Source organism: Schistocerca americana, chromosome 8, assembly GCF_021461395.2.
Source record: "Schistocerca americana isolate TAMUIC-IGC-003095 chromosome 8, iqSchAmer2.1, whole genome shotgun sequence".
In the NCBI taxonomy this organism is placed as follows: domain Eukaryota; kingdom Metazoa; phylum Arthropoda; class Insecta; order Orthoptera; family Acrididae; genus Schistocerca; species Schistocerca americana.
The window spans coordinates 101,549,843-101,694,021 of record NC_060126.1 but is presented as its reverse complement, the minus strand read 5'-3'; the positions used below and the strand labels follow the sequence as shown (position 1 = coordinate 101,694,021).

The 144,179-nt window shown below is 43.6% G+C and overlaps 1 protein-coding gene across 1 annotated transcript; it reads right to left on the bottom strand.

Moving 5' to 3' along the window:
* Positions 1-30,532: 30,532 nt before the first annotated feature.
* Positions 30,533-137,211, bottom strand: LOC124545595 (outer dynein arm protein 1-like). Its single transcript, XM_047124543.1, has 9 exons — positions 137,108-137,211; positions 113,577-113,745; positions 106,710-106,853; positions 106,351-106,532; positions 90,792-90,979; positions 78,622-78,791; positions 61,266-61,524; positions 41,517-41,729; positions 30,533-30,651 (listed from the first exon to the last, which is right to left on the bottom strand). The coding sequence occupies exons 1-9, from the start codon at positions 137,209-137,211 to the stop codon at positions 30,533-30,535; spliced, it is 1,548 nt and encodes a 515-aa protein (XP_046980499.1).
* Between the last annotated feature and the right edge of the window lie 6,968 nt (positions 137,212-144,179).

Below are 144,179 nucleotides of genomic sequence, written 5' to 3'. Positions count from 1 at the left end.
TGGTGTGCTGCCTGACGTCACGGTGAACAGTTATCAGCATTTCAAAAACACGCCAAAATAAAACCGATCAAAATTACACATTTCACTCTAAATAAATTATCCAACTCACTTTAATAAAAGTCCACTGCTGGTTTACGTAGCTAACCTGTGAAACAAAACGAAAAATGTTACACATACGGATATATCACTCTCTTCACTTAAATTTACTTTATGTAACAAGAAACTAGCTTCGAAACTAATCTATCTGACTTAATCATTGATTAATTGTGTAATGAAACTGTTTTGTAAGTATAGTGTAATTGTATGACCATGCCCCTGAACTATTCTTGCACTTACCTCGATACAGTAAAAATTTTCTCTCGAAAGTGGATCACAGCAAGCAGCGCCACATCTAAGCTAAATTAAAATGGTAAGCTAAAAATGATATTCAAAAGCATGTGTACCGCCACGTGCAATGTGGATACAAGCAGCCTAGAATTTCTTGTATGGGGTTATTTTGGACACTAATGCGCTACAAATTAATTTTGTTGCAAAGAATTACTTTATAACTTCGCTTTCGAGAAGTTACATCTACTTTATATATATATATATATATATATATATATATATATATATATATATAGGGAAGGAGTACTAACTTCTCTAGCTATGATCAATCCATGAGATAAATGCTTCAACCAAATCTTGGTACGGCAATTAATCTTGCAACGGACTGCTAACTACACACAAGTGTGGAAAGCTACAGATTTATCTTGAATCACAATTCGTCACAAAACTCTTTTCAAATTCCATAAATATTCTCATCATCAGCTTATTCAACGATTTCCAGCAAATGTGTATTCAATATGTAGTAGCTCAATTGCAGCTAAAAGTTTCCTGACAATTCAGTTCCACGCCTACTTCCCAACACATCTCGACTAATAATCTCTCTCTCTCTCTCTCTCTCTCTCTCTCTCTCTCTCTGAGCACTTTCAGGTAGAAGAGACGGTGTAACAACGTAACAACACAACCAAACACTGCGGATCAACGTGGCTCTCTCTCAGATGTGTGCATATCGATGTGTGAAAGTCAGAAACTAGCAATTCTATAACAACCAAGGTGACATGCGCACCTCGCATATTTTTCTATTTTATTGTTTGTTGCATCTATTTTGGTGTTATTTTCTTCTAATTTGTTACGCTTTTCCTCTACTTTACTATTAGTAGCCCTAGAAAATTCTTCCATTTCATTCATAGAATCTTGCAGCATTTTCTCCAGATTACTTTCTGCACATTTACTTTTGTTACTTTCATATTCCTGTGGTTATACGTTCACTGATAACCACCTGAGTATTTGTTTCAGTTACACTGTCTGTCAAACATACAGATCTTTGGGGAATTTCTTGCAGTTCAAGCATTCTACATTCCTGGCCTGCCTTTTAGTTTCCACTGGTGAGTTTAAGTTACCAATATTTTCTACTAAATCTACAGTTTCTAGAACCATATTCTGCACTGCATTTTCCATTAAATTATTCTTTCTGACTTTCAGACTTGTCTTGCCTCTCCTAAGCAGTATACCCTTACGTGAACACGGAATTACTTTAGGTGTCACTGCTGTCTGGACGACGTAGCTATTTGTAGACCGAACGGACGCTGGGCCCTTACGTCGAATCGTGGACCTCTGTGTCTGCGGCCCCGCTGCAACACTTGCCTGCCACTGTGAAGGTCTGCTTCTCGCGCACTCCCAGCTGGTGACGATCCTCCTTTGGATACGTGACTGACCTCGCCATGTCTGCTGCTGGCGTTGCCTTCTTTCTTCATGTTCTTGATGTCTTCTTCATGTCGATCATTATGTTCTACTCGAGAAATTTTCGTAATCCTTGGACGCGATTTAAACTTTCCGCGACGCGGACTTATTACGCTTCACAACACACGTTTCGCGCTCTGCGACGTACGAAAATTTTATTTCGAGGTTGCTAACCGCAAGCCACAAATTTCAGTCTCTTTTAACACACAGTTCACTTCCTGCTTCTCTTTCCGAAAAAGTGACTTCAAATTGCATCTCTTGTCATCAACACTGTTTTTATTTCAACAAAATAATTCTTTCCAACGCAAGGAATGCCATATGTAAGATTTACCATATGCGTCCCGTATCCTCAACACAGGTTATCAAAACATTTCGTCACAAAGGAATGAATTGCGCAAGATCCACTCGCTGTACCAAAACTCCATAAAAGTTTCTCAGTTTAGCCGCAAGCCCGAAGAAAGTGGTATAGCTAACTTACGGTGTAACTGAGCATGTCTTCTCGCCCTAGTCTGCGCTAGTTAACTCTTTCCTGAATTATTTTAATGAATCACCATGCTGGATTTGCTCCCACTTGTTTTCTGTGAATCTCTCGCTGATGTAGTCCCGCGAAGCATTTCTCGTAGCGTGTTGGATTCTTTAGAAGATGCAAGTAGGCGACCTGTGTCTATAAGTGGCTGTGCGATTAGCGAATTTACATGAAATAAGTCCCAGTATACCACCACAATGCTTTTATTGGTGAACTCCACAAAACAGCAATAATTAAATAGTTTGAAATGTTTCGTCTCAAAAAGTTAATGAAATTCAAGAGCATGGTGTAACAGACTATCACAGAAGACCGTGCTCTGAGTATGTCCTGTCGCTGACTGTGAAGAACAGGTGCCGCATAGCATACATTCTGTCACCAGCTAGCGGGACTGGCATGCAGCCGAAAACTCTTGCCCACGTCAGAAAGCTTCAGCTATTTGTACATCGTCGGTACCATAACAAAACTCGTTTGTCTATTGGGTTAACTGGTTTACTGCAAGCTGTGATGATCTATCGGCTCCCCCTAGTATTTACCATGCCAAAAGTGGACATTGATAATAAATACTTAATAAAGTAAATCCTGATTTTCGCGCCAGAACACCTGTGGTTCCCCTACGTATCGGCTGTCAAGCGAGAATCTCCCTTCACTACTGTGACATACGGCTCATTCCTTAGCGATACAAACAGCGTCTCTCTCGGCGCTGGTGCTTCCTGCAGTGCAGCTGAAGGGAGCGAATTACTTCTGCTGGCTGCAGCGCCCCAATAAAATGCTCTCCAAAACAGAAGAAACCTCACAAACTGCAGTAAGCTTAGGATGGGAAAAAAGACTGAAATACAGCATAACAACTGCTGCAGAAAATGACCATGCGAACAGATACATTATTTTTTTAATAGTTCACATTTAAAATCAATGTTGCACAACCGTAAGCTTCATACACAATTAAAAGCTTAATTTGCAAACTCTAATTAGCTGAGCAAAAGCAGTTCTCTTCTGTTTTATTCTTTCTCGTCTTCATGCAGCCACTTTCTCCGGCTACCCGAAATAAGAAAAGGACAACAACTTGCCAGTTTGCTTCGGTAATATAACGGTAACATCTATATACGTCACACTTGCCTTTATAGTATATTCCCTCGCGTGAGTTAAAAAGTGGTATCTGATACCCCCTTAACGAACTAAAAATATGATAGCTAGTATAAATACCACAATATTATTAATCCTGAAGCAGTAGAGTAATAGTCTTTGAGAGTAACTCGAATTTATTCTTGATTCTTTTATTGTATCACTAGCCTAGCACCCGCTATTTCGCTCCCGTACACTATATGACCTGTAGAGATTTTTTGTTTGTTTTTGTTTTTGTCTAATCGAATTTTCATCCACCCGCACCCCCCCCCTCCCCCCATGAACCGTGGACCTTGCCGTTGGTGTGGAGGCTTGCGTGCCTCAGCGATACAGATAGCCGTACCGTAGGTGCAACCACAACGGAGGGGTATCTGCTGAGAGGCCAGACAAACGCGTGGTTCCTGAAGAGGGGCAGCAGCCTTTTCAGTAATTGCAGGGGCAACAGTCTGGATGATTGACTGATCTGGCCTTGTAACACTAACCAAAACGGCCTTGCTGTGCTGGTACTGCGAACGGCTGAAAGCAAGGGGAAACTACAGCCGTAATTTTTCCCGAGGGCATGCAGCTTTACTGTATGGTTAAATGATGATGGCGTCCTCTTGGGTAAAATATTCCGGAGGTAAAATAGTCCCCCATTCGGATCTCCGGATCTCAAGAGGACGTCGTTATCAGGAGAAAGAAAACTGGCGATCTACGGATCGGAGCGTGGAATGTCAGATCCCTTAATCGGTCAGGCAGGTTAGAAAATTTAAAAGGGGAAATGGATAGGTTATAGTTAGTTATAGTGGGAATTAGTGAAGTTCGGTGGCAGGAGGAACAAGACTTTTGGTCAGGTGATTACAGAGTTATAAATACAAAATCAAATAGGGGTAATGCAGGAGTAGGTTTAATAATGAATTAAAAAATAGGAGTGCGGGTATGCTACAACAAACAGCATGGTGAACGCATTATTGTGGCCGAGACAGACACGAAGCCCATGCCTACTACAGTAGTACAAGTTTATATGCTCACAAGCTCTGCAGATGATGAAGAAATTGATGAAATGTATGATGAGATAAAAGAAATTATTCAGGTAGTGAAGGCAGACGAAAATTTAATAGTCATGGGTGACTGGAATTCAAGAGTAGGAAAAGGGAGAGAAGGAAACATAGTAGGTGAATATGGATTGGGGCTAAGAAATGAAAGAGGAAGCCGTCTGGTAGAATTTTGCACACATCATAACTTAATCATAGCTAACACTTGGTTCAAGAATCATAAAAGAAGGTTGTGTACATGGAAGAATCCTGGAGATACTAGAAGGTATCAGATAGATTATATAATGGTTAGACAGAGATTTAGGAGCCAGGTTTTAAATTGTAAGACATTTCCAGGGGCAGTTGTGAACTCTGACCACAATCTATTGGTTATGAACTGCAGATTAAATCTGAAAAAACTGCAAAAAGGAGGAAATATAACGAGATGGGACCTGGATAAACTGACAAAACCAGAGGTTGTACAGAGTTTCAAGGAGAGCATAAGGGAACAATTGACAGGAATGGGGGGAAAGAAATACAGTAGAAGAAGAATGGGTAGTTCTGAGGGATGTAGTGAAGGCAGCAAAGGATCAAGTAGGTAAAAAGACGAGGGCTCGTAAAAATCTTTGGGTAACAGAAGAAATATTGAATTTAATTGATGAAAGGAGAATGAAGCAGGCAAAAAGGAATACAAACGTCTCAAAAATGAGATCGACAGGAAGTGCAAAATGGCTAAGCAGGCATGGCTAGAGGACAAATGTAAGGATGTAGAGGCTTATCTTACTAGGGGTAAGACAGATACTGCCTACAGGAAAATTAAAGAGACCTTTGGAGAAAAGACAGCCACTTGTATGAATATCAAGAGCTCAGATGGAAACCCAGTTCTAAGCAATGAAGAGAAAGCAGAAAGGTGGAAGGAGTATATAGAGGGTCTATACAAGGGCGACGTACTTGAGGACAATATTCTGGAAATGGAAGAGAATATAGATGAAGACGAAATGGGAGATACAATACTGCGTGAAGAGTTTGACAGAGCACTGAAAGACCTGAGTCTAAACAAGGCCCCCGGAGTAGACAACATTCCATTAGAACTACTGACAGCCTTGGGAGAGCCAGTCCTGACAAAACTCTACCATCTGGTGAGCAAGATATATGAGACAGGCGAAATACCCACAGACTTCAAGAAGAATATAATAATTCCAATCTCAAATAAAGCAGGTGTTGACAGATGCGAAAATTACCGAACCATCAGTTTAATAAGCCCCGGCTGCAAAACACTAACGCGAATTCTTTACAGACGAATGGAAAATCTGATAGAAGCTGACCTCGGGGAAAATCAGTTTGGATTCCTTAGAAATATTGGAACATGTGGGGCAATACTGACCCTACGACTTATCTTAGAAGCTAGATTAAGAAAAGGCAAACCCACGTTTCTAGTATTTGTAGACTTAGAGAAAGCTTTTGACAATGTTGACTGGAATACTCTCTTTAAAATTCTGAAGGTGGCAGGGGTAAAATACAGGGACCGAAGGGATATTTATAATTTGTACAGAAACCAGGTGACAGATGTAAGAATCGAGGGACACGTAAGGGAAGCAGTGGTTGGGAAGGGAGTGACACAGGATTGTAGCCTCTCCCCGATGTTATTCAATCTTTATATTGAGCAACCAGTGAAGGAAACACAAGAAAAATTCGGAGTAGGTATTAAAATCCATGGAGAAGACATAAAAACTTTGAGGTTCGCCGATGATATTGTAATTCCGTCAGAGACAGCAATGGACTTGGAAGAGCAGTTGAACGGAATGCACAGTGTCTTGAAAGGAGGATATAAGATGAACATCAACAAAAGCAAAACGAGGATAATGGAATGTAGTCGAATTAAGTCGGGTGATGCTGAGGGAATTAATTATGAAATGAGACACTTAAAGTAGTAAAAGAGTTTTCCTATTTGGGGAGCAAAATAACTGATGATGGTCGAAGTAGAGAGGATATAAAATGTAGACTGGCAATGGCAAGGAAAGCGTTTCTGAAGAAGAGAAATTTTTTCACATCGAGTATAGATTTAAGTGTCAGGAAGTCGTTTCTGAAAGTATTTGTATGGAGTGTAGCCTTGTATGGAAGTGAAACATGGACGATAAATAGTTTGGACAAGAAGAGAATAGAAGCTTTCGAAATGTGGTGCTACAGAAGAATTCTGAAGATTAGATTGGTAGATCACATAACTAATGAGGATGTATTGAATAGGATTGGGGAGAAGAGAAGTTTGTGGCACAACTTGACTAGAAGAAGGGATCGGTTGGTAGGTCATGTTCTGAGGCATCACGGGATCATCAGTATAGTATTGGAGGGCAACGTGAAGGGTAAAATCGTAGAGGGAGACCAAGACATGAGTACTCTAAGCAGATTCAGAAGGATGTAGGTTGCAGTAGGTACTGGGAGATGAAGAAGCTTGCACAGGATATAATAGCATGAAGAGCTGCATCAAACCAGTCTCAGGACTGAATACCACAATAACACAATATGTTGTTCACAAGTTCCAACACCTTCTAAGCGTTTCACGCTAATTGTGGACATATAAGCGTGGTTTGACCCATCTTCCATCCCCTAACAAGTGAAGTGAAATACCAATTTTCATAAATTTAGCTTTAAATGTTTTCTTAATATAACGAAATGTTTTCTGAATAATTTTCATCCCCTATTACACTTCCTTAGAGGTTGAGTACCCTGAAACACTGAAACATGTTTTTTTTTTTTTATTTCTAACTAAGAAGTCCTATACTAATTGTCATCGATATAATAATTCTTTAGTAAATTTGTATTTTCAAAAAAACTTTCATCCCCTATTTTACCCTCTTAGGAGTGGAATTTCGGACAGTCACTTCTGAAACGACGCCTACACTATAAGATCCACACTCTCTCCAAACTTCAAGTTTCTATCCTTAGCGGTTTGGGCTGGGCGATGATGAGTCAGTGAATCAGACCCTATTTCACCCCGGTAGGGGTTGAATTTTCGTAAACAGTGAAACACGTACTTTTTCATGTCTAACCGAGAAGCCAAATACCAATTTTCAAAGATTTAGTTCTAAAAATGCTTTCGCAACGAAATATTTTCATAAAACGTTCACTCACCATTTCACGCCTTTAGCGGTTAATTTTCCAAATAAAAAGTGACATGCATGTGTTTCATCTCTACCAGAGAAGCCAAACACAGATTTTGATAGATTTAGTTTCAAAATGCTTGCACAGTGAAATATTTCCATAAAAACTTTAATCACCCATTTCACTCCTATAGGAGTTAATTTCAAATAACAATAAAACACGTTTTTTTTTATTCCTAGCTGAGAAGAAAAATTTAAATATTCTAAATTTAGCTTTAAAAATGTTTTCATAATAAAATATTTTCATAAAACATGTCGTCTTCCAATTAACCCCCGTAGGGGACCAATTTCTAGAAACATTGTAACACCTATTTCTTTATTTCTGACCGACAAACCAAATACCAATTTTCGTAGCTGTAGCTTCAAAATTCTCTTAATAGTGACACTTTTCAAAAAAACCTTCTTCCCTGTTTCACCTCTTAGGACAATAATTTCTAAAAATCAGTTCTTAAACAACGCATACATTATAACATTCACGCCTTCTCCAAATTTCAGATTTCTATCCTTAGGAGCTTGGGCTGAGTGAAGATAAAACACATTGCCTTTTATACAATATATAGAGAGTGACGAGATGCGCCGGGTACAATGTGTTCTCGTATTACCGAATGTAAATGAAACTGTGGTGTCACCGCCAGACACCACACTTGCTAGGTGGTAGCTTAAATCGGCCGCGGTCCATTTAGTACATGTCGGACCCGCGTGTCGCCACTGTGTGATCGCAGACCGAGCGCCACCACAAGGCAGGTCTCGAGATACGATATAGCACTCGCCCCAGTTGTACGACGACATTGCTAGCGACAATACGGACGAAGCCTTCCTATCATTTGCCGAGAGACAGTTAGAATAGCCTTCTGCTAAGTCCATGGCTACGACCTAGCAAGGCGCCATTAGCCTTACCTACTTTGAGAGTTATCGTATAAATGTCTCAAGAAGAACTTTGTAAACCAACAAAGATTAAAAGTTAAGTATAAAGCAGCTACGTACTTTTCTTGCTACCATTCAATAGTTGTCCTGTTCCAGACTTGACGCCAGTCGGCGTGTGTGTACGCGTGCCTTTCGGCTCCCTTCTCAATGTGGCGTAGCTAGCTTGTTACGCCACAACAGAAACTGTGTCACCTCACCGGAGTTATCTTGTTTTCGTAGAACAGGTTCGTAGTTTGTAATCTGAATGAGTCTGATTTTGCATTACGTGTACATTGTAGCAATTCTTAATGTACAGCTAGATTCCAGAGCGTTTTGCTTCTGTGATATTGCAGTGCAGTTATTTGTACGAACGGTGATTTGTATCCTTCCTTTAGAGAAAATTTTTTTGCCATATTTATAATGTAACCACCCTGACTTGTGCACATATAATTAAGTCCCCTGCTGTATTATTCTGTCCGTATGATCTCGCTGACCTCAGGAACTACTGTAAGGATTTTCATACAGTTTTAACTAAGAGATATAATGATTCCCTCGTGATATCTAGCTTTTGATCACCACTCGAAAGAAATAAAAAATCTGAGGAAATTTGTGCATGTCTCTACCACTTTTTCTCCTGCCAGACAAAGATCTTTTATCACGCTCAGGAACTGCTCTCTATCCTGTTGCCGAATCTACCACATTAGGCCTTCGCGATATTCTACAGCTAAAATTCAGCTACACAAGTCAATATCGGAGATTCAAAGCCTACTAGTTTGCATGTTTATTCAACGTAAATTACCATACCTGCTCCTATATCAGAGTCGGCAAAATAAGATCTCTGAGAGTTGCAATTGGCTTGGCGCTTCTGTTCGTGAGTCTGCTTCAACGAACTGCGTAACGCGATTTTGCATATGTTTCTATGGCAATGCCTGAGTGTTGCGGCAGCCCTGTAGATTGTAGACAATCGCTATCTCCACCTGCAGCCCATTGGCGCTTCGCAGTTGAAAGCTGGCAACAGTGCTGCCAGTGGCCAGGGATCTTCTTTCGCTGACTCAGTATGGCACACCTCCACGATAGTTGTGTTGGCTCAGGTAAACTATCATGAACTCTATCATATAACTACTAAAACGGACAAAAGAGTAGTGCTTTGAGTCTCCGCAATTTTAGTAACAACGTAAATTCGTGTTTTCTTTTGTACTTCCTTTAACTGCAACTATCACTTGATGGTGTTAACGTAGGGCCAGTCACGAGGGCTCAGTCACTTCCAACTTGGATTAGTTGTTAAATGTCACTTAAGTAACAGGTTGATAAGAGACTTTTCAACTCTTCTAAATCGTCCCAAGTTAACTGTTGAACAACCATAGCTAAACCACCGGACAGACCTTATGCACCGATGGTCAGCATTGCAGAAGGTGAGTGTAAAAAACCGCGTGAACTCATTGGAAGGAATCACTCGTGAGTTCCAAAGTTTTACCAGCAGAGCAGGGAAAAATGGTTCAAATGGCTCTGAGCACTATGGGACTCAACTGCTGAGGTCATTAGTCCCCTAGAACTTAGAACTAGTTAAACCTAACTAACCTAAGGACATCACAAACATCCATGCCCGAAGCAGGATTCGAACCTGCGACCGTAGCGGTCTTGCGGTTCCAGACTGCAGCGCCTTTAACCGCACGGTCACTTCGGCCGGTGCAGAGCAGGGAAAACAAGGACTGTGTGTAGAAAATAATGGGTGACAGCGGTCGAGTGGCATCTCATAAGTCACACATATCTGTATTCAATGCAAAGTAACGCTTGACGTGTTGTAAAGAGCGACGCTATTGGACAATGGGAGGGTTTGGGCTGGGCAGATGTCTAGAGACATTGCCTTTATCTTTAGTGCCAACAGTGAAGTGCAGAGGAGGTGCAGTAGAGGGGTGTGGTCCCATCATTATGTCTAAGAAACCAATAAATGTGGATGGATTTGAACATATTTTACAGCATTGTGTACTGCCCACAGTAGGGGAATAGTTCGGAGAGGATGCCTGCTTGTATCAGCTTGACAATGTGCCCTGCCACAAATCAGCATCCGTGAGGCAATTGTTTGTGGACAATAACATTCTTGAAATAGACTGGGCTGGCCAGAGTCAGAGTCTCGACTGGAACCGCTTTGGGTTGAGTTAGAAAGTCGACTTTGTTCCAGATTCCAGTGTCCAACATCATTTCCTTCTCTGGTTTCGGATCTTGAGGAAGACTGGGCTGCTGTTCCTCCACAGACATTCTAACACCTCACTGAGAGTGTTCCTAGTAGAGTTCAAGCCATTGTAAACACTAAAGTTCGACACACCCCATATTAATGTCCACTAATAGCTGTCTTGATACTTTTGATCAAATAATGTAACACATAACAATGGATATACGTTTAAATAGACAATCATGTAATTGTATTTTATTGTATTGTATGTTAACTGGGGGCCTAGACACGACGGAGAGGCTTTGTTCCCGCCGCAACCGCAGTGGTCCACAACCCCATGACTAGTACCCCATGACTTCACCCTTCCGCCGCCCCACACCGAACCACTCTTTCAGGGTTATTGTGCTGTTCGGTCCCCAGGTAAAGTCTCACACCAGACAAGTGTAACCCCTATGTTTGCGTGGTAGAGTAATGGTGGTGTACGCGTACATGGAGAACTTGTTTGCACAGCAATCGCCGACATAGTGCGGCTGAGGCAAAATAAGGAGAACCGGCCCGCATTCGCCGAGGCAGATGGAAAACCGCCTAAAAGCCATCTACAGACTGGCCGGCTCACCGGACCTCGACACAAGTCCGCCGGGCGGGTTTGTGCCTGGGAACAGCCGTGAGTAAGACCACACGGCTAACTGGGCGGGCCATCATGTAATTACGTAATTTCTCAAGGGAAAATGTCTTTAATGAGCGGCTGGACATTTATATGGGTTGAAATGTGCAATAAAAATGCCCTCTAAGTTCAGTAGATCAAAATGATGTTTCACATGTGATGTCATTATTAATTTGAACTATTTTCTTTCCGTTGCACTGGTTCCGCATTATTTTGTATTTATAGTAGCTGTTTTTGTAAGCGTACCGCTCACCTTGTCCAGAGCGGTGTACTCTTTCCCTCGCATTGGCTGTCTTTGAACTGCAGAACCGCTAGAGCCGACAACACGTACTGTTTTCTTCGACTCAACATTATGGGAGCTGTCGTGTTGGGGGCGTGAGTATGATCACGTAAAGGTATTAAAGTGGGTATAATTCAGATAGTTGACAGCAGAGAGAAGAGATGATATCGCAATTAATTTTTGTAGAATGTATCTTACTTTATTACAAATAACTGAAAGAATTCTCGCTTGTAATGGGTCGCCGTGTATAAAAGGTAAGACTGTGAACTCAACAACGCGCATCTAAAACTTACAAATCATAGTCACTGTTATATCTTAATAAATTCCAGAAGAGTTGTTAAAATTGTTCTGTTATCATTCAGTAGTTTCCCAAACATGAATAGCACATAAGCATATTAACGACTTTAAAGGTCGTATTGGTTAGACATATGGTCACAGTTAAATGCGTATACGACTAACAGATGTGAGCTCTTCTTCTAATTGAACAGTCCCTTTGCCGCAAATTCATTAAATTGTGGTAAGTTTACTAGAAGAGAGCTTATAATTTTCACGCCTGATATCAGTCTTGCTTTATTAAGTTCTTCCATACTGGTGAAGTTCATCTGCAGTAGAGGTAAACTGTGTACAGTGTCATCAGCAAAATGAAGGGGCCTCAGGTATATATCCCTCTATCATTGCCACAGTTTAAGAATCTAAAAACTTCGTCTTTGACTGGTGAGAATAATTTTGGTAATACAAAATATCAGAGCCCTACCTCACTTCAGACGTTAAATTTCTTACTATCCTCTCGAAATCTAATGGTAGTTATAGTACTGACGTATATATTCTTCAGTATGCTAACATTAGTAGAATGAATACCTTATTTCTCAATGGCTATCAGTATAGACTCATAGGTCCTCAACCATTTCCAGCCCACCGCCTGCTTTTCGAATACAAAATTACTCAGAGGCCTCAACCCCCTTCTTTCAAAGAAAGGAAATCTGATACAATCCCGCTCCATAAATAAACAACACAAAGCTTTTCAATTAGCTCTGCTCATAACTCATTTTTCGAACAAAAATTCGGCAATCGCAGTCTCAATTCAATAATGCGGTATTACTGTAATGTGGAAAGATGTGGAGACAGGTAATGGAAGATTAAATTGTGGACTGTTGTGAGTTGTGCTCCAGTTGCTGAATTTGTAATACCACCGCTCTAAATAAGCAATCATCTTGCTTCAAATTCCAGCTCGTTTCGTCTATCAATTAATATTTAACTGTTAATTAGAACTCAAGGAAGGATACATTTTAAAATTATCTTATTAAAAGGTGCTGACAATATTGGTGTCATTCTCAGTGGTTAATTAACAAATAATATACTTTAAAATTTTACAGTATTTTTAGTGGGACAGCTGAACTTGGTGTACTGACTTTCACGTATTAGTAGTATCGTAATATGAAGTGTAGCTTTGAAAACACGGATACCTTCGCTGTTCTGCATGTCTATTGATGCTCCCGCGAGCCGCTGCAGACTGGTGTAACGCAAGCTTCGCTGATACCTCCTCAAGAGTCGCAGATTGTCGCGGCCTTTGCAGACGGTGGAAGGGTCAGCGCCTGGCCGTCAACAGCCCCTGAATTTGCTTTGGACCAAAACCGCCCCTCTTCCCAGACCTCATCACCGCTACCATCACCGTTGAGGAACTCTTATTGAGTTTTGTTAAAACTGAGGCAAATGCTTTCTCAAAGTCTATGAATCCCAGACAAAGCTGTAATTCATGCTCATTGAACCGCTCTGTTGATAAAAACAAGTACTTTACATAAAGATTGCCTTATATTAGGCTATTACGCATACTTACCTAAATAAAAGAGCTACATAAAATGTATAGCTACCATAATGACATTTCCTTTGGATGCTGTTTTTTTCTCGATCAGAAGTATTAAAACACAGAAAAGTTTGTTGATGGAGATAATAGCTTAAATACATAGTGTGGCTGAATAGCGTGCCTCAAGGCTCGTTTTAGACAGGACAGCAATCTCTGCTCCGTTTCTTTCTTGTGTTTATTTTATATCTTTGCATACGTGTTTCTGTTTCTGCTTGTGCAATCGTTAAGTGGTTGCGTGGGAGCCACAGCCAACACTTGGGCGTGGACTTGTAATTACGAAAGGACGTTTTATTGCCCGATCAGACACTTCCACCCACACATGTATGAGAACGTATCATTTTAGAATGTTTAGCTACAATTGCGCAACTGGACAATATTTTTTCTTTTATTGTGGTGTAGCCGTACAGTTACTTTTAATGCAATGAAATTTGAATCAAACATTAGAAGATGGAAAACATACACAAGATATCAGTAAAATAGATGATGATTTCAAGGAAGGTTATTCTGCCATTTATATTACTCCGCATTATAATGACGTTGATGATTGTGATGTTAATTTTTCTTTTTTATTTAAAGTTAACAGTCTTTTTTTTTTTCAATGTCATTCGTTCCAGCCGCTGTAACTACAATTTACGTGACGTCAAAGTAGTTTCCAAAATAAATTTATATATCTTGAAATAATAATTAGTACGCTAAGTGTTTTAATCTGTTTCAATAGTAGACTACCGTTGTGTTTGTAGACTAAATCATACCGAACCTTCGTCTTATTGAATTGATAACTTGTTTCGTTTTTGCAGATCCTTTCAGGAATAATCATTCAACAAAATACTTCATGATTGTTGTCGTTTGATCATATATTGTGACGTAATTATGACGTTTGACATGGAAATGTCTGAAGTTCATGGAGTTCTTGAAACGAGCCATGCACTGTCCCCATAGGACGCCGTCTGCGTGAAAGGATGTACAGCTGGAAACTCCTGTTGATTTCAATTTCTAGGTTTTCAGAAGGCTACTGACGCCGTTCTTCACAGGCGGCTGCTAATCAAATAGCGCGTCAATGGAATTTCGCCGCAGTTATACGACTGGATTCGTGATTTCCTCACTGGAACACCGGCAACGCTAGTAACTGATGAGAAGTCATGTGACGAAACAGAAGTGATATCTGCGGTTCTGCAAGGAAGAGTTACAGGACCTCTGCCGTTCTTAGCCTGTAGAAAGATTTAGCAGACAACCCTTATTGTTCCATTAAGTTTCGGGAGTGCAGCCGCAAGAAATCTCCTTCATCTTCTAATATTTCGGCTGTATAACGTTCAGCCATCTTCAGAATGAGCCGCAAGACTCTGAAGATGGCTAAACGTTATACAGCCGAAATATTAGAAGAAGAAGGAGATTTCTTGCGGCTACACACCCGAAACTTAATGGAACAGTCTTTGCGCTGCCAAAACCTGAAGATTCTCAACCCTTATTGTGTTTGGAGGTGATCTATTGTTTACCGCCCAGCACTCTCGTCAGAAGATCAAAACTAATTACAAAATGATTTAGGCAAGACATGTGTATGGTGCCAAAAGTGGCAACTGACCCTGAACAATAAATTGTGTGAAGTCTTCCACATGAGTATTAAAGAATACATTATATTTCGGATGCACGATACATAACACAAATTTAATGGTTGTCGATTCAATTAAATACCTAGGGATTACAATTACGGACAAGTTAAATCGGAACAACTTCAACTGTTGCGGGGAAGGCTAACTGAAGATTGCGTTTCGTTGACAAAACGCTTAGAAGGTACAACAGGTTTACTAAAGTGACTGCCTGCATTATATTTGTCCGTCCTCTTCAGAACTATTGCTGCGTGGCATGGGGTCCTTGCCAGATAGGACCGATGGAGGACATCGAGAAAGTTCAAAGAATGACAGCTTGTCTTGTATTACCGCAAAATAGGATAGAAATTATTACCGGTTTGATACGCAAGTTCAGGTGGCAATCATTAAAATAGTGGTATTCGTTGGGGCGAGATTTTTTGACGAAATTTCAAACACCAACTTTCTTCTAGGACTTCGAAAATATTTTTTGATTTTTACCTACTTGAGGGGAAATGACTATCGTAATAAAATAAGAGAAATGACATCTCACACGGAAAGATTTAAGTGTTCCTTTTTCCCACGTGGAGGGTGGAACGATCGATAAACAGCCTGAAATTGATTCTGTACATCCTCCGTCAAACACTTAAGTGTGTATTACAGAAAAGTCATGCAGATGTAGACGAAGAATTAGATGCAGGACACTCCAGTAGATGTGACCTCTTGTCATTTGTCGTAAGCATTGCAGGTAATATCTCACCTCATATCTAATACGTCTGTACGTAAATAAACGCATCCATTAACGCCTTTTGTCCTAAAACAGATGCGTGTTTCGCTTTGATCCTCGATCAGCTGCAGAAGAATTTGTGAGAAACGTCCTCAGATATTCGATTCTGTGAATACTCCCGTTGCTCAGCCGTAAAATGCTAAGCGGGGTCCCAGCCAACAGCTGCGGGTCGTCGCTTGAATGGGAGGAGAGTGGAAGAGGTATAAAGGTGGGGAGCTAGTAGTGGGGGTTGCACAAGGTAATCTGAGGGTTGGGATAATGAAACAGAATTTTGATGGGCCTGTATCGGGAATTTGGTACAGTTTAAGAATGGATACTGTAATGAAATTGGACATTTGTGTCAGATTCATGTTAGTGAAGAACACCATCCAGCAATAGAGATTTTCGTCACTTGTTACTAACAGGTCATTTGTGTAAAACTACATTAGTATAGTTACTAGACGCTCTGAAAACGTTGCTTGCGTTTATATGTTATTTATTCACAAAAATTTCAAAACTTTTAAGATATACTATTTTACAAAATTCGCTTCTTGCACGTTTGATTAAAGAAAGATTAGTATTTTTATCAGCTTTTTTTCATAACTGAGATTTTTTGATAAAATTTTGTTAGCTTCTTGCACTGAAAATCATGTTTTGTAATTTTTTCACCAATTATCTGGGAGTATGTTGGTATTAATACCAATCGAATCATAATGATAAGTAGAGTGTGTTTTCTGTCAGCTGTATTAAAATTTTATCAATACAGTAAAAAAATAATCTTATATGCCGACAAAGATAGTGTGGCATCTATGAATGAAATATGTTGTATATTGCAAAATTATTATGATAGGAGTAATTCAATGATCATGAGCATAACCTCGGGGCACTTGTCATGTGCAGGTTTTGTTTAGTTCAATGTAGTAGAGAGTTCATCGTTGTACATGGTTATGTATGACAGTTCTTATCAGGGTCTACAGTGTAGTATCTATGTACTAAGGAAGATAGAAATAACAATGAACATTCACGCAAGTATGAATGAAGCTGAATGAGACTATTTATATTGCCGGCCGGGGTGGCCGAGCGGTTCTAGGCGCTTCAGTCTGGAACCGCGCGACTGCTACGGCCTCAGGTTCGAATCCTGCCTCGGGCATGGATGAGTGTGATGTCCTTAGGTCAGTTAGGTTTAAGTAGTTCTAAGTTCTAGGGGACTGATGACCTCAGAAGTTAAGTCCCATAGTGCTCAGAGCCATTTGAACCATTTTTTGAGACTATTTATTGGATCCTGTACATGAAAGTGAAGAACCTGAAAAAAATTTCTGGAGCTGAAATCATTGAAGGGGTCAACTGAGCCGGTTAACAGTGAAAACTGCTGATTTTAATTCTACGACTATACTTGAGTGAAAAGAATAATCATTTAATAATCATTTACTTTACTGAGCATACGCCTGACCAGTCCACTTATTTCATGTTGACACATGAAGAAATATTCAGCTGTCTTATGAACTGTGAAAATGAGACTTCCTGAATAATCAATTACTTATTAGTTTATGTGTTGCAGTAAACAGATAGTTAGAAGATGCTTTGCATGGTAGGGTGAGAAATGAATCAAACAACGAGATTTAGACAAGAAACTAGCGGTTCTGGATCATGTAGCAGTCGCATTCAGGTGAAACGCGTAACAGGCAGCGTGTTTGATTTGATGCAGTATATAGGCCCATCAAACGGACCGATATTTTGAAGTAAGAAAGAAAATTAAATCTTTTGTGGTGGGCCTTGTCAGAGACAGGAGGCGAGTCGATGATTAGATGAGGACAACAGCTGCCTGACCTCGTAGCATGTAGGCCAAACAGGACAGGTTGCAAGTATTACAGCGGGTTGGCGACTGTAGGTTACGACATTGTTTTAGGAGGTGATAGGATCCGCAACTGCAACAAGTAGATAGGTTTCAACATTCTTGTGATGGATGGTCATTGCACTTGAAATTATTTTGGTAACGCTATGCCTGGGCTTGGACTCAGGAAGATCCTGTCGTGTTTACAGTGGTAAAATGAGGGCGCCATGTGTAATGGGGTTATTAGTAGTTAATGGAGATTTAGGAAATGCATGCCTAGGAAAAATGGGACAAGTACTGTAGATGCTGTGGGTTTTCAGGATATCATATTTGTTGGGTTGGTTGCTTTGGATGTGGAGCCGATGATGGAGTAATAAATGCATGGAAGTTAAAGGTTACAGAGAACCGTTTGTGTCCCAGGACAGTGCGGAAGTCATGAACTGAAAACTTGAGGATTACAGAATATTTGCTCTGGATACATTGCATGATGCTGAGGCTAAGGAGATACTTTTTGCTTCATACTTTATGGTCTTGTAAGTAAGAGATGTTTGGTCAAGTGCAGGTAGTACAGAGGAATGGCTTAAACAGGATATGGAATGATTCAGATGGTTCAAATGGTTCTGAGCACTATGGGACTTAACTGCTGTGGTCAACAGTCCCCTAGAACTTAGAACTACTTAAACCTAACTAACCTAAGGACATCACACACATCCATGCCCGAGGCAGGATTCGAACCTGCGACCGTAGCGGTCACGCGGTTCCAAACTGTAGCGCCTAGAACCGCACGGCCACTCCGGCCGGCGATATGGAATGAGATGGGAATGGATTCCATTTGTTATGTTGTCATCTTCGTTTGAAGATTTATTGGCTCTGGGGTTGGTCAGGTGCTAGGATGGGATTTTCTGTGGCAATATGTCTTTGCAGGGGTTGGTTTGTTTGATTAGATGAAGTCGAGCAGATGGCGCTGCCAAGGAGGAAGCTGGCGCACCTGCGACATGGTGATAGCTGGGCGTGATAGAACTTGTGCTGCTGTTGTGTGGTATTTCTGAAGTGCTGTTGACGTAGTAATGGGTATATGGCATATTTTGGTATAATGAAAACTACAAGGAAAAAGTCACATGAAGTTGGTGCTTGCGAATATGTTATTGGGTGTGTGCAGGGCGGAACGGGAACTAGGGAGTCAGCTTAGCGGCGGGTACGAGTGGATGTTGCGAAAAATAGGTGGGGTGAGGTAGTAGGTGAAACCCAAAAATGCCGACAGTCTGAATATTGTGACAAAAAATTCCAATGCGAAAACTTCCGCTGCTAGGGGCCTCTAGTTGTGTCTTTTAACCGCTAGTATGCCACGTGCCGTTAAGGTGAGTGTATTAGTGTGAAAGTTTGTTGCTATTTATTTACACAGTATTCAAGTGCGTCTGCAAATTTCGAAATGGCTGGCTTGCTGGCTTGACTGAATCTGCGTTAAATTTCGCTTTAGACTCCACGAAAATAAAGCTGAAACGAACCGCATACTAAGGGAGGCTTTTGGTGAGCAAGGTTTCAGCCAAGCAAGAACATTTGACAGTGTTAAAATACCGCGACGCGTCGGAGAGTGGCAAAGTAGTTAGTATGACAGTCGTAGAAATTTCGTCGTATTTTAACAATACCAACCGGCTGGGAACCCAAGAACTTTTCATCAGAATTATCTATCCCGAAAGTTTACATTCAAAAATTTGAGTCTGGGAGTCCGTGGCGGATGACAAACACTCTGCAAATGATCGTGGAAGAGTGCGTAGTGATCCTCAAGGACGGTAGACAGTACATGTTTGCGAAAACGTTGGAATCTCATACGGGATATATCAACTCATTCTTGCTGATGAATTGAAGATGAGGAGAATTGCACAGAAATTTATTGCTTTTCTTTTGACGGTGGACCAACGACACCATCGCATTCGGGTGTGAAACAAGCAGCAAACAACTGTTCGAGATGATACAGATTTCTCCTTCTGGGTTTGGGACGCAATTACCAAGAGCGTGCAGCTGTGGTAGTTATGAAACAAAATACTACCCACAAAAGCGCGCCAAGTTCGCAGCAATAACATCAAGTCATGATTTTTTTTACATTCGTAGAACTGTCTATAAGGAATTTCTTCTGTGTGGTCAGACTATCACAGGGAAGATTTACTGCGATGTTATGAGGAGACTGAGGAAAGATGTTATATGCAAACAGCCTTACAGATTGTGGAACAAAGACTGTTTTCACCGTCATGACGATGCACCTGCACACACCTCGCTTATTGTAAGGGAAGTGCTGGCAGAAAACAACATGCCGCCTATCCTCCAGCCTTGCTACGTACCAAATGTAGAACTTCTGATTTCTTTCTCTTCGCAAGAACGAAATTAAAGTTGAAAGAGTGGCATTTTGACTCCATAGAAGACATTCATGCGGAATTGCAACTAGTTTTGAACATGACTCACCCAGCGGACTCGTAACACTGCTTTAACAATTGAAAAGTCGCGGGAAGCTTTGCATACAAGTGCTAACGAACTACTTTGAAGCTGATGGACGAAATTAACATACAAGGTAAGTTTTATGAGTGTTGTGGGGATATTCTCGGAAATTTTTGGTAGGTCTTGCGTAGGGGGTGCAGCTACACGCGTTGGTGCGTATATATGCCAGCGGTTGTTGTGCTTGCGGTAAGATTCACAGATGATTATTTCTGATATCGGGGATAAGAATGTGGCAATACAAAGGAAGGTCCAGGTGCTGGGGATGATGGCCCAAATGATAGCGCTGACATGATGGATGGTTCTGGCAAGTAGCGTAACTGCGGTCAAGCTACCGCAGACGGAGACACGGCGAGTGCCCTGGTGAAGATGCTGAAGGAAGCAAGCGGTCACATGGACGACACTCCGAGAGGCGATGGGCGAAACAAGCGCCTGCAGCGAGCGGGGAAACTGTCTCCTGAGGAACAGCTGCCCGGAGTTGTCCTGGCTATCTAAGGGATGAGTCGATGTGGGATTAGAACTTCCGGATGCTTGGCACAATTATATACCAGAACAATTGCTACCACAATGGACAAAAAATCAGCCACTCTGAAAGGTGCATGTATTTTGTGAAAGCATCAATCACTCTCAGAGGTAGTGATGTGCAAGCCCTGGTATTATAATGATATACAAAATGAAATGCATAATGGCCACGGAAAGTTTCTAGCGCTGCTGACTCAAAACAGTACTTAAAAAGTAGTCACACAGCACAAAATTTCATATAAATTAGCGCAATAGATGACAAAGGACATGCTTGTCTCCGTATGAAATAGGAGACGAAAGCGAATAGTTGTGTGTAACCAACATGTAGTACTAATAGTCTGAGCTAGCTTCTTGCCTGTAGCGATGTGTTTTACAAAGTATGTATTCACTCATTCACGGCGAATGCAATAGTTAAGCTTCTAATTGAGAAACATCCAATACAATTCCAACAGTCCTCTCTTGAAGGTGATAGAAGTTCAGCCCTGTACTGATTTATACTAAAATGGGTTTAACTACAAATCTGAAATAATATCTTGTGTCTGCAGTAATGTATGTCATCGCATAGCTTATCTGGTGATTTGATACTGAGATTAGGCTCGAAACTAGTAACAAAGGAAATTAATATTTCGACTCTGACAGTTCTTTCAGTTTATTTGATAATTTGTTTAACCAGTACGTTGGCTGACGTTATGCCTTCCGGAATGCTAGAAATTAGTAAATAATTTATATTTAGCATTGTGAGAAAATCAGTGCAAAACGTTGCTACACTTCCGTGTGGCTGGGAAGAGAGGCAGGCTCTCCCACTGGCGTGCATTGTGTAGCTGAAACACAGTTAGTGACAAGATATTTCAGATTTGTGACGATCTTTGAGAAAGTCTTACCAAGTTTCCAAAATTTAACACTTCAAAATATTTAATAACAGAAGTTTCTTCTCAACCTTCAGACTACATTTGGGCACTTAGGGGGAAGTAACATTTCGGCTGTATTATTATTAGGAGAGAAGACAGTAATACTTACCTAGCATTTGCGGACTGAGAGACAATCTCTCATTTGTGTTTAGTCATAGTAGAGAATATATGGCAGAAATTAACTAATATAATGACATGCAGTTCGCAGAAGGAATGGGGCAGCGTTAGCAGTAGTGCTATATCATGTTAAAATTCGAGTGCATAAAATACTATGATGGTCAATGAACCAATATTATTTTAGAACGCCCTAAAACGAGTTTTACACTGATGATGGTGGTGTTTGTCAGTTTATGTTTTAGGTAATCGGAGAGGTGGCAGCTCCAAGGGGAACTGTTCACATTTCTGAGGTCAATGTACCTTCTTCACCTGCGAAAGGGTGTCGCAGACATGTACTCTGACAGCAGAGGCTATAAGAGCAAGTAATGACGTTGTTAATTGCATAGCTAAAAAAGGGCATAAAACCTTCCTACAGCACTCCAGTATGAATCTCATGTTCCATTGCAACAATGTCCACCCCGTAAACAGCATAAATTTTGGATACTCTTTTTAAACCAGAAATGGGTCACGTAATCTTATGGATTAAATAACTAAATTTCTAAAATTTCTAAATTTGTGGTAATTCCCATAGGACCAAACTGCTAAGGTCATCGGTCCCTAGGCCTACACACTACTTAATCTAACTTAAACTAACTTACGCTACGGACGACACACACACCAATGCCCGAGGGTGGTCTCGAACCGTGGCAAGGCGCCCCAGACCGCACAGCTACCCCGCGCGGCCGATTAGATAACATTAAGGCAAATTTTGTGGATAAGTTTTATGCAAGAGTATCTTAAATTTTATATGGGATGTTTAATCAGAAAACCACACCTGGGAGGATTTTTCTAATTTTCTACAGGGTGGTAGTTACACTTAAGTTATGTTTTTTAGAGGAAAGTACTTTATGTTTTGTTGGAATATTGATTGACATGGTTACGTGATTTTAAAGATAAATTAAAATGATGACAATATTGAGGATAATAATAACTGTTGATATAAAAAAGTTGCTATATATATATATATATATATATATATATATATATATATATATATATATATATATATATATGTGTATGGTTAATTGGTGAATTAGTGAGTTACGTTTACTCAATATGGATGGCACGTGACAGGGTACGGAAATTTCCAGATTTTAGTTTGGGATATTCTCATGAATATTTTTTCGATTTAAAAATTCTGTACTCTTGGCACTGATTATGAATGAGCAAGCGTACTTTATTGTTATACTGAATTGACTTCAGTTGCCATTAAGTAAGGTTTGGATTTTGTAAATCAATGATTTATTTATGTAACATGTTCTAGATTAAATTTCGCCTGTGTTTTGTAATTTCTATTTGAGGTATTCATTGACCTTCATGTGCTGTTTTGGACGCAGCGGCAGATGCTGTGACGTCAGCAGAGGTGTAGCAGAGACTTTTCATCGCCGTACGTCGCTCCACTAAATACTTAAAGCAGAAACCTCCATGCAAAACGCTAACAGTGTTGTGCCAAAAAAGAAATTACGATTGGCTGTTACATAGATTCAGTAGTTTGAGATGCTTTACGTTGAGAAGATCTGTTGTATCTACAGCAATATATCGGATGACTACAGTCATCCTATGACTACTCATTGAAGTAAGCTTCAGTAATAAAAGTACAGTTTCGTCCTGAAGAATAAAGTGGACGAGAGATCTGTAGGGCAAGAAGACACCTAAGCTTATCCTGGACAGCCCTCGCACTACCCTGCGTGGAGATTGTGCTAAATTCTGTAACCTGTTTTCAACCTTGTTTTATGGCACGTATTTTAATGATTACAATAACTTTCACTTCTGCCACTATTCAGCTACCTCATGTCAACTATTTGGCAGCTGTGCTGTGTCAAGTCGCAAACACACGATTTTTTTTGTCCCCTTTAATTATTGATTAAGCATCTGGAAATATGTTTCGTGTCCAAGGAAATATTAAAGGAAGGCTTATTAAAGTTTTCATATATATGTCTGTCATACTTGTGTTGTAGATGCCATAAATTCTAGATGCAGTATACCAGTATTCGACAATTGCCGTGGTGCACTACAACATGCCATCGTGCAATCCAGAGAAGTTAGAGCCTGCAGTCGGGGCTGGCCACTGAGAATGCAGCCGACAACATTAAAATTCTTAAAAGGAATACTGGGGCTCTACGTTTGTCCAAATTAACAGTTCCAGTCAGGTTTAAAATGATCCTCATAGGCAGTACCATTTCAGCCGAACTAGTAACGTTCGAGTCTTGAAGGGAGATAGTCTTGCTGAAGATAATTGTCAGTCTTACTGAAGATAATTGTCGGGAGTGAGTTATTTGGTGCGTTAAGTCACAACAAGAAGCCACTATCAACTATATTTATCACTTCGCATATCCTCCCAACACAGATTTTTGTAGGAATAAGCTTCTATTTTCGTGGTTAATAGAATCAGGATTCACCAAACGATTCACATGGTAATGGGAGATCTCCTGTAACGAATTATTTTTTTAACGTGCGTAATTATTTATTGTTAAAACGGTATGTTTGTGGGCTGTACAGAACAAGTGTTAATGATTGCGATTGTGGTTTACTGGTATGTGATAACGGACTGTTATCCGTATTCTTCTGTATAATATTGCTAGAGGTTGTGGTAGCACACTCTGAGGTAATTGAGTTGTTTCTATTTTGTGGTGTTGTATAGAAGGCAGTTTGGCCTTGAGCGAGATAATGTCTCAAGTACACTAAATTTAAGGTGACAGGCCCTACCACTGGATAGCGGGAACTTATCTTGCACTTTAAGTGAAAATTTGCCCATGAGTTTGAGAAGATCTGTCCTAAAGTAGTAAAAGACAACCCATTCTTTCTAACGACCCACTATTGAAAGTACTTGTACAGCGAAACTATTACTTCTGATTTACCAGTGTTGACTGACCTTTACCATAAGGCATTTTTAGTGGTCGCATGACGCTAACACCTAAAGAGGATTGAACTCTGTTTAAATTGTTGAAGTGTATGGTCTTCTTTGTTTGCTTTTTTCCATATAATACGTTAGTAGGAACTAAGAAAATCTGAAAGCACTCTTACACTTGTGATGTGTTGACTGTACCTGATATTAAAGATGAAAGAAAAAAATAAAGTTTCGTTACTTAAGCTAATATTGGCTCTCCGAGTTCTAATCAAAATAAGTTACTCTTCATTGACTTCTGTCAATCCCAAGACTCAAGGTAAATGAGAAATAAGAGTCTGAAAGCGTTTTCAAATGAAAGCGAAGGCTCTTAATATGCTCTAGGTAGTTGGAATTGCATAAAATATGATGAAAAGTGTTTTTCGTTATATTACGACTCTCTAATTTTAAAAAGTGAGAAAAATATACATGTAAAAGAAAATTACTTGAAATTCAAAGATATATTCTGTTAACGTTATAAATATTTCGAAACTAATTACAGTTTTCAAGAGATATGAGACGAAAAAGAAGTGAGATTTTTTACAAAGAGAATCAAAGAAACCTAGTGTAGGTAGTAAAATATATCGCTGACTCGATACCTAGCTTAATCTCCGTGAGATAGTGTTAAATTTAGCTGAACAAAGAAAGTAATTTTTCGCTTGAGGGAAATATTATCGTTTACGTAACTGGTATTCGCTACTGCTACTGATTTCATATCATTGAGAGAAAGCTGTCATTGTTAACCCTCACTTTCCTAAAAATTTTGAACGACTGTAGTCAGAACAGATTTTTAAGTAATAAAGTGTTACAAATCTGTGATGTATGTTCGCTCTGCGCTAGGTTTAATAGCATTTTCGTAACTTTTCACAGTAAAAGAAACCTAGACAGAACTGTTTAAGAATTCATAGACAGATAATTTCCTTCAACTGTATTTGCGTAAAAAGAGACTTGACAGGGGTTATTACCGAATACTATCATCACTTTCAAATGATTCGCTAGTATATATAAGCTATCAATTAAGAACTAACGAATCTCTATGTGAGGATAATACAGGTAAATCAGATGCTTTGAAACTATAATTGCCTGTATATACACTAATGACTTTGTACTGGAAAACCCTATATTCGAGTGCAATCGCAATAGGGATCAATTGACTACAGCACAACGGTAACAGCCACATAAAGTGTCGACCAGATAGTGATAATCAAACTAATCGTATCTTCTTATACGATGGCAGAGTGCCCAGCCCCCTATTTGCACAACATTTAAGCAAAACACGAATAAAGGAAATGATCTATTTAGAGATAACTGTCTAGCAAATATCGTTAAAAATGAATACATTCTTCCTCCAAACTATAGGCCCATTTTAACAGCTTGAAATCAGAATCTTATTTACAGTACCCTTTACACAGGCAAGCTACTATCATCAGAAAAGTAATCCGTCTTGAATCTTTAGTGTCAATATGTGATATTATGAACTGAATTTGAAATGATGTGATTTAAGTCAAGAATCGATACATTATGAGGTTGGTGTGTTTATCTTGGCTTTGTTCCCATCATTAGGGCAGTTGTGTGCTAGAAAATGGATTTATAGCTCGAAATCTAGATCCTGTAGTGATAATGAAATTGATTAAACAATATTAAAATGGTTTCATTCAGTTTAGGCAAATGGAAACCACGTTTTACATCTATAGCAAACAATAAATTGTCGATAATGATGAAATCTGTCACCTGCTAATTACTTTCAAATATCTGGACATCTCTTGTAAATGTCATGCGTGAGAATGTACATTAGCTGACGATACAACAGTTTGTCTTTCCAAAATCTATATCACAAACTCATTTGACAGTATATAAATGAAAACATCCGTAAAACAATTTTTGTCCATGTTACAAACACTGCAAACGTTTGGTACAAAACATTTTCTACTTTACACTGTCTATAATTTGACTCTGTTACATTTTCATAGACGAACAACGCTCCTCGAATACAGACCCATCTCACTATCCAGCTGCATCGCCGCCTTCTACTTTCCTGTAAAAATAAAGTAATTTTATTACATAATGTTTACTCCACCAGCTAAAAAAATACATGCTTTACTCATTACAGGCATTGCACAGAGTAAGTGAACAATTGAGCAGAAATAATCATGAATATCTGACTATGTCTTGCAAGAAAGAAACATGATTATAGACTAAATATTCCCGGAACAATTCTAAAGCACTCTATCAGCCCTACAAAAATATTACTTAAATCAGTACATCCACCCAAAAAATACAGGTAAACGATGTATAGTTGCTTCATTGGAATATTATTTGTGGCGTGTAATATTTATACCTAAGGAAGTTGCGTCAGATGGCTCCAGCGGCCGTGTCCAGAGGCTGAGATCCTGGACTCACCATCAGGCTGTTGTTGGGAGACCTGTAGTGGTTGGCAAGACTGGCAGTAGCTGAGGAGCGAGCTGGCTGGAGCGAATCGTCAAGGATGCCAAACATAGTATGGGATCCTGCATGCAGATGACTGATGATAGAGGTGTAAGAGCATCGCGTAAAGGATGCAGGAAAAGAGTACCTGGAGGGCGAATGAGAATGTGAGAGCACGTGACAAATATAATTATTGTCCCCTGAATGTATGGAGTATGTCTAATGCAATAATATTGTGCCTGGAGGGCATACGTGGATGTGGGAGCAGTATACAAGTAAAACAATTGTGCCCAGAGGGTATAGATTAGTGCAGGAGCTCTTGAGGTGTAGGAACACGAATGCATGTATAAGGGGCGTTCAAAAATAAACGAACCGAAGTCTGGAATGCGCAAACCGGTGACAGGAGGGTAATATCGTGGCGTGTGTAACGAGGTGTGGTTCCGACCATAGCGTGGAAGTTCACAGCCTGTCGCTAAAGGGCACGTGTGCACGTCACGTGACTATACAGAGCTAGCAGCAGCATAATCAATCGTCCAACGTTGCCAGTCGCATTGCAAACAATGACATGGAGGCGTCAAAAGAAGAGCAAAAAGGTGTTGTTCGTTTTCTAACAGCGGAAGGAGTACGAGGAACAGACATTCATCGACGAATGTCACAAGTGTACGGCGATCACTGCGTGTCCCTTGCAAGGGTCAAGGCGTGGAACAAGCGCTTCAGGGAAGGACGGGTGTCGTTAGCCGATGATGCACGGTCTGGAGGACCACACTGCATTACTGATGACATCGTCCAGCTGGTGGATGCACTCATTACCCACGATCGCAGAGTGACAGTGAAAGCCATAGCCGCCGTGGTCGGATTGAACGTCGGACGTGTTCACACCATCATGAAGGAAAGACTGCACATGTGCAAAGTGTGTGCCCAGTAGGTGCCCCACAGTCTTCAACCACACCAGGAAGCATGTCGAATGGCTCACTGTCTTGCTCACCTGCAGCGCTATGCTCGGGAAGGGAATGCGTTCCTGGAACGAATGGTGGCTGGAGATGAATCATGGTGTCATCACTTGGAATCAAAACCAAAACGAAAAAGTCTCCAGTGGAAGCACCCAGTGTCACCACCATCAAAAAAATCCAAAAAAGCTAACGTTCTTCTTTGACCAAGATGGCCTCCTTCTGATTCACTTCCTGCAGCATGGGACAACAGTAAATGCCCAGCGTTACTCGCAAACCTTGACCACCCTTCGCCAAAGGATCAAATCAAAACGACCAGGCAATGCAAAGCCTCATACGGCCAACACAGTCGCGGCACTCCTGCAGAAATTCAAATAGGAGGTTCGCGGCCACCCTCCATACAGTCTTGACCACTGTCCCTGTGATTAAGCCTTTTTGAACCCCTTAAAAAGGCTCTGAAGGGCAAACAATTCACCTCGGACGACGACGTCCAGCTGTACGTGCAGAACTGGTTAACATCGCAGCCCCAGGAATTTTATGAGACAGCCATTCACCACCTTGACTCACAGTGGGATAGTGGGACAAGTATCGCAACAGCCAGGGTCAATACTTCTAACACAGCTACTGGTTTCTGTAGTTATGTCTCTGGCTCGTTTCTTTTTGCACTCCCCTTATATTAGACACATAAAGGATAGTCCTAAAATGTGTGTGTAGATTAAAAAGAGATAACAGATTCAGTAATTGCATATGTGGATTAGGCGAGGGCTGGGATAGGGGAAAAGGAACAGATGAGATGGTGGAGGTTTATTTGGTTTACTGGTGGTAGTCGCCATGAGGTCAATTCATGATGAAAGATGTAGTCGAAGGACCTGGGGCTGTGCCAGAAGGAGAGAGCTGCAGCATCGCTTTCCCGAGATGGTTGACCCTGGAGGCATGCCAGGGACAGCAGCTACATTCCTCTGATGTCATACTGGTCACGGATAGCTTCTACAAAATGCGTCTGTCAGGTACATGGTGTGTAATATGGATGAGGTTTAGAGTGTCACTTCTCTATCAAGCGTGAACGTACTAGTCACCAGTGGATAGGACGAAACGTTGAGTGGAGATACTGGAGCTAGAGATAGCGCTGGAGCCTATGAAAAATTCTGCTAAACGGTCGCCAGTTGATGGTACGAAACGTTGGAACGCGGAGCAGGAGCCAACGATAGCGCCAAGCCCGATTAAAAATGTTCTTCCACGTCGCCAGTTTATGGGACGAAATTTCACGCAGTAATGCTGGAGCCAGCAGTGGCGTTGGAGTCAATGGGAATTTGTGCCCTCATCACTCAACTGTGAGGTGAAATGTAGAAGCCATCACCAGTGGTGGGACGAAAATGTGGAAGCCTTCGTCTGTAGTGGGATGAAAATGTTGAAAACTGTCGCCAGTGGACGGACGAAAACATCGAGGTCTGTCTACCAAGAATGGATAAAAAACTGAGTTCAGAAGAAAATATCACATCGCCAAATGTTCTGGGACGGATCATGGAGGTAGATTGGAGCCAGAGGAGTCGCTGGGGCCAGAAAAAAACCCTGTCGCCAATTGATATGGGACAAAACTTGGAGGGATGGGACTGGTGAAAACGTTTAATTGTCGCCAAATGGTGGGATGAAATATAGAAGGCGTCACTAGTGGTGGGACGAAACTTGGAAAGGCAGCACGGAAGCTGTGAAAATATTTACTCGTAGCCAAATGGTTGGACGAAAACTGAACGGGGAGGGGTGTTCTGGGGCCGGAAATTTCCTCAGCGCCAAATGATAACGGGACGAAAACTGAGAGCAGGAGTGATAGGGTCGCAGAAAATTCCTCATTGCCAAATGACGCACAACAAAAACTGAGAGTGGGGGGGGGGGGGTATTAGAGCCAGGAAACTCCTCAAGATATGTGTCTCGTGCCGCTGAAGGCGCAGTGAGGACATTGCCCAGGTAAAATATGTAGAATAGCTTCATTAGAGTAGTAAAGAACGAAGTCTTCTTCGTGGATTGTTAAGTTACATACAAATAAAAGTTCTGTGGTGCTTTGAGCCTCAAACAAGAAAGACAAATAATGATTAATTCACTGAAGGCTAAAGTGAGTTCAAGCCCAGAAGTTAATCGCATGATCAATACTAAGTTGGCGTAAGGCCGAAGCCTGAAATAGTAAAGTCACTGCTCGGTGCAGATTAGAAGCTAAACACTGTATGGGGATGATTTCTTAGTGAAACTCGGATTGCTGGGTTGTGGATGCAGTCGGTGCCTGTCTCAGAGAACTCGAAGGAATGACTGCTTTGACAGCTGAAACTAAACTACTAATCCGTGATTGAGCGCTCGCGTGTATAATGCCACGGCGCTCAGGTGAAGTGCGAGCTGCTGGCGGACACGTGACGTATCCCAGGAGAATACTGGCCGTGTTCACTCTGCCGTGGCCGTGGAAGCGCGCTCTCATGGCGGCTGCCAGAGACTCCGTCGACAACAGACCAGAGTATTGATGTTGCACGGAACATTTACCAACATGCGAGACGAGCGCGGATCATTGTTTCGCTTGCAGGCGCTTGTGCCTGTTGGGGCGGACGGTGTCTGATGTATGGCCATGCGAGATTTTTGCAGGTTGTTTTCTTGCATGAGAAACACAGCCCAAAGGCAGGGTCACTAGAAAGAAACACAAATCACTTTTGACTATAGTACAGGAACTTCCAAACTTTCCCTCTGACTCTGAGAACCCTGGTACTTCGGCGGAACACCCTGTTTATTTTGAAGGTTAATAAAATTTTTAAAAATGAGGAAAACTTGTTTTACTGAGTGATTACTTCAATTTTAAATCATATCTAATAACAAAAAATTATAGTAAATTTTTTTTAAAAATGAGTAGTACCGTCAAAATGTCGAAAAAAGCCATGTTATTAACAGTTTTTTTCGGAGCATTTATTCACATCAGATATAATTAGTGTAAGTTGTTCTCACTGTGTAGATGATAGCGCACGAGACTGCTCAACCTTTGGCTCAGTTTCAGTCCTTACTACTCCCCCTTGTCCAGTTTTTGTATCACTTTCTTGTTCTTTGTTAGGAAACCAAACAAAAAACTTTTTTGGCGACACCGACTCCGGGGGCTGCCCGAATTTGCGCGCGCAGCGGCCTCAGAGGCTAGCTTCAAGCTAATTAGCTCGGAAACAGCGCAATGTACAGAATTTTTTCTTAACAATTACTTCTCAGTATAGTCTACCCTTACAGGCTTTTCATACTGTTTATGACCACCTTGCATAACAGCCTCCCAGCTCCATTGCGAATTGAATTTTCCTGCGTTGGAAGTTAAATGTCGTAGTAATGTCTCAAACTGGCTAGTGGTAATGTCCACAAACACAGAATATCATCCACGTACCTGAACCAGTATTTAATTTTGCACTTCGGTGCGTATTTCTATAAGAACATTTTTTCGAAGTTTTCCACTAAAATAGGAGATACGATAGGACTAAGAGGCAAAGCCATAGCTAGGCCGTCAGACTTGTGGTATTTAGTTTATCTAAACACGAGGGAAGCTGGAGTTAAGAAAGAAAGGTTCAATCTCTAACAATCATCTTTTGACAGAAAATCACTCATTTGATGTAGACTGCGAAGTTTTACATTTTGTTAAGATAAGCACAAGAATGATCCTACTGGAGTACTGGAAATCAATAAACATAAGACACAGAATGCCAGCTTAGTATTAAAAGAACAAACTAAGTCCTTTTCCCCTCTGCTAAATTAAGTTTTAGTTACAAATAATAGATTAAAACTTGAAATTCAACTTCATTTTTGATCAGCTGTTAAACGTATCTCCGTGTAAAAAACTTTGTCCCCTTTGTTACCTAATGTATCTATTTCTCTGCGACATAAAAGTAATGCTTTCCGATGTAAATACTACACTCATAATTTTTGTCTCTTTAGTATCTTACGCATAAATGATACCTGTGCAAGTCGGACGTCATGTATCTGTGTATGCTCCATTCAGTTGTCCCCTGAAGATGACCTAAGGATCCGAAAGCTAGCTCGTGATCAAATAAATATAATTTTACGAAACGTTAGGGAATGTTTCCTATTTCAAATTATGATCATGCTGAAGAAACAAGCTGTCTCGGTTGCGAGAATGTAATTATTATTTATGTACAATGACGCATTTCACCTGATTTAGGCATCTTCAGATTGGTTGAACATTAGATTGCGTTAGGTACATGGGTTACCGAGCATGCAGAATTTCCCAGCAAATAACTGCCCTTGTCAAATATTCGGAAATACTGCGCGGTGTCCCTGTTGGGACACGTGACATGGTCCAGTGAATGGAAAAGAGGCTCAAGTCTACGTAGATCTGCCACTATGTGAATATGTGAAAGGTATAGTTGCTCATATCCTGGACACACACATAGTACTCTCAAAAGATTCGCCTTTGAAATTTATACAATCATGCATGTGTTCAGACCACTTCCGTAACCTTCTTTTTTCAGAATGAGGTTAGTACCTCTTAAACATGGTTATGGAAGCACTCAGGAGCTTCTTGTGATGAAAATCACTGTCCACGTGTTTTTTGTTTGACACAAAGAAACAAAAATGGGCCGTTTGTCTATGAAAACAGCCCAATACGGTCAATGAGGACCTAATTCGATATTGTCTACTTCTTCTTCATTGCCACCACCATTATCTTCTCCTTCCTTCATAGATTAAGTGTTTTCGCCTGTTCCAGTCAACTAGATGCAGCCATTTCTTCCGTGGCCTTCACCCTGTCTTGTCCCACTCGGTTTGTAGTTAGGAATTTGTTTTGGGAGTCTATTTTCATGTATTCTTTCTACATATTCTCACATCTGTTTCTGTTTAGATCCATTTTCTTTCGCACTGAATCAATTTGTAATCATTTCTAATGTCTTAACTTCTGAAGCCATCTCCTCTGGTGCAACCTTCAACACTACGGAGAAATCTTATTTCTGCAGCCTGCACCCTGCTCAAATCCCTTTGTGTAGGAATTCAGGTTTCAAATCCACAGAGTATAGTACGCACTGCCAAAGTTTGTAAAACTCTTACCTGGATTTTTATTTTCTAGCGTATATTTAATTGTTCCATAGATTGCGTCAAATTTTAAGATCTTGTTGTCAATTTTGTACCGCGTCACAACCAAGATACTGAAAGTGGTCATCTGTTCCAGTATTATAATTTTAGATCTTAGAGACAATTTTCTGTTGAATGACACAACTCTTGTTTAAATACTGGAGACGTTTATGTCATCGTTAGAAGCCAATACAATAGTAGTAGTAGTAGTAGTAGTAGTAGAGGGGTTTGTGGGCGCACGACAGCAAGGTCTTCAGCGCCCGTGCAGTATCATAGTGAGACGGGTGTCAAGAAAGAAAAAAAAAACTCAGAACAGTGACATAAAACGGAACTAAAACACGGGGAACAATCATTGAAAAATATGTGCTCACCCACACCGAAGCGTGGGATGAAGCAGGGCGTCAGCAGTAAAACATGGAGAACACAGGAAGAAAAAGGTAGAGGGAGCTAAAACAATGGAGCAGATGGAAGTGGCTGGCTAACCGCAAGGAAAAAGGGGAGGAGTCAGCCACTCTGCAATACACTAAAACCTCCAGCCTAAAAGTTTAGGCCAGAGTCCAGACACATCACAAAACTTAAAAACCCTAGACACACACGTCTCATCGTTAGCAAAAACACAAGGCAGATCCCCATCAACTTGTGCTTCTGCCCTTGCATCACGGTATAAAATGCAGTCTGTTAAAATGTGCCGGACAGAGATTGGCACACCACAAGCATCACAAAACGGAGGATCCTCCCGCCGTAATAAATAGCTATGCGTCAGAGGACAGTGCCCGATCCGAAGACGTGTGAGGGCCACCTCTTCCCGCCTGAGCAGCCGGCAGGAGGAACGCCACGGCCGAGTGGTTGACTTTACCGACCGCAGTTTATTGGTCGTCACCGCCAGCCATTCGTCCTCCCACATCTCCATGCACTTCCTGTGGAGTGCAGCGATTACTGACTGCAAGGGGATAGGACACTGGACCACATCCTGCTCTCTGCAGGCCTCCTTGGCAGCCCGATCGGCCTGTTCATTGCCCCATATGCCAACATGACCAGGCATCCAGCAGAAGGATACCTCTTTACCCCGCCGTTGGAGCAAGTACAGTTGGTCATGTATCAGCTGGACCATCTCCTCAGTCGGGTAGAGGTTCTGCAGTGATTGTAAGGCACTAAGAGAATCGGAGCAGAGAAGAAATCGATCGCCCCGAACACGATGCATCTGCTCCAGTGCCTTCAGGATCGCGTGGAGCTCCGCTGCGAAAACGGTATATTCAGCAGGGAGGCGAATCCGGGTAACATGATCAGGGAACACCACAGAACAGCCAAGGAAATTCTCCTGTTTGGAGCCATCAGTATAAACAACAGTGAAACCGTGATGCACATCTAAAATGTTAAAAAACAGAGATTGGAACGTAAAATCTGGTGTGCCATCTTTCTGAAAATTAGTCAAATCTAAAATAAGTTTGGGTCTCCGGAGGAGCCAAGGTGGAGATCTGCTCCAACCGCGACGTAAAACACGAAGACCAGCCATAGACATCGCACCGAGGCAATCCTGTGCGCGAATCCCATAGGGCTGCGGCGCACGTTGCCGGTTATGAAACAAACGTGCCAGAGGAGGCTGAGCAACGGTACGGTATGCAGGGGTGTATGGTGTGGACAAAGTTTTATACGCCTGGCGCACTGTAAGTAGCCGTCGCCGCATATGAAGTGGCGGTTCACCAGCCTCTGCACAGAGGCTTGGTATGGGGCTAGTTCGGAATGCCCCAGTGGCCAGCCGAAGCCCTTCATGGTGGACAACGTCCAAAATCTTTAAGTAAGAAGGCCTCGCAGACCCATACACCGTGCACCCATAATCGAGCCGAGATCGCACAAACGCCCTGTAAAACTGGAGCAGACAAGTCCTGTCAGCTCCCCATGTACTGTGGCTAAGACATTTTAAAATACTTAAAGCCTGAAGCGACCGCCGTTTCAGGTCTTTAAGATGAGGTAACCACGTGAGCCTCGAGTCAAAAATGAGCCCCAGAAATCTCACCGTGTCTTTAAAAGTAAGAATAGTGTCCCTCAAGCGCAACTCAGGAAAGGTTAAAATCGAACGAGAACGGTTAAAAAGAACACAGATAGACTTCTCGGTGGAAAACTGAAAACCACTCTTCTGCACCCAGTCATCCAAACGCCTAATCGTAAGTTGCAACTGACGAGTTGTCGTTGCAAGGCTTGAAGAAGAGCAGAACAAAGAGAAATCATCCACAAACAAAGAACACTGGACAGGACTTTTCACTATGGACGTAATGCTATTAATAGCGATGGCAAAGAGAGTCACACTTAAAACGCTACCCTGAGGGACACCATTCTCCTGCTCAAAGCGATCAGACAGGACGTCACCAATTCGGTACCTAAAATATCGTGGCGAGAGGAAAAACTGAATAAAAAGAGGAAGACAACCACGAAAACCCCATTCGTGAAGCTGCTCCAGGATGAGACGCCTCCAAGTGGTATCGTAGGCCTTCTCGATGTCGAAAAATACACCTAGAAGGTGATGACGGCGGAGGAAAGCTTGTTGTATAGCCGCTTCCAGGAGGGCAAGGTTATCGAAGGTGGAATGAAACCTCCTGAACTCACACTGAAAGCGACTAAGGAGTTGCCGGGATTCTAACATCCAGACAAGGCGGCGGTGGACCATCCGCTCCAAGGTCTTCCCTATGCAACTAGTGAGGGCAATACTACGGTAGCTACTTGGGCTCGTGCGGTCTTTCCCAGGTTTTAAAAAAGGGATTAAAACTGCCTCACGCCACGCGTCAGGAAAGTGACCCGACGCCCAAATGGCATTAAAAAGTGCGAGGAGGAGTTCTCTGTTGCGCATTGTGAGGTGCCATAGCATACGGTAATGGATCCTGTCGTGACCAGGGGATGTGTCACGAGCTCCAGACAAAGCAGAATCCAGCTCCCACATAGAAAATGGGCAGTTGTAAACTTCATGAGAGGTGGACTGGAAGTTCAGACTACATCTCTCAGCAACCGCTCTATGGCGCTGTAAACCTGGATCCAGACTGGTTGTTGCAGTAACTGCGGCAAAATACGCTGCCATAGTCTGGGCAATGTCTCGCGGATCCGTGTGGAGAGTGCCGTTAGTCATTACAGCAGCTATGGGACACCTCCCTCCTCTGCCAGAAATTCTCCTGATGGTCTCCCACACGACGGAACTTTTGGTGGAACGATTAATGGTGTTCAGGAACGTTTGCCACGACCTCTTCTTGCTCTCACGAATAATGCGGCGACATCTTGCCCTCGCCACCCGAAAGGCTGCAAGATTCTCAGCAGTCGGCCGACACTTGAACCGACGCACAGCCGCACGCCTGGTCCTGATTGCAGAGCGGCAGTCGGCACTCCACCAAGGCACAGGTGGCCTCTTCCGGTGGCCTGTGGACTGTGGAATGGATGCTGCAGCGGCGTGGTGGACCGTTTTGGTAATATGATCCACCCACACCTCAACATTCAAACAGTGTTCGAATTGGGCCAACTGGCTATAAAGTGTCCAGTCAGCTCCACTGAGCACCCATCGTGGTGGTCTCCTTTCGTGCCCCACGCCATCTGGCAGGTGAATCCAGATTGGGAAATGATCACTGCCGTGTAAGTCAGCAACCACTTCCCAGTGAGCACTGGCAGCAAGAGCTGGAGAGCAAAGCGAAAGATCAATGGCAGAGAACGACCCAGTCGCCGTGCAGAAATGAGTACTCTGTCCTCCATTGAGCAAGTAGGCACAGGATGACAGGAGAAGCCTCTCAATTGCTCTACCCCTGGGGCAGGTAATTGCAGAGCCCCAAAGCACATTGTGGGCATTAAAATCACCACAAATAATGAATGGCTGGGGGAGCTGTGTAAGAAGGTTGGTGAGGGCCGCTTCATCAAGAGCATCGTGTGGGGGCAAGTAAAGGGAACATACAGTCAATGGATGACGCACGTGCACGGATACAGCGACGGCCTGTAAAGTCGTCGTAAGTGAGAGAGGCGAGGAGTGGTAGTCCGTCCTGACGAAAATACGGACGCCGCCTCTAGCTCTCTCTCCACGCAGGTCGTCCTTTTTGTGGAGCGTATAGCATCGTATCTCAGGGGAGTATGATGGATGGAAATAAGTCTCCTGGAGACATAGACACAGTGGTCTATCCTGAGATAGGAGACGAAGTTCTTCCACATGCGTCCTGAACCCTTGCAAGTTCCACTGGAGTATGGGAGCCATCTATTATGGGGGTAGCACCTTCATCCTGTCTCTCCGACGAGGCGGGGAGACCGCATCAGGTGGAGGAGCAGGCGTGGGGCGAGATGATTGCCCCACACATACATTGTATTCCATCAACTCTGGGGAAGAGTCAGAGGAAGCCTCACGTAAAACAACATCCGCATGGTCAGATGGTTTACCACGGGATTTGACCCGCTGTTGCTGCTGTACAGGAGCTTTCTGTGGTTTGGTGGGCTTTGGTGGAGCGGATGTGGGAGTTGTAATTGGCGCACCTGGCTTGGGAACAGCCGCAGCTGTTGGAGGCGCCAGGGGCTGGTCCAAGTTCGCCACTGTACCTTTGTCTGCCAGTCGAGTAGGGGCTACTGGCTCTGAAACACTGGCTGCGTTGCAAGTGCACTGACAGCTGCAAGTGTTAGTGCCAACACTCGCCACCTTGGTCTGCGTCGAGGCATCGACTTTAGGAGTAGGCTTCTGAACCAGGGATGCAAAAGATGTAACAAATGTGGGAGGTTGCATCGACCTATAGATCTTCTTGGCCTCACCATAGGGGATACGCTTGGTCGTTTTTATTTCCTGGACTTTGCGTTCCTCTAAAAATATTCGGCAGTCCCTACTCCACACAGGGTGGTTGCCAGAGCAATTGATACATCTAGCTGGAGACGAGCAACCAACTCCTTCATGAGCAGCCCTACCACAGTTGCCACAAGTCGCTTCACCTTTACACCCGAAGGTGGTATGCCCAAAACGCTGGCATTTAAAACAGCGCATTGGAGACGGGAAGTAAGGCCGCACACTAAGGCGAAGGAAGCCTGCTTTAATATGGTCTGGAAGTTTCTTGCTACTGAAGGTCAGAATAAAAGAGTCGGATTTCACAAGATTGCCATCAACCCTCTTCATGATATGTTGAACATCAACGATACCTTCCGGAGCCCACTCACGTTGCAGTTCGTCTTTGGGAATGTCGACTAGATCCCGGCATGTCACCACACCTTTGCTATAATTCAAGGTGCTGTGCAGTTCAGTGTCTATGGCATACTCCCCAAGGTATTTAGCAGCTTGCAGGTTAGTGGCTTGCTGGGAAGTGGAAGTTTCCACGAGCAAGGTCCCATTACACAAACGCTTCACTGATTTTAAGGAGCCACAGATGCCCTCCAGACCCTTTTGTATATAGAAGGGCGAAACCTTCTCAAAACTACCCTCCTTCCGTTTTACAATGAGAAACACATTCTGATTACCAAAATGCATTCTGTTACTAAAGACTTGACTTGTCAAAGATGTGCTGCAGTCAGGGGGACTGACTGCACGAGCCCTCTTCAGAGACTGGGTGTTGGAACCTTCCAGCGGCCCACCCTTTCCGCTGGGAGGAGGAAAAGAGGAATTCGAAGGATCCATCTCGGTCCCACGAGCAGCTATGGAACTAGAAGTCCACCTAGACAGAGCCCCGCGTGCCTAGGTAAGCTTTATACAACTGGGGTGCGGCAGGTGCCCCAGAGGTTGCCCGCTTGCGACTGTTCCACCCCAACAGCCATGCATCTCATAGGCGCGCAGCACACAGTAAGATTGAGGGGTTTTTTATAGAGGTTTACCGTCCTCGCAATCCAGGCGGTCAAGCCAAGATAACCAGTCTCCGCAGCACACAACATTCCACCGCCGCGCCATACGGTGGTCGCTGAAGCATGTCCGGGGTTTACGGTGACAGGAGACTGGCGGCGCTGACCAGTCCCCAGCTCAGGACCCCGGGGTCGCCAAGCCCGTACTCAGCAAATGAATGCTGAGCCCCGCCAATACAATAAGGTGATAAACTGATATTTGAAGATTATCCTCATTTTCTTGAATTACTGTTTGATCATCTGCGCATAGTAGAGTGTTAAAACATTGCTCCCTGATGAACATTATGCCGTAAGTAAAATTTTGCTGCCTATCACTGACTATGTCATCTGTGTAGATGGTAAAAAGAGTTAGAAACAGGCCACATTCTTGTCCATTCTCTTTGTTGTTGGTAATTGTTTGTACCAGTTACCTGCATTTTCAATTACAATTTTTGTCTCTTTGTAAAGAGCTTTTACAGAGTTAATGAGATGCATTGGGGTTTTCCCCTGATCTGCCACAATAGAGGTCTACTGACTTTGTCGAAAGCTTTTTCATTAATCGTGAAGGCAACGATGTGTTAGTGCTCATGTTTAAGAGCCTTCAGTTCTCACAACTTGTTACCTCTGTGCAACTCCAATTCGTTTCTCCTGAAATTCCTGTTTGTTCAGTACTTACCTCTGTTCGTTATCATCACGTGCTAGCGTTCTGGTTTAAGAGCTTTCTTGCTGAAGCTTCCGTAACCTTCCTCTTATTTGTGTATTTGAGTGAAATATGTATTTAGTTCATATTTTGATCTTCGTTTGTGTATTGCAACAGTAATTTTACATATACATTCCACGTGTTAAAATCGACCTATCTCTTTGCTAGCCAAGTGTGTTCGTTGTGGAGGGTCTCTGCGTAAACCTCATCAACTGCAAGTGGATGTTAAGAGCGTGTATGGTTAACCCATCCTCTGATTATTTCCGTCCTATAAACCATGACTTTAGTAGCGGACTCAGATATAAGGTTTAAGATTTATCAAGTATGGAACTGAATATACATCAGGCATTATCAATTGTCACATTATATTATGCTCACAAGTGTTTTAAGTAATATATGGTGGTCAATAATCGTTCATTTCATTCGTAATTGTATTCAGGCTTTCAGTAACTCAAATTCATCCCAAGCCCCATCCACCTCTGATCCATTTCCTTGCGCAATAATTGGATACAGGTCATTGTTCATTATGAATTATTCAAATTACCCCAAGGTTAGATAGGTTGGATTTTACATTCTTAAATACTTGTCCTTTAGCTACCAAACCACTATCAAGGCTATTAGGCTGTAGCCGCAATCTTTGAGTGAGAGAATCCACACGAAATACGCGAGCTAGCGGTAACAGCAGCGATTCACGCTGTTACTCTATTTAATATTGTAACTTTTTACTTCTAACATAGCAACCTTTTACATGGCGATCCTGACCCTGAATAATGCGCTTGCCAGAGAACTTTCTGAAAAGGAGTTCGGTTTCAGTGCCATGTATAAATTGTTTTAGTTAAATATTCTTTTCCTTGGAGCTTGGACAACTTCTGGATTGTTTTAAGCAATAGCCAGTGTGGGAACTGCGTTGTTTTGCATTCGGCGTTCTCTCTCTCATTTTCATTTTACATGAGAGTGTGTGTTTCTGCGTTAATTTAGGCTTCGGTAGTAGGATCGTGTGACTTTATTGTAACTTGCGTGTGGAGAATTTGATATATGAGTCAGGATAATTAATTTTCAATGTGATGTGCGCCTGGAGAAATTCGTGTATATCTGTTGGGTCAATTAATTTTCGTTGTAATTTGTGCATATATGTGTTACTTTCGTGTGAGCATCTTGAGTACGTTAAACAGCGGTCTTGTGTTAGTCAATTTGTGTTCAGAATTAGTCCCATGCAGACGAATTATGTGGTTAAAAAAATGGGTACGCGCAGTCGTTGAAAATGTAATTCTAGACTTAAAGAATCCGTAAGTAACATGCCATCGGAAGAAGTTACAAGTAGAGAATCGGAAAACGTGGAATGTAGGGAGCAATGTTCCTGATTCTTAGACTATTCGCGAACCGAATTCGTTGTTCAGTGAACTGGATTTTAGTGGTGTTGCCGATATTCTACGTTTGGAAGGTGGAGACCAGGTTCTAGCAGTAGTTTCTTCGGAACTATGTGAGACAGAGTTCTCACAGGGAAGCAAAGTTCTTGCAGAAAGTGATAACAGTATAGATAGAAGCCTGGAGCCGTGTTTACCGTATAGCGCCCAGTTTATGACAACTTTTTAGGCGCTAATGGTAACGAATAATAAGCAAATGTGTGAGATCGGAAATCTAGGGGGCGCAGATAACGCCAAATAATGAGAGATTGGAGAAGCAGATGACTGTGAATAACACGTCGATTAATGAGGTCAAAGTGAGTTGAGAAGCGTAGCAACGAGCATTAAAGAAGTTTTCGTCGCTGAACTTGGGCCAAGGTTTGAGTGTATACAGCAGCGGCTCGACACAGTAGATTTATGGCTATGCGGATATAACTACCGTATTTATTAAAGCTCGATGGAGATTGAGGTAACGTTCTGGTTGATGACTGATTTGTTTACTAAAGCAAGGAAACAGTACGATGCGGGAAACTCACAGATGTGGGGCTGGTCCACAGCTCCTTTGTCGCCCTGGCTGACCTTGGGCTTCTTGGGCGTCCTGATCTTGATGATTGGAAGCTGGCACGGAACCAACTTCCACGGTTTGCTCTTCTCGGCGTAGAATACCTGGTTCAGGAGTTCGTCGGTGCGAAGCTCTATGAGGTTCAGGAACATCATCACGTTGTGCTGAGTCACGTGCTCGTTTTCACCTGCAGCATAAACCCAAAGGCTTCGAGACTTCTGCCACAGTTGGGTTAATAAATTAAGTTACCCCTCGTTTGCAAAGTAGACTTCATTTTGCTTAGCAAAGCAATATAATGCAGATTCCCTAACACAAAAGTTTTAATTCTTTTGGCATATCATTACATCGCAAGTTGAAAATTTGACTTGATCTTAAAACAAATAATTACACCACATGACTCGTTCTAACAAATCGACCTTGACACGAGGGGCACAATAAGTAAATACAAAATATCCGTACGTATATCGGAAGTGAAGTGCCGTACAGCTCAAATACAGTGCAACAACTTTGTTTTTATGTTCATGATAAAGAAACCCGCTAGAGTTGTAAAATATTTTATTGACTGAAGTCTTGCACGACAGAATTCGCTATACAGTACCACCGGTTTCGGGTCTTAGCCCCATCATCAGGTGCATCTGAAATCTAGCACTAGCAGGCCGTCATGTCCATGCCCCAACAACTAGTGGCAAACATGTACTGTAGGTGGACCTCGAAATAACTTCCAAAATTCTAGCTGAAAAGAACTCCAACTTTCGTTCAAGGCCTGGAACAATGCCTCTTGTCCCAAAATTCTCATCAGGAATGCATGCAGTCGAACGCTGATACAGTACTACGTTGACCTGGGCGGCTACGTCAAGCGGACTAGGCCCCATCGAGAATGCTGTTTATCGTTCTCTGAAACAGCTGTTTGCATTGGTCGGTATACCACGACTGTCGTGGCAGTATGTAGTGATGGGTTCTGGAAGGTGTAATAGTACATTAAAAATGAAGAAAAATGAACTTCCAAAAATATCATGTACCATAGACATTACATTCCCTGTGACTTTTTCATGTTTTTGTTCGAAACTATTTGGTCTGCACAGACAGCAGAAGGTGAGACTGTTGTACAATTTAGATTAATTCCATTAGTTCTAAACTAGAATTAATGGTGGTTAATATTTGATTGTATTTTACAGAAGTGTGATTGGGACGTTGGTGTTGCCCATACGGCGATGCTACTGATTGGCGGCCATTTCTGCGCCCTTAAATGCGTACTACATAACCTGCGTTTCTTCCAAAATTCGGTTTTTTATATCCGACCCATTTAAAGAAACATTGCTATTCTACGATAAGACTAGTGTTTAAATACTTACATTTACCTCCACGGTCTTGCATCACTTTATTAGTTGCAGATCAAGAATTAGAGATTGTGCTGATCCATAAATTCGTTTCCGTCGCAATTACGTTTTCTACCTTTCTGCTACTCATACTGGACAAATAACATTTATTTGAAACCCTAGTGTCTGTTGTTTTGGGCATGTTTATGTTCGACCTCCAGCGGGAATCTAAAAGCAGAGCGCGTGGAGGACAGCGGATAGGTGGCGCTAGGTGGAAACGGTAGTCGGCTGCCGGCCGCCGTGACCGAGCGGTTCTAGGCGCTTCAGTCCTGTACCGCGCTGCTGCTCCGGTCGCAGGTTCGAAACCTGCCTCGGGCATGGATGTGTGTGACGTCCTTAGGTTAGTTAGGTTTAATTAGTTCTAAGTCTAGGAGACTGACGACCTCAGACGTTAAGTCCCATAGTGCTCAGAGCCACTTGAACCATTTGGGTTGTCGGCCGTGAACCTCGCCGAGGTAGTCTGCGAAATCGCAAATAAACACCGCGTCCGGAGGAGGAGATTAGTCTTTACCGTCCTGTCGAGAACGACGTCACTAGAGACGCAGCACAATCTCGGATTAGGGAAGGATGTAGAAGTATATCGGCGGTGGCCTTTCAAAGGAGCCTTCTTCGCATTTGCCTTAAGCGATTTAGAGAAATCACGAAAATCTAAATGTCGATGGCCGGACGCGGGTTTGAACCGTTGTTCTCCCGAATGCGAATCCAGTGTGCTAACAACTGAGCTACCTCATTTGGTTACACTGTGTCCGGGTGGCACAGTGGCTAACGCAACTGCCAAGTAAACAGCAGATCCCCAGTTCGAGTCGCGGTCTGGGACTCATTTTGATTCGTAGCCGCTGAAAAAAATGGCTCTGAGCACTATGGGACTTAACATCTATGGTCATAAGTCCCCTAGAACTTAGAACTACTTAAACCTAATTAACCTAAGGACATCACACAACACCCAGTCATCACGAGGCAGAGAAAATCCCTGACCCCGCCGGGAATCGAACCTGGGAACACGGGCGCGGGAAGCGAGAACGCTACCGCACGACCAAGAGCTGCGGACGTAGCCGCTGATTCAGCATAAATTCCCGATGCATTTGATATCATTAGCTCCTTCCCTTTACTTTCCTTTGCGCCCCCACCACCTTCAGTTTACGTAAGAAATAACATTTAATCATTTACCCAAGAGTGAGGAGGAATTATATATGTCACACTCGGAGCCAAACAGGAGCTCAATGGCCCCACACGTCTAGTGCGTGAGAGGACAGATATATTGTTCGTTTTACTGTGCAAAATCGTGCAGCCACTCGACATTCCCTGAGTCAGGAAATGGTCTCGTCTGCAGATAGGCAAGCATCCACTCGCACAGCGCGACGACTGCCAGCAAACGTACCATTCTTGTGGCTTCCCCTCGGCAGCAGAGCGAGGCACGTCTGCAGTGCTGCACGTAGTGACACCCCTAGACACGTGAGTGCGTCCTCGTCGTATTTTCACACGAGTGCCGGTTCTGCATACAGCATCATGATGGACATGTGTCTACGTGGAGGCCTAGCATAGACCGAACTTCCCCGTACTGCATTCATTATTGTCGTACAGGTCCTGAATCTGACCTGATACAATGGGGTGGCACTGTGTACACAAAACTATGCTTTCTGGATCATATAGCCTGTAGTTTCAACAGCAGTTGTTACATATCTGTCGCGTTAGAGACAATGCCTTTGCCCTGTATTCAAGATCTCCATGCGGTTGTCTTTCAGTGAGATAACACAAGACTGCATGTTCCCTGACATACCTCTCTTCCACTGTTCCCTTGCCCAGAAGGTTTCCACATCTCTCATCCATTGAAATGTCTGATCCTGTGTTGGCGACAGACTAGCTCACATCCATCCGCCAGCCACTATGACTGGAAGCTCCGTGCAATGACCGTACCCGTGTACTCGATGCCCGGCGTGGTCACAGCCAGCTGCTGCCATAGGTGTCAGCTCAGTATGCTAAATTCCTCACCCTGTACACCTCCAAAGTACCTGCACATTTAATCATATATCCTTTCTGCTAGTTTGTATTGGGTTGGTCCGTGAGTTCGTGCGATTTTATTTTGCATGTTGGTATTCCGATCACTATGGATTTATTTATAAATGGCTCTGAGCACTATGGGACTCAACTGCTGAGGTCATCAGTCCCCTAGAACTTAGAACTACTTAAACCTAACTAACCTAAGGACATCACAAACATCCATGCCCGAGGCAGGATTCGAACCTGCGACCGTAGCGGTCTTGCGGTTCCAGACTGCAGCGCCTTTAACCGCACGGCCACTGCGGCCGGCTGGATTTATTTATAATTGTCTTTTTTTGTAGTTCACTGTTGCTATTTACATTACATATCCTCATTTGGAGACGTTAGATCACGGAGTGCCATGTGGAGGAATCAGAGCATTTTCGACATATTCATCTTTTTGAGTTCAGTACAGGGGTGACAGCAGAGGAGGCTGCCAGATACTCTTGCGTCGTGTATGGAGATATTACCACTGGACAGAGCGAGGCAAGAAAATGGTTTTCTCGTTTTAAAGAGGATCGTTTTGACATTACTGACTCTCCACGTTCAGGAAGACGTTCGGGGTTTGATGATCGTTTAAACGCATTAAGCCATAATGACCCAAGTCATTGTACTCGCGAACTAGCTAACGTGATGAACTCTGATCACCCCGGCATTCTGCGACATTTGCGCAAAGATGTGGAAACTAAAGATCTAGACAACTGAAATTACTTCGTTTTGAGACCACAGGCAGAGATGAACATGCGCAATTTGGTATGGAGGCTTTAATTCATGCAAAAACGAAAATTTGTAACAATGATAATACGAAACAAGACACCTCGCGAAGAATAAATTCCCTCAGAACCAATCATGACAAAACTGTTCTACCTGACGTGCAGAATACATGAGACAGGCGAAATATCCTCGTTGCCAGACTTTAGGAAGCATAATCACAATCATGGAAATATTGACGGGTTTGAGAATTACTGAATTAAGTTTTGCAAGTCATAATTCCAAAATACTGACGCAAACATTGTATAAAATTATGGAAAACTGGCAGAAACCGGTCTTGGGAGAATTTTTGTTGTATTTCGCAGGAATGAAGTGTTACACAGGTAATACTGACCCATGACTTTATCTTAGTAGATATATTTAAGAAAGATAAATCTACAGTTTGATAATGTTCACTGGACCACTCTGTTGGAAAATTTTGAAGTCCTCCCGAATAAAAAGGAGGGAGCGAAAGGTTGTCACCAGCTACTACAGAAAGCCAACAGTTCTGCACTGTCCACTCACTTTAATGCGACCACCTGCCAGAGGCCTGAATAACCAGCTTCTGCAGCAGGGACTGCTGCAAGACGTGCCGGAAGAGAGTCACTGAGGTTGTGAGAGGTACCGGCAGGGATGTGAAGCCAGTGTCGTGGCCAGTTGAGCCAGGTTTCTCGGTTGAGGGTCCATGGTGCGAACAGCCCGATCGACGTGAACCCATAGATTCTCGGCTGGGTTCGTATACCGCAGGATCGAAACGAGCGAACGATATCATCGATGGTTTATCGATCATGTGTGGGGCCCTTTAGGCACTAACTTTGTGAAGGCTCCAGTTTGTTGTAATGATCCACGCAGTATGTATCAGTTAACAGTATTCGTGAGGATGCAGTCTGTTACAGCTCAGTTTGTGGATAACCTATGAATATTTAAACCACCAAATAAATAATCTTTTCTATTTTAAGTTAAAAATTAGTCATTTTTAAGTACTCGCATCAGTCAAAAAAAAAACGAGGAAAGTGAGACACTGAAGTACGAATTGCAGGAACATAAGTAAAGTCGTGTAAACTGTATAAAAGTTAGTTTCTTTTAGAATAATGTGCCGAAGTAGAATTAATATTTTTGATCCAAATGTGAACATGGATGCTACATGTTCTATTGAACAACATACTTGCGTGATATAACACGTTTCGAACTGTCGTCCGCTCATGACCTCTCGTATAACAGACTTGGAGCACACCATTGCCTGCTAATAACTGAAGAGTTAACGTGATGTCGGTCCATTGGCAAAACCTCGTAATTAGTTGCTTGCGTAACATAATCAACATTCTTTAACGGCCCACCTCCTAGGAAGTAAAACCTTGTCGACAAAGATTGTCTTGAACTCCGAGAAATTAAAATAAAGCTGCGCATGCGGTGTATGTCAGTGAACGTTATCCAACAGTTCAGACGATCAGGATCGTTTTAAGGTTGTGAGTTTTGTTATTAACATACTTCTAAAGCAAACAATATATGTCGACAATATTGTGGCACAAGTTTGTCATGATGCACACCATAGCAGAGTCGAATAGAAAATGTGATTATTTGTTTGTGACAGTCGCAATACGTAATGTGTCGGTTAACAAAGCAGAATTACCACGAATGTACACTTCAACGTACGAAAGTACATGCAGATTCGTGTCAAAGATCAGTTATATCCGTGGCTTTAAAAATACTGTGTAGTCGTGCATTCACATTCCTAAACAGTGTTATTACACTGTTTCAAAGACCTGAATAACCACCTTTTTGCAGTGCGGGCGTATGTGACACACGCAGGAAGAGAGTCAATCAGATTGTGGAAAGTATCGACAGGGATCTAGAGCTATGCCGACTTCAACGCCATGCCCACCTGCGCGAGGTGAGGATCGATGGCGCGAACAGTCCGATCGACATAGACCCGCAGACATTCTACGGGGTTTAAATCTGGGGAGTCTGGTGGCCAGAGGAGTGCCATAAAATGGTCCTGGTATTCCTCGAACCACGCGGGTTCACTGCGAGCTGTGTTACGCGTTGCGTTGATCTGCTGGTAGATGCGATCGTGACAAGGAAAAACAAACTGCATGCAGGAGTGGGCAAACTCCTCAAGAATAGATGCGTACTTGTGTTGATGCAATGCACTCTCCATATTGACGAAATCATAGAGGATATCCCTCTCCCCTGGCACCTTTCGACGACTGCCCACGATATTTGCTTTCAGAAGTTTCACGCCATCCACGTCAACGGCCATCTGCCCGATGGAGCATAAAATGTGATTCACCTGAAAAGGCCACCTGTCGCCACTACTGGACGTCCAATTACTATATTTGTGTGCAAATTCCAGCATGAGTCCATGAAACTGGCGCCTGCTGCGGAGACGAATGCCCTGAAACGTTCGCTAGCGTCGTTTAGAAGACGCCGTTGGTAGCGCCGTGGTCCATCTAGGTCTAGGAGGTGAGTTGCTCAGCAGTTGCACGTCTATTCGCCCGTAAACAGCTGCGCAGCCGTCGCTTACCCCTGTCGTCTACGGCCAATGGCGCACAAGACTGGCCTCGGAGCCGGTTTTGGGTAGCGCCATTTTGCCATGCACGGTATACTTTAACCACGGCGGCACGCAAACACTTTATAAACTTAGACGTTTCGTAGCCCCTTCCACCCTTGTCCCGAAAGCTAATGACCATTCTCCTCTGGACATTAGATTAATCGTACCGTTTCCGCATTACGACAACGACTGCACTATTTTCCGCGTCTCTCCGACACGCTTTTTATGCCCTCCACTGCTAGTGCTGCCACCTGCCGCCTGTGAGAGGTTATTTCACGTTGACGTCAAACATATGCGTTGGTCACCTTAAAGTGACTGGACCCCGCATTTTCATTTCAGTCCTGCTTACGGTGAATTCTCCCGCCGGAAAACTGCGCAGTACGGCTGCTAGTCCGCTGACAGCGCGGGGCCCGCAGCATATGCCGTATGGTAAACCACTCTCTGTATCCTGTCCTTCTTCAAACCCAAATTTTTTCCTTCTTAATAATTAAAGCACTAATTATCATGAAACTTCCTGGCAGATTAAAACTGTGTGTTAGACTGAGAATCGAACTCGGAACCTTTGCCTTCTGCGGGCAAGTCCTCTACCAACTGAGCTACCCAATCACGACTCACGCCGCATCCTCACAGCTTTACTTCTGCCAGTACCTCTTCTCCTACCTTCCAAACTTCACAGAAGCTCTCCTGCGAACGTTGCAAACTAGCACTCCTGAAAGAAAGGATATTGCGGAGACATGGCTTAGCCACAGCCTGGAGTATGATTCCAGAATGAGATTTTCACTCTGCAGCGGAGTGTGCGCTGATATGAAACTTCCTGGAAGATTAAAACTGTGTGCCGTACCGAGACTCGGGCTCGAGACCTTTGCCTTTCGCGGGCAAGTGCTCTACCAACTGAGCTACCCATGCACGACTCACGCCCGGTCCTCACAGCTTTACATCTGCCGAGTTCAAGTCTCGGACCGGAACACAGTTTTAATCTACCGGGAAGTTTCATATCAGCACACACTCCGCTGCAGAATGAAAATCTCATTCTGGAAACATCCCCCAGGCTGTGACTAAGCCATGTCTCCGCAATATCCCTTCTTCCAGGAGTGCTAGTTCTGCAAGGTTCGCAGAAGAGCTTCTGTAAAGTTTAAAAGGTAGGAGAAGAGATACTGGCAGAAGTAAACCTGTGACGACGCGGCGTGAGTCGTGCTTGGGTAGCTTAGTTGCTGGAGCACCTGCCCGCAGAAAGCAAAGGTCCTGACTTCTAGTCTCGGTCCGACACACAGTTTTAATCTGCCAGGAAGTTTCATATCAGCTCACACTCCGCTGCAGAATGAAAATCTCATCCTGGACATATTATCATCTTGATCGTTGAGAAATATGTCGCCATCAAATAATAGAAACAAGAATTTACGAGAGAACTTCAGAAAGTAATCTACACATTATTACGGTAGACCAAGCAGCTTTTACTGAATGGTTCTCTGCGCTTCAAAGTGGCACAGATACATGACATTATTTTTCACCATAGTCATCAAGTCTGGTAAAGAACGGTAGGAACGTCCTACAGATTGTTCAATTCCTCGTCAATAGAAATCCATTCCTTGGTCACGGAGCCATTGGAGAACCGCTCTGTATACGTCCTCATCTCGGAAAATTTACTATTTCTGTGAATCACTTCCTCGGGACATTCTCGTCTGTGGTCGATGTTGACGGTATTATGCATCATCCAGTATTACCCACGTCTTTGTGACCTCAGTCAAATTTTTGGGACCAGTTCACAACGGCTGGACGCAATACTACACTTGGCCCTTTCCACGGTAGAATTTCATGGTAAATCTGCGTGCAATTTAGTCCTTTTGTCCACAAGAACCGTAGTCTCCAGCGTACTTCAACTCTGGAGTACGTTTCCAGTTCCCACGCAACTCCACTCCCATATTAAGATGTAGCTGTTATCAGTGCCGAAGCAGAACTTATTGGTGTGTAAATGTCTTAGCGTAGAACGCCACGTGTAACTTACAAGAGGGTTGGATAAGTTGATCAGACAGCAAATTCGAAATGACTAGCTTACGAGTATTTCAGTTAAGAGACCGGGCAATTTTATTTAAATTAATAAATATATAGGAGGCATTTATTTCACATAACTGTGTGGTATAAAATTTCGTAATATGACTAACAATGACGTATTAAGTCGACGTAATTTTTTATAATAACAAATATTTTTGCGAGATTATGACGAAAATAGAATATACAGTGACAAATTTAAATATAATAATGTGTAATAGTTTTTACCAAATTTTATTTTAGAAGCTGAAAGAAATTATATGAGATCTTTATTAGATTTCACTGAAAGTAGTAAGAACTATATTTTCCATATGTTTCATTCACAGTTACCATTACTAATTCAGATTTTTATTTCTCTTTATCAGATCAAAAAAAGATAGAGAGAGTAGTTAAACTATTCACAGCAACATTGAAGCAATTGTTTTAATCGATAATATTTCTTGGGAGAGGGGGAGGGGGAGAGAGACAGACGCACAGAGAGGGAGAGAGAGAAAGAGAGACAGAAAGAGAAAAGACAGTTAAGAGTCGTTGTTACGGAGCTGACAAAAACAATTTTTCAATTACCTTAAGCATATCAGAATTTTTATAAAACTTAGGCAGCCACCAAATGTTCTATGCGTGTTTAGATTTTATAACGATGTACTGATCTTTTGTGAAGACTCACGTATAGCAATTGTTTGTCATCCTTTTTGTTTTGCCATACCGAAGCTAATAAGTTAACGCAGTGGTCATCGGATGGATGAACACAGGTGCAGTTGTTATCAAAGCAGATATAACATTATGTTACTTTTATAAGCCGTTTCTCTTATGTTGCCATAGTATATAGTTTCTGAATAACTTTATAGTGTAAACCTGTTTGTTTTGGGAACTGTACAATAGCTCCCACAACCATCAGTCTGTAGCACAGTGGTTCACAGGCAGCAGGTGGTAGTTCTGTATGTAATAACCTGCACTCTGGTAACTTTTGTGTGACTCGATTTGTTTTACTTGACTTACTGGTGTTTTTTGTTTCACTTTTCCCATGGTATAGAGACTGATATGACGCAGTGGACATTTCCGATTAATTTATTAATTGCAACTACGATAACATCATCATAAACTAATCCTATTAGCAACAAAATCTTTATTATCAGCGTCATCGGGACACCATATTGGTACTCATACTATATTTGTTAATTACACTTGTTTTAAAGCTGCATTCTGATACATGTGCTCATGAGGTACGTGTTTCAACAACACATCTATTTCTTTCTTTTTTTTGTTATGCAATGAGAGTTTATTTTTCTCAATATAAGTACACTATTCTTCCTTCTACACACACACACACACACACACACACACATACCACTAAGGCACACACAGAACGTCAGCCAGCGTGAACGAACATCTAAGTCGCTCAAGGAACAGAGATCCACTTCCGTGTTAACCCCAGGTTTCATTTGCAGATGTTATTGTGGTATTCAGTTCGACGATGGGTTTGATGCAACTCTCCAAGATAGTCTATCTTGTGCAGACCTCGTCATTCTGAGTAATTACTGCAACCAGCAGTCATCTGGAACCGCCTACTGCATTAAAACCAGCCACCTCCACCCTTCTACACGTCTTATCGCCCACAATACCCTGCATTAAGCAATTGATAATTCTTTGAGGCCTCAATGTGTATCCCATCTACCTATCGCTTCTTTTAGTCTAGGAAGGAAAGTTAGAATTTAACGTTCCATCGACGACGACGTCATTAGAGACATATTTTCTCCCCAATTCCATTAGGTACTTCCTTATTAGTTACCCTATCTACGCATCTAATCTTCAGCGTTCTTCAGTAGCACCACATGTCTTGTCTGTAGCGTTACAATCCACAAAAATAAATTCAGGAAAAAATTATTAATAGTAATGGTTCAACGATGAGTGTGATTAAGCTGTCAGAGTCATTAAAGAGAAGAGTTAGACGTGGAACGCAAGGAACAAAGAAAGATAACCCACGAAATTATAAGAAGGGTTAAACACCAATATCAAAAAGGTATACTTCTAATGCTAGAAACAAATATTATGGATACAAACTCAGGGGATTACTACAAAATATTTAGCAGACCACTACAAAGGTACGACAGCTAACGTACGTTAAAGCATAAAAATAGTAAGAAAGCCCACAGCAATAAAGAAAAACAGAAATTTTAGCAAAAACATTAAGAAAATTACTGAAACGGGAATATTTCCCCAGAACTAGTTCAAATAAACACAGATGCCTCTATTAAAACAGCAACAGAAAATATAAACCCTCCTGCAATCTAAGAACTCTATAAAGCTTTATAAGAGCTCAAAAACTACATACAAAACGGAGGCGATCAAACATTTGCGGAACTTTGGAAATATTCACCAGAAGCAATAAAGATATCGTTACACCAATGGACAGAGAAAATCTGGAACAAAGAAGACCTACCAGAACACTTAACTACAGCTATAATCCATCCATTATACAAAAAAGGAGACAAATCAAATCCAGACATAACGTCGTGTCAAGAATTTCGTACAGCAATTGTAGAGATCAAATTGAACTGAAACAACCAGTAGAATACCAAGCAGAATTTAGACCCTTGATAAGCTGCCTACAAGAGATTATCACTTTGAAACTGGTAATGGATTACTACAAAAGAAGACAGAAACAGGAAGTCATAACTTCTGTGGACTCCAAAAAAACTTATGATTTTGTCCACAGATCTTCAGTGATGAAAGTACTGAGGAATTTCGGTCTGCCTCCCAAATTAATAAAATAATAAACTTAACTCTAACAAGCACCAAATCTTAAATAAAGTTCAAAGGAGAAATATCTGAGCCATTTACGATTAAAACAGGTTAAGACAGGGAGACGGTTTATTGTTATTATTTTCCAACTGTACTCTTGAATGTGTAATGAAGGAATAGTTCAAGGAAAATCCTAAAAATACAATAATTGTAGCCAAGAAGGATCAAATAAACTTAAATTCCTTGGGATTCACAGATAACTTAGCATTACTAGCTAACAACATTCAAGAAGCAAGAAATTAAAGAAGCAGCCTACAAAATATAGCAAAAAACAGGACTCCAGATACGGTGCGAACAGACTGAGATAATGGTAGCAGATCCACATAACACCAAGTGACAGGAAAGTAAAACTAGGAAAATAATCTAAATACCTCGGAGGAATTTTAACATAAAACTTGAACGAGAAACCTGCATGACAAGAAACAACTAAGAAAATGGTAAGAGCTCAAATATTAACATGGTGTTTATACAAAAAAAAGTTAGTCATTCAAAACTAAACTAAAACATTACAATACGGTGGTGCAGCCAGAGGTGACATACGGAAGTGCAACTCTTTTTGAAGTCACTCGACAAAATCCTAAAAGTAGAGAGATGAGTAGCTAAATAAGAAATATCAAAACGATTGACAATGGCGGATATTTCCAAATAAAGTGATGTACAGTGATCTAGAGCCCATTACAGATACTATACGGAAAAAAGGATCTCTTTTTTTGGCTCATTATGAGGACACCAGAAAACAGATTACCAAGAAAAATTATAGAGAAACTTTGTAACATAAAACACCAAATAGGGTTGATAAAGGAAATCAGGGAGGATATGAAAGAGCTACAATTAACCCTAGACCATTTGCGTAACAAAACAGAAAACTTAAAGAAACAGAAAAACATAAAAATAGGATTTAAACCAAAAGCAGACCAACTACAAACAATAAAAGGGTATTTACAGATGAGTAATGACAAAAAAGATCACAACGATGAAAAGATATTGTGCAATTCAACAGCAAAGCTCATCGACTACTTTAGTACCTCTTAGCACGAAAATAGGTCTCTCAATAAACATCTTTTGTCTGTTGACCGATGGATCAAAAGAATTGCTGTTTTAATTCTTCTTCCTGAACTTTAATTCCTTTTCCAGATTTCTACACGGTTTCGGTTCCCTGCTAACTCTATTTACAGAATTAATAACATGAGGGACACGCTGAAAACCTATCTCACTCCTTTCTCAACAACTGCTTCCCTGTAATGTTGGTCTCCTTTATAACAGCAGTCTTGTTTCTGTACAGTTTGTAGATAGAACGAATTTCTTTTATTTCCGCCAATGATCACAGAACTTTTGGTCCTTAGACTACCGGTTTCGCTCATCTTAAAATCTGTTTCATAACATTTCCTAATATAATAACGCCATAGATGTATTATATTGAGACGTGTTATAAAAAAGATCATAAGATGGTGATTGCTGACCGAAACCGATAGTCTAAGGATCTAACGTTTTATGATGAAGGGGAATGACCAAATAAAACAAGCAGTAGCTTTCTACTCTTCCTGGATCACTGTTTTAATCTGCGACCATGTTGCATCTTACGAAATTTGTAGATATCTTTTGTTCCCTGAGTTTGACTCATCTTAATTTCAGAAATTCAAAGCTTATATTCCAGTCAACGTTGTGAAAAGTTTATTTTCTGTGTCTAAAGATTCTATAAATGTTGGTTTACCTTTATTCGATCTATCTTCTAAGATAAGTCGTAGGTTCATAATTTCATCACGTGTTGTCACATTTAGCCGATGTCCAAACTTGTCTTCTCCCAGGTCGGTTTCCGCCAGTGGTTCCATTTCCTCTGCAGATAACCCCTGTTACAGGCGTGAGAAAAGATCCCAGTATGGAAGTGACTCAGCTGAGTCCGCCATCACATTGGTGCATATATATCTACATCTACTCCTCAAGCCACCTTATGGTGGAGGATTCTTCTGGTACACTATCTTTTACCCCCATTCCCTGTTCCATTCGCAAATGTCACGAGGGAAGAATGGCTTTCGCGTCGTGCTTATTTCGCCAGACATACACTATGTGATCAAAAGTATCCGGACACCTACCAATACATACGTTTTTCATATTAAGTGCAATGTGCTGTCACCTACTGCCAGGTACTCGATATCAGTGACCTCAGCAGTCATTAGACATCATGAGAGAGCAGAATGGGGCGCTCCACGGAACTTACGGACTTCCAACGTGGTCGGATGATTGAGTGTCACTTGTGTCATACGTCTGTACGCGAGATTTCCACACTCCTAAACATCCCTAGGTCCACCGTTTAGGATGAGATAGTGAAGTGGAAACGTGAGTGATACGTACAGCACAAAAACGTACAGGCCGACCTCGTACGTTGAGTGACAGAGACCGCCGACGGTTGAAGAGGGTCGTAATGTGTAATAGGCAGACATCTATCGAGACCATCATACAGGAATTCCAAACTGCATCAGGATCCACTGCAGTACTATGACAGTAAGGCGGGAGGTGAGAAAACTTGGATTTCATGGTCGAGCGGCTACTAATAAGCCACACATCACGCTGGTGAATGCCAAACGATGCCTCGCTTGGTGTAAGGAGCGTAAACATTGGACGATTGAACAATGGAAAAACATTGTGTGGAGTGACGTATCATGGTACACAATGTGGCGATCCGATGGCAGGATGTGGGTATGGCAAATGCCCGGTGAACGTCACCTGCCAGCGTGTGTTGCTTTGGTGTTCTGGTGTGGTCGTGTTTTTCATGGAGGGGGCTTGCACCCCTTGTTGTTTTGCGTGGCACTACCACAGCACAGGCCTACACTGATGTTTTAAGCACCTTCTTGCCTCCCACTGTTGAAGAGCAATTCAGAAATGGCGATTGCATCTTTCAACACGATCGAGCACCTGTTCACAATGTGGTGGCGTAGTTACACGACAATAACAACCCTGTAATGGACTGGCCTGCACAGAGTCCTGATCTGAATCCTATAGAAGACCTTTGGGATGTTTTGAAACGCAGACTTCGTGCTAGGCCTCACCGACCAACATCGATAGCTCTCCTCAGTGCAGCACTCCGTGAAGAATGGGCTGCCATTCCCCAAGAAACCTTCTAGTTCCTGATTGAACGCATGCCTGCGAGAGTGGAAATTGTCATCAAGGCTAAGGATGGACCAACACCATATTGAGTTCCAGCATCTAATCTAATCTCATTACCGATGGAGGGCGCCATGAACTTGTAAGTCATTTTCAGCCAGGTGTCTGGATACTTTTCATCATATAGTGTATGAGGGAGGAAGCAATGCGTTGTCCGAATCTTGCCGAAATGCAGTTCTCTGAATTTCAATAGTAAACCCCTCCGTGGTAAATAACGCTTTTGTTGTAGTGTCAGCCACTGGAGTTTGTTCAAGCACGCCAGTAAAGCTCTCGAGCTGGCTAAACGATCTCGTAAGAAAATGTGCTCCATCACTTCTGTTAACACTACTTGGCAATGGTCCCAGACTGATGACCAGTATGCAAGAATAAGTCCTACAAATATATTGTAAGCAAATTGTTTCATGGATTAACTACATTTCTCTAAGATTTTTGCTATGAATCTCTGCTTTGAATCTGCCTTTCCTACTGCATCTTTTATGTGATCATTCCTCTTCAAATCACTACAGTCTGCTACTCCTGGCTGCAGTAAAGGAAACAAAAGAAAAAATCGAAGTAGGTCTCAAAATCCATGGAGAAGAAATAAAAACTTCGAAGTTCGCCGATCACATTGTAATTCTGTCAGAGACAGCAAAGGACCTGGAAGAGCAGTTGAACGGAATGGACAATGTCTTGAAAGGAGGATATAAGATGAACATCAATAAAAGCAAAACGAGGATAATGGAATGTAGTCGAATTAAGACTGGTGATGCTGAGGCAATTAGATTAGGAAATGAGACACTTAAAGTAGTAGAGGAGTTTTGCTATTTGGGGAGCAAAATAACTGATGACGGTCGAAGTAGAGAGGATATAAAATGTAGACTGGCAATGGTAAGGAAAGCGTTTCTGAAGAAGAGAAATTTGTTAACAACGAGTATAGATTTAAGTGTCAGGAAGTCGTTTCTGAAAGTATTTGTGTGGAATGTAGCCATGTATGGAAGTGAAACATGGACGATAAATAGTTTGGACAGGAAGAGAATAGAAGCTTTCGAAATGTGGTGCTACAAAAGAATGCTGAAGATTATATGGGTAGATCACATAACTAATGAGGAGGTATTGAATAGAATTGGGGAAAAGAGAAGTTTGTGGCACAACTTGACTAGAAGAAGGGATCGGTTGGAAGGACATGTTCTGTGGCATCAAGGGATCACCAATAGGGCAGCGTGGAGGGTAAAAATCGTAGAGGGAGACCAAGAGATGAAAACTCTAAGCAGATTCAGAAAGATGTCGGTTACTGTAGGTACTGGGAGATGGAGAAGCTTGTACAGGATAGAGTAGCATGGACAGCTGCATGAAAACAGTCTCTGGACTGAAGACCACAACAACAACAACTCCTGGCTATTTTTCCGGTACATAGAGTAATTAAACAGTAGTGGGTATCTTCGCCAATGTGGTAATTTACGAGGAGCGTTCTATATGTATTGCAACATTGTTTTCTCTGCCAGTTTCTGTTCAAAAAATGCGAAATTTGCTGTGGGGCATCGTGGAATATTTCCGCTTCAGCCGCTATAATTGCATGAAGCTCCGATAGGTGGCGACACTATACATAACCTTCAAACTGGCGTCCTTAACGCAGGTGCATTCCACGCAGAAAACTGTCACAGAGTTTCTTTTCGCGCTGAACCAGAGCATAGCAGATACTCATAGGTGCTTGCAGAATGTCTACGGAGACCTGTCAGTGCCCCAAAGCACGGTGAGTCGTTGGGTGAGGTTTCTGTCACCACTGCAACAAGGTCGCTTAAAACCTGCCGAGTCTCCTGCGTGCCGGCCATCCACACACAGCTGTGACCCCTGTGATGTTGGAACGTGGGGACACTCTCTTCACGGTGATCGACGGATCACAGTCAAACGCCTCGCTGCACAGCTGGATGCCTCTGTTGGTAGTGCTAACACACTCGTCCACCAGTTGGGCGTACTCAAAGATATGTACCCGCTGGGTTTCTCGCCGCTTAAGGGAAGATGGTGACGGATGGATGGAGAGGGTTGCATGGGCGCACGACGGCAAGGGCTTCAGCGCCCGCTCAGTATCAGATTGAAAAGGGTGTCAAGAAAATACTCAGAACAGTAAGATAAAACAGAACGTCAAACACAGGGAACAAGGTTGTAAAAATATGTGCCTACCCACATCGAAGAGTGGGACGAAGCATACCGTCAGCAGTAAGACATGGACAACACAGGAAGAAAGTGGTAGAGGGAGCTAAAACATTATAGGAGATGGAAGTGCCTGGCTGACCGCGAGGAAAAAAGGGAGGAGCCAGCCACTCTGCAATACACTAAAACCTCCAGCCTAAAAGTTTAGGCCACAGTCCAGACACATCACAAAACATTAAAACCCTAGGCGCACAGGTCTCATCATTAGCTAAAACACAGAGCAGATCCCCATCAACTTGTGCTTCTGCCCTTGCATCGCGGTATAAAATGCAGGCTGTTAAAATGTGGCGGACAGAGGTGTGCACACCACAAGCATCACAGAACGCGGGATCCTCCCGCCGTAATAGAAGGCTATGTGTGAGAGGACAGTGCCCAATCCGAAGACGCTTGAGGGTCACTTCTTCCCGCCTGAGCAACCGGCAGAAGGAACGCCACGGCCGAGTTGTTGACTTCACCAACCGCAGTTTATTGGCCGTCACCGCCAGCCATTCTAACTCCCACAACTCCGTGCACTTCTTGTGGAGTGCAGAAATGACACACTGCAAGGGAATAGGACACTGGACCATATCCTGCTCTCTGCAGGCCTCCTTGGCAGCCCGATCGGCCTGTTCATTGCCCCATATTCCAACATGACCAGGCACCCAGCAGAAGGACACCTCCTTACCCCGCCGTTGGAGCAAGTACAGTTGGTCATATATCATCTGGATCATCTCCTCAGTTGGGTACAGATTCTGCAATGATTGTAAGGCACTAAGAGAATCGGCGCAGAGGAGAAATCGATTGCCCCGAACGCGATTCATCTGCTCCAGTGCCTTCAGGATCGCGTGGAGCTCCGCTGCGAAAACGGTATATTCTTCAGGGGGGCGAATCCGGGTAACATGATCAGGGAACACCACAGAACAGCCAAAAAAATTCTCCTGTTTGGAGCCATCAGTGTAAACGACGGTGAAACCGTGATGCACATCTAAAATGTTAAAAAACAGAGACTGGAATGTAAAATCTGGTGCACTATCTTTCTCAAAATTAGTCAAGTCTGAAATACACTACTGGCCATTAAAATTGCTACACCAAGAACAAAAGCAGATGATAAACTGGTATTCATTGGACAAATACATTATACAATAACTGATATCACGCAATTTGGGTTCATAGATCCTGAGAAACCAGTACCCAGAACAACCATCTCTGGCCGTAATAACGGCCTTCATACGCCTGGTCATTGAGTCAAACAGAGCTTGGATGGAATGTACAGGTACAGCTGCCCATGCAGCTTCAACACGATACCACAGTTCATCAAGAGTAGTGACTGGTGTATTGTGACGAGCCAGTTACTTGGCCACCATTGACCAGACGTTTTCAATTGGTAAGAGATCTGGAGAATGTGCTGGCCAGGGCAGCAGTCGAACATTTTCTGTATCCAGAAAGGCCCGTACAGGACCTGTAACATGCGGTCGTGCATTATCCTCCTGAAATGGAGGGTTTCGCAGGGATCGAATGAAGGGTAGCGCCACGGGTCGTAACACATCTGAAATGTAACGTCCACTGTACAAAGTGCCGTCAATGCGAACAAGAGGTGACCGAGACGTGTAACCAATGGCACTGCATACCATCATGCCAGGTGATACGCCAGTATGCCGATGACGAATACACGCTTCCAATGTGCGTTCACCGCGATGTCGCCAAACACGGATGCGACCATCATGATTCTGTAAACAGAACCTGGATTCATCCGAAAAAATGACGTTTTGCCATTCGTGCACCCGGGTTAGTCGTTGAGTACACCATCGCAGGCGCTCCTGTCTGTGATCCTGCGTCAAGGGTAACCGCAGCCATGGTCTCCGAGCTGATAGTCCGTGCTGCTGCAAACGTCTTCGAACTGTTCGTGCAGATGGTTGTTGTCTTGCAAACGTCCCCATCTGTTGACTCAGGGATCGATACGTGGATGCACGATCCGTTACAGCCATGCGGATAAGATGCCTGTCATCTCGACTGATACGAGGCCGTTGGGATCCAGTACGGCGCTCCGTATTACCCTCCTGAAGCCACCGATCCCATAATCTGCTAACAGTCATTGGATCTCGACCAACGCGAGCAGCAATGTCGCGATACGATAAACCGCAATCGCGATAGGCTATAATCCGACCTTTATCAAAGTCGGAAACGTGATGGTACGCATTACTCCTCCTTACACGAGGCATCACAACAACGTTTCACCAGGCAACGTCCATCAACTGCTGTTTGTGTATGAGAAATCGGTTGGAAACTTTCCTCATGTCAGCACGTTGTAGGTGTCACCACCGGCGCCAACCTTGTGTGAATACTCTGAAAAGCTAGTAATTTGCATATAACAGCATCTTCTTCCTGTCGGTTAAATTTCGCGTCTGTAGCACCCCATGTTCGTGGTGTAGCAATTTTAATGGCCAGTAGTGTAAGTCTGGGTCTCCGGAGGAGCCAAGGTGGAAATCTGCTCCAACCGCGACGGAAAACATGAAGACTAGCCGTATCCATCGGAGAGAGGCAATCCTGTGCGCGAATCCCATAGGGGCGCGTCGCTCTTTGCCGTTTATGAAATAGCCGTGCCGGAGGAAGCTGAGCAACGGTACGGAATGCAAGTGTGTATGGTGTGGACAAAGGGAAGAGTTTTGTAGCCAAAACAGTGGGGAGCAAAATGGTGAATTGGAATCTCGAATAAAATCAAACAGGTTTCGAAAAAACACAGTGTTGCATCACTTTTTGAACGCCCCTCACGCTAACATTCAGTCCGTGTAACACTGCCTGACTTCGAGACGGAGGGACGCGGCAGGCGAGGCTGGCTCACCGAGGTGTGTGACGGTGGGCGTCTTGTCGCAGCCGGCCGCGTTGAAGAGGTCCTCGATGCCGCGGAAGAGCGCCTCCAGCGAGACGTCGCGGTCCTGCAGCCGGTCCTCGGCCGCCTCGCGCTCCGCCCTCTTCGCCTCCAGCTCCTCCTGCACTTTCGCCAGCTCCTGGATCTGCTCTTCCTTCTGCGTCTCCTTCTCTTCTTTCAGCCGCTCGATCTCTTCGTTAATTTCATTAATCTGGTTCTCCATTTCGTCAATCTGTGTAAATCAGAAAAAGAAACAATTCTACGTCGTATTAAATCTCGTAGAAAGAAGGAATACTAACAGCCACACTTCTTATAAAGCGACTAGTTTCGATACTGCACGAGTGTCACTTTCAGACCCCTGTGCAAACTGAACTGTGATATCGAACTATCACACAGTGGTCTGGATCTCAGGAAAGTTGGCCAAAAATGGAATAAAGCTTCAGATTTAAACATAAATTTGTATATAAGGGCTACTAAGGTCGCTGATTATGAATTTGATATTAAAATTCCAAAATTCGAAATAGCAGATCCAATAAAGACGACCAATTCATTCAAAATTGACAAACTGCCTATTGGCTTCTGTCTCGGGTTCTTCGGCCGACATTCATCTAATGATTTTACTGACGTTTCGCCAGCACGAGTGGCTGGTATTGTCAAAGCTTCACCCTCCATTGCCGGTGGTGAACTGGAGCCGAGCTCGCGGCCGCAGACTATACGTACCTGGCGCGCCAACGTCCGAGGGCTTCTCCGCAGTCATTTCCGGTGCGGTTCTCCTCTTGCTACCTGCGACGGTCGTTCGCTGCAGTACGGGAAGCCAGGATCCGTTTACCTTAAGGCTTTCCTCTTTCTTGTTCAAACTGTTCTCGTGTTTTTGTATTTCTACAGCTTCTCTGAACAAGCGCGTGTGATAATGCTTCTCTACAGCTAGAACTTCCGTGTCGGCGAATTTTATTACGTGGTCGGTCCCATTCAGTGCGTGCTCTGCCACGGCCGATTTCTCCACCTGCCCCAACCTGCAATGTCGCTTATGCTCTTTGATCCTGTGTTAATTGATCGTCCAGTCATTCCCACATAAACTTTTCCGCATGTGCATGGTATACGGTATATTCCCGACATTGCAAGTGAGTCCCTTTTCTCCTTCGCCGATCTAAGACACTCTCTGATCTTCCTTGTCAGTTTGAAAATCGTCTTTACGCCATGTTTGCGCAATATACGGCTGATTCTGTCAGTCACACAGGGAAGGTATGGCAGAAAGGCCTTACCCGACATTTCTTTTTCTGATTCCTTACTTCGCCGAGTGTTTCGCTCTGTTGCACTTCTAATATAATTTGTGGAGTATCCATTGCTCCTCAGAACACTTTTCAGGTGTTGCATTTCTCGTCTGAGGTGCTGCGGCTCACATATTCGTCCTGCTCTCGTTACGAGTGTATTAATCATGCCTCCTTTCTGGCTCGGGTGGTGGTTTGATAATTTGTGCAGATATCGGTCCGTGTGTGTCGGTTTTCGATACACACTGTGTCCCAGGTTTTCGCCGTCCCTTGTGACCAGCACATCTAGAAATGGCAGTTTCTTGTCCTTTTCTACTTCCATTGTAAATGTTATGTTGGCATGGAGGCTGTTGAAGTGTCTTAGGAAGTCATCGAGCTGTTCTTCACCATGGGTCCACACCACGAAAGTATCATCGACGTACCTGTACCACACCTTAGGTTTGCAAGTCGCCAAGTCCAGTGCCTCTGCTTCGAATTGTTCCATGAAGAAGTTGGCCACCACTGGACTAAGAGGCTTTAGAGAAGCACTATCACACGCGCTTGTTCAGCGAAGCTGCAGACATACAAAAACATGCGAACAGTTGCAACAAGAAAGAGGAAAGCCTTGAAGTAAACGGATCCTGGCTTCCCGTACTGCAGCGAACGACCGTCGCAGGTGAAATGAAATGTCGTGTGGCTAGGGACTCCCGTCGGGTAGACCGTTCGCCTGGTGCAGGTCTTTTGATTTGACGCCACTGCGGCGACCTGCGCGTCGATGGGGATGAAATGATGATGATTAGGACAACACAACACCCTGTCCCTGAGCGGAGAAAATCTCCGACCCAGCCGGGAATCGAACCCGGGCCCGTAGGATTGACAGTCTGTCACGCTGACCACTCAGCTAGGACTCCGTCGCAGGTAGCAAGCGGAGAACCGCACCGGAAATGACCGCGGAGAAGCCCTCGGACGTTGGCGCGCCAGGTACATACAGGATGTTACAAAAAGGTACGGCAAACTTTCAGGAAACATTCCTCACACACAAATAAAGAAAAGATGTTATGTGGACACGTGTCCGGAAACGCTTAATTTCCATGTTAGAGCTCATTTTAGTTTGTTCTTCCACCTACGCTCAATGGAGCACGTTATCATGATTTCATACGGGATACTCTACCTGTGCTGCTAGAACATGTGCCTTTACAAGTACAACACAACATGTGGTTCATGCTCGATGAAGCTCCTGCACATTTCAGTCGAAGTGTTCGCACGCTTCTCAACAACAGATTCGGTGACCGATGGATTGGCAGAGGCGGACCAATTCCATGGCCTCCACAATCTCGTGACCTCAACCCTCTTGACTTTCATTTATGGGGGCATTTGAAAGCTCTTGTCTACGCAACCCCGGTACCAAATGTAGAGACTCTTCGTGCTCGTATTGTGGACGGCTGCGATACAATACACCATTCTCCAGGGCTGCATCAGAGCATCAGGGATTCCATGCGACGAAGGGTGGATGCATGTATCCTCGCTAACGGAGGGCATTTTGAACATTTCCTGTAACAAAGTGTTTGAAGTCACGCTGGTACGTTCTGTTGCTGTGTGTTTCCATTCCCTGATTAATATGATTTGAAGAGAAGTAATAAAATGAGCTCTAACATGGGAAGTAAGCGTTTCTGGACACATGCCCACATAACATATTTTCTTTCTTTGTGTGTGAGAAATGTTTCCTGAAAGTTTGGCCGTACCTTTTTGTAACACCCTGTATAGTGAGCGGCCGCGAGCTCGGCTCCAGTTCACCACCGGCAATGGAGTGTGAAGCTTTGACAATGCCAGCCACTCGTGCTGGTGAAACGTCAGTAAAATCATTAGATGAACGTCGGCCGAAGAACCCGAGACAGAAGCCAATAGGCAGTTTGTCAACAAGTGGCCACGAAAGCCTTAACAATTTCATTCAAAATTGTTTGTCATTTCATTTAAATCACTATTTTTATGGTTTTTTTTATTTTGCTGATTACGAATTTCTTCGCCAAACTGTAACCATCACTGCTGACCTTTGTAGTCAACAGACAGATGTCTTGCAGACGCAATCCAAGATCAACGACCATGATGACTCCGTGAAGTGATGTTATTCCACGATAACCCCCGACCGCATTCTGCTACACTAGCAAAAAACGCTGTATAGGAGTTGGGTTGGGAATTCATTCCGCGCCCACCCTATTCCCATGATCTTGTGCCCTCAGATTTTCACCTTTTTCTGTCCCTATCGAACATCCTTGAAGTCACTTCCTTTCCGGATGAAAATGTGCTCCGAACATAGCTCGATGAGTTCTTCGCCTCAAAACCACGTAATTTCTACAGTCCCGCAATGGAAAAGTTACGTCAGCTTTGGCACACTGTTGTAAATAATGAACTAGAATATACTATTCATGGCTAAAGTCTCTGTAACGTGTACCTGTTGTGTTTATTAAACAGATGCAAAACCGCTACGAACTTGTGTACCAACCTAGTATATCACTGACCAGTTTAGACGCTGCTTTTGCATCAGCTTCAGACCCTGTGCAAACTGAATGGTGACACCAACCATCGATGGATTAGGACAGCTACCATGTCTATTCACTGGTCTACTGGACTGCGTGCACCCTAGCCATCTTGTAAACAGAAAGTCATGAGACCAGCGAGTACGCATCGTTCCTGTCCTAATGCACTGCTAGTTCAGTATCACCATTCAGTTTGCACAGAGACCTGAAGATGACATTAACGCTGCGTCTAAACGGTCGCGTAATTAATACGTATATTTTATAAAAAGTACAGCTGTTAGTAGGCCTTATTTCTACAAGTTTATGACCAGCCGCAGTCACAAGTCCCCTTCATTGACAGATCATCTAATCATAGTTCTGTAATATTATTGAAAGCAATTTTATTTTCAGGATAGGACAGTTAATCTGTACTCCACATACGAGTCAACTATTCTTGCCTTATAATTATCATTCAGAGGCCGCCTCATGATGAGAGAATCCAGTACTATCTGACTACAAGGTTTGTGAGGAAAATCCAGAGTACATCACGTCGTGTAATTATTTATATTTTAACATGGCAGATAGTATTAACATGATTTGAGTTACAATGGGAATAAATAATATTGACTATGAACTAATAAAATTAATACTGGCTGTACTTGTACTGCTGCATCTGTTGCCACTAATTTTGATAACAGTAGTAATACCATTAATAATAGAAATGATAATAATAATAATATGAGTAAAACTGAGAACCACCATCACGTAAAATATGTATCACGGAAGGTGAATTGGAGACAGATTTGTTGGAAGGATTTCGGGAAAGAGTGGTGTATCTGTAATGAAAGACTAATTCTCAGTGTTTGATGTCCTCATCACTAAACATGACACCTGGAGTAAACGACATTCCCTAAGGACTTCTGATACCCTTGGGGAAGCTAACCATGACAAAACTACTCCCGTAGTATGGAAGATGTATGAGACAGGCGAAATGCACTCATATTAGAGGAACAATGTAATATCCCAAATCGAAAGTAAGCTAGTGTTGACAGGTGTGAATACAACCGACCGATCTATTTAATACCTCACTGTCGAAAGATACTGATGCGAACTATTTACAGAAAACTGGAAAAACTCGTTGAAGTAGACCTCAGAAAAAATCAGTTTGTGTTCTGTACAAATCTAGCAACACGTCCTACGAGTTATCTTAGGAGATAGTCTAAAGAAAAGAAAATCTACGTTTATACACTAACGGAAAAAACGCAACACCAAGAAGGAGCTGTACGACATAAACAAAAGTTGGTAGGCGGGTTTCTACATCTGAACTATGATGTCTATTCAACTTTTGCGCCAGTTACATAAGAGTCTTACTATAGTTCAATTCTTTTATCTTGGCGGTTCGAGCATGCCCGCCCAGACGCGGGAGATTGCTGCGTTGCCAGTTGTACGCGCTAAGAGAAGCAGTGCCATAGTATAGTTCGCAAACTTACGTTTAGGGGGGAGCACGCAGTTTATGAAGTAAAGCCACCACGGCCGCATTAACCCTTTCGCTGCTACAGAGACGTGCTCCCCGCATTCCGCGATGTGCGCGATTTTGTCATCATTGCATTGCTCGCCTGTGCAGACACATGGTGTTTCGACTGCTTTGACACACTTTATCATTCGATTTCATAAAATCTATTTGGCCCAAAAATTTTATTTTTATACATCTTCTTGACTGATACCTTCCCCCCATAAATGACTTAATTTTGTTTCGATGTTCAACGCAGTTATTGTGCAGCATTAGATGTAGTAAACCATTGCACGAAATTTTGAAGAGTTTGCAGAAATGAAAGTCCATAGCGTATACTTTCCATACGGTCGATTTTAGTTGCCACTAGAAATTTCAAAAAATTGTAGTCAAACGAATAAAATTCATGAAGTAAGACACTTCGATATTGTTTTTAAATAAAGAAAATATTGAGCACCAAACAAGGTTTGAACTCAGAACTTTTCGCTTAGCAGCCATACACTTTAACCATTACACTAACGCAGCTCATCATTCAATGCATCTCCCGGAGGACTTTAAAATATCACCTAAAATACCGACAAACACTGTTGGTATGACTATGAATTACTCACCTTTCGTCGAAATACAATAGGAAATAACAATTACCACTGTTCTTTATTGCGAAAAAGCGGTTAGTGAGAAGATACAAACACCTTTCCTTGCTATCGCCTGAATTAGGAGGCTTATTGCTTGTTTGGTTTAATTAATTAATAGAATATGAAGCAACTGGTACAAAGAATGCTTTTTCCAAACTTTCTATAAAAGAAAGTCTGCTATCGAGACATTACTTTTGTCCAATTACTTTATTTATGACTGAACATTTCTAAAACTGAAGACACTCGTCCGTGCTCTGCACTGCAGTCCAGCTCTGGCAACGTCGTTCTCTGTGTTTTGTGACGTCAGATGCGCAGAACGAACCTAAACTCGGCCGCCAACATAAATGACGCGCACTTTAGTAGCGTGACTATGAGGATGCAATTCAGCTTTACTTTAAATATACTCTGTAATGGTCGTGAGCGTAAGTTTCCTTTGAGATTGAACATGACGAGTAGAGACTACTCAAGACAGTCTTTAAGGCTACAAGGACGCCATTGTAAACACCTCACTGAGTTTGAACGGGATCCTGTTATAAGGCTATGAGCAGCTGGGTGTTCCTTATGCGGTACTGAAGCCACTGTACATGATTGCTGGCAGCTGTGGTAGCAAGAACACCGGACTCCGGACGGCCACGTGGCACTATCGAGAGGTTTGGTCATCGTGTTCGGCGTATGGCTCTGGCGCATCGTACTGCATCTGAGCAGCAGTTGACACCACAGTGACACAACCAACTGTCACACATCTGTTACTTCACGAGCAGGTCCCAGCCAGACGGCCTGTAGCGTGCATTCCACTGGCCTCCAACCACCGCCATTTGGGACTTCAGTAGAGTCAAACGAGAAATCGCTGATGGGCATGGTGGAAGCCTGTTGTGTTTTCTGTTGAAACCTGGTTCTGCTTCAATGCCATTGATGGCCGTGTGTTGGTTAGGAGGAGCCCCAGTGAGCGCCTGCAACCATCCTGTCAGCAGGCTGGACACACTGGTCGCACATCTGAGGTGCGATCTCGTATGACATAAGGAGCACATAAGCCGACCTCGGGGAAGATCAGTTTGGATTCCGTAGAAATGTTGGTACACGTGAGGCAATACTGACCTTACGACTTATCTTCGAAGAAAGATTAAGGAAAGCCAAATCTGCGTTTCTAGCATTTGTGGACTTAGAGAAAGCTTTTGACAATGTTGACTGAAATACCCTCTTTCATATGCTGAAGGTTGCAGGGGTCAAATACAGGGAACGAAAGGCTATTTACAATTTGTACAAAAACCAAATGGCAGTTATAAGAGTCGAGGGGCATGAAAGGGAAGCAGTGGTTGGGAAGTGAGTGAGACAGGGTTATAGCCTCTCCCCGATGCTATTCAATCTGTATATTGAACAAGCAATAAAGGAAACAAAAGAAAAATTCGAAGTAGGTATTAAAATCCATGGAGAAGAAGTAAAAACTTTGAGGTTCGCCGATGACATTGTAATTCTGTCAGACAGAGCAAAGGACTTGGAAGAGCAGTTGAACGGAATGGACAGTGCCTTGAAAGGAGGATATAAGCTGAACATCAACAAAAGCAAAACGAGGATAATGGAATGTAGTCGAATTAAGTCGGGTGATGCTGAGGGAATTAGATTGAAAAATGAGGCACTTAAAGTAGTAAAGCAGTTTTGCTATTTGGGGAGCAAAATAACTGATGATGGTCGAAGTAGAGAGGATATAAAATGCAGACTGGCAATGGCAAGGAAAGCGTTTCTGAAGAAGAGAAATTTGTTAACATCGAGTATAGATTTAAGTGTCAGGAAGTCGTTTCTGAAAGTATTTGTATGGAGTGTAGCCAAGTTTAGAAGTGAAACATGGACGATAAATAGTTTGGACAAGAAGAGAATAGAAGCTTTCGAAATGTGGTGCTACAGAAGAATGCTGAAGATTAGATGGGTAGATCACATAACTAGTGAGGAGGTATTGAATAGAATTGGGGAGAAGAGGAGTTCATGGCACAACTTGACAAGAAGAAGGGACCGGTTGGTAGGACATGTTCTGAGGCATCAAGGGATCGTAAGTTTAGCATTGGAGGGCAGCGTGGAGGGTAAAAATCGTAGAGAGAGACCAAGAGATGAATACACTAAGCAGATTCAGAAGGATGTAGGTTGCAGTAAGTACTGGGAGATGAAGAAGCTTGCGCAGGATAGGGTAGCATGGAGAGCTGCATCAAACCAGTCTCAAGACTGAAGACCACAACAACAACAAGGAGCACTCTTGTGGTTATCCCACGACTCTGACGCAAATTTGTATGTCAATGTGGTGATTCGATCTATCATGTTGCCATTCATGAACAGCATTGCAGGGACTGTTTTCTAACCGGATAACGTTGGCCCACATACCCTGTTATAACTGAATATGCTCTACAGAGTGTGGACTTGTTACCTTGGCCCACTCGGTCACCAGATCTGTCTCCAATCGAGCACACATGGGACATCATCGGACGACAACATCAGCGTCATCCACAAATAGAATTAACTGTTCCTTCATTGACAGAACAAGTGTAACAGGAATCGACCTCTACCTCACAAAATGGCATCCAGTACCTGTCAAACACAGTTCACCACATTTGCATACTTGCATTCGACATTATAATGGCTACTCCGGTTGTTAGTGTATCAGCATTTCACATTTGCAGTGGCTCATCTCCGGTTAATCTGTAATCTAGCAATATTAATCACATAAATATGTTACCCAGACAAATGAATTCCCGAAATTTCATTACTCTACGTTAATTATTTTTTGGTGTTGCAATTTTTTTCTGTTAGTGTAGCATTTGTTGACGAATGGAAATGTTTTCATACTATTGACTGCAACACACTCTTTTAAATTCTGAAGGCAGCAGACATACATTACAGGGAGCAAAGGTTATTTACAAATTGTGCACAAACCCGACGGCAGATACAAGTCAAAGGGCAGTGCTAGTGGTTGAGGAGGGCGAAGGCTGGTTGTAGCCTATCCCCGAAGTTATTCAATCTATACATTAACCAAGCAGTAAGTGAAACCAAAAGATGAACACAGTACGCAAGTCTAGATGGATGCAGGATGCACCAGTTATGCAGAGATGAAGTGGCTTACACAGCATAGAATAGCGTGAACAGCTGCATCAAACCAGTCTTTGGAATGAAGACAACAACAACAACTACTACTACTACTACAAAAACATCAAGTAGGTGTGGAAACTTAGATCGAACGAGCTTGTAGAGACCAGAGGAATTTGGAACAGAATTGCTCGGAATATTAAATGGGAATCATTGCAAGAAAGGAAACATACAGTGTGGTGACAGAAGAAATAGGATAGCGATATGCACATACACAGATGGTGATAGTATGGCGCACGCAAGGTATGAAAGGGCACTGCATTTTCGGAGCTGTCATTTTTACACAGATGATTCATGTGAAAAGATTTCCGACACGAGTATGGTCGCACGACAGGATTAACTGACTTTGAACGTGGAATTGTAGTTGGGGCGGGACACATGGAACATTTCATTTCGAAAATCGTTAGGGAATTCAATATTCCGAGATCCACAGTGCCAAGAGTTTGCCGAGAATATCACATTTCAGGCACTTATCTCAGAACGGACAACGCAGTGGCCTGCAGCCCTACATAAAGGCCAAGAGCAGTGACTTTTCCGTAGAGTTGGCAGTGTTAACATACAAGCAACGGGGCGTGAAACAACCACAGAAATCGATATAGGACGTACGACGAACGTATCCGTTAGCATAGTGCGGCGAAATTTTACGTTAATGGGCTATGTCAGCAGGCGACCCACGCGAGTGCTTTTGTTAACAGCACGACGTCGCTTGCAGTGCCTCTCCTGGGCTCGTGACCATATCACTTGTACCATAGAGTGGAAAACCATAGCGTGGTCAGATGAGTCCAGACTTCATTGGTAGGCGCTGATGGTAGGGTTCGAGTGTGGTGCAGACCCCACGTAGCTACGGATCCACGTTGTTAACAAGGTACTGTGCAAGCTGGTTATGACTCCATAATCTTGTGGGCTGTGTTTACATGGAATGGATTGGGTCCTATGTTCCAATGGAACCTATCATTAACTGGAAATGGTGACGTTTGGCTACCTGGAGACCACTTGCAGCCATTCAGCCATTTATGGACATCATGTTTCAAAACAACTGTGGGACTATTATGGACGACAATGCGGTACGTCACCACGTCGCATTTGTTTGCAGCTAGTTTGAAGAACATTCAGGACAGTTTGAGCGAATGGTTTGGCCACCCAGATTTTCCGATATGAATCCCACCGAACATTTATGGGACATAATCTAGGTCTCAGTTCGTGCACAAAATCCTGCGCTGCCAACACTCAGTTACGGACGGCTATAGAGGCAGCGCGGGTCGCAGGCAGCCGCCGGGTGACTTTCAACAACTTTTTGAGTCCATGTCATGTCGAGCAGTGGTGTTGGCGCCACTGCGTGAAATAACAGCAGATATCTAGGTAGGAAGTATGACGAACATATCCATTAGGACAGTGCCGCAAAATTTGGCGTTAATGACCGGCAGCAGACGACCGACGCTAGTGCGTTTGCTAACACCAAACCGCCTCTTCTGGGCTCCTGACCATATCAGTTGAACACTAGAGGACTGGAAAACCATGCCTGCTCAGATGAGTCCCGATTTCAGTTGGTAAGAGCTGATGTTAGGGTCCGAGTCTGGTGCCGCCCCCACGAAGCGATGAACCCAAATTGTCGAGAAGGCACCGCGTAAGCTGGTGGTGGCTCCATGATGGTGTGGGCTGTGTTTACGTGGAACAGATTTGGTCCTCTGGTCTAACTGAATCGATCACTGACTGGAAATGGTTATGTTCGGCTACCTGGAGACCATTTGCAGCTATTAATGGACTTCATGTTCCCAAACAACAATGAGATTTTTATGGGTGACATTGTACCATGTCACTGGAGCACAGTTGTTCGCGATTGGTTTGAACAACATTCCGAACAATTCCACCGAATGATTCGGCCACCCAGATCTCCCTACACGAATCGCATCGAACATTTATGGGACATAATAGAGAAATTAGTTCTTGCACATAAACCTGCACCGACAACATTTCCGGAATTATGGTCGGATATAGAGGCAGCATGGCTCAGTATTTCTGTAGAGGACTTTCAGCAACTTGCTGAGTCTTTACCACGTGAAGCTGCTGCACTACGCCGGGTAGGAGGAGGTCCTGCACGATATTAGGAGGTATACCATGAGTTTTGTCAGCTCAGTGTAAGCAGCACGTGTGTCTGCGCCGTGCCGTGCGCAGTATGAACTGGGGTGTTGTCGTGGAGCAAAAACACCGCCTCAGACAGCTTCACGAGACGTTTCAATTTAACTGCCTGCCGTAATCTATTCTGGATATTGCGATATTATCTTCATACGGTTTGTCCCTTAAGAACCACATTACGGCAGTCGCAAAAACTACTGAGCGTTCTACGGCTCTATAATGCTCGCTTTGCTCCTTTGCCTCGACGTCATCGTCCGCAGCTCGTGGTCTAGTGGCTAGCGTTGCTGCCTCTGGATTACGGGGTCCCGGGTTCGATTCCCGCCCGGGTTGGGGATTTTCTCTGCCCGGAGACTGGGTGTTTGTGTTGTCCTCATCATTTCATCCTTATCATCATCATCATCATACGTGACAGTGGCTCGATTGGACTGTGTAAAAAATTGGACTGTGAAAAAAATTGGGACTTTGTATGGGCTCTAATGAGCGCGCATTTGAGCGCCCCGCAAACCAAACATCATCATCTCGTCGTCACAGCAATACACGCAGCTCTCGACTACGTTCACGAGGCGGTGCGATCTGACACAGCTGCAACATTCCTTCGGCTGCCTCGGTTCAGTGTACTTCTTGAATGTGTGAACAGTCGCAGAACATAGCAGGCAGCGACCCCTTTCATGTTCTAAATATCAGCAATTGTTGAAAACTGATCCACGAATGATCGTCGTTCTTTCCACAACACCCACGATATATAACATGTCATGCCATCTGTTGACAGAGAAGGAGAAACAGTAAGAAGAAGCTATACTGCTCGGCCCGTCTCACAGACAGTAATGAATAGCGGACCTGAAACCTGCGACTGTGTGCGAGCCGACCACATAAGCCAATGGGTTGAGGTCGTGCCTGCACTACCTGTACGTTAGGTGTGTTGCATACGTTTCGGACGTTAACTGATAACGATCGGTTTCTTTGCGTGTGCGACCTGTGTCATACTAGACTCCGCTAAAAACAAGAAGTGGTGAACCATCTAGAAACTGAGTGAGGATATGTAAGGGGTCAGGTAAGCTAGTGAACATTTTTGTTCTACATGATTATCCTCCTGTCTGTTACTTAAAAGTAAACGGTATTAATAGCAAAATTGAAATTGCCAATGTCTAATGCAGATTTTCGGAAATTATCAATTTTTAACGTGAAACAGAGGAACGTTGCAGAAAAAATAAAGAAAATAATACAGATTTATCATAGAACGCCAGAAAATATAATTTCTTCAACAAAATCGAACTTGTGTAAACATTTTTGTGTTGTTCACAGACAATTTTCGTATTTATCAATAATAACAGGAAATTGTTGTCTTTCATCATGATGATGAACTTTCTACTGAGTACAAAATAACAGCAACAATTATATGTATTTTGTGTTTGTGCATTTGAAGTTTACTTGCATCAAAAGTAATTGCTTCGGTTACATAAAACGGCGTAAGTTACGCGTTGAACTAATTTTTACTGCTTATAAAATAAATTATGTGAAATTCTATTTATGTGCAAAACAAACAAGCAAACAAACATAAAGAGAAGTCGTCGACTTCCAATTCCTGTCTTACACATTAATTTATGTTTCTTTCCCTACGAGTACTACCGTAATTCTACCATTTAGTACGTCATTTATGGAGCGTATCGAAACTACCGAACCGTAGTTTTGGTAGTCACGCTAGATCTTCCCATTAGACAGCGTATACCACCAGTGGCTCACGCTCCACTCTGTGAATTATGCTACCAGCAATACAATACCGTGTGACATATTGCCTGTCAGTCAGGCGCAACGACAACCTCTGAATATAATTTCGTATGACACTTAGAGAGAGCTTACTGACGAAATATCACAAAATTTGTTATTAATTTAGCGTAAAGTTATTTGACATGATCTCTGATTGTTTTAAAAACAAATGGTCAATGCACTGAAATAATAGCCTAGGGCGCAAATACGACCGCCCTCCACACCGATTAACAGGAAAAGCAGATGATGGAAAGCATGAATAAGCGCGACGCCCCACAGCAAGAAACACAGTTCTCAGCGCCGGCGTGAACGTGTTAGTATGTACCAGTACTGCAAATATGTAGCTGCAAACAAACATAAACTTAAATACGAAACTTCAACTGTTTTGAGGCAACAATTATAACGATATAACTCTCCCTCGCAGTAGGACTAATGGACTGTGTAGGGCAACGAACTAGATTCGTAACAAGACATAGGAGTGAAGAAAAGACAACACTAATAAACCACTGATTGTGCTTCATGACCAAAAGAGGCGAAACGTGTCGTACACACACACACACACACACACACACACACACACACACACACACACACACACAGACCTTTTTGTTTAGTCGCAGCTACTATGGAGAAAGTCACAGTCGTGTTGGGCATTAAGGAGCGACATAATATTTACAAAACTGTGTTAATGCAGTAATTATTAGTGGTCCATCTGTTACTACATTCCATAGGCAGGCATTTCAGTATTGCTACCTCAGCATCACGCACTCCATAAGCTGCCCTACAACAGGCCAAGTTGCTCCTGCGCACCCGGAGATCACTTGCAATGTGGACTCGTCTCTCATCAATCGATGTCGGACTTGCCCTGTCCCGACGTCAGAAGGGGCTTCCGTCACTATTAGCGCCGGCGCCTTGCTGCACGTCGACTCCGGTCTGGACTTGAACCCCAGACTCAGCAGCAGGCAGCCGGCTCCTCAGTTCACACCGGCTACTAGGCGCAGTCATAGGCGTGCTAGCGCCAGCTACCCTGATGCTTTCAGGCACCGAACTAGGTCCACTCTGGTGGGGCCGTTTCGGACACGTCAGTGCCTCCAGTGTCGGCAGAGAGCCTGGATTCGACTCCGGCCACGTCGAACCTAAATTGCTCTGCCTCCCTCTGTGTCTGCCGACAGAACTCACTAACTCACTGCTGGCCACCCCTCCATAGCGGGACTGTGCTGACGTGCTGACACCACTCACAGCATAAGGCGCTGCAGTCATGGACTGTGCCGCTGATCCCGGCGGAGATTCGAGTCCTCCCTCGGGCATGGGTGTGTGTGTTTGTCCTTAGGATAATTTAGGTTAAGTAGTTAGTAAGCTTAGGGACTGATGACCTTAGCAGTTAAGTCTCATAAGATTTCACACACATTTGAACATTTTGAACACCCCAGCACTTCACACTCTACATCCTCGTGTCCAGCTGTCCATACTTGTCATCCTTACTACCCTGCTGTTCTTGGACCCGTACACTGATTATTTACACTCCGACATTCATGAAAATAATTCATTACTTTTTCTCTCATTTTTTTGAGTATCAGCCTTTCATGACTTTGATTCCAAAATACGTTTTATCTTAGTAGTGTCGGCCTGTCTTGTCGCTGCATATAAAGCTAGAGCCTGGTGTGACAGCCCCAGTTCACAGTTTTTTACACGCCAAATGTCAGAGTCCGGCTGACTTGAATTTCAATTTCAGCACGTTTCTCAGATTTTGCGACAGATTTTAACGCTAACATTAACAAGCGTTATAAGACTGTATTCGTATCTTCCACAGCTTTCGGATGCCATTAGATACCCATATCGTTCTAAACAAAAGAAAATACTTTCTTCAATATCTCGGTCGATAAAAAAAAAACGAGTGTGTTCCCTATATAGCAAAATTATGTGCCCCACTGTATACCGTCATGCGCTGAAAACCTCTTTTCCATGTCTTCAGCTTTTCACAGTGTAAAAGGAGTGTTACGTCTTATGCGACCCACACTACATCAGGCTGTAAGGAATGACTAAGGAGAGTGCACTGATTAATGTTACATCAGTGTTTACATCATTTGCACACTAATAATTATAGTTAGTGTGAGTAGTATGTTCTTAGTTTGGTTAGTATCTCCAACTACGCGTGTCACAAGGAAGTCATTATAGTTTATTTTCCCCTGGGCAGCAGCTCAGGTACTGAAGTGTGGACACGTGGACACGAAACGGATAGCCTAGACTCTCAGACATAGCCCATTTCATTGCACAGTTACAACTACGCACAGTGCATCAGATGGTAAATGATGCGATGTGTTTGCGGGAAGACTGTTACATGCAGAGAAAAAACAAATAACGCATTGAAATGGGAACGTACCAAGATAACAATTGCCACAATAACTGTACGTATATTCCTAACTATTCCTAACACCCTGTTTATACCAGTACACTTTATCCCCACCTGTCTCGGGTTGAACGTTTAAGGCCCTCATTAATCGTCGAAGTCCTTGACTTAGACCACAAATGCTACGCACATTGTCTCTCGTCATTCTGTCTGCATTTACATCATGCAAAGTTAGACTTACTTACTTGTTTGCTCATACCAGTATCTTCTTCATCCAACACTTCTCAAATTTTTCTTCCTACACTACTGACCATTAAAATTGCTACACCACCAAGAGCCGGCCGGGGTGGCCGAACGATTCTAGGCGCTACAGTCTGAAACCGCGAGACCGCTACGGTCGCAGGTTCGAATCCTGCCTCGAGCATGGATGTGTGTGATGTCCTTAGGTTAGTTAGGTTCAAGTGGTTCTAAGTTCTAGGGGACTGATGACCTCAGAAGTTAAGTCCTATAGTGCTCAGAGCCACACCACGAAGACGATGTGCTACAGACGCGAAATTTAACCGACAGGAAGAAGATGCTGTGATATGCAAATGATTAGCTTTTCAGAGCATTCACACAAGATTGGCGCCGGTGGCGACACCTACAACGTGCTGACATGAGGAAAGTTTCCAACCGATTTCTCATACACACACAGCAGTTGACCGGCGTTGCCTGGTGAAACGTTGTTGTGATGCCTCGTGTAAGAAGGAGAAATGCGTACCATCACGTTTCCGACTTTGATAAAGGTCGGATTGTAGTCTATCGCGATTGCGGTTTATCGTATCGCGACATTGCTGCTTGCGTCGGTCGAGATCCAATGACTGTTAACAGAATATGGAATCGGTGGGTTCAGGAGGGTAATACGGAACGCCGTGCTGGATCCCAACGGCCTCGTATCACTAGCAGTCGAGATGACAGGCATCTTATCCGCATGGCTGTAACGGATCGTGCATCCACGTATCGATCCCTCAGTCAACACATGGGGACGTTTGCAAAATAACAACCATCTGCACCAACAGTTCGACGACGTTTGTAGCAGCATGGCCTATCAGCTCGGAGACCATAGTTGCGGTTACCCTTGACGATGGATCACAGACAGGAGCGCCTGCGATGGTGTACTCAACGACGAACCTGGGTGCACGGATGGCAAACGTCATTTTTTCGGATGAATCCAAGTTCTGTTTACAGCATCATGATGGTCGCATCCGTGTTTGGTGACATCGCGGTGAACGCACATTGGAAGCGTGTATTCGTCATCGCCATACTGGCGTATCACCCGGCAAATGGGGTGCCATTGGTTACACGTCTCGGTCACCTCTTGTTCGCATTGACGGCACAGTAGACGTTACATTTCAGATGTGTTACGACCCGTGGCTCTACCCCTCATTAGATTCCTGCGAAACCCTACATTTCAGCAGGATAATGCTCGACCGCATGTTGCAGGTCCTGTATGGGCTTTTCTGGATATAGAAACTGTTCGACTGCTGCCCTGGCCAGCACATTCTCCAGATCTCTTACCAACTGAAAACGTCTGGTCAATGGTGGCCGAGCAACTGGATCGTCACAATACGCCAGTCACTACCCTTGATGAACTGTGCTATCGTGTTGAAGCTGTATGGGCATCTGTACCTGTACACGCCATCCAAGCTCTGTCTGATTCAATGCCCAGGCGTATCAACGCCGTTATTACGGCCAGAGGTGTTTGTTCTGGGTACTGATTTAACAGGATCTAAGCAGCCAAATTGCATGAAAATGTAATCACATGTAAGATCTAGTATAATATATTTGTCCAATGAATACCCGTTTATCATCTGCATTTCTTCTTGGAGAAGCAATTTTAATGGCCAGTACTGTATTTTCGTATACGCTATCCCGTGGATACACAGATTGTGTCATTCTGCTCTCCTCAGCCTCACTCCCATTTGTCAAAGTATATGACTGATGCTGTTTAGTGCAGAAAGATGTTAGCTCTATGTAATGTAAAATTAACGTTGGAATCACTGACACTTGCTTACCTCATTGTACATGTCGTTCAAACAGTTAAACTGAGCAAAGTTTTCTTCTTGAGTTTCTATGAAGCGCACGGTTAGTGCATCGACGTCATGCTGATCAGTAAACTCCTTAATGTCATCTAGAATCTTTTGATACTTCTCCCTAAGCTTCTTCATTTCTTCCTTTTGAAGTTCTGAAGTATCAATTAGAACAATATTTTAGCATAAAGAATAAATTATTTTGCATAAACACAAACTTAAGATTTGGCATGTTAAATGCAAATATACACTACATGATAAAAGAAGTGAAACACCCAAAAGACATGGTCGGATGTTAATGAAATATCCTAGATGTACACACCATCGGTTGGTATAGCAAAGGTTAGAGTAGCAATTCTCCCTGACAGGTGGAATGACCACCCGTGTGTATTAGTGTTCTTGGTGTTTACTGTTGTTACCGTGCCTGATCGGTATATAAGGGGCACGAACAGCATCAGATTTTGTGTAAACATTGTCAAGGACACAGAGATACCCTGTACTCCAGTGAGACAGTGTTATCAGCACCTGACAGAATGTGAAAGGGGTTTCATTATGGGTCTCCATTTGATCATCCAATGCGTAGGCTGCCCTTGCACCACAACACAACGTCTACGTTTGTCATGGGGCCATGATCGGGGAGCATGGACTGTTGATGAAATGCGCCGCATCATGTTGAGCGATCAATCGCGGTTCTATACTACCATGTATGACCACAGTCGTCTAAAATGGCGACGATCTGGACAGAGGTCCCATTCATCCAAAGTTTTAGAGAAGCACAGCGATGTTATTTTGGAGTCATGGTGTTGGGAGCCAACGGGTATTACTTCAGTTCACCGTTGGTAGTAAATGAGGGAGCCTTGATGGCACAGTGGTTCGTCATGGGCATCCTGCGTCCTCATGTGTCACCTGTCATGCGACACTATCGTGGCGCCGTCTCTCAACAAGACAATGCTAGTACATACATGGCACGTATCTCTATGAACTGTCTCTGTGATGTTGAGATATTCCCACGGCCAGCAAGAACCCCAGATCTACCTCTTACATAACATGTGTAGGATCAGTTACAACAGTTATTGCCCAGCTTGCCTCAGGAAAGGATGACACCCGAATCAGGCATGCATCACGGCCAGAAGGCGCCCAGCGTCATGTTGCTAAGTCGGTTCACACTATGTAGTTCTTTGTAAATGTCACTCTCTTCTGTAACCTCTGAAATAGCATTTCATACCCTCCCAGTCCCTCAAGTTTCATTTCGTTTCGTTCTCTCCTTCCAAGTGCTTGCCTTATTTTGTCAGGTAGCGTATTTTAAAAACTTTCAGAAACTGTGAGATGGATAAATGTGGGGTTAGATGTGGTACTGCTGGGAGCTGACTTTGCACATGTTGCTCTGCTACCAGTCGGGAGCCGGCCGCTGTGGCCGAGTGGTTCTAGGCGTTACAGTCTTGAACCGCGCGACCGCTAAGGTCACAGGTTCGAATCCTGCCTTGGGCATGGATGTGTGTGATGTCCTTAGGTTAGTTAGGTTTACGTAGTTCTAAGTTCTAGGGGACTGACGACCTCAGAAGTTGTCCCATAGTGCTCAGAGCCATTTGAACCATTTTCTGAACCAGTCGGGATTATCGATAAACGAGGTTTCACTAGACATGGCCTGCACCTAAAACAGGACTGGATGGAAAGACTGTACAGCTGTTCCAACACGTTATCCATAAGCTCTAGCTATCATGTCAAAAATTCATAATTTGGAAACTATTACAGACAGAGCTTAGTGGTTTCTTGTAAAGCATCTCTTAAACTTTTTTTCTGTTATGCCATAATTTCAATGCATGCCCGAAATCAAGGCGATATTAGAGTTCTGCCAATGTACAAGTCACCACTGCAGTATCAACAGATCAGACTGCTTCATTGCTTGCATGGCGGGCAGCAATATCAATGACTCGTGTCGTGCACATGCGGTCCTTGACACTACTCCACAAAGAAGTCTAGTTGCGTGACATCAGGAGACTGCTGGGGCTATGTGATGGGACCATCACGATCCATGCACCTCTCAGGAAAAGTGTCATTCAGGGCACATTCAGAGCATTCTGATCGTTAAAACTGCAATTGGGGGGGGGGGGGGGGGGGAGGGAGGGGCAAATTATGCGAAACATGATGGACAGCTGCTGCTCTTTGATCTGTGGTGGAGGAGCATGTCCAGATAAACCTCCACTTAAAGGAACGTCTTTGACACCGGCTGTCTTTTTAAAGGTTTTCAACCACCTCATTGTGCTTGCCTTTGGCGATGGTGCCCTTCCGTACAGTCTTAAATAAATCAGAGGCCGGGCGTGGAGAGGCTCTGTATTGGAAATGAGCTGGAGCCCGATGGGCAGCTGATGTCCGCAGCAGAAGACGACCCGCCGTAGCTGCAGTGTGCTGATACAACTGGAAGCAGGTCAGGGCGGTTGGAGGAGGCAGTGGCGGTATGGCAGATGAGACTGAAAATGCTATGACCGTCGCCTATTCAGGCACTGGGCAAATGAAATCGGTTACCCTCTGCGCCAACGATGAAAATGCACAGAGCAGCGTGGATCCTACGTCGCCAACGAAGGAAACATCGCAAACAAGAGTTTTCCGTCGTCGCCATTCTGATATGGAGGACGAGGCTTTGAGCCTTGGTCGAAACTTTATCCTCGTTGCCAAACTGTTACACTCTGGGGTTCGCTACGTACAGATAAAACAGCACTTGAGTAGACTGCAAGTGATAACACATTTATTTTCGGAAATGCAAAAGTGATATAGTATGATACATTAATCATATGATGTATGGAAGCAGATTGAAGCGATAAATGAAAACTTGTACCAAGGCTGGGGTTATAACTCGGGTCTCGCGCTCACTAGGCAGATGTGCCAACCACTAGGCTACCGTGGCACAGTGGGTTTTCACAACTGTACGGACAACCTTAGCACACTTCCACTCTAAGTATAAATTCCCAGCCACGCTTCAACCCACTTGGTATTTCCCCTAAACTCAAATAGCACTGCAGAAGTTCTCCAGCTCTATTGGAATAGCACCGTAGCATATGCCTAATGAATATGAGATCATCCGTTGATTCAGTCTGCATATATACTTCACAGATATATGGAATCTGAAAAGGTCTCTGGGACCATACGGTTTCATTTAATTATATCATCTATGCCTGGGTCTCAGGGAGGAGTTCCCATTTCGTTCAATGCTGGGGTGCAATTGCAATACAGCTGGAGAGCCTCTGCAATGCTCTTCGAATTTAGGGGGAATACCAAGTTTACTGAGGCGTAAATGGGAATTTGGATTGGGGAGCGAGTCCTGCTAGGATAGTCCGTGCAGATGTGCAAAGCCACTGTGTCAGCGTAGCGTAGTGGTTAGTGCATCTGCCTAGTGAGCACACCCAGATTCGAACCCCAGCCTTGGTACGAACATTCACCAGTCGTCTCGATCAGCATGTATGTACATCATAGATGCTTGCGGCTTTAAAAGGTCTCTTGAACCATATAGTTTCATTTGACATTAGTCTTAACAGCTGCAAGAACGCTATTGGCTGACAATCGATAATCGCGGTCAGCCCTGTAGAAAGTTTGCCATGAAAAACTCTAACAGAACGAAGTGTAGTATAAGGCCTAAGTCAGTAGGTCAGTGCCTGGCGAGAGAGTGGTCCGTCCGGCATAGGCGGTGGCCGGGAGTATAATCCGAATGAGTGACCGGAGCGCGTTCGGAGTAATTGCTCGGGGTTAATGCCAATGAGGAACTGACTCTTCCGAGGCCGTGCGCCGGCCTAAGTAGTGCTGAGGTGGAGGTACAGAGTGCAGACTGTTTTCCGGCACATGACTTGTAGAGGGTAGTTGTACCGCGGTGGTTGCGCCTCTTGTCACCATTTGCAACTACGACAGGCGGCGAGAGTGATACCTGTAACGATCGAGTCCTGAGTTCCAGGCGTTAACAAGAAGCCTTGTTATTGCTGTTGTTGTGCTTGCTTGGTACTCGGAACTGTTTTCATTACAGCAGGCAGATGCCTATGCCAATAGCACATGACAGTTGAGCCTAAATCAGCCGTGGGACGCGGTTGTGCGTGGAATTGCTCACCAGTCAGTGTGCAGATGCGAATGCTACACACAGTTTAATCTAGACCTCTACGTACGAGGGCTATTCAGAAAGTAACGTACGGTTGGTCGCGAAATAGTAACCACAGTGAAGATCAAAAATGTTTTATTTGCTTCCAGTTACTTCCCTGCACAGTCGCCACTCCGACTCAGACATTTATCGTAGCGCTGTTCCAACTTTCCAATACTCTCGTCATTCTCTACTCTGATCTGCAGCTTGTTTTCTATGCCGAAATGTGATCTTCGTAGCGAGCAATTCATGTGTACAGAGATGAAAATCAGAGGGAGCCAAGCCGGCCTGTATGATCGGTAATCAAATACTTCCCATCGAAAACGCTGCCGGAGCATCTTCATTGCCCTGCAGAGTGCGGCTGAGAGTTGTCATGAAGAAGGAGATGCATGACAGCTACGCTGTGTGGGCTGCATGAAATCAGGCAAAATCTCTCATAGGCACTCATAGTTGGTGAGAGACTATTTGTAGATATATTTCCGTACTCACTGTGTGGTTAGAACTGAAAAGAGCGACGTGACGCGATCAACGGGAATACTAGAGACACTGCCCAACAAATCTATACAAAGCTTCATCGGATTTTCACTGTGATTTCCATTTCGCGATCGATAGGACCTTACTTTCCGAATACCTCTAGTATGACAGTAACAGAATTCTTGCACAGTATTTAAAATACTGATATAGCGTACCAAATACAAATGCCAAAAAAAAAAAATGGGAAAGGAATCCAGCAATTAGTCACGAATCCTGCCCTTTACTATACGACTTTAAGGTGTACGTGACCAGATTCTAATTGAAACTGTTGTTTACAGTGCTGTAGTATATGTTGTCAAAAACCTGACGACATTATATGACTCGATTTAAAAGCACTGAAAGTAATTATTCAATAATTGAAATCTACATGTGCAGTAAAAACAGAGATTGAGCTGGCAACTGATTACTGAATTCCTCTTCTTTCTTTCAAATATACTACAGTCGCTGTACACACCTACTCATATGGAGTCAAACTTGGTTAATTATAAATCCTTTATTTAAAAATGAACTGGTGTCAATTCATTTACACGGTCACACTACAATCCATCAGCGCAGAGCTGTTCAATATTGTTTCCAAGTCAAAATCAAGCCAAAGGCGTTCCTTCCACGATCACCGGACTTCCCCAATGGAGAATATGTGGACAGAGAATTCGAGACCATTGTCACGTGAATTTGGAAACGCAAGTGACCTTTGGACGAATATAGAAAGCGCTCGGTAGAAGATGAACCATCAGTCTACAACATTGAAGAACTTTGCAGAATCAATGCTACGTCGCCTTTGAGAAATCATGCACACTTGTGGCGGATGGATTGGTTATTAGCCGTATATCCTTCCGCAAAATCCTTGTAGTTATCTTCTCACAATCAGTCGAGCATTCCATTGTCGTAGCTCTCCAGCAGAAAAGCTTAACATATTTCAGTCTCCTTCCCACAGCTCTTGCCCCTCCAGGACACTGGCAAACCTCTCAGTGCACAGGGATTGTGAAATACAAAACCACGTGTGTTTTCCGACAGATATCGGTCTTCTCTCTCACTGGACGCAATGAAGCACAGAAGGAAGAGTAGAGTTTAATATCCTGTCGACGACGTGGTCCTTAGAGACGGAGCACAAGCTCGGATTACGAAAGGATGGGGAACGAAATCCCTTTTCAGAGAAACCATCCCAGCATTTGGTTGGGGCGATTTAAGGAAATCACGGAAGAGCTAATCTGGGTGACTCGACGGGAATTTGAACCATCGTCCCTGAATGCTAGTCCATTGTACTAGCCACTCCGCCACCTCGCTCGATAGACACTGTGTGTGTGTGTGTGTGTGTGTGTGTGTGTGTGTGATTGTGTGTACGTGTATGTTCGCGCGCGCGGTATATATAAATGAATACCAACAGGGTTAAAACAAATGAAACAATAGAAAAAGCATAAATATCCCCGTGAATTATTTTAACCTGGCAGAAAGTAACAAAATTGGTTTTTGCTCAACTCGTGCCACGCATATTCCTTTAATTAAATATTTGACGCATTATATATTTAAAATTGGCAGTGCGCACTTGAGGACGTGACTCGGGACACGTGAAGTGATGAAGGGTGCGCAGTGCCATAGCCACGTGTTAAAGTTGGCTGACCGAGCATTATGGTAGAGGCTAACATATAAATACAAAGCCATCATTTTTACTCAGGCTGCAGTGTGCAGGCATCATTATCAGCACGTTCTTCAAGTTGACGGTGTAAGGCTTGCCCCATATCTGATGGAATAAATAAAACTAGTATCACTTCATTAGTCGTATGAATATTAATCGGAAATAGACTGTTCACTCCACTTCGATCCCAAAAAAAAGAACTTCCTCACCAAGTAATATGAGCAGATACCACAATCTATGCAACGCACAACAAAGAGCTAAGGAGCTTCTCTGCACTCAAAAGTAGTACACGAGTAAATTAGTTTTCCGAGAAGCATATAATCTATTTATTCTACTTATTCCATAGCACGCATTTTACTATGAAGTGGGAAAATTAACATTTAATGATTCTGCGGTGTTATGTGGCACCAGATTCTTATTCTAATCGCCATCCGAAACATTGTGAAAAAGCAGGGAGCTCTCCATGCTTCCGTCCAGAAGTCTCTTCACATTCATGCATCCCTAACACTCAGATTCTTATTTAACGAGTCACTGACATTGAGTTTCTCAGCAGAAAGAGGCCTATATTATTTTAATAATAATGGTATGGAGAGCATGCCCTCCTGGAACCGCGGATATCTTTGCGCATGTCTGCATTCAGCACTGACTGTCTTCTGTCACAACGCTTGATAAAGTTCACAAGGCAGGGCACACAACAATCAGAGGAGTTGAGAAATAATTCGATAAGTAGTAAGGATACAGCATGAAAGTAAAATCAGCTTCCATTTTCGAGTTATATTGAACCCAAAACGGAGTACAACTTCAAGTGGTGGATTGTTCTAGCGACTACACTTCGATCATTCCTATACGAATACATATTCTAATAAGCCTAAAGGAGCCATTAGTGTGAAACTGTGAGGAACTAAATAGTAATAAGGTTAAACTGCAAGAACTCGAGGATATGTGTAGAGACTCAGTCCTTCACATAGTTGTGTGTAGTTCTTATTGTTATTTTGGTTTCACTCCGTCTAAAGACCACCTAAATTTCAAAACCTCTTGAACATAGATGCTCTTCGCTTGTTTTGACAAAGCATCAGCAACTGTTGTATTGTAATCATTACGAGTAGATGATACTTGTCGTTCTTTCAGTATTTATAGACTGAATGACAGTTTTGATTAACGATGATTTATTCTGCATTTTACTGTCAGCCTTCTGCGTTCCTCGTTCCACATTCTGATGACATCTGTTTTTCCTTTCATGTTAACAGAAGTTGCAATCGAACTTGCAATCGATGCGCTGGATTGCTTTTTCAAAAAATGGTTCAAATGGCTCTGAGCACTATGCGACTTAACTTCTGAGGTCATCAGTCGCATTGCTTTTTCATCACGGCTTTTGGAGCCCACTTTTTCGGTCATAGGTTATGGTTCCCTTACACAGTATACTTTCTCGATTTGGAACTTTGTGTTATTCGTAGGGTGCTCATGTTTCGCGGTGAATGTCGCGTTGTCGTTCATTGATTTGTGCTCTTTTGTTTTTGGGTTAGTGCCTCCATAAACGAAACAGAATGACAGTCTAAAGTCAGCAAGAGTAATTACACACATGAGAACACCACTCTTCAAGTTTCCATTGGAACAAACGGAATTTATCCTATTTTATTAGACTTCTTCAATCCTGCTTCGTTCGTTAACCCGGAGTTCCAGCTAATCGCCATCAGAAACATTGTGAAAAACCATGGAGCTCACCATGCTTCCGTCCAGCAGTCTCTTCACATTCATGCATCCCTAACACTTAGATACTTATTTAACGAGTCGCTGACATTGAGTATCTCAGCAGAAAGAGGCCACTGTCTTTGCCGAGTCATTGTGTACGACCACTAAACTTCAACACTGCCTTGAAAGCAGACAAATACCTACGTAGCTCCCACGCCCGCTCTTGGAAACGCACTTGCGAACTTTCCAAACTTTCTTCGCAGGGAGACAACATTACTAATCCTTAGGGATCACTCACTCCCGACTTAAACACACTCAGTATAACTTTTCAAGCCACCAGCTCCGTCCCATGACTCTCGTATTATCCTCGCGAAGGCTCCCAACTGACTTTCTTTATGTCCTTTAGCAAATCAACCTTCATTACATTGCGTACTTCCTGCTCCTGTTTATGACCCTCCTCTCCAAAGCCCTACATCCTGCTAAAACTAAGACTAAGAAATCTGTAATTGGATTTCAGTCGCCCTCATTCAGAGAAAATTTGATAATTTCCTCAAAATGGTGGCAATCGGTGGAATGCATATAAAGTTCCCAAAGGCTACTTATCCAGCCTTGGGAGCATGGAGGTACAGGGACAACCATTTTCAATGGAAGTGAGGCAGAATGAGAAACCTCCGTCAGCAGTTTCTTACGCTGCAACAAGTACCAGTCCTCGGCCCTGTTTTTAAGGTATGAGGTTCACTGAAGTGCAGTGTCATCAAGGCCATAGAACTCCGGTGCGCCGGAACCACCCTAATCATTCTCTCAGTAGCTAGTTTGCATCCATAACGCCAATGCAGTGTTGGCACCACGCAATGAAACCGCAGAAGAGTACAGTTGCTGCATGCAGCCCCGATGTATGAAAACCGCCGGCGTAGCCACGCCTCCCAGACGTTCGTCATGCCACCGCAGTCGATGACCTAACTTAAGGTCGAGGACAGGAACACTCGGCTCAGTTCGCGGCTAACGATGAAGACGACAGCATCGCCTTAGATAGTTCAGCAATGTATTAAATGTTTCAGCAAGAATTTTATGTGAACATTACGTCAATCATTCTCCAACTGAACAGTCTTGTAAATAAATCTGTACCAAGTGATACTTTAACACTGAGAGACAGTTGTAAATACATGGAACATTCCTGTGGAGATAGATTGTAGAAAGCTAAATACACTCCTGGTCATTAAAATTGTTACACCTCGAAGATGACGTGCTACAGACGCGAAATTTAACCGACAGGAAGAAGATGCTGTGATATGCAAATGATTAGCTTTTCAGAGCATTCACACAAGGTTGGCAACGGTGGCGACACCTACAACGTGCTGACATGAGGAAAGTTTCCAACCGATTTCTCATACACAAACAGAATATGGAATCGGTGGGTTCAGGAGGGTAATACGGACGCCGTGCTGGATCCCAACGGCCTCGTATCACTAGCAGTCGAGATGACAGGCATCTTATCCGCATGGCTGTAACGGATCGTGCAGCCACGTCTCGATCCTTGAGTCAACAGATGGGGACGTTTGCAAGACAATAACTATCTGCACGAACAGTTCGACGACGTTTGCAGCAGCATGGACTATCAGCTCGGAGACCATGGCTGCGGTTACCCTCGACGCTGCATCACAGACAAGAGCGCCCACGATGGTGTACTCAACGACGAATCTGGGTGCTCGAATGGCAAAAAGTCATTTTTTGGATGAATCCAGGTTCTGCTTACAGCATCATGATGGTCGCATCCGTGTTTGGCGACATCGCGGTGAACGCACATTGGAAACGTGTATTCGTCATCGGCATTCTGGCGTATCACCCGGCGTGATGGTATGGTGTGCCATTGGTTACACGTCTCGATCAACTCTTGTTCGCACTGAGGGCACTTTGAACAGTGGACATTACATTTCAGATTTGTTACGACCCGCAGCTCTACCCTTCATTCGATTCCTGCGAAACCCTACATTTCAGCAGGATAATGCTCGACCGCATGTTGCTGGTCCTGTACGGGCCTTTCTGGATACAGAGAATGTTCCACTGCTGCCCTGGCCAGCACATTCTCCAGATCTCTCACCAATTGAAAACGTCTGGTCAATGGTGGCCGAGCAACTGGCTCGTCACAATACGCCAGTCACTACTCTTGATGAACTGTGGTATCGTGTTGAAGCTGCACGGGCAGCTGTACCTGTACACGCCATCCAAGCTCTGTTTGATTCACTGCCCAGGCGTATCAAGGTCGTTATTACGGTCAGAGGTAGTTGTTCTGGGTATTGATTTCTCAGGATCTATGCCTCCAAATTGCGTGAAAATGTAATCACATGTCAGTTCTAGTATAATATATTTGTCCAATGAATACCCGTTTATCATCTGCATTTCTCCTTGGTGTAGCAATTTTAATGGCCAGTAGTGTAAATCTTTATATCTACAATTTGACACAAAAGCCCGTTACTAATTGTAAATTAAAAACTGCACGGAGCAACATAAGTAGAAAGGTAAAAACTAACACACATGCTAGAAATAATATGGGGTTTTATTGAAATCAAAAAATGTACTGAAAATTACGAGCAGACGGTGCCTCATATGATACAAAGCAGTAATTAGCCTAACAATCGATTTTTTTAGAAAGTACGATGTTCTTTATAACAAATGCCCAATATGTCAGCCGCCATTCACCAATAATACTTGTGGTCGAGGGACACTCTACAGCATATCAATAGGCATGTGAGAAACTGCAGTCGGATGTTGCCTTTTAGCATCCCTAATGAGATCGGTCGGATGGTCGCAGTAGACTCACGACTTCAGGTAACCACACAACCAATAATCACACGGATTGAGGCCTGGGGACATGGGAGACCAAACATGACGGATGTGGCGGCTCTGCACGCAATCCTCACCAGACGATGTGCGCAAGAGGTTTTTCACCCGTGTAGCAATAAGGGGTGGAGTGCCAGGCTGCGTAAAAGTCGTACCTCCCAGCAGGTGATTATCAGCCAGGCTAGACGTGCAGCGATCTTGAAACATATCGGCATACCGCAGTTTGGAAAGCAGTACCCCGTATTTCCATCCCATCTGTTGGCCGGTTTTTGCACTCGTTCTCGGTTTCAACAAAACCTCCTGTATTTCAGGTAGGTGTGTCAAGTTTTAACTCTCTACCTACATTATTCCGTGAATTAGTACATTTTGAAATATTAACGGACTTTTATGTCACCTTGTATGCTGTAATAAAGTTGACCAATAGTTTCTGTGTTACAGCTCCTTGCAATCTCCTCCCGGAACAAACCGAAGGACCCACCGTTGTGCCGGCGAGTCTATTTTCGTACGGCATGACAGTAATAAATCACCGCCATCAGCCCCATTGTCACGTCCACCGTGATCTCATCGGTTCGGTACTCTCTCTCTAGCATGGTAGAAACTATTAATGCATTCATGCACACTCTTTCAGGTGCAACATTAGCGTAAGCTTGGTTTAAATTTCCCTTGAATGTCTTCTATGCAGGGACTATTTATCTCTGGGTCATGTCCTTATTGATGTGCCACGTGTTAGTTGGTATGGAAATTATGTCAATGAAGACCGCTCTCGACTTTTGTTTGCAACTCTGTTCTCAGAATAACCCAGTTGTTAGTTCTAGCCCATTTTTAAATTCGAGTTGTATCCCCTATTCACCTCTCCTAATGAATCAGGGACCCACTGAAAGTAGGGAGAAGCCGGTGCTTTCTACGTTCGAGGCAGGGTGTGATGTCAGTTCAAATTCCAGAGGGGTGTTAGTGATATATACCCTGCAGGCCAGGGCAGGCTCCTCAGAAACTATCATCTGTGGGTGGCTGCCAACAACGGGAAGTTATACAACTTGATTACATGTTGACTGATGTTGATACGATCTTAGACTGACAAAAGGAGCGGAGGATTCGACAAAACCGTCTCACGCCCTCGAACCAACGTTGTCTGTTAGGGATGAAAATATATTCTCCAAGTATCATTTTTACAAACCTTGGGCGAGGTAATGCACATAAACTTGTGGGGACGTTCAATGTCGAGTAGTTGATCACAAAGGGGAAGTGTTTTCCGTTTCTGACAACTGCTTGAGTCCGTTGGGAGTAAATTTGCTGGAGGACGTTGCATCACCTACAATTATAGAGAAAACTAGCGGATTTGCGCACCTTTCTTCTGTATCCTCTGGGCTACGACGTCCGCGGTGATCCTCTGGTGTCCCTTGGTGGCCATGAAGTCGCGGATAATGGTCTGCCGGCCGCAGTAGCGCTGCAGCTTGTTGATCTCCTTGGTCTGCGCCATCTGGTCCTGGTTCGCGCGGTCCTTCAGCGCCTGCAGATGCTTCGTCGCATCGTCCCTGGCAGTCACAGAACATAGCTCAGTCACAAAGCAACTTCAAAAACAGGTGTCGGTGATGTGAAAAACGTTGTGGCATTATTGCTGAGATTTGTTTTATGAGCATTAGGCCGTGGTCCAAAGCGTATATCTCTACCCCTTCGTCTTCCAGTGCTGGAGACATCGTCAGAGGCTATAACAACCCTGAAAGCAGTTTTGGTCAGGAAGCCTTACTGTTTATATGTATTCACACAACGGGCGGTTCATGGCGTTTTCAGACCGCTGTTTAAGCCTGCCCTCATAGTAGTACCGATATAGGTGGATTCCGCCGACGACCGACCGACGTCGGCAGAAGACGGCCAATATTTTCAGATCACCACGCCACTATGACCGCAGAGACGCTGTAGTCGATCACATCGTCCGAACGTATAGATTTCCGACGTCAATCGCTGAGATTCACATCATCAGTTTATTTTCCTTGGTCAAATCGATCGATGTTCTCACATACGAAATATGGACCGTGAGAAACTGGTAAGTATAATCCAAGAAAGAGTGAGTTTGTGGCATCCTGAGCATTAAAATATCATACTCGGGATATAGTTCGGTATCTATGGACTAAAATTACAGGTTTATTGGGAACCAGAAATACGTAAAATTTTTATCGGAAATTTTAGGTATAGACCGTAATCTCAAAAATTATATGTTCAAGAGAGAAGGATGGCGTATCTTTTGCTGAAGGGTACTGAAATGGATCTTTTTTGAGATATGGTAGATGCACATTATCTGTCAACAAAGTATTATTATTACTTACTGGCGGTTTTATACCAGTAAGGTGGTGATTCTGTTACATGAAGTGGTTGTCAGTTGTGGTGTATGTGTCTCCACTTTTCAGAGCCCTAGATGTTCAGGGTACATTATTCTAAACTTTATGTTGGTCTTTCACAAGTATGCCGAATGATAGTCATTGAAGCTTAATTCACTTAAATCATCACAACTTCAAATCAATTCAGCAAAACATAGTGTTTGTAATCTTGTTTTTCAGGGTCATCATTAACAATCTCCAGTATGTAAAGATGAAAACCCAAAGTGAAACGCTTTCAGATAACGAAAGTTAATTTCGAGTAATTGTAGAAGTATGATTTGAGCTCCATTAAGAAATCCGATACATTAAAGATGCACTTCTGACTCAAGTAAAACTAGAAGTGACACCACCGATATTCGACGTATGGTCATTAAATCTTTCGAATAATTAACTCTAGACCTCGTTCTGAAAATTTCAGTTTCGAATTTTTTGTCTTATATGTTGGGTGCTATTTACGATGCGCTAAGAACTAATTTAAAAGCTGATTTAAAGCTATCTTCACTCTTGAACCCCAAATATTAAATTTATTCCACACCGAATTTGCAGCTATTTTTTGTGCAAGTGAAATAAAAGACACTGTAACACAGTTGATTTTCTTTATTAAAAGCTACACTCAATCTGAAGTTACACTGCCACCAGGAACCTTGTTACTTCCCTTCTCAAATCCCCTGGGTAAATGTTTGAAGAGCATTAAAGATTCCAGTACCAGAATCCGATTATCTGAATATGCTGCCAGTATAGCATTAATTTTCACCATTCGCAGAATAAAGTGAGCTGCTGTGAAACCACAAATCTACCATTTATTAATTAAATAGTATTTGCTTATTAACACAAAATTATCCATGCATCACACAACAGAAACATCATTTTCTTTCACAGCGTAACTTAACCTTTATGTGCTCATAATCTCATTGGCAAAAACTTTATACACCTAAGTCGTACATCCTATCAGTGAATCATAATAAACCATACTCGGAACACCGTGTTTTGGAGAGATCCTTAACACGGTGTGTCTCTGGAGCTACGTATGTTCATAATACTCATGTACAAATAGTAAAAAATCAAGTAAATCACGTTAAATTCGAAGGTGGTAGCCCTTTCTGACGGTAATCGGCGGTGGTAGAAGGAAAGCAGTGTCATAAAGTTAAAGCGTTTGTAACTTTTGTGGCAGGGGGTTTTTCCCTTCATCTCACATATTCATAAAACTTGTCTCGGAACCCCGGTAGCTGATGAAAAAGTGTACAGTACTCGCCACATTCCTTTCGAGATAGTCACAGCTTATTTACACCCATTCTGCATCTTTTTAGTAGTAAACGTCGCATTGCAGCACCTGTCTCCAAGCATAGATGCATCGTGGTACCTGTGCCGGCGTAATCTGTCGTCAACACACCGGTCGTCAAAGATATAGCGCGAAGATCGATAGTAGGCGCAGGATCAAGCGCGCCTATCACGAGACAGGCCAGAGACACACCAACAAGCAACACGCCGCCAACGCCCTCTCGACAGCATGTATTTGGGCCGCCACCGCTGACTGGTGGGAGCACTGACTCACTCAGGCTACGACAGTACATAGCGACCAAAGTAGTGATCATAGCGGGACTTGTAGTGAGACTAAAGTTGTAATAGCAAGATTACCAATATTGTCTGCAAGAGAATTATTGCTGATGAGGTTGTACCATAACACATGGACTCTATTCCAGTTAAGCAAATACTTTCAGTTATGTAAATAAAGAACCATATAAATCCATGTGTGCATTTGTGTTGTAGGAAGCGGATACCGGCCATCCTGCTCTCCCTTAATTCCTTATGGTACAAGACTGTATAGAGGCGACGAGGATACTACAGTACCCATCCCACACTTGGAGGTTAAAAGCTAACCTACTTCGTACATGGAATAGAATTTAACATAATAACCTGACCTAACCTCCTTGATTCCTCCAAAAACCGGCGAAGGAGATTGGATGCATCGTAACCAACCTGACGGCCAATGTTATCGGGCGACCTCAGGCAATGGCGTCTGACGACCTTTGTCGGTGCCACTGTGAAGCACTAAAACCCACGACTTGTCTAACTTCAATCTTTCTTATTTTCCATCTGGTCCTGGCACTTTCCATGGCAGGAGTAAAATCCCTTGTACTTATGGCTAAATGCAAATAGCAACTACATCAAGAAGCATTAACACCCGCTTTAAGAAGAACAAGATCAATTGTCGCTTGGACAAGATGGATAAATAGCAGTAGTAACGGATCAGCATCCGCTTTAAGAAACACGAGATGAATTGTCGCTTGGACAAAACGGATAAATAGCAGTAGCGGATCATGCTCTGGGACCAGGAAGCCACCAAATTCGTATCTCTGACGCTGTAGTTTTAGTAACGTCTAATCATCATTAAGCTTGAATTTGCAGAGGGGCCATAGAAATTCAACAGCGCAAAAACAACTTCACTACGAGATCCCTAACATACGTCAGCGTGACTTCGCGATCCCAGGCAGCGGTCTGGTGACGTCACGAAGCGGACGTTGCGTGGGGACATGTAAAAAGTTCGGCTCCTTGAGCTTGTTTGAGACTATAACTGATTTATGGGTTGCTAAGGCCTCTAATGGTGCCCCCAGCATTGGAGAAGAAACGTTAGGCACAGAAATATGCTTTGGGCCACGAACTTATGCCGAGGAAACAAATATTAGCAATAACACATTTGCAAAATCACGGCGAGATGCAAAATTTCCTGAAGAGCCAAAATGCAGGCTTCTATAATCAATTGCTCCACCAAATCATCCATCGTTGAGGAAAGTGTGACGCATTGAAAGCTGAAGATGAAAAGAAGTACTAACACTCAATTACCAGGTTTCACAGTCTGAGCATGACTTTTTCGAAGTGATAATTCAAAATTGGTTCAAATGGTTCTAAGCATTATGGGACTTGACACCTGAGGTCATCAGTCCCCTAGACTTAGAACTACTTAAACCTAACTAACCTAAGGACGTCACACACATCCATACCCGAGGCAAGATCCGAACCTGCGACCGTAGCAGCAGCGCGGTTCCGGACTGAAGCACCTAGAACCGCTCGGCCATAACGGCAGGAGAAGTGATAATTAAATCTGTGTAACTACTCTTGTATATAATCGATACGGCGTACAATAAGAACAAGGTCCTCAATGCAATCATCAACTGGAAGACTGAAGATCAAATGGTGGACAATGTGAACAGCTTCCATTACCTGGGGGGAAACATAACGGGCAAGTTACGGACCAAAAAGAGCGCAACAGACATGTCCCAAATGCTGCAGAAACTTCAATATGTTGCAAAAGAAAACCTGTGGAAATAAAAACCTATCCAGGAACGCCAAATTATGTGTCAACAACCAGAAATACCGCACTGTGCGCAACGGAGACAAGCGCCTTGTGCACGAGAGCTTGTATCTGGCTGGAGGAGGAGAAACTCTGGGGCACGAAAATGCAAGGTGAAGTCTGGCGACATGGACCAATGCAGGAATTGTATGAGAATGTTGAAACAATTTCAAGCATGATAGGAAACAGAAGATTGAGATTTGCCAGGTACATCACGAAGATGGAGAGAAACAGATTGAATGAGATGATATGTAACGCAACTTCATTAACAGGGAACAACTGGATGAAAGAAAACAGGAGGGATTCCAAAAAATTGGAATAAGTAAAAAAAATGCGAATGGAGCAGTACAGGATATGTCAAAGTCATCAGAGGTGGACTGACATCACACTCACCTCTGAGAGAAGCAAAGAGATCCAGGAGGAGCTAGAGAATCAAGAGGTGTTGGGAGGGGCAAGTAGGCGGGACAGTGCGGCTTATGTTCACCGCTGAGTATGTCAAGGTTCATTTCATTTCAAGCTTGACCTGTGCGTGCTGTCAGTTTACGATAAGGTGGGCTGTCAGACCACGCAGTTTTCAGCCTAACTGGAATATGCAATAGTGACGTCATTTCAACATTCAGTCACTATCGCGACACACAAAATATAGAAGATCTGCCTCGCAGTCGCGACCAGTAATACCACCTGACGGCCGCTACCTGCAAATAATGGATGTAGGTCATCATCATCATCATCATCATCAGTGGTCTATATTTCCTAATGGAAATCATGCAGGCACTTTCTTTAGTGAGTCTGGCGTCTAGAGCGATACACCACTTAGCACACAAAGGTGGGGCAGTCGTATATCACTCCGAAAAAGGAGTTCGTTTGAGACGCTTGTCTACCCGCTCCTTTCGCAGCTTCGTTGTTGAGCCAGACGCCATCGTGGAACTTGCTGCTGTCCTGCTTGATGAGTTTCCTCCATCTGCTGCGGTCTTCGGCGAGCTCCTCCCATTTGTCGCCGTTCTTTCGGCGCTTTACACAATCTTTAAAGCACAAAGCAGATCTTCCAGGTGGTTTCTTGGTCTCTTGGCACGTGCTACCTCACTAAGTAGTGTGCGTCCGGGAAGATGGGAGGGCCGATACGACGTAAGTGTCCTATCCACCGCAAGTGACATTCCGAGAGAGTAGCGGTGATACAAGATAACTCCACAGTATTCTGGACCATCTCCTTTGTCACGTGGTCTCTCCATATTATGCCTAGAATGCTTCGTAAGCATTGCAGATGAAAGGCATTGAGCTTACGTTCTTGTTTGATGTATGATGTTCATGTCCTACCACCGTACAGGAGGATGCTTAACACGTATATTTGACAGACGAGCATTTCTGCGATCACCGTGAAGTGTCTGCTGTCTTATACTCTTGTGCAGAGCTTCTCGAAAGTTCTCGCCGCTTTTCCAATTCTCGCGTCTATTTCGTAGTCCAGAGGAAACTCTTCTGACACAAACGAGCCGAGGTAGTAGAATTTTTTGACTACAGTCAATAATGAGCAATATAATATTATGGCAGGCATATCTGTGTATCCTTGCACCGTTATCAAAGTCTTCTTTACAGTCACAGACATAGAGAAGAGCTTGCATGCTTTAGAAAACTCGTCCATATACCTTTGAAGATTGTCTTGAGTATGTGTTATGAATGCTTCATCGTAAGCGAATAAATGTTGTTGATAAATAAGCCAGCGTGAATAGCTCTTGGATCTGCGTAACGAGATGTAGCAAAGTATCCCGTCAGCGCTGTTATGCAGGCGTTTGCTTCGCAGAAAGCAAATTTGAGAAATAACTAGAAGAATTTGCGAAACAAGGTAGGGTACAGTACTCACCCTCGGGGAATTCGGGCGAGGGAAACCGCACAAAAACACAAGCTGTCTTTCTGTAGACAAGTGTGGGCGCTGTGTCGATACAGACAGTACCCAATCGTCCACACACGATCAGTTTGGTCTCTAAGCGACCATTACGAATCACATTACGAATCCCTCACCACAGTGATGTGTGAAAAATATGGCCAGGGCATCACTTGGAATGGAACCTGTATCGACGACGTCGATTTCTCTTCACCCACGGCTGCAAAATTTATCTCACGTCTGGCAATCGTCATGCAAGAGAGACCAAGCGAAGAAGGTGGACAAGGCAACACCTGAAATCGAAACTAATTTTGATAATGATGTTTTAAAGAGACGTAACTACACTTCTTTCAGTACTAATAATACTATCATATGTCTTACTCTTGGCAAATGAATGTTTAACTAAACTAATCTAATTCAGCTGTCATTAAAGTAAAAGTAAGATTATAGTGTAAATAATTAAAATCGTAACTTTGTACATGTAATTTGTAGCTATTATGTTGAAGAAATAGGTACTTTCAAACCATACTCTGCAAATGCCTGTGAAATGCATGGCAGGGACACGTACGATAGTACCAGTTATTAGGGTTTTTTGGGTCTTATTACAAATGGGGCGTGGGAAGAATGACTGAATGCCTCAGTGCATGCTGCAGTTAATCTAGTTAATCTACTCTTGTCATCACGACCTCTACAAGAGCGATAACTAAGGCATTGTAGTATATTCCTAGAGTCATCAATAAAAGACAGTCCTTGAAACTTTGTAAGTAGTTTCTGTCTAACTTAAAGATTGTGGCAGTTCAGTTCTTTCAGCATCTCCGTGACACTCTCCCACAGGTCTAGCAAAACTGTGACCATTTGCCCTGTCCTTCTCTGTATTCGTTCAGTATTCCCCATTAGTTCCATTCGGTACGGGTCCAAACACTTGAGCAATATTCTAAGATGGGTCGCACGAGAGACTGTCGTAATATTGTGGTAATATCCACTCTTCAACAGTGGTGTCAGGTTCTCTTTTCCCAAAATTTGGCTCATGTCTAATGATCGCCGTAGAAGAGTGCCAATGAATTTCTCAGGCAGTCAGTCCCAGGGTTGCAACACGATGGTGGGTAAATATGTTCTGGGCCAGTGTGATGTATTAACAGCGATCGTCTGACATCGCTACAGGGGGGGGGGGGGGGGGAGTTTGACGGTTTTGCAGTAATGGACAGAATTGTTTAAGCCCATTTCCCTGCCCTAGAGTCAACATTTCGTCGAGGAATTCGTCTTTCGGTACTACAATGCATTCTGCACCTACCTCGGAACACCTTTTTTCCAAGAGCTGGGAATCAATCAAATGGAGTGGCCTGCGGTATGAGGGGACATAAACACCATTCAGTATGCTTGGAACCAGTTGTAACTTGGAGTGTGTCCTCAGAGAACGTTCGTCACACGCTGGATGACCTCAGGAAGGCCACTGTCCTATAGTGTGACGGGCTTGACTAGAAAAGTCTCATTCACATTGTGGAGAGCATGCCAATGAATATCCAAGCCTGTTACTGTAGTAACCCGCTGTGACCGCGACCGGAATGGTCTCGGGGTTGCCGAGAAAGCGCGGCGGGACCAAACGGAGAGCGGCCTGCGAACAAACAAACGAACGGAAAGGACGGACACGAAACAACGACGGACGATGGAGAGAGACCTTGCGACGGCAACATGCAAGAAGCAACTGAGGGACAGAGACAACCAAACGAATCCATGACGTCCACTATTAATGAAAACAAAGAACGATAAGCACGCTGTCTGTTGTCGAGGCGATGTGTCGAGACTGACGCAACGATTAGACTCGCTAGATGAGCTTTTTTTATTGTTATTTTAGCACCTTATACACGGTAGGCCGGCAGCGGAAATACTACGCAGCTCTTCGGCCACAGATAGTACAAGCGTAACATAGGACGACATAGAAAAACAAAACAAAATGATGGACAAAAAACAGTAGACACACTAAGTAAAAAACATGGAGCCGTTCACAGGCGTAGTAAAATTAAAAAAAAAAAAACGTTCAGCACTGGTACACGAGGACAGATGACTGAAATGACACACGCGAACGATGGAGCGTGGGCGGTGAAACACTAAAGCACTAACACGATGGCACACACAAAAAGGAGAGGCGACGGTCGAGGGTGACACCAAGGTACTTGAGGGTGGGGGACGACCATAAATGGTGATATAGAAGTCGAGGAGATGGAAGGGAGGGGTGGTTTTGCCTACCTGGCTGAGCGAGAGGCCGGCTCTTAAATACTCTATCGGGGGTGACGCTATTGGCCGCTGGAACCACGTGTTCCACTGTGGCACCCTTACACTAAATGCAGGCCAGGACGCGCGCGCCGCCACAGCTTATGGCACGATGGTGCAGAGACCTCTAGGGGTCTTCGACGTCCATGACATCTGGCGGGGATTCAAATTCCGCGGCGCTCGGTACCAGAGCTACAATGCATGTGCTAGCTCTGACGTTAGTACACATGAAACATGGGACTGAATGTTGCACAGCAGCACATTGTGATTTCACATAAGTGCAAAACTGAATGCATTCGAACAGACTGCCATATTGCTTTGCAATTATTTCACATTGAAGTTTCACAAGGCCTATTTTTCCATCTCCTGCTCCTCTTGAGAAACTTCTTTTGAACAGTTTATTACTAAGCTGAATGCCCAAAATTCAGAGTTGCTACTCACTGCAACACAAACACTATCTTACTATTGTGTGACTGACACCACAAAGTGCACCTTATCGACCTACCACACACGAAAATTGTTGCTTTCCCATCCCAGGGACTAGCTGACAGTAAACCACTATGCTATCCGTACAGTTTTCCCCGATAGGTCTGTGACTGTTCGTGGATTAGACTGATGGAAAATTCATGAGTCGATGAGGTAATGTAAAAAACACTTATTAGCAATTAATTTCAAACAGCAGCTACTACGAGGGTTGTCCAGAAAGTAAGTGCTGATCGGTCGCGAAATGGAAACCACAGTGGAAACCAGAAACGTTTTATTTGCAACAGTTAGGTACACCTTCCACCTGCTTCTCTACATAGCCGCAACTTTGAGTGTTGTCGTAGTGTTGTATCAACTTTCCAACATCCTCGTCATAGAAAGCAGCCGCCTGTGCTTTCGGTCAGCTATCTGCACTGGACTGTAGCTCGTTGTCTGTGAAAAAATTTTGTCTTCATAGCCAGCGGTTCTTATGAGCAGAGATGAAACTCAGGGGGAGCCAACTACGGACTGTATTGTGGGTGATCAAAGACTTCTCATCAGAAACGCTGCAGGAGCGTCTTCATTGCCTCTGCAGTGTGCGGCCGAGAATTGGCATGAAGAAGGAACTGCTCGACAGTTGTGTTATATGGGATGCATGGCACAGGCGAAATCTAATCACGCCCTCATACTTGGCGGGAGACGCTATTCCCTACACATCTTTACATGCCCACTGTTCACTCAAAACTGAAAAGAGCGACGCGACACGATCGACGGGCACAGTAGACACAATGCCCAACACATTTGTGCAATGCTTTAACGGATTTTCCATTTCGTGACCCATCGGAACTTACTTCCTGGACAACCCTCGTATATTGGAGATAGAAGGCTCCAGGCACCAGGAAGAATGGGATACTTCATACTGTCAAATGACAGGGATATTGTCAAGCCTTGTGTTTGCCACCAGTGCGACTCTTGAAAGCAGAATGGGCATGTAGGGTACTATCAGTGTAATTCATCGTCGCAGGAATTTTGAGCCCGAGATGTCGGACATTTCAACTTCAAAATAGTTCAGTCACCAAGATACGATCGTACTGAAGCAGCCTAATCTGCAGAACGCCTTCAAACAAGCCGAGTAGTGTACACATCACTGCATTATATCATCAGTGGCGTGCGTTATTACCACACAGTGTAGTACAGCATGGCGATTTCAGAACTGAGTATTTCATGGAAGCCTGCCTTCTGCGACAACGCACCTGGCTACAAGGAGTAAAAATACTCCTGGCTCACTAAGTAAAATCATCCTACGTCACACATCCGACGTCACTGTACAGCTTCATCTACATGGGGTGACAAAAGTCATGGGTAGCAAAATGCACATATACAGATGGCTTTAGTATCGCATACACAAAGTACAAAAGGGCAGTGCATTGGGGAAGCTGTGACTTGGACTCAAGTGATTAATGTAAAGAGGCTTCCGACGTGATTGTGGCCGTACAACGGGAATTAACAAGCTCTGAACGCGGAATGGTAGTTGGAGTTAGGTGCATGGGACATTTCATTTCTGGAATCGTTAGGGAATTCAGTATCCAGAGATCCACAGTCTCAAGAGAGTGCTGAGAACACCAGATTTCAGACGGTACCTCTCACCACGGACGACGCAGTGGCCGACGACCTTCACTTAACGACCGATAGCAGTTGCGTTTGCGTACAGTTGTCATTGCTAACAGATAAGCAACACAGCGTGAAATAACCGCAGAAATCAATGTGGGACGTACGACGAATGTACGTTAGGCCAATGTGGCGAAATTTGGCATTAATGGGCTATGGCAGCAGACGTCCGATGCAAGTGCTTTTGCTAACAGCACAACCGCCTGTTGCGCCCCTCCTGAGCTCTCGACCATATTGTTTGGACAATAAACGACTGAAAACCTGGTCTGGTCAGATGAGTCCTGATTTTAGTTGGTAACAGCTGATGGCAGGGTTCGAGTGTGACGTACACTCCATGAAACGAAGCCATGAACACAAGTTATCTACAAGGCACTGTGGATGCTAGTGGTGGCCCCATAGTGGTGTGGGCTGTATTTACATGGAAAGGACGGAGTCCTCTGGTCCAACTGAACCGATCAATGACTGGAAATATTCATGACGGCGTTAATGGGTGTCACTATTGTAATTTACGCCGTCACACGTATTTCACAGTCTTACTCTGATGATGTTGTTTGGTTTGTGGGCGCTCTACAGCTTGGTCATCAGCACCCGTACAAAGTCCCAATTTTTACACAGTCCAGTCTAGGCACTATCACGAATAATGATGATGAAATGATGAGGACAACAGAAACACCCAATCCCCAGGCAAAGAAAATCCCCAACCCGGCCGAGAATCGAACCCAGGACCCCGTCATCCAGAGGCAACGCTAGCCACTCGACCACAAGCTGCGGACGTAGTCTTACTCTGACAGAATCTTCGGCTATAGATACACAAGCAATGATGATGATTATCTGTCCACAATATCACTTGGCCATCGTACGCGTAACCGATACGACGCGATGATGCGGAATCCGAATAGTCGAACGAAAGTTCTTAACGCTCATCACGTACACACAGATATCAGGTACCAGCCCTTCTTGACACTTGTAACAATATAACACTGTTCATAAGTAAAATTACACTTCACAGTTCTCATTTGCAAGAGGATGCGCGTAACCGTCCCGGAGCGGCTGATTGTTGATGATGCGGTAACGCGATGGCCGAACGCACATTCTCACGCTCGCTACAAGACACTGGCACTATATTACTGATTCACATTAATTCATCTAGGAGGTCAAACACGGCGCGGATGCTTGATGTTGTACTGTAGGACAAGCAAACGGGTGGATACTCAAATACGTTATCGGCGGCACTGCTCATAATTACTTACTTCGTTACGTACTTTACTCTGAATCCACTTCCATGTCTCATTACTTCACTGTAATAGCACTTGTAGCAATACCTGAACTTCCATTATAATGCCTTCCCCATGCAGACCTACCCACAACACAACATAGCCAACACTGTCCCATGCTCGACTCTGCGAAAAGAAGCCGCTCGCGAAGATACTCCACAACCAAACCGGCGATATGACGATACGCTTACACAGTCTCCTGGCCATAGATCGAATGTACAGCTAGGCCATATTGTTCCTCACCATGCACCTTCAACTAGTAGCACGAGCAGCTGATCTACGAGCGAGGCACACATTCGACTGGCCCAGACTCCTGGACAAATATTGGTCTAATTTGCAGCTACGCCTCACTCTTACTCAGCCTAGTTACATTTATTAATTGTAGCTCATGTTCTATGAGCCAGCCGTGCGATTCCAGGTAGGGCAGCTCAGTGGTTGCCATTGCCTGATGCATCAGATGGTCTGCTAGGGTTCTGTGTTCAGCCCTGGATGTTTGCACGCTTTCTGATAGACGTCACCGAGCTGCAGGGCTGACACACGCGGTCAACAAAGACGCCGGCGCCACTAGCCGCAATTCCACTGCCAATGCCGAGTCACCGTTCTGTCACAAGGACGTAGGCACGACCTGTCTATGAAACAGGGGCCGCAGCGTTGCAGCTACTGAGCTACTACCGAATTCTGTACGAAGGGAATCGATCGATAAATAAAGTACAAACTGCTCTCGCTTTCCTGTCTCTGAACGCGCTTCGGTACTGGAGAAAATGCTACGCACCCACGACTCTTGAGTCAGAGATGATCGCCTCGCAACAATACACAGTACCTTCACAAATATCTCATTGCTTCGAGGAATATGTGACCAATAGAAACCATTACATTATACTTGACCATAAATGAAACTAAAGTGACACTGAATGTGTCCCAAGGACACATAATATGACGTCTAACTGTGCAGTTGCGAACAGGAATGTATCATCGTTGGATGGGTATAAGCAGTTACAGAAAGTCTTAGATGAAATTCCTACTTTCTGTCAAGAATGGCAGCCTTAAATCTGGACAACTGTAAGGTAATGTCTACAACAAAGAGAAAGAATCTGATAGTATCTGATTACAAGATTAGTAGTGAACCTCTTGTCACAATACAATTATACAATCTCACATTGTATAATAATTTAGGGGAGTGATCCTAAGAATCGGTATGAAATGGGTTGATACCGTACAATCACTGTCAGGGAAAGCGATTAGAATACTTAGACTTGAAAACAGTTCAATTATCCGGCCTCAACATATTTATTTAAAAAGAAACTACCGATGCCAAACAACATCTCAAATCATAAAAGACAGGCGACGATTCTGTCCCACCACCGTGCAAACCACATTGTCAGTCTAATGTTAGACGGAAAACGTAGCTTCGGCAATGGTGTGATTGAACTTCCTGATCTGAGGATTGTCGCCTTTGCAGAAACCACGATAGATTGACAGCATGCTTTCGTAGCGGTGGAGGTGAACCATGGCCTTTATTTTGTGATCTCAGGATGACCATCACTGCGGAAACCACATTAGACTGGGAAAGTCGTTTCCGAGTAGATGAAGTTCTTTTCAAGACTTATTTGGAAGGGCCTCAGAGTAAATGCAATGCATCTGTAATGGAAACTGCGTGGCACATGCTGATGCGAACGGTTCTAGAGCATTGATCCAGCAGTTGGCGTCCTTATCAACGAGGCATAACAGCATACATTGAAAGAACTCAAAGGCGCGCTGCTATGGTCGTAACAGATCACTTCACGGCACGCGAATATGTAACAGAAATGTCTGGGGAACTTAAATCGGAATACTCGAAAGAAATAAGACGTCGTAATCGAGAAATAAATAAATATATAGGGTGTCCCAGGAGGATTGAAGAATACGCCTTATTCCGAATGGTTACCAAGATATAACACATTTATTGTAACTTTAGCACGTTCTGGGTTTTTTTTTTTTAGTAACTCGAACACCGCAGCCTCTAGCAAGTACATGTCCCAGTAAACAATTAACAATTAAACTACATTAAATTTCGTACAAAAAAGATCCGATTCATTTTTCCTTAGGATTTATATTTTGCGCGAAACGAGCAAGAGAACATTGAGACTCTCGCGCGACAGGCATACGCTGTAGCTAAGTTAGTTTTTGTGGGCCACTTTTAGGTTGTTCCCCAGCTTCATAGACCAAATTTGTCCTGTATCAAATTGTTCATCTGGACTTTCTCTACGCTACTGTGGTACGCTGTAAACAATGACAAGGTAGTGCACAATACAAAAAATAAACAACAATGTGATTTAAATGTATTCTATCTCGAAAACCATTCGGAATGGGGCACATGTTCATATGAAGCTTTTTGCTTCAAATAACCGTTCCTGTTGTATCCCGGCGCACTTACCATTCTTCCTGATACACCCTGTACAAAACATATTGTGAAGTTGTTGTCGAGATATCAGTTGCCAAAGTTTTTGGAGAGATCCCTGCAGACTGCCTCAGAATTATAACCAAATATAATTCTTATAACATGCTTCTGTTCATTGTAAGTGGAGCATCCCCCAAAAAATTATTAGCGAAGGAAAATAAGCAGAATTATCTTTTTTTTCTCTTTTAAATCGCATACAGTAGTAACCACGCGTGCTGCAATACGTAGCTGAACTAAGGTGCTTTATTCATTGTAGGCAATGGGTTTTCTAACTAAGGTTGTGTGATTTATTTGTAGCTCCAAAAGCTTGACACTTTCTAGTACTTATACTGTATTGCTTTAGAAGGCTGTTTTTACAGCTCTCCTTATAAGTACAAAAATAGTTCCATAATTGTCTAAATGAAGTATACAGGGTTATTACAAATGATTGAAGCGATTTCACAGCTCTATAATAACTTTATTATTTGAGATATTTTCACAATGCTTTGCACACACATACAAAAACTCAAAAGGTTTTTTTAGGCATTCACAAATGTTCGATATGTGCTCCTTTAGTGATTCGGTAGACATCAAGCCGATAATCAAGTTCCTCCCACACTCGGCGCAGCATGTCCCCATCAATGAGTTCGAAACGGTAAGGCTTCTGCTTTAGTCTTTTCCGTAAGATTTTCCAAACCGTCGGCTGTGGTACGTTTAGCTCCCTGCTTGCTTTATTCGTCGACTTCCGCGGGCTACGCGTGAAACTTGCCCGCACGCGTTCAACCGTTTCTTCGCTCACTGCAGGCCGACCCGTTGATTTCCCCTTACAGAGGCATCCAGAAGCTATAAACTGCGCAAACCATCGCCGAATGGAGTTAGCAGTTGGTGGATCTTTGTTGAACTTCGTCCTGAAGTGTCGTTGCACTGTTATGACTGACTGATGTGAGTGCATTTCAAGCACGACATACGCTTTCTCGTCTCCTGTCGCCATTTTGTCTCACTGCGCTCTCGAGCGCTCTGGCGGCAGAAACCTCAAGTGCAGCTTCAGCCAAACAAAACTTTATGAGTTTCTCTACGTATCTGTAGTGTGTCGTGACCATATGTCAATGAATGGAGCTACAGTGAATTTATGAAATCGCTTCAATCATTTGTAATAGCCCTGTATTGGAGCCACGATACAGGAAACAGTAAATCGTGTTTCATCCACCAGCAGCTTACCTCTGGTCGAAGTTGGAGGTCGCAAGCTTCATAAGGTCTGACATGACTTTTTTGCCAGTAACAAGCTTCTTAAGTAATTGTTGGTAGGCGGTTTCAAAGAGCTCATGTTCAATGAGCATTGTATCGATGTCTTCCCTCAGCCGATCCTTTTCTGTAGCAATATTGTTATATTTCACTGTCTCCTGCAACATAATTTTTTTTATTGAAGCTGTTTATATTCTGGTAGGCCATACAAATATCAAAATCTATTGCTTTTTATGACGGATATATAAATGTAAAGATGCAGCAGACCATTGTCGTCAAGCCTGCAGCGGCTACGAGACATTAACTATCACAGAACAGAGTGCAGGAATACATACGACGTGTAGCTTATTCTCGAGCCTCACGAGTTTCTTCTCGGAGATTGACGCCAGCTTCTTACTCCTGTGGTCATCCATGTCCTTCATTCGCAGTATAGCAACTTCCTTCTCCAGTTCACGTGTTAGACGTTCAATAGTTTTTATCTGAAAAATTGTTCAAAGTGTTAGGAAACTAACAAAACACTGACATATGCTACAGCAACAGAGCTTCACCACTAGAAAATGGTTAGTTTATGTCTTTTTGATAAGAGGTTGACTGGGACGCAGCTGTCGGCGGGATGTCACAGCAGAGCGCCACCTCCAGCAAGCGGCCGGCTGACGTGACATCACCGCACGGCCACATTGCCAGTTGTCAGCTACAGGCTGCCGGCTGACGGGATCACACTGGGGCAGCTCAAAGGCTACAGAGGCATACAGAGTTCCACTCGCCCCTTTCACTCGTGCCAATGGAGAGTGAAAGCACCGACAGGGGTGCCTCGCCTGCTGCTAGCAGGTAACGGAGGCTCGCGCCTGATGTAAAGCGACCTCTTGGGACCACCGCTGTTTGATGCAAGAGTCTCGAGGGACCAGACATGAAGGTAACTCCACTGCCAATGAGAATGGAGAGATTAGAGAGTGCCCGACCAAGCAATTAACTTCTCGGGATAGTATGCCACAACACTGACAACTGCTGCTGGAGGACTGTCTTAAACAAGAGTGACAGTCTGTCAGCTGCTGTCCCCTCTCTGGTCTGTCAGTATTTCAGATGCCTACCTGTTACCGCCACAGACTGGAGACAGGTTCTGCCACAGACACCACTGCCACACCTGATGCTGTTAAGCAAAGGGTAACCCTTCTCTTAGCACCATCTCACCTCTACACCCCCACTTCCGAACTGTTACACACCTCATGAGTGTAGCTCTGCGTTTAGTCATGTGACTAATGTAAAGTTAATTTCTGGGCTCCCTAAAGACTCTTGAAAAAGGAGCAGTAGGAGACATAAAATATGTTTGTCTTCTTTAATTCTTATTTTTGTGTTCCTTGCTGTAATTATTTTATTAGGTTACATGCAATTTTTTCACTTTTCTTTCTTAATATGTTTGTCAACAGGAACAACATCAGTTTCAAATGTGTACTGTGATATAAGGTCACTCTCATCTAAAATCAAAGATTTACAAAATATCACACGCAACAAATACATTAATATTCGAACCACTTTTTGAAACTGTCTCATATTTATATTTTGTCTTTGTCATTTGTGTAAAGTCTCACTACGTTTCACATGTCATTTAAATGTTGTTTATTTTGTATTACCATCATTTACTCCAGTGCACTAAAAGAACTAGATTTACAAAATTGTTAAGGCTTTCGTAGCCACTTGCTGACGAACTGCCTATTGGCTTCTGTCTCGGGTTCTTCGGCCGACGTTCATCTAATGATTTTACTGAGGTTTCGCCAGCACGAGTGGCTGGCATTGTCAAAGCTTCACCCTCCATTGCAGTTCACCACCGGCAATGGAGGGTGAAGCTTTGACAATGCCAGCCACTCGCGCTGGCGAAACGTCAGTAAAATCATTAGATGAACGTCAGCCGAAGAACCCGAGAGAGAAGCCAATAGGGAAAACTAGATTTGCTGAATGCTTGGATACAGTTTGTCATGTTATTGTCTCTGTGGAAGATCGAACCACTGTGAACAAACAAAATCACTGACGCAGAAAATGCTCAGTGCTCAACGATATTGTGTTGTGGTTAGGGAAATCAATCATCTCTGACCTCAGCCTCAGTGTGAATGGGTTAGTCAAATGTCTGCATTATCACTTAACCGTTCAGTCATTGTATTTACAGTCAGGGGTATATGTCAAATAATTAAGGGTACACAAGAACAATTCCTGAGGGTCCACAGGAACAATTCTCACACCCAGAAAAACACAAAACTTTTCCAGGCATGCAGCAGTGAGTGTGTATATGACTCCTGGTTGAATGGTGTCAAGACGTGTGGTATTTTTTTTTATTTTGGTTGGCAAAACTGACCTGGTCCGGCAAGTCATTCTCAAAGACCCAGCTAAAGTGTCGTAATTTCTTCTGCTCCCTATCACGCTAACCTTTCTACTGAAGTGTGACACTCCCCGTGCATAAATTATTGGGTAGTGAGAGGTGGCATACCACTCTCTTCTCACTTTAACAACATTGTCATTCAGATCAATGTTCATATTTTAGGTGATAATCTTGGTGTGTCCCAGTTCTACATTTGCTGTATGTAGTTAATGACTTTGTACATGAGGAAATTGTGGGTAGAATGTTCACTTAACAGCACGTGTAACCTGTAGAGAACTTGTACCCGAGGGACCAGAATGGAGGCGACAGAGAACAGGGAGAGATATGAATTGGGAACCATAAATGCTGAGTGCAGCGACCTGGCTGTGCGAATGATTCTGGGAAGCGGCACTCAGTGGATCGCAGCTGCAGAGGGACTTCTGGCTGATACCCTCTCGTCCTTCCGGTTAGGGTTGGAGAGAAGGGCGCCTGTTCACAACACATTTTATCTAGGCCTGGCGGCAGTCCATCTCAGAAGTGGCCAGTTGGCAGAGAGTGGGTGAAGGAAGGCATTTAAGAGAGACTGCTGTGAATTGATGCTTTGTGGGACTGTCATGAAACTTCGTGCATTCTCATGCTAGAAGCTGGGACGATACGAACAGAGCGGCTGGTGCACGTGTTTAGTGGAGGCAAGACCGTAACCTCCCTGACGCCAGGAAACCTCCAGGTTCTTTAAGCGAGCGGCAAAAACATACATTTCACGACTGTCTGGGAAGCTTAACAGTCTTCTTTAAGAAATTGGAAATGGCCGGCCAGGAAAGATTGTATCTCTCTCTAAATGATGGACAGTGGTCAGGTCTAGATAGATGTTTACTGCCAAAACATGGCCATGCTTACCGTGTGAAAGACGCCTCACTAGACTAAAATCTTTTTTCCGACAGGAGAGATTTGGAGTTGCTGACTGGCTCCTCCTTGGATATGCAAAGTGGAGGCTTTCTCCTCAAGCGTGGGTACACCGCTACTGTGTTTGGACTGAGTACCAAGATAACAGAATAGTCAAGAGGGGAGATCAAATGAGTAGAGGATAGTTCGATTGGTTTGTGAAATGTGGGGATGGTTTAATTTTTGCTAATTCGTCTCCCATACCGAGGCTTGGTGGAAAGTGGTTGTGATTCTTTGCCTTCTTTGTCTTCCGGTCCTCTCACGATGGAAATGTTCAGGTCCTTTCCCAGTGGATGAGGCTTGTGTTCTGCATCTTGTGGTAGACTAAGAACCAGTGGCAGTTTCCAACTGTGCCGACAGTGGGACTGCATATCATTTCGGACATATCATGTGTCATGAGGGTGAACTTGTCCGTGCTGAATGGGCTGTTGACGTTCAGCAATTCCAGCATGCACCGTCATGCCAGTGAGTCGAATTGGTTTGGCCAGACCAGCGAATGGCTGCACCTCACACTGAATCCAGGTGTCTGATAGCGAAGTTTCCCACGTTCTGATAATCAGAACGCCTGACCGTATAGCTTGCAAATTTTCGTGGACACGTCAGAACATTACAGCTCCTCTCCCACAGTGCGCTGTTCACTGCTGCCACCTGAATCAAGGTGACAGGACAAGGTATTGCAGCACCAGCGTAGGGTTGTCAAATGATATTCACAGCTCCCTGTTCCAGGGTGAAACTTAGTTCGTCATATACTTGGTCGTACTTGATTCCATTTGAATAGAGCTGGGCCTCACAGCGGATTAATGTAAACAAAGTCAGACTGCGTTGTAAAATGGATTAATTCAGGGGAGAATTTGCATAGCTTGCATACCTATGCATGCTTTACCAATAAAACACCATTCGTTTTATGATTTGTGTTTGTCTTCTCTTGTGTACGATTTATTAGTCAGTTGTAGTTACAAAAGTATTGATAAAACTTGTTATCTTGTAAACTTAAATACGACTCTCTTCTCATTAATACCCCTTCACCTATTCACTAGTTTTATTTTATTGTGGTGGTACATCAGCAATTATTAAATTAATTAATTTGATGATTAATTTGAGTTTTGAAATTTATCATTAGCGTATGTAACAAAAGTGCCATGAGTAAATTCATTAATATACATACATTCATTCAAAAACAATAATTACGCCGAACTCACCATGACTTTTGACGATACCCTAGACATTACAAAAGGTGAGGCATGCTTCTTAATAGGGTCAGTGATCACCACAAAATGCAGTGCATACTCTGCAATGTGCTCCCTTCCTAGTCACAAGGTTGGTAAGAAATTGTTGAGACAGGGCATTCTGTTCCTCCATCAGCGTGGTTGGCGACAGCTGGGTGGTCGTTAGTGCATGTGGATATGCAGTAAAATGACCAGCAACGCATCCCACACATGCTCGATGGGATATAAGTTGGGGTAACGGTCAGGTTACTCTGTTTGCCGAATATCCTCTGATTCCACAAGTATTTCCACCTGTGCAGTTCACTGTGCTCGCCCACTGTCATCGATAAAACGAAGTCAGGACTGAATGCATCCCTGAAAACATGCACATGTGGAAGATATACTGTGTCACAATAATGTTCAGTGATGAATGTAGTATTGTAGTACGTTCAAAGATTAGGAGATCAGTACGCCTATGTAACATCACAATACCTGGATCAGCAAAACGATCATCTTTGACGATGTTTCTAGATGCATTTGTGTACCTACCTGTCACCATATGATAGGAGACAGCGTGCAACAGCGTCGAACTGCGCAGGTGGAGGAGCTCTTGGAATGAGAGGATGTTTGGCAAAAAGACTGGCCTGCCCACTGCCCCAACTCAAACCCCGTCGAGCACGTATGGGATGCAGTGGGGGGATGCACTGCAGAACGTCCAAAGCAGGAGCGACCACCCAGCAACTGTCAACCATTATAGTGGAGGAATGGGACACCATAATGCCATACCACAAGAACTCCTTACCACTCTTGTAGCCAGGATGGGAGCACAATGCAGAGCATGCATTGCTGTTTGTGGTGATCACACACCTTATTAAGAACCATGCCCCGCCGTCTGTAATGTCCAGGTGACAATAATAAATCTCGGTGACTTCAGTGTAATTATTGCCTTTGAATAGAAGTCTCATTTCTTTTCATCTCACTGCGCATTTTTTCAGCTGCTTTCTGTACTATACTTCAGCAGGTCTTGGTATTTATGGTCCAAATTTGCATGAGCTATGTTACTTGGTTGTGACACACAACACGGAAGTTACTTTCGTCCCAAAGTTTTGTACACCACTATGTCTGGAACAGCTTGTGGAATGTAGAAATCAATACACCTGCAATTTGTAAGCTATATGGAAATTGATCATATATGAGTGGCTTCAGCTGGATGTGGCGTACCTGAAGAAATTGTGAACTGTACCGAATTTAGACTATCGTGATGTCTACTGTGCAGGGGAGTCACTAATTTCGGCTCAAATGGCTCAAATGGCTCTAAGCACTATGGGACTTAGCATATGAAGTCATCAGTCCCCTAGACTTAGAACTACTTAAACCTAACTAACCTGAGGACATCACGCACATCCATGCCCGAGGCAAGATTCGAACCTGCGACAGTAGCAGCAACACGGTTCCGGACTGAAGCGCCTAGAACCGCTCGACTACAGCGGCCGGCACTAATTTCGGTCTGATGTGATCAGTAATTCTGACCTCCCCGCCTATTTGAAACTATGAAGCTGACTTTGTCCCCTGAACTCAGGGAAACTCCAAATAACGTTAGCTTCACATTCTAATTGTTTATTAAGTATTTAACTAAAACGCATTTCACGCAGAAAAGATTTGGACATATAATTCTCGAGAAAAATCCCTATGGATCTTGGAGACCTCACCTGACACATTTGCAGCTTTTTTATTAACAATTCTAACAAACCTACGTTTCTAGCATTTGTAGACTTAGAGAAAGCTTTTGACAATGTTGACTGGAATACTCTCTTTCAAATTCTGAAGGTGGCAGGGGTAAAATACAGGGAGCGAAAGGCTATTTACAATTTGTACAGAAACCAGATGGCAGTTATAAGAGTAGAGGGGCATGAAAGGGAAGCAGTGGTTGGGAAAGGAGTGAGACAGGGTTGTAGCCTGTCCCCGATGTTATTCAATCTGTATATTGAGCAAGCAGTAAAGGAAACAAAAGAAAAATTCGGAGTAGGTATTAAAATTCATGGAGAAGAAGTAAAAACTTTGAGGTTCGCCGATGACATTGTAATTCTATCAGAGACAGCAAGGGACTTGGAAGAGCAGTTGAACGGAATGGACAGTGTCTTGAAAGGAGGATATAAGATGAACATCAACAAAAGCAAAACGAGGATAATGGAATGTAGTCAAATTAAATCGGGTGATGCTGAGGGAATTAGATTAGGAAATGAGACACTTAAAGTAGTAAAGGAATTTTGCTATTTAGGGAGTAAAATAACTGATGATGGTCGAAGTAGAGAGGATATAAAATGTAGACGTAACTAATGAGGAGGTATTGAATAGGATTGGGGAGAAGAGAAGTTTGTGGCACAACTTGACTAGAAGAAGGGATCGGTTGGTAGGACATGTTTTGAGGCATCAAGGGATCACAAATTTAGCATTGGAGGGCAGCGTGGAGGGTAAAAATCGTAGAGGGAGACCAAGAGATGAATACACTAAGCAGATTCAGAAGGATGTAGGTTGCAGTAGGTACTGGGAGATGAAGAAGCTTGCGCAGGATAGAGTACCATGGAGAGCTGCATCAAACCAGTCTCAGGACTGAAGACCACAACAACAACAACAATTCAACATTCACAGAATACAGTCTGAACAAAGACCTACGGATATACAAAAATCTATTTCACTTTAAAACATACCGTGTCTTTCTCTTGCCTGACCAAGTCGTTGTACGTCTGCCGTTGTGTAAGAAGGGTACTGATACCCACAGTCAGCTTGTTGTCCTTCGCTATATTCTCGGGAGAGGTCGCTGGTCGAATACTTTGCATCAGCTTTTCTTTGTCTTTCTCCAGTCCCAACAAGATGCTCCTGTAAACAGATTTAAACACTAGAAATGTTTTACACAATCGAGTGAGATTGATATTACCACTTTCTATAGTCTAATTTAAACTAGTTGGCACCTGTTGTTAAAGGCTGTGCGTCCACCGGAGTGATGTAGCAAGTGGCACAAGGCCTGCATACAGCTTGCAATTTCAGTTGAAAGTAATGGGATTGTGTTCGTTCCACACAGGTTGCATTGTAGCCAGTGCTCTCGAAAGGTCAAGCTCAAAGTCATCCGCTCCCCTTCTCCTCCCCCGCTCCCCCGTCCCCCACACTTCTATGTCAATTGGCAAATGCATAAAAACGGAGGAAATTCACAAATCATGGATGGGGTGTTGTCCGATGGCTTGGAAGTACTGGAATAAGCCTACATGGCTGCCAGAACTTATCAGATAACTTATTATCCAATTAGTATAATTTATGACCCAAGACACTGGGTATGAGAAGTGTTATATGATGTCGCATTTAAAAATCCCAGTAAGAAAGCACGCTCTATTTATTTAGGAATATTTATCACGTGTACGTAGCAGTCTTGTCTTAAAAAGCTTGCTACAGACATCACCAGCAATGTGCTAAGAATAAAAGACGTGTACTTCAAAAAAGTTATTTAGCATGGTCTATTTATTTAGGAAATCTTCCAGATCTAGACAGAACTGGGAGAGGTATGAATTTGGATCTTTCTTTAAAACAAACGAAATGTGTAGGGGGGGGGGGGGGGGGGGGAATCTCTTCAGCGCCAGTCTCAGAGGTCACCACTGGTAAGGTTCGCACACCCCACTGCACCGTTCTGTACTGCCACCACAGCCACCAATGGCTGCTAAGCAAGTGACTGCGACGTGCGGGCAGCACGAGGTGCCCTTGTAGACAAGGGAAATGCTACCAGCTAGGTGTGACTGCTTTATGTCAACTGGGTGCACCCTCTGCAGACAGCTTTGTCTCATCTCCTGACCACCATCCCATCCCGCCTGGCACTAATACGACTTCTTTTTGCCTCCGTACAAGAAAGGAAGTCTCAGAGGTTGCTGCGGCAGCAGTACAGTCCAGCGTCATCAAATGTTATTCTATACGTTTCTTTTCCAAAAATTCAATTTCTTCATTCGACCGGTGGCAATCCTCTGTAAATAATAAACTGAGGAATGGCTCTGTTCGATTCTTGCAAGAAAAAGGCATTCCACAGTACAATTTTTTGGAGCGCTTGGCTTCCCTCTATTGAGTTTCATAATGCTAGCTCTGTCATAGCGATCAGAGATGCAGAGTGTTCCTTCTAAAAGTCGTTAGGTGCGTATTCTTTGGTTTTTCGGCAAATATTTGAAATTTCCCTTTCGCAAAGTATAGCTGCAGTTAGCTCATCATGTCTTTCATGGAAAGCAGTGTCGACGGAAAATGTCAATTCGTTTCCTGTTGCGAACAAAATTATTTTTGAAGTGGAAGTGGAATTTCACGTGCTCATTCGATATAGCGGTACGCGATTAGTACAGTGCGATCTTCGTTTAATTATCGCGTATTCACAGGGACGTTAAAACACGAAGAATTGCCGGTACTCCAGCAACCACGAATTTGCTTCCCTGTCAACTGCCTGCAGTGCACTAGTTAATGACAACCACTCTTTAGGTCTGTTGTGGAAAAGTACTTACATTGCCCTAAATTATCAAGAGTTTCTGTAACATTAAGTATAGGAAATGCATCTCTCGCTGTTCTACCATTTAAGTAGTGATAACCACGCAACAAAATCTATACTTCTTCATTCTGTCTGATGACTTCTTTGGCACAATGACGACAGCAACTCCCCAGGAAATAATCCTTTTCTTTATTATGCAATCGTTCAATTTCCTGATGATAAATTCTTCTATGCCGGTTGTTCCAAGTGATGGTGGTTCCATGCTGGTTTTCGATATGCGGGTGTTTTATCTCCCGTCCGAATTCTATATTGTGTTAGGGATGTCATCGGCAGCTGACCTAGAGGATTAAACAATTTCTTGATTTCCAGTAACAATTTAGCCATAACTAGTCTCCTAGATCTCTTCAAATTTTTTGTACTGGCAGCTTGCTGTCTAGCACTTCTTCGTCTGGCACTTCTAAGTTAGCAACTAATAACCCCTTAACCGAACATCATTAACGTCGAAATTATCCACATTGACAGGAACCACCCTGTCACCACTTGTATCATGTACACGTATGATACTTCTAAGTAAAAACATCATGATGCATCCAATACGACATTCTCCTCTAGTGGTTCCACTACACACAACATGTCAACAGGTATTTCTGTTCCTGCAGTCACCCAAAATAATTTCCTCTCCATTGACCGTCGTTCTGACCATGATTCTCACATTGACCATAAGCCGCCATTCTCCATTGTCCATCGTTCTCCAATGACCATGATCTACTCCACCTAGTAGTATACAGGATACTGGTGGTTAGATGCCGGCCACGGTGGCCGACCGGTTCTAGGCGCTTCAGTCTGGAACCGCGCGACTGCTACGGTCGCAGGTTCGAATCCTGCCCCGGGCATGGATGTGTGTGATGTCCTTAGGATAGCTAGGTTTAAGTAGATCTAAGTTCTAGGGGACTGATGGCCTCAGATGTTAAGTCCCATAGTGCTCAGAGCCATTTGAACCATTTTTTGGTGGTTAGATATTTCCACATCTGCCTCATCAACTTCCATCATTAAGTTTGCCAATAATTTCAAAAATATTATGTACAATATTTTCACGTCTGCCTCATCAAAGTCATCATCTTTTTGATTTACAAATCACAATTAAGTCTGACCATCATTCTTTCTACTGACCATTATTTTCCATTGACCATCATTCTCTCTGTTGACCATCATTCTCTCTACTGACCATGATTTTCCACTGACCATCATTCTCTCTATTGACCATCATTCTTTACTGACCATAACTTACCACTGATCATCATTCTCTCTATTGCCCATCATTCTCTACTGTTCATAAATCTCCATTAACCAACATTCGCCTTTGACCATAATCCCCCTCCTAATAGTAAGCAGGTTAACGGTGACCAAATATTTCTACACATCCCTCACCTACTGTGCTGCGTTATAATTAATATTCAACACGTACTGCCTTATCATTAATATTCATCGCACATGTCTGCATACAACATCAAAAAATTATGTTCCTTATTTACACATCTACTTCGTCAACATTTCTCTGTTTTATACACCACAGAAAATTTTGTATCTCCACAATGTTTACTTTAACGTGACAACAACACTATAATATATAGAGTGATTCAAAAGTAACTGTACACGCTTCGTGGGTATAATGTATCCATCAGAATAAGAGTGACACGTTAAATAAAGTTCTGCCTGCAACTGATTTATTTCCGAGATATGCGGTAGGGCTGGGATCACATGTGCATCACAAACACCATAAAATTAATTCTTCTCAAAAACCAAAGATACGAAAGAACCCGAAATTCAACATCCCTACATACTACACTACTGGCCATTAAAATTGCTACACCACGAAAATGACGTGCTACAGACGCGAAATTTAACCGACAGAAATAAGATGCTGTGGTATGAAATGATTAACTTTACAGAGCATTCACACAAGGTTGGCGCGTGTGGCGACACCTATAACGTGCTGACATGAGGAACGTTTCCAACCGATTCCTCATACACAAGCAGCAGTTGACCGGCTTTGCCTGGTGAAACGTTGTTGTGATGCCTCGTTTAAGACGGAAAAATGCGTAGCATCACGTTTCCGACTTTGATAAAAGTCGGATTGTAGCCTATCGCGACTGCGGTTTATCGTATCGCTACATTGCTGCTCACGCTGGTCGAGATCCAATGACTGTTAGCAGAATATCGAATCGGTGGGTTCAGGATGGTAATACGGAACGCCGTGCTGGATCCCAACGGCCTCGTATCACTAGCAGTCGAGATGACAGGCATCTTATCCGCATGGCTGTAACGGATCGTGCAGCCACGTCTCGATCCCTGAGTCAACAGATGGGAACGTTTGCAAGACAACAACCATCTGCACGAAGAGTTCGACGACGTTTGCAGCAGCATGGACTATCAGCTCGGAGACCATGGCTGCGGTTACCCTTGACGCTGCATCACAGACAGGAACGTCTGCGATGGTGTACTCAACGACGAACCTGGGTGCAAGAATGGCAAAACGTCATTTTTTCGGATGAATCCAGGTTCTGTTTACAGCATCACGATGGTCGCATCCGTGTTTGGCGACATCGCGGTGAACGCACATTGGAAGCGTGTATTCGTCATCGCCATACTGGCGTATCACCCGACGTGATGGTATGGTGTGCCATTGGTTACACGTCTCGGTCACCTCTTGTTCGCATTGATGGCACTTTGAACAGTGGACGTTACATTTCAGATGTGTTACGACCCGTGGCTCTACCCTTCATTCGATCCCTGCGAAACCCTACATTTGCCGGCCGAAGTGGCCGTGCGGTTAAAGGCGCTGCAGTCTGGAACCGCAAGACCGCTACGGTCGCAGGTTAGAATCCTGCCTCGGGCATGGATGTTTGTGATGTCCTTAGGTTAGTTAGGTTTAACTAGTTCTAAGTTCTAGGGGACTAATGACCTCAGCAGTTGAGTCCCATAGTGCTCAGAGCCATTTTTGAAACCCTACATTTCGGCAGGATAATGCACGACCGCATGTTGCAGGTCCTGTACGGGCCTTTCTGGATACAGAAAATGTTCGACTACTGCCATGGCCAGCACATTCTCCAGATCTCTCACCAATTGAAAACGTCTGGTCAGTGGTGGCCGAGCAACTGGCTCGCCACAATACTCCAGTCACTACTCTTGATGAACTGTGGTATCGTGTTGAAGCTGTACCTGTACACTCCATCCAAGCTCTATTTGACTCAATGCCCAGGCGTATCAAGGCCGTTATTACGGCCAGAGGTGGTTGTTCCAGGCACTGATTTCACAGGATCTATGCACCCAAATTGCGTGAAAATGTAATCACATGTCAGTTCTAGCATAATATATTTGTCCAATGAATACCCGTTTATCATCTGCATTTCTTATTTGTGTAGCAATTTTAATGGCCAGTAGTGTACACATTTACCCCAAAACATGTTCACAGAACAATGTTCATGTAGATGAGACATTGACGTGCTCGGAATGTTGCCGGCTCTGTCATCACACTGTGCACAATTGCACTGCCATTTTTAATTCGCTGTTGCAGTTGTGCTACATTCTCAGTTGCAACACCATGCATGAGCTCCTTGGGACGGCCTCAAAGGGCATTAAGATCCAGAGATCTGCCGGGCCAGACACTGGTCGTCCAGTTGTGTGGCATTTCTCTGAGAGGACAATAGCGTCACTCGGAAGGCCGTGATTTGATCCCCTTCAAACTCGCTTGGTTGGCTATAGGAAGCGCGAGTGCGTCTTTGTGGAATGGTTGGCTTCTTGCTTCACAAGTTTACACCACACTGAGCCTTTTGGCTGTGAGCATTCCGTAGTAAAGGGTAGACAGAGGTGGCGCTCTGGGAGCTATGCCACTGCACGTTCTGTTGGAGGACGACGTTGAAACCATTATCGTATATGTACTGTCCCCCATGCGGCATAGTCCTTCTAGGTGTACTAGTATTTTTTTCGGCAATGTATAAATATACGTGCACCATGATCCCTATAATACATAATTGACTTCATTATACATACATAATTGACTTCTGTTCGTATGATTTTCTGGATTTGGATACAGTGTAGATAATGTTTTGTAAGAAACCAATGCGAGCACCTTACTATGGAGCATCAACAATGTTATGGATGGCGCTTAACATGCCTGCCGTCGCACTGTCCACTAAATGTACGTAAATTGTGGGAAGCGAAGTGACTTATGTTTATACGAATATGTGACGTCTGTTCTTTAGGACATGTCCGAAATAACAGACACGAAGCAAATAGTATAATTGATTCGCCTCGATGGGGAATGAATCCGTCATCTTCAGTGCGGATGCACACTCACTTTCGATCTCCTGCGGGAATCTCAAAGTAGCGAGCGTGGAGAACATAGACGGGGACAGTGGATAGGTGGCGATAGATCAATATGTGGGTCAGCCGGGAGTCGTGCCGATATAGTCCGTGCAATTAAGATAAGCACGGTGTAGGGCTGGGGCAATGATTAACAAGTGCCTAGTAAGCGCGAGATTTGGGGTTCGAATCCTGGGCCGGCACACATTTTTCACTCTTCGACGCTGATTCTGCGTAAAGACCCGATGTAGCTGACATCACAAATTCCTTCCTCCCCCTCCCCCTCCACCTTCAATTTACATAGTATGAATCACATATTTTGATACGCATTTCCGTTCAGGAACATATGCTGGATCTTTATCGGAGTCGTATGTATCCACGTCATCCACCAATTCTGTCAGCTCGTCCCTGGAGAGTATTTGTTTGGCACGGACACCGCACACGTTACGACAACAGACAGCCATGTCCGTGGTACTTACGACTGTTTACATGCAATATCCCGCCAAAGCCGCTGCTAGTTACAATCTGTATTTCGAGATGGAGCTGCTACCTCCGAGATTATTGTGGAACTTTCAACTTAGAGGACTAAAGCACATCACTTATTATGTTTTCTATGCAATAACTCAGTTTTCCATCTAGTGACGCTTACCATTGTTTACAGTCGAGGTCGTCATTCGTGGAAGATTTTTCAGTCTTTTGTTCCTCTCCCAGCCCTACTACTGCGCCAGCAGCAACTTACCATTAGAAATTCGGAAGAATGTGTTGCTCATCTGCATTTCAGATTTTATACCTCATCAATCCGAGCTAAAGGAAAGATGTTTCAACGCACTGAATATTTTGAATTACCGTTGTCATAGGTTTTGAGGAGTGCACACTGGGCTTCTGTTTTATACAGCATTCGTATAACCCCAATTGAATTGTGGGTGCATGGTCTATGGATCAGTAAGACCTAGTCACCTCGAGACTATCGATGCTATCCGCCATGAGAGGATTAGGCTGACCTCAAGTTCTTATGGCAACAGACCTGTATATAGCCTATGCGCTAAGACTGCGGAACCTCCACCTGCCATCTGGCGGCAGCTCCTTATGGTGCATCAAGTGTACAGATTCTTCGCCGTTCCAGAATCACCGCCATACCAAACTGCTGCTCGCTGTCACATTGAAGCAATTTTCACAAAGCGTCAGCGACAAAGAGGTGGTTCGGAATTAATGCAAACCATAATGAAGTGGCACTTAATGCGGGACAAACACCAACAGTAAATCATGGTTGAAGCCAAGTGCCTTACTGGCTTCTGAAAAAACTTTGTAAGCTGAGACTGCACTCCTGCATATGTTTGTCATTAGATTTTTGATGAAATTTTAAACCAACATCGCAGCTTTGTACCTGTACTTGCAGGAGCATCTAAGCAAGGGGAGTCTCATGGCTCCTCAGTGGTTGCCCTGAGTGTGTCCTCATGATTAGTTTACCAAACGAATTTTCTGTATTTATCGTAGTGTTATATTGAATCTTAAAGGCACAGAAGGAGATGGGAGGTGTCTGTGCTAAGAAATTCCTCATCTGCTTCCAACTCTATGTACTCTTAAATCTCTTCAATGAATGTACGCAGCAGCCATATTTCTTCAGCACGTCCAGGACTCCCTCCTACATCTGCAAAGACCGGGGAAGGATGTGTCATTCTAGAGGGTGCCAAAGCACACGGGTATAAAGGAAAATGAATTAGCAGATAAAGCAGCCGAGGAAGCATGTCTTCCAAATCAGATGACTCAATGTGCTACCCCAAACATTCTATGTCGTCTGTGTTGAAGTAAAGGGTCATGTGTCCCCGCTGGGGTGAAGATTGGCTGGAAGTGACGGACAATAAGTTGCGGATAGTAAAACCAACTAGAGAGATGAAGTACTTGTCACTCACATTTGAATGTAGCAGAGTCCGATGACGCATTCCTTCCTACTCCAACAGGAGGATCCTCCAATGTGTGGTGGCCATGAACTTTGGTTTACAGCACGGCACCTCTCAATTGAATGCTTCAGACCTGATGACAAACATTGATTTACTAGCGACTCATTCTCTCTGTTTGGCATGTGATGGGATGACTAGAAAACGATTTTTAAGACTCCGTGAAAAATGTGAGTTGTTCCATATACTATTAAGGGAGAAGAATGTGATGCGCTATGAGGGTAGCTCGCACTGACCAGTGATCAGTCAGGCACTGCTTTCCTGAGTTATCTTTTTAGAATTTATTCCAAAACTGAGTTCGATTTTATAGCATGTTTTAACATTGGCAAATCTGACAATTTAACATTCTTCGTAACTGCATACGACCGGGAAGGTGGACATAAGTGAAAATCGGAGTGTTTTAACTAAATTCGACTCTGACTATTTGAACAGGGGTGTTAATACCTCGTTGTTGAGCGTCCTAAATTCGTAGACTCACACTCACCCACACTCTTATACATTGTGTTTATGAAGTCAGCATTTCTGTCGTAAGATTAAAAATTTTAACTTTCTGCAGACAATCGAAATGATTGCACACAATAGAAGAACGAACAGTTGTTGTTGCATACCGATTGCGTGGAAAGTTGTATGACGAGGTGCGCAACAAATTCACGCGTGAATTACGCAATCCAGTTCCTACCACACATGGCATTTAGAACACGATCAACAAATTAAAACGAATTGGGTGTGTTAGTGACGAACATCGTTCAGGAAGGTCGGCAGCAGCAGATGAAACTGTGGAAAGGATAAGAAATCGTTTACTTGCAGATGAGTAAGCAGAGAACTTGGAAACGTATGCACCACAGTGTGGGAAACACTGCGATTCAAATTGAAGAAACGTGCCTACCAATTTGAAACTGTCCTTAAGTATAAAGATGAAGAATATGCCACTAGAGAAGCTATTTGCTATGAGTTATTGAATGCGGCTAGTAACGCAAATTTAATCCAGCACGTTCTGTTCAGTGACGATGAAACACTACGTACCTGTCCGTGACCATCTAAATGCCATTTTTGTTGAGAGACTGATTAGCCGTGCACCTCCAAGACACTGGGCTGCCCGCTCACCTGATTTGACGCCAGTGGACTATCTCGTCTAGGATTTACCGAATCGGAGCTATACGAAGTGAAAATCAATAACCCTCAACATTTGAAAACATAATTTTTGCAGCTGCTCAACAAATAAAACCAGCTGTGTTAGCAAGGGTGTTTGAGCCTACAACTGGAAAATGCTAAGTGACATTATGAATGTCCCATATGTAGGAATCAGGAATAAATCGAAGTTGTCGTAAAAATAGTTCAACTTTTCATTGCAAATGAAGGAAATCTTGTATCATATTGAAAGCTTTACCAGCTGAGCGATGACAAAGACGCAAAAGACGAATCAAATAGGCTAACAAAAATATGTATCTACCGAACGGAAATCGCAACTAGTATAATAAAAAAAACTCCATCCGAAAAAGGCCTTGGAAGACCCCACGGTGCCGACCGGCTGCCGTGTCATCCTCGACCCACAGGCGTCACTGGATGCGAATATGGAGGGGGCATGTGGTCAGCACACCTCTCTCCCGGCCGTATGACAGTTTCCGAGACTGGAGCTAGTACTTCTCAATCAAGTAGCTCCTCAGTTTGCCTCACAAGGGCCGAGTGCACCCCGCTTGCCAACAGCGCTGGGCAGACCGGATGGTCACCCATCCAAGTGCTATCCCAGCCTGACAGCGCTTAACTTAGGTGATCTGAAGGAAACCGGTGTTACCACTGTGGCAAGACCGTTGGCAGTACAATAAAATAATTTTCAGCTAAATATCTCAAGCAGAAATGGTGAAACAGTTAACCGCTATCTGTCTGAATCAAGCGTCGAAGCGATTAAAGTAAAAATAACTTTTGTGGTCGTGATTACGAATCGAATACCACAAAAAAAGGTCTATAGCTGGAATGGAAACAATGCGTAGTACCACCGAAAAACGGTCTAGTGAAATACAATTTAGAATGTGCCCAATCAAGTGACGTCACAGCAGCCATTGACAGTACGAGTTTGTTCCACAAACTTGTGCTGACCCTTACACTTTCACTTCTGTAGGCCAGCTGAATGTGTCATAAGCTGGTGTTGAAAGGCAGTAGCAGGCCCTACCTGTAACATTTTACGAAGTGTTTTTGGAACCATTTGTGGAGACATGGACAAAATCTGCCCATGTCTCCTCCACTTACAACTGTTGCCGCTAAGAAAAATAGCATCCGCTTTAGAACTCGACAACGGTTCTGGTCAAACAACACTTACACATGAGCAGTCACATCACCAATGTTCGTTTAGTGTTTCTGACGAAGATAGTGTTTACGACGAGGAAACTTTCGTATCCCTGTTAACAGAAAATATTATCGTTTGAAGCAAGAATAAGTGTCAATAGCAATTCTTACAGATGCTGGCTGAATGAGATAGTATTCCCCCCCCCCTCCCCTCCGTCATCCACTCCCTTGAAATATTGATTGTGATGACAGACTAATCTGTAGCACTGCCTGAGGTCTAGGCTGCGTTCGAAGACGATAGTTTCGTTATGAAATGGCAAAGTCAAATAATGTTGTTGCAACAGGCTGATCAGTATTGTAAGTAGGCTGTTTAGGTTTTTATGTTGGTAACGCCATGTAGCGATCTATATGAAAATCACTGACTGTGCTGTGTGCAGTCTGTGGCTGGTTTGCATTGTTGGAATTTGCTATTGTAGTGTTGGGCAGTTGGCTGTTAACAGCACGTAGCGTTGCGCAGTTGGAGGTGAGCCGCCAGCAGTGCTGGATGTGTGGAGAGAGATGGCAGAATTTTAAGAGCGGACGATCTGGACGTGTGTCCGCCAGAAAGATTAAATTTGTAATACTGGATATCATGAAATTATATATATATATATATATATATATATATATATATATATATGATGATGACTTTTGAATGCTATTACGGTAAATACATTATTTGTTCTCTATCAAAATCTTTCATTTGCTTAATATGCCTATCAGTAGTTAGTGCCTTCAGTAGTTAGAATCTTTTATTTAGCTGGCAGTATTGGCGCTCTCTGTTTTGCGGTAGTTTCACCTTGTCTCAACTCTCATCATCATACAGAACAAACATAACATTAGGTATCCATCACTTCTTTTTCGAGTAAATTTGTATGATATTAGGGTGAGTAATTTATCTCCGTTTAAAGTTGATCATTCTTGCAAAAGCTGATGGGGATCTGACGCTACAAGATTATAATTAAAAATAAAGTAAAAACATGTTTATTCTTTCCTTATTTATAGTGAAGCATGACCATTATTTGTTCATGAACCTGCTTATATTTTTAATAACAATCTGGAAAGGATGGATAGCTCACAGAAAAGGTGCGGAGTCGCAGGCCGGCACAATGAAAAAGACTGCTAAAACATTAAGCTTTCAAACAAAACCCATCTTCCGAAACGGAAGAAACACACACAGTCACTTACAATAAAATACAGGAAACAAGAGAAAGAAAAGGAAAACACTAGTAAGGTAGTACGTTAGAGAATAGGGAATCAGCACTGGGTTTTGGGATGGAAGGAAAGCTGTTAGGCAATATCAAAGAGTGGAAAGTCCAGTATGAAATAGCAACAATGTGGAAAGGACAGATTGCTGCTCACCACATAGACGAGGCGTTGAGTCGCAAACTGCTAAAATATTTAAGCTGTCGGACAAAGTCCTTCTGAAAAAACACACACACACATTCAAACGAGCCGGTTATCAGTTGTATTATGACAGCATCTCTGACCTTGCCGTGCATGTGAGCTCGGAGACTCGATTCACCCACTTCTGCCAACGCCTATTTACCTGAAAACACGTGATTTGAGTCTGCTAGGTACAAGTTGACTCGTTCCACGAAGAAAGAGATTGAGTATATGAGTTCACATGTATAACTACAGTGCTGCTTCTTGTGCAACCGTTGGGCATGACGAATATTATCCATATTTATCTGTCTATCTATTTACAAATAAGACTGTATGTATGTTTGTATGTCTGGGCTCTCCTTCCAAATCTGTGGATGGATTTCAACTAAATTTCTCGTATAAACCTGCAAACCTCGTATCAAACTATGGGGATTGTAGCTGCCTAGCCACCCTGCGAACCAGGCACTTTGTTTGGGAGTAGTATTTGCCTGCCTTAGAGACAACAAACACTTTTCAAGATTCCAACGTGTGGACTGACCTGCATGACAGGCATGTTGTATGGGAGGAGTAGGGCATGGGGGGGGGGGGGGGGAGGAGATGAGCAGCAAGGGAAGGAGTTGGACTAGATGGACTGAGAAAGGGGGAGAAGGAGATAGACAGATAGAGAGAAGGGAGGACGAGGACCTAGGTGGGTGAGGAGGAGATGCATGAAATACACTATATGATCAAACATATTATGACAGCTGGCTGAAAACGACTTACAAGCTCGTGGGACCCTCCATCGGGAATGATGGAATTCAGTACGGTGTTGGCTCACGCTTAACCTTGATGACAGATTCCACTCTCGCAGGCATACTTTCAATCAGGTGCTCGAAGGTTTCTTGGGGAATGGCAGTCCATTCTTCACGGAGTGATGCACTGAGGAGAGGTATTGGCGTCGGTCGGTGAGACCTGGCACGAAGTCAGCGTTCCAAAACATCCCAAAAGTGTTCTATAGGATTCAGGTCAGGACTCTGTGCAGGCCAGTCCATTACAGGGGTGTTATTGTCGTGTAACCACTCCACCACAGGCCTTGCATTATGAACAGGTGCTCGATCATGTTGAAAGATGCAATCGCCATCCCCAAATTGCTCTTCAACAAGCAAGAAGGTGCTTAAAACATCAATGTAGGCCTGTGCTGTGATAGTGCCACGCAAAACAACAAGGGGTGCAAGTACCCTCCACGAAAACGACGACCACAGCATAACACCACAGCCTCCGAATTCTACTGTTGGCACAACACAAGCTGGCAGATGAGGTTCACCGGGCATTCGCCATACCCACACCCTGCCATCAGAACGCCACATTGCGTACCGTGATTCGTCACTCCACACAACGTTTTCCACTGTTCAGTCGTCCAATGTTTACTCTCCTTACACCAAGCGAGGGGTCGTTTGGCATTTACTGGCATCATGTGTGGCTTATTAGCAGCCATTCGACAATGAAATCCAAGTTTTCTCACCTACCGCCTAACTGTCATAGTACTTGCAGTGTATCCTGATGCAGTTTGGAATTCCTGTGTGATGTTCTGGATAGATGTCTGCCTATTGCACATTACGACCCTCTTCAACTGTCAGCGGTCTCTGTCAGTCAACAGACAAGGTCGGCCTGTACACTTTTGTGCTGTATGTGTCCCTTCACTTTTCCACTTCACTATCACATCGGAAACAGTGGATCTACGGATGTTTAGGAGTGTGGAAATCTCGCGTGCAGACGTATGACACAAGTGACATCCAATCACCTGACCACATTTGAAGTCCGTGAGTTATGCAGGGCACCCCATTCTGCTCTCTCACGATGTCTAATGACTACTGGGGTCGCTGGTATGGAGTATCTGTAAGTAGGTGGCATCACAATGCACCTAATATGAAAAATGTATGTTTTTGGAGGTGTCCGGATACTTTTAATCACATAGTTTATATGTGTGGAACACAGGCAAGGGAAAGGGGCTACTTTATCTGTTATATATAAAAGCACAATGTGTGTTTGTGTGTATGGCTGGGATCTCCTCCCACTCCCCTAGATCAGATTCAACTAATTTAGGCACAGAAACAGTAGGCCAGCACTGTGAGGTTCGTAACCTCCTAGCTCTAGTAAGAGCAGAGAAATGAGTCAAAACGTCTTTTTCTGGCCCCTCGTGTACAGGCTGCCCTGCATGACAAAAATGTTGTATGGGAACAGTACTGGCCTGCCAAATCAACCTGCTTTGCTGGGCAGCCTACATTTGAAGGGAAAAGAATGGTTTTCCAGATCCCAACATGTAGGCTGCCTTGCGTGACAGGCATATTGTGCCAGAGTAGTATCAGCCAACTTTATCAATCTGTCTGCATGGCAGCCTGTACATTATGGCCAAATAAAAGATTTTGAAGCCCCTGATGTGTAGCCTGCTTAGCATGATAGGCTCATTGGAGTAGTTTCAGCCAGCTTTATTGGACTGTATTGCAGAGGCTATATGTGACAATGAGTGTGGCTGGGACAAGTTGAGATAGTAAGAGGAGGGATGCATGCTATTCCACAATGCCTGACAGGCAGAGTGTATAGACAGTTTTTGGAACATGAATTGGGTGGTCCATTTCATGATGCCTCACTCGCTACATGAGCCAACTTATGATTTATGCAAGATGATGCCCCTGTACATTACAGTTTTGAGACAAAAGGGTATCTCAATGCTGTGTATCTTATAAGAGTATAGGTCGCTCGGGACCAGCTGCTTGGCCCACCAGATCTCTGGACCTTAGTACCCTGGACTGCTAGTTTTGAGGCCATCCCAAGGGGCTCATGCATCGTTTCATAGAATATAGAATACATATCGGGGAAAGAGGATGTTGTTGTACGAAGACATATAGGCCCTACACGTTAATGCCTGAAAAGTGTTTCGAGCATATAAGTGAAAAGCACAAGCAACGCCTATTCAGCCATTTCTGGCAGCTGAATTGCTATGATAGGCAAAATGAGTACATACAAGGTTGTATACAGTCAAAAAGTGTTATCTGTAAAAGGAGTTTTTAAATTTGTATTTTTGAGAGGCTTTGCAGTAATTTTTCATTATCTCACACAACAGGTAAACAATGGTAAGTCAATGATAACTGATGTTACGTCCACTCAATTTACAACTAAACAGTGTTAAGCACCCATTGACGAAATTATAAGAATAGAGTTCCATTAAAAAGTTCTGGAAGACTTTCCTTTGATTTTCCTCCAAGCTGCCACAGCATGGTGCACTTGATTCGGTCGTGACCGGGCACAGTATTGTGAGCCTCAGACAATACTTAACCCTGCTCCTACATCGAAATCGACAGTTATAGGACTCATTGTTATTGGACCTAACCAACAGTCCACACCTTCCCATGTTCAGATGGTGACGATTGGATGCTGGCAGCACAAGTAGTCTTTGCGAAATACTGTGTAATTGTCTAGGTGATATCTGTTGCTTTTGTTTTCAGACACCCCTTCTTCAGTACAGTTGCTGTAGTTGGCCTACATGCTTTCCAAAAATCCTTCTGATGGTTTTCCATACTTCTGATGAGCTATTGGAACGATTTAATGAATTCGGGAATTCCTGCCAGGATCTCTCCTTACTCTTCTCAATTATAGGACAGCGAAAAGCTGCGAAGGTTTCTGCAGTTTGTTGCACTTGAACCTGTGTAGTTCTTCCCAGCTGATCCTGACTGCGTAGCGACACTCTTCACTCCAACAGGAAACAGACAATTTTCATAGATGCCATGAACGATTTGGAGTGAATGCATCAACATCTCAGTGGATCACCATCGTAATGTAGTCCTTGCACTTCAGCACCCTGTGTCATAGTCCAAATACAGTCAGTTGACTGTACAGCATCTAGTTAGTTATCCTGAACACCCAGTTTGTTAGCTCTGCCAGATGTATCCAGATGGGGAAGTCATCACTAAACTCCAGGTCGTAAACTACCTGTCACTGAGCAAAATCGAAGAGGGCAGGAGAGAATACTAACAAATTTATGGCAGATAATGACACCACAATAGTGGTATCCTGTGGGCTCTACCAAAATGTTTCTGAAGGAATGAGGTTCTCAATAGTTTGGCCCTGATGCACTTATGTGTGTACCACAGATTCCACTTGATCTTTATGCATAAAATGTATTTATTTATTTTCCAAGATTTGATATTAGGCTTTCACCAGTAGCTTTGCTTGCATATGCATTTGACACGTTTATTGAACAAAGCTCCTCCTCCCCCTCTCTGTGTCAACCTTTCTCTCCCTCTTTCAACCTCATCTTCCCACCTATATCTGCCTATCTCCTCCACCCCACTCTCTCCATCTCTTCATCTCCTCCTCCTCCTCCTGTCTTTGTTTTCCACCACCCCCTCTCTCTGACCATATCTTCTTCCCTTCCATCTGACCATATCCTCCTGTCTCTCTCCCTTTCGATAATCATTTCGTCTCCTCCTTTTCGACCCATCCACTACCCTCTGCACCTTCTACAATATCTGCTCGATGCATTTCGCCTTTCTCCCTTTCTATCTGTCATTTCCTCTTCCCCTCACTCTGTCCATCCCTTTCTCTATCCATCTCAATTTATTCCCAGCCATGTTCATCGGTATGTGTAGCCCCTGCAATACAGTTGAACAAAGCAGGCTGTTACCACTCCCACAAAACACATCGTGTATGGCAGGCTATACATCAGGTTCTTGAAAATTATTTAATTTGTCCATAAGGTACAGGCCACCATGCAAAGCAGATCGATAAAGCAGGCTAATACTGCTCTAACAAGCCTATCATGCAGGTTAGTTTACATGCTGGGGCCCAGAAAACCGTTTTTTGCCTCTGACATATAGGCTGCCCTGCAAAGCAGGTTCATTACTGTTGCCACACAAGTGCCTGTCATGCAGGGCAGACTATATGCCAGTGCTATAAAAAATTTATTTTGCCCATATACTTGTTCCTTTTCGAGTTAGGAGGCTATAAACACCACATTGCTGATACACATGAGGCCTGCTTCGGTATCAAATTTGGATGATATCGATTCATTAGTTTAGGATGAGACCATGGACTGTGTGTGTGTGTGTGTGTGTGTGTGTGTGTGTGTGTGTGTGTGTGTCTATTGTTAATATATTTCCTGTGTATAGCCGTCTCTATTACATCCATGTCCTTGTGTGATATTACATTTGTTTTCATTCCAATGGATGTCTCGTCCATTAATTTCGATTTACGTTACTTCTGATACACAAGATTCTCATAATGAAAATGGTCTGTATCATTTATTGTCCACTATAAGGACAAAGTATCACTCTTAATTATGTTGGTTACTTTGTCCTTTGCATGGCCAATATGTTTAGTATATCACTGATCAAACAAGACATGTCGTACCACAATTTCCACTTTACTCCAGCATTCCCATACGAGACTGTAACTATCAAAGACTATTGAATACGTAAGAGTTTTTCAGAGATCCAGTGTACTTATAACTGGAATCTTAGAGTGTTTTAGATTGTGTAAGTAACTGTGCTCTCTACAAAATTACTGTTGGATTGACAGCTGCGATGGAGGTAATGGGGTGAGTCTCATACAGAAAGTCCAACACATATTCAGCCAATCCTACAGGACATGTAGCTGCAGCAGCCATTTGGGGACGACCTGCACGCCGCAGCCGAAATCCCACTCCTGAGAGAGCGTTTCCAGGATCTGGCAAGGGCCTTCTATGAAGGTACTTCCAGATCCGGAAATGCACTCATCCACTCCCTTGGTCGGTATGACATGTCCCGCGATAAACACAAGCGCCCTATGACGATCTTCGACGATTAAGTCGAAGAGAAAAATCCCAATACCCAATCCCTAATCCAGTTCCTTCCCATATATCACCAATCATCTCGCCTACCTCAGGCAAGTCCCAGATACACACACAACAATTCATCACATATCACAGACACCAAAAATATATAGAAAAATCACACACACATGTACACAGGGGAGTAAAAGCCAAAAGGCTACAAACTCCCCCTCACACTTCCCCAAAGAGGGGAAAGTATTAGATGAATGCAGCAGCAGCCATTTGGGGTTGCCAAACGTTCATCCCCACATTACAACATTTGCTGCTTGCACTACTTCCAGGCAGCTTGCTGTATTGTGGGTTCGTCAGTTGCATACTAAGATTCGTTTCTTTTTTTTCATTTCCATAGTTCTAGGGTCATTATTTTATCTGTTACTAGTTCTTTGCTCACAATGTTGTCCGCATAAGTATATATTATGTACAGGGTGCCAATCTTAAGAGCCGTCAGGCGCATTTTCTGAAGTATTTTAGCAAATGGTTGCGATTTTGCTTTTGTATTGCGTAGCTGGAGTCGATCCAAACAAAGAGAGCTCATCATTTCTTTCATGTGACGCGCAGTGTCGGCGGAAAGTGTCGGTTTTTTTCCCGTTACAAACAAAACTATTTTTAAAGCAGAACTTTAGTGTTCTTTCAATAGAGCGATCCCGTATTAGGCCAATGCAATGTTTCTCTTATTGACATGTATTAACAAGGACAGCACTCCAGAAGTAACAGCAACGCCCTGGCCGGCGCTGACTCCTACCGCCAAGCATGCAGCGCTACTGAATCGAAAGGCCGCGTAAAATTCTGCTTTAAAAATCACTTTGTTTGTAACGAGAAGAAATCCGACGCTTTCCGTCGACACTTAGCGTCGCATGAAAAAAGTGATGAACACTATTTGCTTGGGGTGACTCCAGACACACAATGCGAAAATGAAATTACAAATGTGTGCTGGAACGCTGCAGAAAGTGCACCTACGGCTTTTAAGAGAGGCCCCTGTATATATTTCACACATACATGCAAAAATGATCTTAGGTCTCCGGACATGCTTTCAAATCTGTTGGCTCAGTGCAGTACTCATTTTGTGACCAGGTTGATGCACTGAACAACACAAATAAGAGACAGACTGGACTTCATACTTTTAAAGTATTTCAGATCAACCAAACACAGTAAAGAAATTCCAACAGTTTGTTCTGGAACATTTTACATGTCTCTCCTTCTCATCCCCATCCCAGCTCTTAGAGGTAATAGAATATCTTACACCCACAGCATTTTTATACAAATAATGAGTCGTGCATGCAGCAGATTTGGTTGAAATTGCTTGAGGCATATTCCTGAGCTATGTTTTCCTGTCACCTTTATTCACTGCAATCCTCAGTCATGGTAGTGCTGGGGTCTCTTATTGTCATAGCATTTTTTTCCATATAGCAAATAATACATGTGCCAGGTTTGGTAGATACTGCTTTAGGTGTTGCAGAGATCTACTGATATGTCACAGCCTTTCCGTGCCTACTCCATCCTTAAGAGGGAAAAGAAATATTGGAACTGCCACAAATGAGGCTAGCGAGCCCTAAAATCATGGATTCGATACTACTATCAGTCGTTATAGAATATTTTTACATGATATGGCTGATCACCCCAAACTCCAACCGTAGGCGTAGTAGGACTATATTACCTTGACAGTATTGCCATACAAATAATAAGTCACGGGTATACAAAACTTGATTGAAATCCCTCCAGACATTCCGATTTATGCTTCTGTGCCACTCCTTTTTCAGCCTCATCCCTAAGAGACGTAGGAGGTAGGAAGAAGCACTCCCACACTTCTTCTTTCTGTATACTAAGTGATATGTGTACAAAGTTTGATAGAAATCGATCCTGTAGTTCAGGAGGAGATGTGGAATGAACTCACATACATAAATGATACATATAATGACTTTTGTAAATATATACATAGATTACCATAATTTATTGTATGTTGCGTGATGCTGAATAATGTCGGAGACAAATTCGTCAATGAATGTCATCCAGTGAAAACGTTCGACTTCACTCTCTTGGCCAGGACACTGGTACTCGACGTCAGCTGAGGGAAATGGCTTGCGTATTACTTGTCTACATTGTTAACAACTGTTCTTGATAATGCTCACTGACAGGACGCACATACAGCAAAGCGAAGAGAAGAGTTGACTGATAACTTCACTGTTTCAATGACAAGGTGATAATTTTAAAAAGATGGAGCTTATGAAACTACGAGGGTTGGAACTTTAATAGTGGCAGTTATTTATTTACAGCTCTTACAAGATAGATACGTGTTTCAAAGTTTTACTGATCTTCAGAGTAGTCACCAGCATTGTGCAGAACCCGTTGTCAACGATGTGGAAGTCGTAGGATACTCTTAGCAGTGCCAGTTGTGTTGACAGTTCGAGCGGCGCGGTCTATTGCCCGACAATTTGTAGCAGTTCTGAAACGAAAGCCGTGAAGTGTTTCCTTCAGTTTAGAAATCGAGTTGAACTCACGAGGGCTTAAGTCAGGGGAGTGCAGTAGTTGGTATAGCACTTGGCAGCCCCATTGTTCCATAAAAACGCGGGAGAACTGCCGGATATCAGTAACGTCCTGCCACGATATTTCGGCGCAGAGTCTTCTGGCCATCTTCTGGCGAGTGCCACTGTAGTAGTATTGGGGAGAACGCGCTGAGCTCCGCTATTGACAGCCATACTGAGGTGGCCAAGGTATACAAACAAAATTTTATATTCCTGCCAATAAATTTGAATTTCCCTCCATTTCCAGGAGTGGGTGGGGTTGTGGGAAAGCTTGGCGAGGGGTTGGTGTTTCGCAGAGGAGTGGCTGGGAAAGGGACCCACGTGCCGGCCGGGGAAAACCCATGATGTAATCAGAATGTGGGTTTAATTAATTGATCAATTTAGTTTATTTGCATAATTAATATCAAAAGTGTGCCAGAAATGGCTTTATGCAACTACTCTCAAAATGAAACCGAATGGGCGACTGCCAGGCTTTTGACGCACCAACAGGGCTTAATCCTTTACATTTGATTCAAAGTATCCCACATTAGAAACCTCTGTCAGAGTTTCGGTTTCGAGGAGATGAAAATACGATGCATCTTTAAAATTTCGTTTGCCTAATGTGTTCACCTACATTCAATAACAGAAAAGTTTCCCAGCATGTTGAAAATTCGGTGACGTCAGGAAATACATTATTCGTAAAAGTCCTACGTCGTCTTAATTATTTGTTGTAATAAATAAAATTAAAATGAAAACATGGCACAGCTCTTTCAGTACACACTGATGCCAGTTCCATATTTTTACACTAAATAGTTTGCTAGTTTGAGGGGGCTAAATGAAATGTAAGATCTTGCACGTATTCCGTGTGGGATACGGAATTCTACTCAGGATCCACACGTGCTCCATTTTATGAAATGTAAAGTAATTTTGAGCGAAGGCCTGAAAAGGATGCTAGCTCGACACGGGTATCAGACACAATTAAAAAATAGACAGGGTGGCGGAAAGGGCAGCACGGACTAGGAATTTCTCTATTGGTGAAGAGTTTCGAGATTCTGCAGTTCTGTAACTGGCTTGATGAATGGCATTATACAATAAATAGAAGAGGGTGTTCTTCGGCATTTAACATGAGTACACTCCACCACACACTGCAAAAAGCTCCGCTGAGTGCAGATATAGATGTAGATGCGTTCAGCAGAAAATTCCAAAAAGAGTATGGAATACCAACGGTATGCTGCTCAAAGTCGAATCTCTGCATACTAAACACATCAAAAAAGTTTTGCAACACCCTTGTTCCCACAACTCCTGAAGGTAGACGTTGACTGTAGACTTTGTATCACAGACACAGTCCCTTTGACTGTTCAGAGATGTCACCAAACCCGTCCAAAGATGTAAATAACCATACATGAGCAGCGCCTATTAGACGGAGGGGGTCCGACAGCCTACCAATTCCAGTCATTCCACCAGGACTGAGGTACACGGCTCGTGTTGTCTGTAGTTCAACCATGTCTAGACGGTCTACGCCGCGGTTCGATCGCGTCCGCATTGTTACTTTGTGCCAGGAAGGGCTCTCAACAAGAAAAGTGTCCAGGCGTCTCGGAGTGAACCAAAGCGATGGTGTTCGGACATGGACGAGATACAGAGAGATAGGAACTGTCGATGACATGCCTCGCTCAGGGTGCCCAAGGGCTACTACTGCAGTAGATGACCGCTACCTACGGATCATGGCTCGGAGGAACCCTGCCACCAACGCCACCATGTTGAATAATGCTTTTCGTGTAGCCACAGGACTTCGTGTCACGACTCAAACTGTGCGCAACAGGCTGCATGACGCGCAACTTCACTCCCGCCGTCCATGGCGAGGTCCATCTTGGATACTACAGCGCAGTACAGGTAGGCCCAGCAACATGCCGAATGGACCGTCAGGATTGGCATCACGTTCTCTTCACTGAAGAGTGTCGCCTTCAACCAGACAATCGTCGGAGACGTGTTTGGAGGCAACCCAGTCAGGCTGAACGCCTTAGACACATTGCCCAGCGAGTGCAGCAAGGTGGAGTTTCTCTGCTGTTTTGGAGTGGCATTATGTGGGGCCGACGTACGCCGCTGGTGGTCATGGAAGACACCGTAACGGCTGTGCGATACGTGAATGCCGTCCTCCGACCGATGGTGCAACCATATCACCAGCATATTGACGAGGCATTCGTCTTCATGCACGGCAATTCGCACCCCAGTCGTGCACATCTTGTGAATGACTTCCTTCAGGATAACGATATCGCTCGACAAGAGTGGCCACCATGTCCTCCAGACATGAACCCTATCGAACATGGCTGGGATAGATTGAAAAGGGCTGTTTATGGATGACGTGACCCACCATCCACTCTGAAGCATCTCCGCCGAATCGCCGTTGAGGAGTGGGAAAATCTGGACCAAAAGTGCCTTGATGAACTTGTGGATAGTATGCCACGACGAATACAGCCATGCATCAATGCAAGAGGACGTGCTACTGGGTATTAGAGGTACCAGTGTGTACGCAGCAATCTGGACCACCACCTCTGAAGGTCTCGCTGTATGGTGATTCAACGTGCAATGTGTGGTTTTCATGAGCAAGAAAAAGGGCGGAAATGAAGTTTATGTTGATCTCTATTCCAATTTTCTGTACAGGTTCTGGAAATCTCGGAACCGAGGTGATGCAAAACTTTTTTTATGTGTGTAGGCTATATAACCGTGGTTGCATCCAAGCAACCTTTATAAATTACGAATTTATGGGACTCCAACATTATAGTGCCACCAAAAGTTAGTAGGTAATCACAACTATATCTTATGTCAGTGCCCACTACATGAAACAAGCAGAAGAACCTAGGACACCCATAATCGCTCTGTGCCTCCTAATTAATAGTAGGCTCTACATCGCAGAACTTACGGTGACAGATCAAAATTTATTTAAAACGAAAGAATAAAAAATACAAATTTGATCCATGGTTCGAGTGTAATGAAGTAGACAGGCCTAAATATGAATATCTATTCGTAGATATTTCAAGGTTTTAGAAACTCAGACATCTACCTTGTGTTGAAGCTAGCCTTTTTTGTGTCAGTAATGTACAAAATGCGTGTTTTCCTACTCCGCCATTTACATATGAATGAAAAGAAAAAGTTGTGAACCGCGAAGTGTCAGATGTAACTATCTGAGATTGCTGTGTAGTGTATACATAAGACCAACAGAATAAAATAAAAAAGATACGGTGCTTGCTCGATTTCTGTTGAATAGGGACGTGGGCCGCCGATGGGCCGAGAAAAAGTGCGCGGACTCTGTTTACCACAGTCTGCTTTGCAGCTTTCGAGTTGCCAGTGAGAAGAACAGTTTGAGACTAACCTCTGTTTAAGAAGGATCCTCTTGGTCCCCGGTGGATGCGGCGCTTTCCCTCTCGCCAGCACATTGTACTGATGTTGCACTCGTTTCAGCTCCATCATCGCCATCTCGAATATCTTCGATTCATCTTGAGCAGGCGGTTCGCCAAACATTGTGGGAAGAAATGTGTAAACGATTTGGTAACCAAACTGAAGCTAACTTCACTACGTATATTTGCGGGCAACTGCGCTTGTATTTCGCACCTAGAAGAAATAATTGTGTGTGGCGTCAAATGAGCAACTACAAAATAACCGAAAACAAGGTAATAGAAGACGCCAGAGATTGTAAACAGTCATTGACAGCATAGATCACAAGGCCAGAAAAGAATAACTTTGTATCTATGTATAGGCATATCTATGGAGTGAACCACAGAAAGATAAAGCTCGTTTCACAATAATTCCCGCACATGTGACGTCATTTTGACGTCACGCGCTATATTGACGATCTCATGACCGGCTTTCATTAGCATTCTATACGGGCCTCTGACAAGATTTCATGCACGCGTACCGGAGATTTACAAAAACACGCCATTATTGGAATGATTTATTGTAATTATTGCTGTAATAAAATGTTACGTAATGATTTACCGACGGTTAAGGCTTTCATATAAGAGTGCTCTCTTAGCAGTGAATTATTATCGTCTATAATTTACAAATTAAGAATGAACACACTGTTTTATACTTTGCAATATCCCGTTTCAGTGTAACGGAGCATTGCAAATTTAATGTCACTAAATAATGCATCACCGATACAAGCTACCAAGATACAATACGATAACCAAGTCCGGAGTTAAACATCACGTGGTTAACTACGAGCGTAATGAATAACATCGCAGTTTATGGAATCGAAACTTGTTGGTTCACACCCTGTTACGTACAATTTTTTTCATGTTAGCGTTGTTAACACGTTCTGTTACATTCTTGTGAAAGTAATACAAGCATGTTTTGTAATATTGGATGTTATTTACAGTCTGATCTGAGAACGAAGGATGAACTAAATATTTAGCGATTTCCGAGTATGTGGTTAGGCAGCAACCTAAGAGGACACCCTGCGACTAAAACAAGCAACAATAAAATTCATATTCTTCCTCCTCCTAAATATTTCGCTCTGTATTTACGAACATGTGCTGCCTTTCTAGTTTGTGTTTAGGCAGGAACCTAAGGAGACAGTTTAAATTGCTGCGAGTGAAACGAGGAGCGTTAACATTCTTATTTTTTCTTGTCACAAATATTTCGCTGTTTATTTACGAATGTGTGGCGTTTTCCGAGGGCGTGATTAGACAGGAACCTATGATTACAGTTTAATTGCTGCGACTGAAACAAGCAGCAATAAAGTGCATATTCTATACGTGGCGATTTCCGCGTGTGTGGTTAGACTGGAACCTAAGAGGACGGCTTTAAATGGTGTGACTAAAATCAGCTGCAATAAGATTTGAATATTTCTTCCGACAAATATTTGTCGCTCTGTTTCCGAATATGTAGTGACTTCCGAGTGTGAAGCTAGGCAGGAACCTAAGAGAACAGCTTAATTGCTGCGAATGAATCGAGGGCAATAATGTACGTATCCTTCCTTGTCACAAAGTGTATAGCCGATAATGTGATCGCCGACATTGAGCTTGACGTCAAAATGACGCCATCTTTGCGGGAATTGTTTTGAAACGAGCATGACCTGCCACACTACAGGAATATTGCACGTTTGGTCAAAATCAAATCGAAATTGTCACGTGACTTCTGTATAACGCTGCTTGTTTACATTGTCAACTAAAATTGAAACTTTAATTTCATACTTATTTCCACTATTTTTTTAAAAAAATATATTTGTTAGTAACGTCAATGGTGTTGCTGCTACGAATGCAAAGCATTGGCGTCCGCAAAAATTTTATCTCAAGCGCACGGTCCGATTCCACCCGCCTGCTTTGACTCTTGAGTGACCTCAAGAGTTTACGTTGCGAAGAATGCATGGAGGTAAATGGAAGGATGACAGCGGGCTGTTATTAAATTATTAATCATTATTTGTGATTGTGTTAGTTACTAGTGTAATGTATGATGTTTGTAAACTGTACTGTTTATTCCAAATATATCGTGACGTACTTGTTTTAGTATGATGGTGTAGTCTGGGCGGATCCTGAGACCACAGCTTGTACTGTCGATAAAAAAATTAATAGTGACTATATTTTTATTTTTTCTCACAGATATTTAACTGTTTCTCCCGTTATTTGGATTGATCTCCGAGGGTAAGGTTGGACTGAACTTAAAAGCACAATTTGAATTGCTGCTAGTGAAACGATTAAGGGTTATAATTGTAATGTTGTTTCTTGCAGTTACTGCGGTCAAGAGAAATGTTTGATATGCGTCATTGGCTTTGGCCAGTGGCGTAATATTAATAGTTGCTGTCGCGAAATTTTTCCGTGCATTTACTCACAGTATTGTTGTTAGTTATTGAAGCAACGGAGCATGAACCAAAAAAAGAACAACTGATTGTGGTGACATATTGATCTGATACAGGTTGGAGGATATGGGGTGACAATTATTAAACTACATGAAAAAAGAACGTAAATTAGTTACAAGCTACGGCGCGCACACACTTTATTCAACATGTAAACGTCACTACAGATATTCGGATTTGGTTATGACATTTTCGATATGCCTGCCATCAGTGGCGATGATGTGACGCAGACGAATAGCGAAATCCTGCACGACCCGCTGGAGTGTCGGAACTTCTGTGGTGTCACCGCCAGACACCACACTTGCTAGGTGGTAGCTTTAAATCGGCCGCGGTCCATTAGTACATGTCGGACCCGCGTGTCGCCACTGTGTGATCGCAGACCGAGCGCCACCACAAGGCAGGTCTCGAGATACGGATTAGCACTCGCCCCAGTTGTACGGACGACTTTGCTAGCGACTACATGGACGAAGCCTCGCTCAATTGCAGAGCAGATAGTTAGAATAGCCTTCAGCTAAGTCAATGGCTACGACCTAGCAAGGCGCCATTAGTAACATTGCATGTATCTAAAGAGTCTCACTTGTATCGCCACAATCTCCAGATGTACCACAAGGATGGATTAAAGTTAAGTATTCCAGCAGCTACGTACTTTTCTTTATAGCATTCATTACGTATCCTGTTTCAGACCTCACGCCATCCTGCTTTAGCTTAGCGCGTGCCTTTCGGCTTCCTCTCATTGTGTGTAGGCTGTCTTGTCTAGACACAACAACATCGTTGCTGTCTCCTACTTTGATGGGATCGAGCTCCGTCTTGCGTGAACCACATCTTGCCGAAATCAGGGGCACTTTGGATAACTCGAATGAAATCATCTTCAAAACCTTCAAGTACCGTTCGGTGGTCACCGTGCCATCAAGGAATATCGCACCGATTATTCCGTGACTGGATATTGCACATCACATAGTCCTCCGTTGAGGATGGAGAAACTTCTCGAACGCGAAATGCGGATTCTCAGTCTCCCAAATACGCCAGTTTTGCTTATTGAGAAACCCATCCAAATTAAAGTGGACTTCGTCGCTAAACCAAACCGCAAACCGTACAGCGCATACTAATTCCCGTCATGCCCCGCGGCCAACCGTCCAGTTTGAAAGTTCAAACGCAAACCGCTCAGAGTTTATGATGATTTTATTTCATATAGTTCAATAATTGTCACACTGTAATAGTTTGGCTGTGAGTTAGCCAAGCCAACGAATGTGATACTAAAAAAGCCTGGCGTTGGTGTCAGACTGATCTGCAGCTTAGCCCTCTGAAAAATCGCAAATAACATCACGTTACCGTCCCAATACTGTTTACGGCGTTTGGCGCCTGTCCCCCATGGCGCTGGTCAAAGCCGACTACTCGTATCGAACACCCCTCTACATCCCAATGATTGGGCTCTTTCTTAATGTGGTAGGTTTGTTGAGGGCGAGGTTAGGCAGGAATCTAAGAGCATAGCTCAAATGGTCGTTACAGAAACGAGTAGTGATGTTATTTATAATTGTGAATTTTACAAATATTTGGCAGCTTTTTCGAATGTGACATCGTTTTGCAGCTGCGTGTACGGAATCGTTTTTCATATAGTTGTCGTATTCTTACCTGTGGCTCACTCTTGTTGTGGGCGTTAGCTCTTGCGATGTGTTTTGTACGTGTAGTCAAGGTCTAGTTGAATGGGACCGAGGTTTTGGTATTTACTAGTTGGTTATTTGCTTTCGGTTTTTGGCCTGTTAATTTTTGTTTGTGACGCGATTCCAATTTTTTAAACATATTTTCTTACGGTTTATTCTAGAGAAACTTGTGACTGTGGTTTTTCGATTAAGTCGTTTTGAGAGGGTGTGTCTTGTATTGCTGACTTCGTTTGAGCTATATAGATCAAGAGTACGCTGTGATTCCTCGTGATGGCTATACGCGGTGTTCACATTAATTCAGGACACTGAAATAGCTCGACAAGTACACGTCAGATAATAAAAACTTATGGTTCTAATTTGTTTTTTTCGGAGGAGGAGTCCAACGATACCACACTCGACCCGCCACCCTACCTCTTGCGTAGGTGGCGGCGAACAACTTTGAAATCTTCAATGGGAGCCCCCGTTTCTTATTGCAGATTATGATTCTACGGCAAAACCTACATTCGTTTCGTCTGAAGCACATTTTTCGTTTCGCCGTAGATGGCGCTGTAGTCGAAGGTATAAAAATTTTCCGCAGCACGTGGTCTTGCGGTAGCGCTCTCGCTTCCTGCGCGCGGGGTCCCGAGTTCGATTCCCGGCGGGTCAGGGATTTTTCACTGCCTCGAGATGACTGGGTCCTGTTGTGTTGTCTTTATCATCATCATTCATCCCCATTACGGTCGGAGGAAGGCAATGGCACCACCTTGCCTACTCGGCAGTGCGGGTCTCCCGCATCGTTCCCTACGCCCCTCGGAGTATGGGACCTCATCATAATCAAAAATGGGTACACAATCGTAATTTATGATGTGCTCCTCAGTGGCTCTTGAATATCCAATGGCACGTGGGACCCCACCACGATGCTGCGAGGGTAGGACAGGCCAGCATTTCGTAACTTCGAATTTGGAGCCCCATTCGCAGAGTTGTATTCCTCCGACCTACGGAACAGGGGACTACTCGACGCGCCACAGTGGGCGTGTCGCGAGCTAGACGTATCATAACAGGCAGTACACTGCGACCGGAGCTCATTTATAGTACAAATGTAGAACAGATGGCGGCTTTAAACATTGCTCGACCTGCGCAGCGTTTATTGCCTGCAAACCAACCTATCATTTGCACGATGAATGTTGCAACCACAGAAGAAAAAACTGAAATGATCCTGATTTACAGAGAAGGTAGGAGAAATGTTGGCGCTGATGTCGTCTTGTATGCCGAGCGTTCCAGAGGAAGCACGCTCTCGTCCGTTCTTTTACAAAGTTGTGAACGCCTTTATGTCTGATGGCAGCGTACAGACCAGCAAAAGGAAACGAAGCAAAAGAGTTACAGGAGATGCCAATGAAATAATTGTACTAGTGGCAGTCCACCACTAACCACAGATAAGTGTCCTGAAATTATACCGCGATTCTTGTATGTCTGTAGGTAATATTGTCACGAAACTGCATCGTCATAAGTATCATCCATACCATGTGTCACTGCATCAAGAACTTCATGGCGCCGATTTCCATAACTGGGTAGTGTTTTGTGAATGAGCACGTCAACAGATGCAAACGACCCCCCATGTTCTTTGCCATGGTACTATTTTTCGATGAATCTACACTCCTGGAAATTGAAATAAGAACACCGTGAATTCATTGTCCCAGGAAGGGGAAACTTTATTGACACATTCCTGGGGTCAGATACATCACATGATCACACTGACAGAACCACAGGCACATAGACACAGGCAACAGAGCATGCACAATGTCGGCACTAGTACAGCGTATATCCACCTTTCGCAGCAATGCAGGCTGCTATTCTCCGCCCGCATCTCGTGGTCGTGCGGTAGCGTTCTCGCTTCCCACGCCCGGGTTCCCGGGTTCGATTCCCGGCGGGGTCAGGGATTTTCTCTGCCTCGTGATGGCTGGGTGTTGTGTGCTGTTCTTAGGTTAGTTAGGTTTAAGTAGTTCTAAGTTCTAGGGGACTTATGACCACAGCAGTTGAGTCCCATAGTGCTCAGAGCCATTTGATTTTGCTATTCTCCCATGGAGACGATCGTAGAGATGCTGAATGTAGTCCTGTGGAACGGCTTGCCATGCCATTTCCACCTGGCGCCTCAGTTGGACCAGCGTTCGTGCTGGACGTGCAGACCGCGTGAGACGACGCTTTATCCAGTCCCAAACATGCTCAATGGGGGACAGATCCGGATATCTTGCTGGCCAGGGTAGTTGACTTACACCTTCTAGAGCACGTTGGGTGGCACGGGATACATGCGGACGTGCATTGTCCTGTTGGAACAGCAAGTTCCCTTGCCGGTCTAGGAATGGTAGAACGATGGGTTCGATGACGGTTTGGATGTACCGTGCACTATTCAGTGTCCCCTCGACGATCACCAGTGGTGTACGGCCAGTGTAGGAGATCGCTCCCCACACCATGATGCCGGGTGTTGGCCCTGTGTGCCTCGGTCGTATGCAGTCCTGATTGTGGCGCTCACCTGCACGGCGCCAAACACGCATACGACCATCATTGGCACCAAGGCAGAAGCGACTCTCATCGCTGAAGACGACACGTCTCCATTCGTCCCTCCATTCACGCCTGTCGCGACACCACTGGAGGCGGGCTGCACGATGTTGGGGCGTGAGCGGAAGACGGCCTAACGGTGTGCGGGACCGTAGCCCAGCTTCATGGAGACGGTTGCGAATGATCCTCGCCGATACCCCAGGAGCAACAGTGTCCCTAATTTGCTGGGAAGTGGCGGTGCGGTCCCCTACAGCACTGCGTAGGATCCTACGGTCTTGGCGTGCATCCGTGCGTCGCTGCGGTCCGGTCCCAGGTCGACGGGCACGTGCACCTTCCGCCGACCACTGGCGACAACATCGATGTACTGTGGAGACCTCACGCCCCACGTGTTGAGCAATTCG

Coding starts and splice junctions, on each gene's coding strand:
- LOC124545595 (XM_047124543.1), bottom strand. CDS start 137,211: ATGGCGATGATGGAGCTGAAACGAGTGCAACATCAGTACAATGTGCTG. Junction 106,854..113,576: donor TCAGGCAAGAGAAAGACACG/GTATGTTTTAAA, acceptor ACAATTTTTCAG/ATAAAAACTATTGAACGTCT. Junction 41,730..61,265: donor GCCCACCGTCACACACCTCG/GTGAGCCAGCCT, acceptor TTTATGCTGCAG/GTGAAAACGAGCACGTGACT.